Below are 144179 nucleotides of genomic sequence, written 5' to 3'. Positions count from 1 at the left end.
CAAGATCATACCAACCTCAAACACATACATGATGAATATGTAGGTGGGGACTTGAGCTACAATGACTTTTCTAAATTTTGCAGCAGGTGCTGGAACCAGGACAGTTATGGGTTTGTCACAATTGATATGACAAGAAAACCCAGTAGCGGCAAATACAGAAGTAAAATCAACGATTTTCTAGACGTAGAGACGTATATAAATAACCATGAAACGACCAATCATTGACGATCTTAAGTTAAGAGATTATCTTGTAAAAAGATTCAAGGGATGGAAATCAGAGAACCGGGGAATTTATGAAAAACACAAACAAACAGAACAGCCTGTAATTGATGCTATTAATAATTTAGGTAAGAATATCAAAACTGTTACAGAGCAAAATCAAGATTTGATCACAGAGCTCGTACCTGTAGCTGCAAGGAACATATTAGATTATCCATTCACCCCACTTTCCAGTATTCATACACCTAGTCCTGTTGCTCCTAGAAGAATTGAAGCTACTCAGGATCCTATTGAATTGGGTCTTCTTGCTCAAAAATATTTAAGCACACCTAAAGACAACAAAGATGAGGTTTTTGGCTTATATGCTGACACAGAGCTTGATGGGAGCATCATTCATAGAATTGGCAATTTCAGAGTAACATTTATGGGGGATGATCTGATTGTTTATTCAGAATCTCGTCTCGGAGAAAAAGGTGCTTTTGTTAAGTACACCGGCACACCTGGATTGTGGGAATTGATGACTAGGAAAAGGCCTGGCAGCTATACAGATCAAGATTATGAGGATTACAAAGAAATGTTAATAAAATCAGATGCTCTATACCAGAACAATGATCCCACACAAAAAAGAGTCAAGTCTAGCAGTGGGGCAAAATACAATAATTTAATCAAGCCCATATGGTCACAGATCAAGACTGGTAGTGGAATCAAACAATACAACACCCTGCCTAAAGAATTTGTGTGGGTTGATGATGTCAGGAAACTTGTAGATAGGTTATTGGTGATAGCTGGGGAGGAAAATGCTGGGAACCACAATTTTTACAATGAAAAGGTTGGAATTATGGACATGATAAGCACAAAATTGTCTAATTTTATAGTGAATGACCCTAAGGGGATTGGATATCTCATAAAAATTATTAATACTCTACCCCCTAAATTTTGGAATATTTCTGAGGGTCGGGGCCTGGTTAATGACATTATAAACAAGTTGCCATTTGAACTACTCATTCCAGGCTATCAGTATTGTGGTCCAGGCACAAAATTGGACCATAGATTAAACAGAGGTGATCCTGGTGTTAATCCCCTAGATGCTGCTTGTAGAGACCATGACATAGCATACAACACACATTCTGATCTTGACAAGAGACATGTTGCAGACAAGAAATTAGAAGAGGCTGCATTTGGTAGATTTGTAAGCAAAGATGCTTCTTTGAGTGAAAAAATAGCAGCATTGGGGACCACCATAGCTATGAGCACCAATCAAAAACTGGGGTGGGGGTTGTGAATATGTATATAATAAACCTACAATGAAGGCCAAGGGTGTTATGTATCAAATACCTTATGCAGGTCTCAAATCTCTTAAAACTATTGATAGTCTTTTGACCAAAAAGCAGCGGAAGAAAAAAAGCTCTTGTATTGCAAAGGGCCATGGTATGAAATTGTTGCTTAGTACCCCCCAATTAAAAAAATTACAACAATCTAGAAAAAAATCACATGTGGGGGGATTCATATTTACTATCCCTGCCATCTTAGCAGCTCTCGGGGCTGTTGGGAGCTTGGCTGGGGGATCAGCTGCCATAGCAAAAACAGTGATAGATGCCAAGAAGAATAAGGCAGAATTAGATGAGCAGAGGCGCCATAACCTGGCCATGGAGAAAAAAGGCAAAGGTGTTAAGAGAGCCATGAGTAAGTTTAAAAAAAACAAGAGCCGCTTACAAACCAAGATATTGAAGCTTTAATCAAGCCACTGGTCATCAAACATTTTAGGGGTGTGTACATGTCTGATTCTTTACCGGAACAACCACTCAACAAAGAGTGTGGCATTGTTAATTTGGATGAGTACAAAAATCAGGGCACTCACTGGATCTGTTATCTTAAATATTTAAACAATGAGGCATTTGTGTTTGATTCATTTGGAGGTGTTCCACCTGAAAATTTAGTAAAATATCTAAAATCAGCTAATCTTTATTACAATAATGCCCGTGTTCAAAACTTCAAAGATGTTAATTGCGGATATTTGTGTTTATCTGTTCTCAGATATATGTCTCAAATAAATAAACCATCAATTGAAAATTTTCAAAAAGCCTTGTGGTATCTGAAACATCATGGGGGTATTCCATCTCACCAGCCAAAATTCAATATTGAAACTCAAATTACATGATGACATAGTGTATCCCAAAACAATAGCTCTCAGAGCATTTTACGGCATGTACCTGATCCCTAATATTACACACCACAACAACACAATTGCAGTAGGGGATCAAAAAATTGTCATCACTCCAGGGCAATATAATCTATCCACTCTAAATGCTCAATTACCCAGAGGTGTAGTGTTAAGTCAAAATTCTGTCACTCACAGAGTAGAGATTGTATCTGCTACAGAAACAGTGGATCTGGGTACTATAGGAGAGCTGTTAGGCTTTGAGAACAACACAAAACTTGAACCGGCCATCAAACACACTGCTATGAATATACCTAAATTCTTAGCCATAGAGACTCTGAATATTCACTGTAATGTGGCGGAGGGTATGATCACCAAATCAAATGGCATAGGCACTCACAAACAAACTGGCATCATTGCAACATTTAAACCTAATTCCGAATTCATGGAGCCCATCATCTACAATCCATCCCCAACATTATATTTTCCTGTGTGTCATAATAGAATAGATTACATTGAATTGATGGTCACTAATGAAAAAGAAGAATTAGTTGATTTTGCTGGAGCCACAACAACTGCTATCATAGAGATTAACATTTAAATAAAAATACATACAATGGAAAATATTAAGAGTTATGAGCTACAATCATTCCCCCCAAACAGGAGGACATTTGCAAATTTAAATCAACCCAACACAGAGATTGAGGTTGATCTTGATGTAGGGGATGGATTTATACACCCTCACAGAGCAGATTTATACATCAAATTTGATGTTGTAAAGCTGGATGGAACAGATTATCCGGCAAATTCAAATATAAGATTGGTAGATAATTTTGTGCCGCATCTGTTCTCTGAAATTGAGATCAGAAAACATGGCGTTGTTATAAACAGAGTGGATTATCCCGGTATTACCTCCACAGCTTTGGCCACTCTAAAATTATCCAAGACCGAAGCTTCTTACTACAGAATCGGTGGATTTGAGGCTGGTGATAAAATATTAACCAAGAGCCACACAGTGCTGTTCCCCATGCGCCTGTTGCCAGGATTCTTCTCGGATTACAAAGAAATTATGTGGAATGGCGGGTTAAGAATTACATTTAGAAGAGCTGCAAATGATAATAATGCTTTGATGAGGTACAGCACATTAAACCCTACAGGAGAATCTCTGCCTAATACCTTACCAGATGCAGGAAAATGCATTATTCAGACTATGGAGTTAAGAATCCCAGTTGTTGAATATGAGGCCAGTTATGCTCTTAAATACAAAGCTGATATAATAAAAAATCCACAGATTCCTCTGCAATTTTACACATATCTATGTGTACAGAAGCCCGCATCTGGCACATATTATGAGTTTGATGCTACAAACTCATTCTCCAGCATACAATATGACATGCCTGATTTTGTGGTGGTATTGTTTCAGACTGGAAGACACAACAATCAGGAAAAAAATTCAAGTAAATTTGATAGCTGCAACATCAAGAACATATATCTTAAAAATGGCAGAAATGAGGTATTTCCTAGAGAAAATTACAATTTAGACATGTCCAAGGATGATTTCCTTAAATTATATGAGGCATTTTCGGCTTTCAAGCGTGTCACTACTGGCAGTACTGATATGTATTACACACCAGATGAATTCAAAACACAGAGACCCATGTTCGTAATCAACACTTCAAAAAGAAAACAAGTTGTGGTTAATGACAGGACAAACATTAAAATTATCTGTGAATTCCACGAGGCTTTACCTGAAGACACCATTTGTAGTGTCATTCTCATAGGGGAAAAATCATATGTTTATGATGTAAGAAATGAGCGGGTCACGGAGCAATTCTAGAGGGTCTCTGCATATTGCATTGTTTTAATAATAGATAAACAAATTGAACCTGGTATCCAGTTGAACTTAAACCGGAAGTAGACCGGAAGTGGACCGGAAGTAGACCGGAAGTGGACCGGAAGTGGACCGGAAGTAAACCGGAAGTGGACCGGATGTAAATATGTGTGGGTGGGTGTGGGTGGGTGTGGGTGGGTGTAGGTGGGTGTAGGTGTGTATAGCCTAGTTTTAAGTATGGCCCAAGAGGGGCATATTTTTAACAAATTTATGGACAACAATCTTACAGAAGTGCCTTTTGTAAGTATAGACAAATCAATCTGAGGGGGGTTCGTACTTTCTCAGGAAATTCCCGAGGGCATTTTTACAAAAATCTTGGATTAGACAAGATTCCACACTTGAGCAAAAAGCTCATATGGGCATGTTGAGCCTGTTTTAAGTGTAGCCAAATCTGCTTGAGGGGGGTTCGTACTTTCTCGGGTACAATAAACTGCAAACACTTTCATGCAGAATCTCCATCTCACGAAGAAATAATTGTGTACTGTAATACTGTGTCCATACACTATTTTATGTAATAATTTCATGTATGTAGTAATGTTATTTTCTTGTATACTTTCAAATATTGTAATGGGAAATTTAATAAAGTGGTAGAGCAAAACAATAACGGGGGAACCGTAATTCGAGCAAAAGACGTCCCAGTTTATTCACAGAGGCACTGGGACAAAGCGTATGCCCTCGAATGCATACGGGTGGAGGTTTGGTAACATTCGGGGGTTCCCCCTTTATTGTATTGTAAATACATTATAAATAAATATTATTCGTTATCTTCTGTTTTAATACTGTAATCAATAGGCTTCGGATAGTTATGCATTTCGCAGTGTCTTCAGGATATAGTACATATTTTACCGATTTTTTCTTACGAATGCATATTCTGCTGTTTCTGTCTGAAAACTTGTAGTTTCCTTTCCTTTGGAGCAATTCAGAAACATGATTCATTTGGCAGGTGTTCTTCGTAGTCAAGACCGGTGTAATTTTAATCTTTGTCTACCGGTTGTTTTTGAGTGGGAGAATCTTTACTTTTGCGGTGACTGTGCGAGACTGCAATCCGAAGATGCCGAAGGAGAAGCGAGCGATCTGTACTTCGCTCAGTGCGTGGTGTGTATAAGAATTTAAAGATTTTTCTACCAACGGCTCAGTCTTGTTTTGTAAATACTGCGAAACCTCAGTGTCAGCTGGTAAAAGGTTCCAAGTAACTCAACATCTAGAAACTTCAAAACACATCAAAAACAGAGAAACGAAAATCAAAAGCAAGCCGTCAGTAAGTAAGTCAGGACCTCAGTTATCTCAGTTACAAGTATAAACAGTTACAAGCTATGGCTAAATTTTCTGAGTTTGATGTAAATTTTAAAAAATTTAAATGCATATTTTGATAATTTAAAGAGCATATTTCGAGCATTTTAAGAGCATATTCGCATGCATATTTAAAGAATTTTTATTGCATAACTTTCCGAAGCCCAGTAATCAACATCGTAATTATTATCTAAACGTTTGAGCAATTTTTAAAATCGAAATTATGGCTGAAAATGTATCCCCACTACAATTTGGTCTTCAGTAGTGCACTCGTCGAAAAGTGTGGAGATGATGTAAATTTCGAACGTACATAAAGTCATATTTTTCTTCACCTTCAGTTTTATTTGTATTGATATTCATTTCACCTTCATAAAAGTTATTGGTGTTAATAATAATAATACAGTTAAGGAAAATGTGTTTTTTAATCTTCCTTCTATAATTGGGTAATTCCATAAAAAGTGAAACTAAAATATCAATTTTCACATATGTATTTACACCCTAGGCTAACGAGGTTCTGGCGCCTGTCCCTGCTGCCAGGATAATCACCCGTAGGGACTTATGTTGTCCATATGTATTTGTGATTTTCCCTTCATCAAACTCATCTAACCACCATTTACGTATACCTATCGTCGCGATTAGCCAAATGTGGCTCACCTCAGATGTATTTAAAGTCTATTAAGTTTAATATAACTAACGACATAATTTTTGCATGACACTATGCGATATGCATGCGATATATTTGAATAAATTGTTCTTACTGCTGGGATGATGTGAACAGGAAAGTTAACATAGATAATGTAAAATTACTTGGGAAATTAGAAAAAAACTGATTATTTTTACCGTCAAAAATAAGAAAACATGTCACTTTTACCGTCTAGTTTGTAAGTACTTGATCTTTTACCATAGTAGATGTTTTCTTGTTTACCTAATCATCTGAAATGCAAATTTTAAGTGAGGATGTGGTTTCTGAGTTACGTATAGTATAATCTTTATGATAGTTTAAAGAATAATCACAGCTTAAGTATACAAAATATATAAAACACATGCCAATACTAGCTGTGCAAAACAAAATCGAAGTATGTTTCGTTTAAAAAATTCACAAGGGATTTTTGGAATTATGCGTTGAGCCTCGTCGGTCCGCTGTTTTTCTAGAGCCTGATCCCCCTCTCTCCCTCTCTCTCGCACACACACATACATGATGGTGTAGGATGCATATTAGGTCCCAGGTTTGGCTCGTCCCAGAATAACTTTCTGGGTGCTCTACTTATACCTCCAACGATGTAATTGCATACCTGTCATCTGGCTGTAATTCAGTCCATCCTTTTTTTCCCTCCTTCTTCTTTTTTCTTTCTTACCGTGAAATTTGCTGCCCTGCCGCTACGGCTCCAGTGATATGAGTGCAGCGGTTCGGAACGAGTTCGACGGGAAGACGTAATACTGCCATCTGCCGAAACGAACGCATAACACATCGTTATGAGGAGGCTGCCGCTGCTGCCCTCTGCGAACAAACTGCCTTATTAAATCATTTTGCCAGGTTTCTTGCGGAGATATAACTCTCCGTGTGTAAAGGTTCTGTTCTTGGAAGCCGTTGCAATTTCTCTAGAAGAAATTGAAATATGCCTTTCGTATATGTAAAAGTATATATATATCAACGGGAAGCAAACTAGAAATATATCAAGAACATAATTGTTAGATCGAATTAGCTAGCGTAGAGTTGGGAGAATTTTGTTGTTAGAAGCTTTATGCGTAGATTGGCTAATCGGGACAGGACTTAACAGTTTAACGTTTGATCCTAACTCATAGAAGTTCGCTCCACCAGACATCACAAGACGTCATGAACTATTATCGGGGAGACCCGCAAATATAGTGTGTTTGACTCATTATCTGTTCTGACTTACAGATGATTCATGCCCGTTTCGCCCATTCCCCTTTCGCCCAGTACCAAATAGCTTGTTTTATTGGCCCAAGTGATAACCTGCGCCAGAACGGAAGTACCGTTTCGCCCAGAAGGAAATGTTCTTAACCAACGAGGAGTATGCGAGAATGCCTAATTTCAATGGCGTTAAACATCCTTTATAATATGCGAGGAAGATATCGACCTGCAATACCTAAAACAGTAGAAGATTTGCCTAACCTAACCTAACCTAACCTCACTGGCTAATACTATTGTTGATATTGTGTTTGTACTGTGTATTCTTATGTACATGTATTTCTGTTATTAATGCATTAAACAATGCTACAAGGCTCCCCTTTGGAAGCCACACCTGATTATTTGGATTTTTACTTACACATTTCCCTTCACATTCGAACCATATTTTAAAAATTCCCTCTGGGCGAAACGGGACTTCCGTTCTGGCGCGTATTATCACTTGGGTCAATAAAACAAGTTTTTCGGTACTGGGCGAAACGGGAAGACACGTTACAGATAGGGCCGTGCCTTACTTCACTGTCGAATCGAACTATCTATGCTATCGAAATTGCCGATAACGATATTATAGCTACATTAATTTCGATGTTTACGAACTTGATATCGGGGCGTATATAGTGCCGGTTTCGAAATATAAACCTCACTTCCACGTAGTACACACTGGACTTCATTCTTGCAGACTAACGAGGCATCTGGACTCGCAACCAGTATAATTCTCTGCGAGGCAAAATGGTGTGCCGACCGTATGTTCTCACTTCATCCGTCTTACTTATCACCATTCATCTCCTTTATCGCGATTAGCGAAAGTGGCAGAAATGCAAGTAAAATAAAATAAATCAATCAATCAGTACTTCATATCGATATTCAAACAGTATCCAGTTTTCATATCAAACTCCTAGTTCCACATCAGTACGGGGGCCGCATAGGCTTTCCCTTTGTTCTTTCGTCAGTTTCATTAAACACTATTGATTTCACATCGCCACAATGTACCTAAAGAAGCACAAATATGGCAGATGCTTTCAGACTACACATTACAATATGACAGTTGATTGTGTGCCTTTGAATCATCAATAATAAGACACGTTTTCATCGTAAACCGCACAGCGAAACGAGCGTGGTTTTGTGTTCCCCATTTCGCTCTCTTCCTCTTTAACATGGTAATTTGTTCCGGCCGTCGCTATTAATTTCCGGCAAAAAAAGAAGAAGAGAAAACAAGCGGTGTTATGAGAATTGGTGGATACTTTGGAGTGTATCGTATAACACTCGAGCACCCGTGGTAAGTGGTGGCCTTATAACATTTACGTATGGGTGATATGGAGGAAGAGGAATTGCATTCATAACATGTTGTTTGTAAGTTGTTTTGGTGTTGAAATGAAAATGGCTTCCGGGCATTAAAATGTTAAGTTTTTTAACCCATATATTTTTCAATATGCTGTCTAAGATAGTTTTTGTAACTATAGTAAGAGTGGAACGCAGTAATAACCACGTAATTCGAACGTAAGACTAAATCTGAAGTGATGACTACACTGACGTATTACCTATTTTGTAAGAAGAATATTTGTACTTATCAATTTTTCCGCTCCTCTGGACTGGGCACGTCCGTACTAATGCTGCAATCAAATAAACTTTTTTGGATGAAAGTGAATATTATTATAAACTTGGATTGCGATTCGGCACACGCACATGTGCTATTGTAGATACTTCACCCTTCCATCCAAAATAAGTTGGCTCGACCTGGACTCAAATCCGGGCACACTGTCCTACTAACTTAGCTCTATCTAGTCGCATTTTTTTTCACTTTCGCTGTTTTACCTACCCCAACCAGTCTGACTTTGCAGTATTACTGGTTGGAGCAGATAAAACAGCGGAAATTTGAACCCTGCTCGTTTACATTTTTCGTTTCTACAATATAAACTTGTATGTTGTGTAAAATAATAATTCATTAGATTAAAATATTTCAATATCGCTGTGGTCCAGTTGGTAAAGCGTCTGACTGTCATGCGGGAGGTTCGATTTTTTTTTTTAGGTTAGGGTTTGTCCAGCAACATCCCTACAGAAAGTGGCTGTGGGACTCTCCCAGCCTAAAATAATGTGTACCTGGGAGTAGTCCTGCGGGTAAAGCCAGGCGGATCGTGATGTTGATCACATCGCTTTCATTATGGTCAAGGTTCAGAATGTGTGTATGTATGCCGTTGCCTCCACACTACCTGTGAGCCTTCATGGCACTGTAATGCTCTCAAATGAGTGAGAAGAGGGTAATTGAGACTTCAGAGTTAACATGTAGTTTGTTGTATTTGTAATAGAAATGAATTACAAGTGAGTACTTTTAACTGTATCTCTTGTCCTGATGTTTAAATGCTAAGTGGGCATATAACCAAGTAATGTGTCTGAATGTGACTATTTGTGTGCGGATACATGCACACTGATGTGTACAGTTTTTATAGTTGTCTTCCTATTCAATTAATATTTTGATGTGAAATGATCGACGGGTATGGCTACATAAATAATTTACACTGTGCTTATGTACGCAAAGCGTTTAATTTTTTTTGTGATTAACCGAGATCTCTTTTTCCTTTCAGGTAAGTCCTCGTGCTTCTTTTAAGAACACGTGCTCATTGTGACTTTTTACAGTTATATGGTACGTACTAACATACATAATATCTAGCGTGCATGTATGTTTAATTTGTAATTGTGTACATACATAATGTGCCTGTCTGCACAGAGCCATGAAGTCGCAAGAGAGGTAAGTCCCCCACATTGTCGATCGCTGTCACGCTGGAGCTGACGTGATCAGCACCACGCTTCGGCCGCCTCTTGTGATTACCTCCAGATACAGGCTGGATGAACGAAAGATCTGCTTTATTCAGAGGTGTTGTCGAAAAAAATTCATTCCGAGATCTTCCACCCCTGAAATCGAGCACGCATCTCCCGCGTGGCATCTAGACTTCCTACCGACTGTAGTGCCTCACCAAGTTGCACCACTATTTAGCTCATATAAACTAGGCAACACAACGGGTTTCCTCTAGGTAGCCGAGTAATTAAGGTTGTTACTTGGTAATGCGTTCCGGATTCATCTCTCGCACCGCGCATTATTCTGTTGAAATTAGGCAATCTCCATAAAGTGCACGTTAATTACTAAGTCAAAACACTTTTTCTCCCGTTTAGCACGGTGTTAAATTTGACACTAATACCCCCGGCTAAGTACATGTCGTCACACTTTGTGAATTTTTGACACCGATTGCGGATGCGTTACAAACCCATCGCCGTAATTTCCAGCTAGGTAATGGGAGAGCGAACGCCAGACTATGCGGATAAAAAATTGCATTTTTTATCAGAGAAGCCGTTTCGCGTATCCGACCCACCTCCTCCATGGCGGAGATCGAGGTTATAACTGCGATGCGGTCGACGGTGATTTACACACATAATACAATTGAATCAACATAATCAAGAGACAAAACACGGTCGTTATTTCCCAATGTGCCGTCCCCTCCCCCGCGCCATCTCGTCCCGTGGAGAACAAAAACAGCGTCCGTAGCAACCGTGTTCCGATTGTTCTGCATGAAATGAATAGTATAACAGCTCGTTGTGTTGCTGCTGAATGTGTGCTGGGTCGTGTGTGGCACCGCGAGGGGTGTCCGTGGGATGCGACGCTGTGGACCTGCGTTGTTCCCGCGCCCGGAGCCCCACCGCACAGGAAAACCACAGTTTGGCGGTGGGCTGCGTCGCTCCCGGATGGATATGTCGCTTCACCCCCTCCCCCTACGATGCTCATTAAAAATCTTAAATCATCGATTTGCGGTGGTGTTCCGCTTCGCGCCTCGGTTCTTGAATTATGAACGGGCGGCGGTTGCTTTTGATCTGGCGATGCCCGGACGTTTCTTTTCCGGTATCGGTTTACGATGGGCAAGAGTATCTGCGGTCGATTGTCCCTCTGATCGAAATCGACGACGCTGTCGCCCTCTGCGGCGAAGTGTTTAGCGCAGCACACATGGGCGCCAAACCTAGACACTGCATAGTGCTACAGTCCTTTAATCGAAAAACATTGCAGTCGTTTGTTGTTAGTTTCTAGTTTGTATAATCAAGTGTTATCCGTAAAGAATATGGAAGGTTCTCTTTTACATTTTATCTAAATATTGATATTCTTTGTCATGTTACTGCTTGGTAAGTCGTAATATGGTGTGTGAGAAGTAACATAATCTCACGTTGAGTAACATTGCGAGAAACTCTCCACTCTGGAAACAATTGCAATAATGTGTTTCGTCAGAATTACATAATGTATTCAGAATTAGTCGACGGATTGTAATGGTGATTTCAATCGTAAGAGTATTCACTATACTGTAATACTGTATCGACAAGGGGCGAGACGAACTTTCCAGATTATAGACACGGTAACACGCGGTTTGACGGGTGATATAACTTGCAGTGTTGCCACATCGGTGTGCGTAATCTTACTGAAAGCTAGATTTGTTCTTAGGTTTTCGACAGTGTGTGATATCGCTTTGTGTTGCGTCTTTGTAGTATATATTTTGCAGAAATGTCATTAATAATTATCGAGATTGTTCATAACAATGGTCTGCTTCCCTTTGAAGGGAAGAATGACGCTTGGACTAGGCAATGCTGCATGGTGAACGTTGCCTCATCGTGCATGCATTGCCGACATGTGGCACTATCACAGTTCTGCCCAGACCCACAATTTAGTGGCTGCTGGTGTAGTAAACACTGGATGTTGTAATTTTGTGAAGTCGACGGATAACTACCATTGACAATCTGAACCTTTCCGTTGTAGTCAGTGACAGATTTCTTTTCGTTTTTTTTTTTTTGTTTTTTTTTTAAATTTTTTGCCTTGAAGTAACCTCTTCAGTGGAAAGTAAGAATTAATTCAACACTTGAAAGCCAAAAATATTCCTTATATTTGACAGAAAATGCATGTATGCGGTTAAAACGTCGATAAAATGCTGAAATCTATAACGAAAACAGGATTGATTTACTCATTTATTTTAACGGGTTAAGATGTATCTTCTTCCCTCCTTTGTAGAAACTCACCACAGAGATGTTATGTCGTAGAAACGTAGAGAAAATTGGAGATTAAGCCTGGGTTTCTGTTGTAGAACCATGCCAGAAACACGAGTTTGAGCTGGTGGATTCTGTTCAAGTTGCCTATAGTGTTTTAAAAACACTTCTTCATTATACATGTTTCCAACACTAAAGAAAACTGCTCACAAGAATGTACACACGATATACAGGAGTAAAGATGCACGTATCGAATAAGAACAATGGAAATCCATGGGTCGTACGTGTTAACTCGTCTTAAAACTTACCTTGTGACCGTTTTATAGCACGAAACGTCTTCCTTTTAACTGTTCCGTCTCGCTTTCGCCAGTTTTTGCATGTATGACTTATTAAGTTGCTCTTTGATATTGTTTAGATATTTTTTGTAAAGTTACCAGTAACATTTACCACCGTGTGCGTATGAAAATCAAGCCCTACCACGACCGTAGATGTCATTGCAACCCTGGCAAATACTTCAGCCGCTGCGAAAATAGTTGCTAACCAGAGTTGGCTTTGCTATTAGTGGCTGTAGTGATTGATCGTACTTGTCCTCTATTCCACGCAGCGCACCCTGGACTGCATTTTGCAGACTAACGAGCCTCTGGCGTCTGGATTCAGTCAGCATGAACGTCTATTGGGCTGGTCTTGTCCATATGTGTTTGTGATTGTCCTTTCATAAATGTCACGTTATCATCATTCATCCTCAACCTCGTGATGAACCTAAAGTGGCGGAATAGCGGAGTAAAATGAAGCAATCCAATCAATCAATCAACGCTCCCACTTCTAGGGCCTTGTAATTCTATATTTATAGAGCGCATATAATGGGATTTGTTTGTAAAAGTAAAGCGTATATGTATTGAAACTTTAAAAAGTATAAAAGGAAAAAAAATACCCTTTAATTTCGCACAAGCCTGCGAGGTACTAGGCATCACCGATGCCATCATTGTTTCAAAGGCAACAGATTTGGTTGCGATATTGCGACAATCCCACGCAAGTAAAACAGTGGAAGCGGAAAACCGCGGCTGGCTCGGTAGCTTTGGTAATTCAGTGGCATTGTGTGACAGACACCAAGGTTCGAGTCGTGTTCCAGCATGCACTTTCTAAAAAAAATAAAATTCTCCCAGTGTCCTAAATCTATTAACAGCTAAGAACTTCGCATAAAATTCTAAACTTATCTATGGTGTGTTTACATAAATTGTGTCGTACATGAATGTTCACAGGTTATAATTGCCTTAACCTGTTTTTTTTTTGGGGGGGAGGGGGTTGTTTGTCAGGGTTGTTTATTGATCTAGTGTTTATTACGGAAGTGCAAGTAGTACAGAGTGGTCACAAAGTGGGCGTATTTTCTACACTTCGATGGTTTTGGTTAAATGCTTTATATTCAACCATAACCATCGTAGTGTCGACAATAAAGCGGGTAGGGCCCTCCCCGATGGCGCAGTGGTTGCGTCGTCGCCTTGAAATCAAGGGGTCCCGGGTTCGATACCCGGTGGAGGCACAAGTGGTTCGGATCCCACTTTAAACTATAGGTCCAGTCTCGATTAGCCTTACTGTGCTTAAAGTGGACTTAAAACAACAAATCAATCAATCAATCAATAAAGCGGGGACCACTCTGTACAGCCCGATTTTAAATTGCAAGTCACTACTTGTTAAACATCCTGTATTTTAATGAAACCCGCACAGAGACGCAACGATGAAACCACCAAAAATACAATTCTGCCGTGGACATAATTTCTTCTCAATGTCGAAGGCGCGGCGTGGCATTTATCGGGTGTCCAAGCGGCATGATAAATATGCACATTAGATTATCAACTGTCCATGTGTGCCCGGCTCACCCAGGGCCTCGGTTTGCTTTAATCCTTGTGTATTGCAGTTCTGCACCGGCCTCCGGTATTACTGTCAGACGAAATGGCGAGGCGGGATGGCCCGGTTTGGTCGGCGGTTGCCCAACGGCAAGTCGGTATGGGATTACCCAACCATGTGCAAACTGCCCATAACAACCCATGTTCGCCCACCCTCTCCTTCTTTCCTTGGGTATTATACATACTTTATGGAACGGCGCGAGGGGCACTTGCAGGCTCAATTACAACGGTTTCCGTGAACGACCAACTCCAAGGATCTCCTTGTTGTGGAGATAAGACCGTCGGAATGGCGCTGCATTCCTCTGCAAAAGCGCCGCGGCGCTGGGCGGAATTGGCCCTTCAAAGCGGAGCATATATTAGGGAATGATTATGTCGCGTTGATCGCACCGTGCTCGTAAAGTATTAAGTGCTTGCGAGAAGCGATATCCTCGGCTGGAAACCTTGTGGGTTGCGTAAAGGAATTGGAGGTGTAATTGTTTTTCATCGTCGTGCCAAAATCTCATACCGTTGCTGAACTCGCCACAACCAATCGTATAGCGCCCACGTAATGAGTGTCCAGACTACGTTGGTTGAGTGACTCACGCACTGGCTACTACCCAGTAGCCTTTTTAAAAACGACACACGCATATGTCGCAAATTTCTTACGGTCAGTATCCTTGCACCACGAGCTACTTCTCCGCAGCCAGTTATGGCTTGTCAGACTGAGATGCGGAATTTTGTAGACCTTCGTCGAAGCTATCTGCAGCCTGCTCATACTCAGTGAAACAACGCCGATATGCGCGGCAGATACCTTGGAGGAAAGTCTAAAAGCTCCGTATTGCGATCTATCAAGCCTTAATATACATGTGTAGTATTTTAATTTTAAAGTCTAAGTAGTGTAATTGGTGATAATATAAACTCGAGAAAGTATGAGCCCCTCTCAGGCTGATTTGGCTACACTTAAAACTAGCTCAAGATGTACATATGAGCTTATTGCTCAAGTGTGGTACTCTGTCTAACCCAAGATTTTTGTAAAAATGCCCTCGGGAATTTCCCGTGAAAGTATGACCCCCTCAGATTGATTTGCCTACAGTTACAAAAGCTACATCTGTGAGATTGTTATCCATAAGCTTGTCAAAAATATGCCCTTCTTGATATTCTTATGGCTACACTTAAAACTAAGCCAAGATACACCCACCCACACCTACACATATTTACTTCCGGTCCACTTCCGGTCATTTCTGGTCACTTCCGGTCCACTTCCGGTTTAAGTTCAGAGAATTAATATGCACAGGCCTTCTAGAATTGCTCTGTAACTCTCTCATTTCTTACATCATAAATATATGATTTTTCACCTATAAGAATAACACTACATATAGTGTCATCAGGGAGTGTATCGTGGAATTCACAGATAATTTTAATGTTTGTCCTGTCATTAACCACAACTTGTTTCCTTTTTGAAGTGTTGATGACAAACATGGGTCTCTGTGCTTTGAATTCATCTGGTGTGTAATACATGTCAGTATTGCCAGTAGTGACCCTTTTGTATGCTGTAAATGCTTCATATAATTTAAGGAAATCATCCTTGGACATGTTTAAATTATAATTTTCTCTAGGGAACACCTCATTTCTGCCATTTTTAAGATATATGTTTTTGATGTTGCAGCTATCAAATTTACTTGAATTTTTTTCCTGATTATTGTGTCTTCCAGTCTGAAACAGTACCACCACAAAATCTGGCATGTCATATTGTATACTGGAGAATGAGTTTCTAGCATCAAATTCATAATAGCTACCAGTGGCAGGCTTCTGCACACATTGATATGTATAAAATTGTAAAGGCACCTGTGGATTTTTTAGGATATCTGCTTTGTATTTAAGAGCATAACTAGCTTCATATTCAACTACTGGCATTCTTAGCTCCATAGTCTGAATAAGGCACTTGCCCTCATCAGGTAGGGTATTAGGCAGAGCTTCCCCTGTAGAGTTTAATGTACTGTACCTCATCAAAGCATTATTATCATTGGCAGCTCTTCTAAATGTGATTCTTAAACCACCCTTCCACATAATATCTTTGTAATCTGAGAAGAATCCTGGCAACAGGCGCATGGCAAACAATACTGTGTGGCTCTTAGATATTATTTTATCACCAGCCTCAAATCCACCTATTTTGTAGTAAGAAGCCTCGGTTTTGGATAATTTTAGTGTGGCCAAAGCTGTAGAGGTAATGCCGGTGTAATCCACTCTGTTTATAACAACACCATGTTTTCTGATCTCAATTTCAGAGAACAGATGTGGCACAAAATTGTCTACCAATCTTATATTTGAATTTGCCGGATAATCTGTACCATCGAGCTTTACAACATTAAATTTGATGTGAAGGACTGCTAGAAAAAAAAATCATCAGAATAATAAAAATTTACAAAGTACCCCACAACTCTTCTTTTCTTGCAATACAATTCCAGCTCAAAATCATTGTTTCCCTTCAAACTCAGGTACCCAAAGCTGTGCTTACTGTCCAGTACCCACTGAAACTCAGTCTCATTCTCAACAGACATCAGGTCAAATTCTGACAGTTTTGAGAACCTCAGCTTAAATTCAGAAACAAGAGATTTAGATTTGATGAGTCTTGAAATGCCCCTTCTTTCAAAAAATGTTTGCATCTTGAATTATAACCTGCAAACAACATAGCTCTCATCAGAATCATGTAAAACTTGCCTAATACCTATGCAAATAATACTGTGGCATGGATTTTATTACAATTCAAGTGAGCACAATTGCTTGCCACATTTGCATTTTCTATCAAACAGGGCCCGACCCTGTGGCCGAGCGGTTAGCACATCGCGCTGCGACGCCAAGGGTCCCGGGTTCGAATCCCGGTCGGGCTTGGTTGTTTGTGAATGTCCATTCATCAATTTCATCCTTTCATCACTCATCCTCATCTTCGCAAATTAGCCAAGAGGCACAAAACGCGAAGTAAAATAAACTAAATCAATCAATCAATCTATCAAACAGGCTATAATTTAAAATTTTTATCAAACAATGCACATCACAGTCCCTAAATTTATGCCACATGAAATACATTAACATCTCATTCATATTCAAGAGATCCCTGTCAAAATCAAATAGACTTGAGGTGTGGAAATCAGAGCCCCTGTACAGCACATGTTCCAGACAAAAGTTCAGTTACTTGTAATAATTTTTATCTGTGATCTGGAAATTTTGCATGTAAACAGGGTGAACAATTCCATTATTTATGCAGTAGCTTGAGTACCACTGCTTTCTAACACACACATTGAAGCTAACAAAAAATCCAACAATTCTCCTGCAATCATTGTAAACATAATCTTCAAATATTGTAATATTTCTCAATCCCAGATATCTGAAACCCCTGTCACTGTTCAACACCCATTGCAACTCTGTTTCATTAACAATTGCAAACAAGTCATATTCTGTCACCCCATGAAACCTAATCCTGAAATCCTCAACAACAGACTTTGATCTGATGAATCTTGAAATGTTTCTCCTGTCAAAATAAATTTGCATCTTGAAATTATAGAGGAATCCTGCTCAATTGCTTGCCACACATACACTTTGTATACATATATTGGGACCTCACAACCTCCCTAAGACAATCAAGGCTGCAATTTCTAAACTTTTGTTTCAGAAAATATAAAATATCTTCATTTATACTATGCTTGTGATCCCTACCATAATACCATGAATATATAAAATCTTCACCCCTATACAGCAATCCATTCTCTATTATTGCATATTTAGTGTCAAGGAATTGCAATTCAAACATAATTTTCATGATACTTGTAGTGCACCCAATTCAAACTCTGCATTGTGTACATGAAGAAATTATAAATTTTACAAAGTGCAATGCTTGTAAACCACCAGCCATAGCCGGGACAATAAGAATCATCAGAATAATAGAAATTCACAAAGTACCCAACAATTCTTCTTCCTGTAAAATACATATCCAACTCAAAGTGGCTGATGCTTTTCAAACACAGGTACCCAAAGCTGTGCTCACTGTCCAGCACCCACTGAAACTCAGTCTCATTCCCAACAGACATCAGGTCTTATTCTGACAGGTTTGAGAACCTCAGTATAAATTCAGAAAGAAGAGATTTGGATTTGATGTATCTTGCAATCCCTTCTTTCAAAAAATGTTTGCATCTTGAATTATAACCTGCAAACAACACATCTCTTGTCAATAAAACAAGAAAATACCCAGCAAAAATCATACTATGACATGTATCCTATTGCAGTTTCAAAGTGAGCACAGTTGCTTGCCACAGCTTCCTATCAAGCAGAGTACATCGCAGTCCCCAAATTTCTGCCACATAAAATAATAGATTATGGTCAAAAGCACCTGTACATCACATGTTGAGATTTGATGTTTCTTCTGTCAAAATAAGTCTGTAAATTATACAGGAACACTGCTGCCACACATACACGGTGTATACATATATTGGGACTGCACAACATCCCTAAGACAATCAAAGCTACAATTTCTAAACTTTTGTTTCAGAAAATATAAAATAACTTCATTTATATTACACTTGTGAGACCTGCCATAGTCATATGAATAGATAAAATCCTCACCCTTATAGAGCAACCCACTCTCTGTTGTTGCAAATTCAGTAATAATAAATGGCAATGGCACCATAGTTTCTAGATACTTGTAGTGTACCCAGTTCAAACTCTGAAAGGTGTGCATGAAGAAATTGTAAATTTTGCAAGGTTCAATGCTTGTAGACCACCAGCCATATCCTGGATAATAGGAATCATCAGAATAATAAAAATTCACAAAGTGCCCAACAATTCTTCTTCCTGTAAAATACACCAATTCAAAGTGACTGATGCCTTTCAAACTCAGATACCCAAAGCTGTGATCACTATCCAACACCCACTGAAACTCAGTCTCTTTCCCAACAGACATCAGGTCACATTCTGACAGGTTTGAGAACCTCAGCTTGAACTCAGAGACAAGAGATTTAGATTTGATGTATCTTGCAATCCCCCTTCTTTCAAAAAATGTTTGCATCTTGTCAACCTGCAAACAATATTACATGTTAGGCTTGAATCTATCTCAACAGCAGAGGCATACAGCTTAGTGGCTTCCACTTACACTCTGTAAAAACATTCCATGATTTCATTACCCTATTAAAGCACCCAATGCTGCAATTTTTAAATTTTTGCTGAAGAAGATACATGATTATCTCATTCATGTTCAACATTTGAGAGTTGTATGAATCAAAAGGCAGCAGGTGATGATTAAAATCTGCACCACTATACAACATCCCACTGTCTGTGGTAACAAATTCTGACCTATGGAACCTGAACAGATCCATCTGCAGCAATCTATAATGTTTCCAATTTGAGCTCTGATTGGGATTGTACAATTGTAACATATAGGTAAAATTACAAGTTTTGAAAAAATTATAGAGGCACAAAATATAGAGAATTGTATATGCATGACATCTGACATTCTTTGTGAATTTTTATTATTCTGATGATTTTTTTTCCAGCAGTCCTTCACATCAAATTTAATGTTGTAAAGCTCGATGGTACAGATTATCCGGCAAATTCAAATATAAGATTGGTAGACAATTTTGTGCCACATCTGTTCTCTGAAATTGAGATCAGAAAACATGGTGTTGTTATAAACAGAGTGGATTACACCGGCATTACCTCTACAGCTTTGGCCACACTAAAATTATCCAAAACCGAGGCTTCTTACTACAAAATAGGTGGATTTGAGGCTGGTGATAAAATAATATCTAAGAGCCACACAGTATTGTTTGCCATGCGCCTGTTGCCAGGATTCTTCTCAGATTACAAAGATATTATATGGAAGGGTGGTTTAAGAATCACATTTAGAAGAGCTGCCAATGATAATAATGCTTTGATGAGGTACAGTACATTAAACTCTACAGGGGAAGCTCTGCCTAATACCCTACCTGATGAGGGCAAGTGCCTTATTCAGACTATGGAGCTAAGAATGCCAGTAGTTGAATATGAAGCTAGTTATGCTCTTAAATACAAAGCAGATATCCTAAAAAATCCACAGGTGCCTTTACAATTTTATACATATCAATGTGTGCAGAAGCCTGCCACTGGTAGCTATTATGAATTTGATGCTAGAAACTCATTCTCCAGTATACAATATGACATGCCAGATTTTGTGGTGGTACTGTTTCAGACTGGAAGACACAATAATCAGGAAAAAAATTCAAGTAAATTTGATAGCTGCAACATCAAAAACATATATCTTAAAAATGGCAGAAATGAGGTGTTCCCTAGAGAAAATTATAATTTAAACATGTCCAAGGATGATTTCCTTAAATTATATGAAGCATTTACAGCATACAAAAGGGTAACTACTGGCAATACTGACATGTATTACACACCAGATGAATTCAAAGCACAGAGACCCATGTTTGTTATCAACACCTCAAAAAGAAAACAAGTTGTGGTTAATGACAGGACAAACATTAAAATTATCTGTGAATTCCACGATACACTCCCTGATGACACTATATGTAGTGTTATTCTTATAGGTGAAAAATCATATGTTTATGATGTAAGAAATGAGAGAGTCACAGAGTAATTCTAGAAGGCTTCTGCATATTACATTGTTTTTGTACTAGATATGCAAGTTGAGCTTGGTGCCCAATTGAACTTAAACCGGAAGTGGACCGGAAGTAAATATGTGTAGGTGTGGGTGGGTGTATCTTGGCTTAGTTTTAAGTGTAGCAAAAACAATATCAAGAAGGGCCATATTTTTAACAAGCTTATGGACAACAATCTCACAGATGTAGCTTTTGTAAGTGTAGGCAAATTAATCTAAGGGGGGTCATACTTTCACAGGAAATTCCCGAGGGCATTTTTACAAAAATCTTGGGTTAGACAGAGTACCACACTTGAGCAATAAGCTCATACGCACATCTTGAGCTAGTTTTAAGTGTAGCCAAATCTGCCTGAGAGGGGCTCATACTTTCTCGAGTTTATATTATCACCAATTACACTACTAGTCTACAAGAACTTACTTTTGCAATAGCAGCAGTTATATACCTCAAGGACTATAGACTACTGTTAGGCCTCTTTTACTCACACACTGTAGACTACTGTAGGATCGATTCATTTCGGCGCCCTCTTCCGATACTTTCATATAAGGAAACCTGAGTAGATGTGCATCATGGTTCGACTCCATCCATTTCAAATAATCATCATTCACGATAAACGTCGAGATTAACCTAACCCGGTAGAAGAGCTTTAATGTGGGTTACGGACTACTCAATCGCTTCTCGTGCATTACAAATTACTCTCGCCATACTCATAGTTATCTTTCGCCGACCTCCGTAGCGGAGTGGTTATCACAGCGCGCTACGACACCAGGAGTTCCTGGGTTCGAATTCCAGCCTGGACATGGGTGTTCTTTGTGAATGTCCCTTCATCATATCGTCATTCATCCTCATCGTCGCGATTAATCAAAAGTGGAAGAAAAGCGACGCTAAGTAACAAAAATCAAATCATCATTATCTTTAAATTATTTGGGTACAAAATTTAGCGATGAAGAAGACGAGTCCTCGCTCCTATACCTGCATGTGCTGATTACCCTCCAGTCTACTACTACTACTATGAACAGTTCATTCTATTTTTAGGGGGTTACTAGATAATTTGATGAGAATAGAAGATAGGTATTGCAGTGCTTGAGTTCAGATCATGATAAGCGTGAACGAAAGGATCTTTCATTACCACCTAAACTATTACAAAGAATGTACGAATTGTGTGGATGTCATAATATAGAGATAACAAAAACGCTAAACGTTCTGGGGATATAATTTTGTGAAATTCCACACTGAAAACTTTGTAGTGTCTGAAGATAGACACGCTTTTGGTGGCCTCTCGCTGTAAGATAGGCGGACTTCCCTTTATCTATTGTGGAGTACAGCTGCGGCTCAGGATCTTTTGTTCCAGATACGAACCTGGAAACTTGCGGCATGAACTCGTATCTGATTTTGTCGTAACTGCACCAAAGTGAGATATTTATTGCAGGGAACGAAAATGGCGAGGTGGAAATCCTGCAAGTTAACGCCCCAGCCTTGTTCTTTCTGATTTGTGCCAGGACGATGACGTCACCTCAATGAAACAATAGCTGGGATATGTGCTTTGCCCTCCGACCAATAGTTTTGCTTCCTTTAGCAAGCTCACACAAGAATTTATAAAGTGCGTAACTTGTAGGGTCCTATTATCTGTACAAATCTGTTGTACCTATTTTAGCGTTGCTGTTACGTTCACTTGAAAATGAGATCGTTGTTTTAACGAAACTGTAAACGCCTCGAGAGGGGGGAAAACTGCAAATTCAACACCGTAAAACACAAGTAAATCCAATTCTAAAACTGAATATAGTTTATATATTTTGTGTCCTCTTAGAAAGAACGTTCATTGTTGGCGATTCTTGCGCTGTTGACGAGGTCAACAATAACCTAGCGTAGACCTATCACATGATTGGTGCTAAATAGAGCATTTGAAAATGCCAAAATGAAGCACAACAGTTACCTTCATTAATTGTTGACCGTACAGCAGAGCAACAAAAGCACAAGCTTGCTTCTTTTGTTACATTTCAATTCGTATCGTTAAGTTTTTCCTTTTTTTATCTCTAATTGAAGAGAGCTTCAGACTTTCAATTATACGGAACACCCACGCTGAAACTGGTTGACGTTGTCGAGGAATAATTATACCGCGAGAGTGAGTGCGTGCAACACGGTACAAGCGCTTTTTTCCTGTGCCATTGCCTGGATTGGAAACCTCGAGCGTATTTATTGATAACAGTCACCCACACTGCATGGTATTTCCATGATAATAACGCAGAAGAGCGTTATTTCACTTGTCCGGTTTTATCAATGGTTACACCTTGCTTCTGCATACACCGACGGAGTTCTGCAACTGGATATTCCATATCGGAAACTGATGAAAAGGCTTCTTTTTTCCTTCGGTTAAAACCAGAAATCGTTGTTTTTATTTTGAGTTTGTGGACCGTGTTGTGGTTCATTGGCGTTTTTCTTAATTTTTCAGTTCATTCTTACATTTTAGTGATTTTTTTTTTTTAATTTAGTAACTCATTTTGCTCCTTCACAGTTCCCGTCGCAAAGTTATCTGTCGTCTGCGGATCATCTCCAAGATGAAGATGAAAAGACACAAAGAGCCCCTATGTCTAGGAGACAAGATCAGCTTTCGAAACCGGTTCCTTCGTGGCCAAATCGTGAATCGACAATTCAACGCACTCCGTCACTAGAGCGGAATTAAATCAAAAGGTTTTCTCTGTTGCTTTAAAATGCACAACATTTGCATTATAATACCATTTGTAAATCAAACTAATATCAAACGCAATTGTTACATTTCTGATTGAGAAGTCGGGCACGAGAGGAACTTTTTTTTACATCGTATAAATCAGCCAGTTAATATAACATGTTCTACGTTGTATATTTACATCTACTGACTTTATCTGTACATCAATTTAAGTCAACCAAGTTTCAAAATTCACTTACGAGGGTTGTTCGGAAAGTTCTAAGAATAGGTCAGAGATGGCGTTGCAATCGGAACAAAAGCATGTGCATAAGAAGGCCACATCTGTTCTGAACGTGCAGGGAAAATGTCATCGTCACTCTTCCAATAGTCTGGTTTCCATAGGCACGTGAAGGAACAAAAGTGCAAGTGACTTGACAACATGGAACAGAAGGAAGTTTGTGTGGTCATCAAGTTTCTTGTGAAGAAGGGATTAAATGCGACAGCCATCAAAACCGAATTGGACACGGTCTTGGGAGACTCTGCCCCCATCATTTGCCACTGTTAGCAAGTGGGCGACGCTGTTCAAGCTTGGACGGGACAGCGTTGAAGATGATCTCCGCAGTGGAGGTCCGTCAACCGCCATCACACCAGAAACAATCGATAGAGTCCATGATATGGTGCTGGCTAACCGAAGATTGAAAGTGCGGGAGATAGCTCATGAAGTGGCCATCTCAGTGGACCGAGTACACCACATTCTCACTGAAGAGTTGGACATGCCTGCTCACACCGGAGCAAAACGCGTTCCACCAGGACAACGCGCCCGCGCATTCAGCCATGGTCACAGGCCGGAAACTTGACGAACTTCGCTTCCAAGTGCTACCCCACCCACCGTACTCTCCTGATCTTCCACCTGTTCCAAAACCTCAAGAAATTCTTGGCTGGTAAGAAATTTCAGTCCAATGAAGAAGTCATCTCCACAGTGACAAGCTATTTTGCAGACCTGGACGAATCCACATGTTCTGTTAGTGTCAAGGCATTGGAAGGCCGTTGGCAGAAGTGCATTAATTTTCGAGGAGATTATGTTGAAAAATAAAACCTCAATCACTCTGACATTGTGTTTCTATCAGAGTCTTAGAACTTCCGAACAGCCCTCGTATGTACACATGCTGATTTTGGGGCTGCCATGAATTTCCAGAGGAAATCAAACTTGGTCCTCTTGCATAAAAGACACCCTCTCACAGAAGTGAAGTAAAATAAACCAAATTATTCACTCATCATATCATTAGATCATCCTCTCGATTAGCTAAAAGTGGCAGAAAAGCGAAATAAACCAAATCAATCAAGCAATCGAATCCTCATCAGGCCTTGATGTTGCTTTGTGGATGTCGCTTAATAAATTTTATCATCACTCATCCTGATCATTTCATCCTTGCATGCTATGAAACGCTGTGATATGTAGTGTTCTTTGTGTTGCATAGTCGCAAGGGGTTAAGCAAGTACTGCTGTACTATAACGATTTTAGGCTGTTTGGGAAAAATGTAATTTTACAGCATACTATTATTTCTCTTTATTCTTTTAATAGCAAACATTACAGACAATATATAAATGTTAGATCATCACTGTTTTTGTATCTTTACACATGCGTAATATAAAATCATACTTCTGTGTGACTTAAATGAAAGGCCGGGGGAGGCACATAGTGGTTCGGATTCCACTTTAAACTGTAGGTCCAGTCCCGATTAGCCTTTCTGTGCATAAAGTGGACTTAAAACAACAATTCAATTAAATGAACGGAACAGAAAATCGCAGTTATTGACTTATGTGCCTTTTCCCCAACACCCGTTGGTGTTTGTATGTAGGATATATATATCTATCTCCCTAGTGTAGACCTTACCAACCTCTGACAACCGTCACAAATACGAGGCTTGTGTAAAAAACAAATCGCGTTTGGTGTTTGTGTTAAGAATGTGCCGCAGCATCAGTGTAATATATATATACACACACAAGAGTTTCTAGCTAACTTCACGAACTTGCTGGAGTGTCCAATTCTTTTGCTCTAATGTGGTACTCCAGATCTCGTACCTTTCTCAAATACTGCGGCGCAAAGGAGATGGCTGGGACCGTAAGAACTCTGTGTTCTCTAGGAAAACTACCGCTGCTTTCTCCATGGCAGTCACGACAGAGATAAAGGTAATAGAGTGCCTTCCCCTTTGCTTGTTGTTTTGTCCCCGTACGTGCGCCGGCATTTCTTACGGTTCGGTCCTTGCAACAGATATTATTCTCACGGGCATTGTGAGCGGATGTGAATCGAAGCAGCAACTTCTACTTGATGGAATGGTGTCATTTATTTCGGCCCTCCGTACCATTACCAAGTAAGACGCCCAAAAATAGGAAAGGATCCGTCACCTCTGTCTTGGCCACAATGGAGGTTTCCGATGTGTTGCTTATCACTGTCCGCGTTTCGCAACAATGCCCCAGGACGAAGATTGAAGGGGAGTGGATAAACAAGGGGTGCGGGGAGGGTGCGTGCGTGTTCGTTTTCTGCTAGCTAATGTAATTCGTTCGGATCAATGTTAGAATATTAAAGAAGAGCGAACATTTTTTTTTTTTACAATAGGGCGATCAAAACCGTAATTTGGACTATATACTCGAATTTGTACATGAACTGGGTCAGAATTTTTCTGTATGTTTCATACAGTCTGGGTTGTAACAATACTTTTGAAAATCAGTGGTGTTACAAGCCAGAAGTGTCCGTGACTGTACAATGACTAGTCTGAATCAACATTGGATGTCTTTTCAAAGTTCTTAAATTCGAGTTTTTTATGGAACCTCTTCAATATAATATATCCTCAGCTTTATTGTAGGTTTGGACAATTTAGAATATAGATATTTTATTGATTTTAGTGTATAGTGAATCTCTACATAACGACTTTCAATCTATCAAAAAATTGTAAGATGACTCCAAAAGAAATAATATAATGTTATGTAGCGAAGAATTTGCGAATAGAGCATGAGAAGTGTCGTCTTAGGAGGGGAGTAAAATTGGCCGGTAGCTACTCTACTTTCGAACGTTTAGTAGCCCCACTAATTCCATACCTGCTGAACTCCGTGGCGTAGTGGTTAACACACCGCGCTACAACGCCAGGGGCCCCGGGTTCCAATCTCGGCCTGGGTGTGGGTGTTCTTTGTGAGCGTCCTTTCATCAATTTCATCATATCACTCATCCCCATCTTCGCGATTAGCCAAAAGGGCAGGAAAACGAACTAAAATAAACCGACTTAATCAATCAATAATTTCATACCTGATTGCACTTGACCTTTTCCTGTAGACCTGGAAGATAGCATCCACCACGCTTATAGTCAGATTGATCCAGCCGTCATCAAACGAGTGTTAATGGACTTATGAGACACTGTATTTCATTCCTTTCGTCCTTTACTGGTGAAACTAACGCAGTAAATATCCATGAACTGTTAAAGCCTTGGATTAAGACTGCGTCTGATGTTTATTTTTCGTTTCAGCCACTTAGGACGTTTTTCTCCTACGTCCGAGACATTCTAAGTAAAGAATCAAAAGGAAGTAGGGAGTTCAAATTATTTTAAAGAATTGCAATTTTTGTTCAGAGCTTACATGTCTAATTCAATCAAAATCAGTACTTTCCTGAAAAAACACAGTGTGCGGACTCACGGCCTCACCACCGCACTTCCTGGTTCGAGTCCCGGCTTATTTGAGTGGCTGTCGATTTCATCCGTATCGTGGCGAGTAGCGGGAAATGGCAGTGAAGGCGTCGTGAACTTACAAAAAAAATTGCAACATCCATCGCCCTGACTGCGAAGCTAAATTTGAACGAGACATTGTCAAGCCGTGAGAAATTTGTTTCCATTATTCATCGTGACGTCACCCACTTTCTTGCTTGTGAGCCATTTCTATTGGTCCAGTGCCATATCCACTGTTAGCATCTCCGAAACTATCAGAACTTCAAAGATAATATTTGGTGGAAATAGCAGTTTCTCCTGTACTTGCTCATTTCAATATTGATCAAGTTTAATATCTCTTTATGACTCACCAAGCCAATATTATATGTCAAACTATTAGAAGTGGAGAGGACCATCTCGTTGGCCGATCACGTTGACCGTCGGCTCACGATCTCGCGCCTAAGTTTTCGTGTTCGTTTCTTGGCCTGTGCACGTGTATTCCTTTGTGAGTGTTCCTTCATTCATTTCAAGAAGGCCTAATTGTCATTCATCCTCATCTTCGGGATTAGTACAAGGAGGCAGAAGATCGACGTAAAATAAGGAAGATGCATCAGAAAGAGTTGTCGAGTCGTAGGTGTTCACGTATGTGTATGCAGGCTAAGAAGCATCACGGCCAGTTTCGTTGTAATGTAAGTTGCCACATCATGAGAGTTAAGGAATGGTCGTTACAAAGGATGTCTCTAGATCGGGCACAGCTAGAGATAACGTGTATGTATGTTGTCGAGTGCACAAGTCTGAACAGCAGTCTCTCAGTGGATCGAGTCTGTGTAATGTGTAGATCCAGTGTGGAGTGACTCTTGACCTGAATCAGCTTCAAGTAAACTCCACTCTTAGTAAACTAAAGGCAGCATTCGTTGATTATACATAGCAGACTGAGGTTACCATTAGACAAATGGTTGTGGACCTCCGTAGCGAAGTGGTCACCGCACTGCGCTTCGAATCCCGGATAATACATGGATGTTTGTGTTTGTCCTCAATGAAATAACAGAGAATTTAGTGAAAACTGAATCAGAAAATAACACCTAAGGATTTAGAATTAAAAAATAAATAAATAAAACTGACCAATAACCTTTGGTACGAGCTGTCCGGGTTCGATCCCCGGTGGAAGCTCCAAAATTTTGGTGTTGACCCAGCATCGTGATGACAATTGGGGAGCTACTAAAGAAGAAGTAGCGGACTCTTGTCCAAAAAGCCAGAAAGCAGAAGCGATGGGACTCGATGATAGTCTTCATGATCTTGCGTTCCCATCTGAAATATTTTTTAATTACTAGCCGTGGGTCATAAGGGGTTGTTTTTCCAACGGCCTTTATGAAGAATACGGCTGGCTCATCAGTCACCTGACCAGATTTACAGCAACCAATAATATACTCTCAGAACCGCATTCTTTAAACAGTGTTGTACAAACAACAGTTATAACGTAGGATATATTATCCGTTTAGTATATTAGCGGGCGTGTTTGCAGTGCATTATTGCATAATAAGCGTGCAAAAGACTTGTACGAACACACCCTCATAGGCGCTGCAGCACTTGCATAAATTTATAATTTGAAGGTTCCTGCCGACCTCCGTGGCAGAGTGGTTAGTACAGTACGACGCCAGGGGTCCCGAGTTCGAAACCCGGCCTAGGTGTTCATGAATTCCATCATATCACTACTCATTCTCATCTTCGCGATTAGCCAAAAGCGGCAGAAATACGAAATGTGCTGCAAAATAAATCAAGTCAGTAAACAATTTCCAGGTTCCAGTTTCGTTTCCTGCTCTAGGCGTGGCTGTTTCTCCTCATCATCATTTATACTCGTCGTTGCGATAAACCTATAGAGCTACAAAAGCAACATCAAATCAGAAAAAAAAATTAAGCAAGAAAGGGTCTAAACTAAATAAATTCATGAAGAAAAATAAATAAATACAGAGATAGAATTTGAATTTCTTGTACCCTATGAACGAGTATGGAAAAATTGAGAGGATACATTAATACTGATATTACGTAGCTACCTCGTAAGTATAAAATAAATTGTTAGTGGAAATGTAACCCGTCATCGCTATCTTACCTTGGATTTGACACCTGAAAATACCTCCTTTCCATCTCTCTCGTTACAAAATATATTTTACTAATATACTAGGAACATCTTACAGCCAGCTAGACCTTAATTCAGAAATAACTCATTGTTTTGCAAATATATATTTTATTTGGCATCTTTCGAAGGAGGTGTCTAATGTTACATTTGCATAGCGTTGCTTTTCGTTCGAATTTTATTATATTAAACCTGAAACGACTATACTTACTGGGTTATCTTGAACATCAAATTAATTGTTTTTACATAATTACCTTCATAGCACAAAATTTAAGTACAAGCTTTGAAATTACATGTAAAGCTAAGCAAATACACATATGTTCTTTAAAACTTATAGGCTATGCCAATCACAGCATGCATGTGAAAAGTACCAAAAGTTCACCATGGAAACTTCTAGTTTCAGTAAATAACACATTTAAATTTTTATGTAATATTTTTAATAGTCAATTTTATTCTAATGTATAATAAGTAACAAGATATACAAAATATATTTCACAGTAATTTGCAGCGATTAATTATGAATATAACTAAATGCAATTAAGTAACAGTTGTATTTTAATGGATATGTACATACAATCTGAAACACATGCTACATCTTAAACTTAGACCTAATATTATTTTCGGTAGAAATAAATAAAGCCTAATGAAGTTCAATAGAGAGGATAAGTTACCGTGGATCATTGTGGTGATTTCGTTAACATGTGCGTATTTTTTTTTCTCTAGCGATATTTAGCACCGGTGTATTGGTGTTCTCAAGTTTTCGAGCCACTACAAGTTTTGTTGGCTTTGTACATAAACGTTCAGTCCAGGTTGTACAACTGGTGTGAATAATGCACTTACTCTACGAATCTGCAAATGTTGGTACGATATTTAATTTTTGGGATATGATCAGGCATGGTCGGAACATTTACAAATATTGATAGCACTAGAACTGTTAAAGCCGGCCTCTGTGGCAGAGTGGTTAGCACAGCACGCTGCAACGCCAGGGTTTCCGGGTTCGAATCCCGACTTGACCATGAGTGTTTCTGAGTGGTCCTTCATCGATTTAATCATATCATCACTCATCTTCGAGATTAGCCAAAAGTGGCACAGGAAGAGAAGTAAAATAAACCAAATCAACCAGTCAACTAGCATTGCTAAAGTTTGGAAGCTTTTGTTTCAAGTCCACTGTATATGCATAGAGAGAGAGAAAGTTCTTCGCGACTGCACGTACTTTTTACAGTGGAATCTGAACCACTCTGTGACCCCGTTGGGAGTCGAACCTGTACCCCTCGAAAACAAGGCTGCGGTTGAAAGATGACTATGCGCATAAAACCTGCATGAATGATTGTTGAATAAAATCCATACGAAAACGCAAAATCTCATTCATGTTTATGAGATGTTACATTTTCTCAGTAATACTACATGTTAGCAATTTGGATATGCTGTGTGTCATGTAGGGGTCCTACTCACCGCTATGGAACGTATCATACTCTGGGAAGCATAAGTAATAAAAGTGCTGACAACTTAGTTAAAGCGCCGGACCCTTTTGCAGAGTGGTTAGCACATCGCGCTGCGACGCCAAGGGTCCCGGGTTCGAATCCCGCTCGGGCTTGGTTGTTTGTGAATGTCCATTCATCCATTTCATCACTCATCTCCATCATCGCAAATTAACCAAGAGGCACAAAACGCGAAGTAAAATAAACTAAATCAATCAATCAATCAAAATACTTAGTTAAAGCAACAACAATAGGCACAATGTAATGAGTTCAAGACATATTTTTCAAAGAATATATCCTCGAAAATGCGTTATATAAGCGTCCATTTTCTTTTTCATGAAATTTCAAACATAGTAATGACGTCGGGCGTCGGGAAAGTTGCTCGCATTACAAGTTACTTTACCTCCCCCTCCCCAAAAGTAACACGTTTAATAGATAAACAGGTGGAAATTTCTACAGAGCCAGCCACGTAAACATACACTACATTCCGAACTCCACACGTGTATATGTTCACATCATAGTCAATAGAAGCTATTCGTTTCTGATAAAAGTAAACGCGCCATTCTTTATTTGTAAGAAATCGTGTATTTTTTTGTGTTTTTTTGGTGGGGGGGGAGGGGTGCGAATCTGGCAAATAAATTAGCCAGTTCTGAATTAATCAAGCTAACGTAACTAAAGTAACATTTTGACTTTTGAAAAACTAACGCCTTACCTTTACAATTACGTAGGCCTACATAGTAATTTCGATGACGTGTTACTTGCCTAATGTCACTGCTCGATCTCTGTAAGTGCACACATACATATATACGTATGTTCCGAACTAGCACTCTACTTTATGGATTGAACAAAATATTGTATTATAAAAGAAACAAACAATTTCTTGCGTAAATTTCCATTCAATTAAAAAGCTCTGTCGTTTGTAAGAAACCGTGATATTCGAACCAAATGATGGTTTGAAGAAAGGATGTACATCTACGTTTATCTTGTTTTAAAATGGAAACTGTAACATCCTACAGCCAACTAACTTGAAACCTTCCTAAATATATTCCGGCAAAGATATATATCACTACAAAACAAGGCATATTTACGGAAGCAACGCTAGATTGGGTTGATTTACATTGCAACTAGCCGTGCGTTACACTGCGAGATTAACTATACAGTGAGCAAACCGGGACTGTTGTAAGTCACGATTATATCTGCACAGCTTTAGGAAAATCAGTGTTTTTATTGATTATTTATATCTGAAATTTATTGTGTCCGTAAGTCTTGGTTCGAGCTTATTAAACCCATTTTTCACAGTTGGTCCACGAAAATAATATAAAAGATATAATGCCGGTGGCATAAATTGCACCATACCATTTCGGATATTGCATTCGATAGCTTCCTCATAATATGAGGTACGTTGCTTGTGGAACGTGGTTCTACACATTTTGCAGGCTCGTGAGGAATATATTTATTCATTTTATGTCATGATGTAAACGGTATGGAACCTGATTATTTCAATTATAATAACAATTCCTATTAAGTTAGTTGCAGTCAAGCCTCCCTCCACCCTTTCCTCTGTATTACGGAAAGTTCGAATTTGTAAAGGTTGGCGCAGTTTCCGTCGTTGGAGTTCATATTCATTATACACAGTGATTCAAATTAATTTCATTTCGCATTATCCTTCCATCTCGTGATGTATATGTACTAAAATTAGTATTGTTGGTGGTATATATGTCCCATGTAATAACAACGATGTGTCTAAATAGTACTGCCGGCCTCCGTGGTGGAGTGGTCTGCTTCACGCGCTACGAACTCAGAGGTCCTAGGTTCGAGCCTTGGAAAAGCCATCGATGTATCCTGTTAATAATTCATCCTCCTCCTCGTAATTAACCCAAGAGGTAGAAAAGCAACGTCAAATAATCCAAGTGGAAAGATAAATTATGCATAGGAAGATGTAATGTATGGGTATGGTTATTTGATTAATGATAGTAACGAGGAAGTATGTAGATTCGTGGAGGGGGGGGGGTCGAGGATTTGGTGTTTTAAGTCCACTTTATGCACAGTAAGGCTAATCGGGACTAGACCTACAGTTTAAAGTGGGATCCGAACCACTTGTGCCTCCACCGGGTATCGAACCCGGGACCCCTTGATTACAAGGCGACGACGTATGTAGATTCGTGTCTACCAAATTCGAAGTTCACGGGTTCGAACCCATCCGACGATTCTGACTGACGTTGGGAGCTAAAAACGGAAGGAGTATGAAAACTATCGACTTAACTTCAATCGGAGTAATTGAAACTTGTTTATTGCGCTTTCATACCGTGTGTAATGAACAGAATGTAACAAATTAAATATAATGTGGTTGTATTTCGTAAGCAAGAACCGTCTTCTGTGTCGAGAGATTATCAGTCAGAGTGGTCAATTAAAAAAAAAGAATCATAAAAGTCTTCTTTCTGTGTGGCAAAGATGGGGAAACAAGTGTTCGCCTTAATACGTACTGTTGAATATTGTAAATTGCTTTAGAACGCGAGTCTAAAATTGCATGAACCCAAATTGTGCCAATTTGCGCATCACATTAAAGTGCACAATCTCCTAATAATGCACTTTTTGGTGCATCAAAATACACCGAGAAATGCATCGAAAGGTACTTCATTTGCTCTTCCATGCGATGCACTAAAAATACATCAGTTCAGATGATAAGACACGATCGTTTCAAAGAACCAAAATTACGCGTTTTTTTACATCAACCTTGATTAGATAGATGCATTTAGAGTTCTGTGTAGATTAGGTTTTATCTCGATATCAAAAGTAAAACGAGTATTCTCGAAGGATGTTACTAAATCATTTTGGCTGGAATAATTCACGAAAAGTAATTCCACAAATGTTCAAAACGAGGTTCGAACCCAGCATTTCACATTCACTACTCTTTTTTTTTCATAAAAAATGCACGTACACACTCAAGAGAACATATGTTAACACACACATGTACACAGTTTATAAGGTACTTAAAACCGTTGCTTCAACATCGTTTTCCACATTTACACTTTCAAATAGTTTCGGCCGTGTTGGAGAAATTAGAAATAGAGAACATTGCCGCAGAATATTATTAATAGTAAATTATGTTGTTACAACTACTAAAAATTTTAACGCGGATTTGGAAACATAGTTTTAATGTTAATTCCTCATGCGTAAACTGAGATGTCCATCCTACGTATTTGTTGATGCAAAGAAACGGTTCTTTTACAAGGTCAGTGACACATTTTTGAAAGTGGCATCTTCACTCTTGAAAAATGAAATGCAGCTCTAGAGATATTTTTTTATTTGCTAAGCGTATGCTGAAGATCCCTGTCTGTTCGTAGTACCTACGTCATTCCAAGGTGCTAGTAAGCACATAGTGGTTTAGAAAGTAGAAATAGACGAGCTAAGACTTAGTTCCGTACTTATTCGCGTTCGTGGAAAACACTGTTGCATGCTACAGTAGTGTAATTGTTTAATTTCCTGGACACCACAATGTTAAACACACTAGAAATTTCGCGCAACACAACATACCACCATTTTTACTACACCAAAGCTACCACTAAGTATATATACCAAGGAGAGTCTCTTCGACATTTTCTTGCCATCGCAGAGTAACAGAGATACTGGTGCCAAACGATGATTTCTTCAGCCTTAAATTGAGTACAACTGTACAGAAACCCATCGTTCCCCACCATACCTCAAGAGGATTCGCTTTTTTCTGCATTTCTTCAACACAAACCTTCCTTTGCACACTGTTCTACCGCGAACACAGCCTTGCCAGCAGAAGCTTCGTCCTTGCGCCGAGAGATGGCGTCGAGGTCCATCTTCACAGCTTTCCCTCCAAGCGCTCACCGCAGCACCGTGCCCGCAAATGCTCCATACTTCTTTACATTCCATAACTCGATTATAATATGGGAAGTAAGGAAGCATGGGTCACTCGTGGGCTTTGGCACCCTGCCCACCGCTGCTCCAGGACTCGGGGAATGCCTCTAGGGTTCTCCGCACGGAATCTCTTCCACACACACTGTCACAGCACAAGCGGGTCTGAGCGAACTCGGCGTCTGACGGGGTTCCTCTAAGGAGGGGCCCCACCGAGAGCGCTGCTGTGGTAACTTCAGCAACACCCCAGCTAAAAATGGGCCTGAGATCTCTTTCCAACTAAACTTAGGTTCCGGCGAGCTCCCATTGGCTCATAACCCCACCACACACTCCAGGCTCCCCAAATTTGTCATTTCCCAAAATACACCGGGGTCCCTCCCCCTTCCTTCAGGTATATCCCGTGGCGTTCGGAGCGCCTCCCGTCTTGATGCACCACGTGCAGAACTAATTTCTGGCGGGCTGAGCTCGTCTTCTTCATCTCGACGTCTCGAGGGGGATGCTGAAGGAAATCTGAAACCCTTAAATCTGCACGATTATCCCCCTACCATCATCCTCGCCTGAAATGAATGCCTGTGCGACAATTTATAACTTTTTTCTATAATTGTAATCCTTTGAGCAACGTTCATGCGGGACCAGAGTAGATGCTGCCCATCTTTTCATAGTTCCAAATAAGGGTTGCGGTACCATCCACATTTGCATTGAACTTTATTTTTATTTTCAGTCTACTACTCTGCACATCCAAGAGGAAATTGCCGTTGTTAAAGACTTATTTGGAATAACGCAGAAATTCGTACAACTTTCACCCTATCAAAAAACAACTTTGCATTTGTGTATTGATTGCCTCTTGGCTTTAACCATTACCTCGTTTGTTCACCAAAAATAACAATAATAAAAAAAAATCAGTTTTATGGTGCGTTTTAATGATTCCATAACAACGGAAATTTACTCCTCACTGTAGCAGGAACCCATACTTCCATAGTTCGATCCAAACGAACAGTAGAAACTTAAAATTTAATTCTTATTAGTATCTTACTATACTTAGTAAATATGTGTACGTTTGCAATGAAAATGCAGTATTTCACAACACTTCTTTCGCTTGGGTATTTGTCTCTAAAAAAAAATATTCCAAAATGTTCGTCGCTAAAAGAGTCTATTAGTATATTATTGACAGATGCAAATAACCGAAGTGCTGTTGCACCCAAGCAGGTTGTAAAGAGCGACCGTAACAGTTATCAATTGTTTTCAGTGACTGACTATTTTCGAAACATTTAATCGATTGAAATATTTCCAACCAATATCAACTGACACTGAACTCTCTGTAATTATAAAATGTGTAAAACCTAAAGTTTATCTGCAAGTAAATCGTAACATAGTTCTTGCAACTTCAGCTTCTCTGAAGAAAGCAGTTATTGTCTCAAAACGACCAGCTGTTTAAAGAAATGTGGATTCACATTTCTGAGTTTGGTCTGAACAGATTTATACCCCTGTGTATGTAATATCGAGTTGAGATATCATCGGGTACGGGGACAAGAAACTAATCTCGTGTCGTGCTTCGTCTCGTCTTCATTTTTAAACAATTGCTGTCTCATTTTCTTCTCGAGAATATTAGTTATCTATTTTACTGTGCAGTTGAGTTAAGTTAAGCAAATTTAAATACAGCATGTCTATAAATAATCACACATTCATCAAAAGTTTCGTTCAGGGCCGGGCAACTTAATTTTAGGTCATCTGCAGATAAAGGCTAAACAGAAACTGTAAGTGAAAAAAAATTAAGATTTGTGAAGGAGGGCAGCTTGAACAAGTCCTAGAACCCTTTACAATGGAAAAACATATCCTCCCCCAATTTATTTCCACTGCATAAAAGGGACTTGTATAAATATTAAATATCGAAGCTTACTCAGAAGGCTCTATGAAACATGCAAGCAGTACTCAAATTGAAGATGGTGAGGATGCCGGAAATCCTCCTCCTCTGATAAGACATGCATTCTCATAGTTTTTTTCTTTTCAATTCAATTCAATAGTCTTTATTCTTGGGCGAGGTTCAGCAAATGTTGATGTACCGTATAACCCCATAAAGAAAGATTTAGGAAAATTATAAGACTTGAATGAAATAACAAAAAATAACTTGCATAAAAAAAACTACTACTACCACTACACTATTCATCAATAATTTTCAGTATTATTACTTATACTACTTCCATATGAAATCTCTGTGTCATTTTTTTAAATTTTTTTTGTAATAATAAAGGATGAGATTTTAATAAGTATGTCTTATATTTGTAGTATACTCTCTTGCATTTCGTATTGTAAGAACGTATTTTGAATTGATTTATATTCGCTAGGTCATCACGTCACTTAAATATATAAATGTGGAGAAAGGCATTTCTGGAGTTTCCTACCCTCTGCATTTTGTTCAGTTCCAACACGACATGGAAGCCAGAATCTGGCATCCCGACTCCTGGCTGGAAGTCTCCCCTCCCTCAAGTCGTCCAACTGCAAACAGTTTCTATCACTCTTGCTTCCTTCATACCTAAATATAGCGTCTCGGAGGGTCTCTTCTCTATATATAGTGAGTGACGGGACGTTTCTCCTGGAGTTTTGTGCTTCCCGGTGGAACCCAAGCGACGGCTGGGAATGGATATTTTTTTCCCCTTCCCTTTTACGAGCAAGGGGCGGTCGATCAACTCCCAAGTCTTCACCATCGCAACCCTTGCAGACTTGCCTGATGCTTCGGAAAATGGCGCCCGAATACTATTGTCGTCCCATGAAGACTTACCGGGGAGGAAACGGCGCATGTTTCCTTGTCACGGTTATTGTCGTCCAACCCTTCAAAGATGAAATACGCCTAGTTTACTCCAGAAGGTCAAATTTTGCTCCTGGAAAGTTTATCCAGTGATTTGGGTGAAGTAATTACGGGCGGATTGATTGATTGGGTTTATTTTTCACTTTCCTGCCACTTTTGAGTAATCGTGAAGATTGGAATGAGTGATGATGTAATGAATTTGATGAAAGGACAATCGCAAATAACACCCATGCCCGGAACGGGATTCGAGCCCGGTGCCCCTGCCGTCGTAGCGCGACGTGCTAACTAATCCGCCACGGAGGCCGGGTAAATCCAGACGGAATTAGCACATTAAGCTGAATATACTATCCTATAATACTTGGTTTCACAGTGGAAAGAACCGAAGCTTAATGCCTTAATAACTGTTTCCTGTAACACACCAACTTGGCTACGAATGGTAATCCACCCATACTGATCTGAACAATCTTAGCCTCCCGGATGGCGTAGTGGTAACGTCGTCGCCTTGTAATCAAGGTGTCCCGGGTTTGATAGCCAATGAATGCACAGTGGTTCGGATACCAGCCGGTCCTATCCCGATTGGCTATTTGTGCATAAAGTGGACTTAAAGCCAAAACTCGAAATGAACAATCTCATTATATAAAATATTTACAAAACAATTCAGTCAAAACTCTCAGTGTCACCCGTCATAATGCAAGATGCACACATATGACACATATTTGCCAAAGAAATACAAGATGAAGAAAGAGGGATATTATTGGAATTCGAAATAGAAGAAGACAAGATAAGCTACCTAGATATATTGATGAAAAGGAAGAGAGGACAAGAAATTGAAACCGCTTGGCATCAGAAGAAGTGTGCAGCAGGGGTATTCTGCCACAAAACAAGTGATGTAAGTGAGGTGACAAAAATAAATTTTATAAAGAATATGGAGGACAGAATCAAGAAAATATGCACGAAAGAATGTGAAAAAGAAGGCAAAATAAATAGCCTACGGAAACAGCTGGAAAAGACTGGCTACGAGAAGGAGGATAGCCTGGACATAACAGAAGAGGAAGGAAATTGGCAAGGGAGAATTGGAAGAGCAAGAAAAAGAGAGGAGGTTTGGAATAAGGAGTATGGGGAAGACCACAGAAAAGAAGATATGTAAAGTGCTTAGGAAAGCGGGCATTAAAACTTACAGGAAGGGAGGGAGAAGCATCTTAAGAATAGCTAAGAATGCAAACAAGAAAAAGGAAAACAGAGAAGAGGAAGAGGAAGGGATTATCTACGAAGGGAAATGTAAAGAATGTCAGAGCGTGTACATAGGAGAAACCAAAAAAGAGGCTGAAAGACATGTTGAAACAACATAGGGATGATTGGATTGATTGGATTGATTTGTTGTTTTAAGTCCACTTTATACACAGTAAGGCTAATCGGGACTGGACCTACAGTTTAAAGTGGGATCCGAACCACTATGTGCCTCCACCGGGAATCGAACCCGGGACCCCTTGATTACAGACATAGGGATGATGTACGACTTAAGGGAGAGAGAAATGCAATATTTAAACACACGAGAGAAATAGGACATGACATAGAGTGGGATGAGGCTAAGCAGATAGGAAGGGAAGGAGGCCAAGGAAATAGAGAAGAAAGGTGAAGAAGACACAATGGACTGGAATGGGGGACTGAAATTAAACATAGAATGGAAGAAGATGTTAGATAGAGTGGAAAGGACAAGAGAGAAAGAGGAGAGAAGGAGGAAGAAGAATGAAGGAAAAAGAGCGTGAGATAAAAAGAGTCCAACCACATTCTACACTATCTGGCCATTCGTCACCGGACACCCCATCAGGTGGCATCATGGTGGGGTCGTGCTTCTCCTGGTATGGTCTTGGTCCTCTTGTGTTAGTGCGTGGAAACATGAATGCAGATGCATACCAAACGATCCTGGACAATTCTGCGCTACCGACATTGTGGGCACAATTCGGTAGTGGTCCTTATCTGTTTCAGCACGACAATGCCCCATGTCATACGGCAGGTGTGATCAACACGTGGTTCGAGGATATGGGTGTGCAAAAACTTGATTGGCCGCCCAAAGTCCTGATCTCAACCCGATTGAGCATCTTTGGGACGAGTTGGAGCGCCGGTTGAGAGCCAGGCCACACCGCCCAAAAAACACTAAAGAGTTGTTCGCCGCTTTGCAAGAGGAATGGAGCAGGATTCCCGTCGAAACCTATCGCAATTTGGTGGACAGTCTTCCTCAGAGGGTTGCGGCTGTACTTGCTGCGAAAGGTGGCCCCACACGATACTGACGGACGCCTGAAACCGGATTAAAGTACTCGTTCCAGGTGTCCGGTGACGAATGTATATATATCGTCCTGTTTTGTACCTTGTTACATTTGTACTTGGTACAGAGTCTGAAGAAGATCTTGCTATAAGGTTGAAACGTTACGTTTAGTTTATGTTTTATAATAAAATAAATTTCTTCCTTGGTCAGCATATTGAGTTTTTCTTAAAGGAAGGTCCAATGTAAACCAAAGCTGATAGGTGTTTCGAGGGTTCAAAGTATCGTGAAGTGAGAGAGTGTAGTAAAAATCTCTATCTTTCGAGACTTTTGTTAATTAGATTGTATGTGAAAATTTCTCCTCAATAAAAATTGCTTTAAGTCCACTCAGATAGCCTAATTGGGACTGGACCTACATTTTAAAATGGGATCCAAACAATTGTTCAATATGCTTCCTCAGGGTATCGAACCCCCTTAATTGAGACGAAAGCACTACCACTCCGCCTTCGGGGAGGCCAAGGGCTTGTTTGAATTTCAATATTCCCACAATTGTGATTGAATACGACAAGAAGGATGGAATACGAAAATACTGAAAATGGAGAGTATATGAAAAGTTGCAAGTTTCTTGAAATTTGGGTTCGTGGACGATGTTATTGAAACTGATTGAAATGAACAATGTTATTCTGCACATAACTCTCACTTGAGACTGTCTTCCACAGCTGCTGTATCTGTATTTTTTCTTGTTTTTTAATATATTCTTTTCTAAATGTAGGTTAGCACTGGAAATGTATCTCACTACTTCTTACACACAGTTATATATGATATATTCTTGTACATTAGTTGGTACATTAAAGCATCTTTTGTAAACTATTTCCTAGAAGGATAAAAATGTGTTACGAGAGTGAGAAGTTTAATAAGCAATCAGGCGTTCAGAAACAAGCAGTGATGGTAATGTAATTTGGCATGGTAATATATTGCTGTAATTAGCACGAATGTGCATACGCGTCTGCGGTGTCTGGTCAACCGAGCGCCAGCCGTAACAGGCTGGGCGGATATAGTCGAATTTGGGTCTGCGAGGTGCAAGTATTGGAAACGGGCACCGAGTGAACTCCGTTGCGACGACGGGAATTCGTCGAAAATGCATAAAACGGTTTCATCGTGCACAATCCTCGCGATTGCCTAGCGGTCAGTGATTTTACTTCTACAAAATTGTACCAACAGTTCAACGCATCGTTTCTTCCATGCATTGCACAACCCGCGAAAGTCATGTTAGTCTCCCAATCCTCGTCCGCTGATCGGGTGCTTGACTCACATGTCAAATACTACGTCACAATTTTTTTTGGCGCTAAAGGAACAAAGATATTCCCCACGGTCTCTAATGCTTGCTATTTGTTCTTTTGGGTATAAAGATAATATTCTTGGTTTGTATTCTGTGTTCTTCATTGATTGAATTAGGTTATTTTAAGTCTCTTTTCTGCCACTTTTTGGCTAATCGCGACGATGTGGATTAGTGATGATATGGTGAAATTGATTAAGAAACACTCGCGAAAACACCCGGGCCTCCCAGATGGCTTAGTGGTAACGTTGTCGCCTTGTAATCAAGGGGTCCCCGGCTTGATATCCAGCAGAGGCACATAATGATTCGAATCCCACATTAAACTGTAGGTCCAGTTCCAGATTAGCTTCTCTGGAACTTCAAAACTTTAAAGTGGACTTTAAAAACTCACCTCAAGCTCAAACTCAAAACAGAACACCCATGTCCAGGCCACGAATCGAACCCGCGATCCCTGGCGTGGTAGCGCGCTATGGTATTTTGTGTTTAATGTCTGAAGGTTTGTTCAGGAGAGCGCTCCTTTCACTTTTTTAGCAAGGGAAGTGCTGCGATATTTAACTAATGCAGTCGGAGTGTAAATTAATATCTCCCCAAAGAAGAAAACGTACATTTTCCAAAATGAAAATATAGAAGGCTTTCCGCTGTTTTATTCCCCAATAATAATAATAATAATAATAATAATAACAATAACAGCCCCTTTTTGAAGCCAAGACCTTCCAGGCTACTTTTCGTTTTTTGAAACGGCTTCAGCACTTATGATGTCTTCTCCTCAAATACTGTTCAAAGCGACGATCTGGGATAACGATAGTCCATGTGATGGATAGCAGTATAGGCGAAATAATTTGCAATTCGACCACCCGGGAACCTTCAAATACATCATGTCAGAATGTTCCGGATAATGACGAACGGAGATAATAGATGTTTGAAATACATTCGATTCGTTTAGCTTTTCTACGTGAGGGAATTTGCTCTTAGTTTCCAAAAGATCACCGAAACTCAGCCTGCTTCTCAAATTTCTCCATTTTCTTCATTGATGATGTGATGTGCGTACCCTAACCCCCCCCTCTCTTTTCCACCAGTTACAAATACAAGCTGATTAGAATCTGCTTGGTTAAACAAGAACAATATTACTTGCTATTTGTCTAATATTTCCTGTATGTACTCTATATAAAGTTACATTCTCGAGTAAATTCTCATGGAACGCCTTGTTTTAGTCCACGTCTGCACAGTTTCACCACACAGTTCTGTTTTTGATGACAATGGCCTCGAAATGTAATTGAACTGACACGTTGTAATGCAATAATGCTTGAATAGAACCTCGTCAGCGTTTGGTTACATTGCGATGCAACGACAGGGAATTACTTATAATTGAGACTCGATGACCGGAATTTATGTCCACAAGCGCTTGTGTAATATTTTGTGAGTAACGGGAGATAATTTGATAAAGGTCTTCCGCTTCCTCACCCGTCAAGAGTTCAGCAGATCTAGTATCGGTATACAACGTTGGCAAGAGGACAAATGATTGACGGAGAAACAAAGTGTTGCGCCGTACGATTGTCACCGAGACGAGTACAGAATTCCGTCTCGAAGCTCATTTATACATTCTGCCAAGGCAGAGATTTACGCAGGACATCGAGGGAGACAAGACAATACGATTTTTCCTACGTAACGCCTCATTTCGACGCTACGAAACTTGTATGTATGCAACCACCTTGCACATGTTCACAGTTGCCATCAGTGCAAGTGCGATAAACAAAAGTATGGACACCCTCTATTAATACTCTGGCTGATATCCGCTTGGTATGCCTGGATAAGTGGCACGATAAAATATATTTTGTTTTCAAATACGATATTGTACAGGGTGTCAGAAAAATCACACCACCGAGACTTTGGTCGTACGTAAGGTTTGTACAAAGAGCGATAGAGACATGAACTTTGTCTATGTGGATATTTATTAAACATGAAAAGAGAAAAACTATGTACATTGACGTTCAGTACGGAGAAGTTTTTGTACGAAGTAAAAGAAACACGTATAATGAACAGCTATGGCGTCGCTTGCAATAATTTTCGATGTGTGTGGATGTCTGCGGGTATTTGTCGAATTGAAGAAAAGAACAATATTTTTTTACATTACCGACGATTTCGGATAAACGAGATACCTTTCAATACATTTTCCCCAACCCTTTACTAATACACGTTTTTAAAATAAACGAAGTGTGGGTCAAAACCGAAAGAAACTTCCTGGCTACGTTCATGAATCCCGGGTTCGAATCATCGTGTCTAGCCCGATATTCTAGGCCCCTTTATGGTCCTATAAATAAACAAAACTGGCAGAAGAATGTTTTTGGCAAGGAACATTCCCGCCGTGACTTTATTCTCCCGCGAATATCAATCGTGGTCGACAAAAAAAATGCATCCACCAGAGTAAATAGCAAGGAAGAAGTTATCGCACATTTCTATCGGGTTAAAAAGCAGACGACCGGTACGGGACAGAAATCTTCCAGTTGAGCCCCACCCTCCTCTCAATTGGCAAGGCTAGGAAGTCCCGTGTAAATGGTTTGAGTCTAATTTTAAAAACTACTGCAGAGACGACTTATGTAATCGAGCACGTTGGGAGGAGGGGGGGGGGTCGTTCTTCTCTTCTTTTTGCTGATCTGTTGGCGTCGTCGAGAAAGAAGAACCCTACTCCGTGCAAAATACTAAAGATGGTATCTTGTAAATATTCGAAATTAGAATTAGACTACTCGAGACGTGACCGAGAACGAAACAACAAATACAGTACACAGTACTACGTACGTATACAGTACAATAAAACGAAAGACATGAGAAAATGAGAAAACACTCGTAATATACGTACAGTACGTGCCTAAATTACAGTACTGTATCTGTATTGTGTTATTTATGCAGAAAAATAATCAGAAATGTTTTTTTGGGACAGATTTGATCGTCCTTTTTTTGTGCCGCTCTTGCTTTTTTGAGTGTGCGGATAACTGACGTTGCGGATAATTGACGTGCGGATAAACAACGTTCTACTGTACTTGAGAAATTTCCTTACACCAAATTTACTCTCACTGCAATTTCTTTACACACACTAAGCGGGTATCTATCTGATTATCTTTAAGTTATATATTTTGCTTGTTCTACTTATATAAACACTTACGTAAAAAAAATGTAATTTTACAGCATACAGTTATTTCTGTTTACTCTTTTAAAAGGAAACATTACAGACATTATATAAATGTTGGATCAACACTGTTTAGAATCTTTACACATGCCCAATATTGAAGTACACTTATAATATTTTCTTTAATTGATTCAGTGTGTCGAAAGCAACAGAAAATTGCACCTCTTGACTTGTGTGCCTTTTCCCGAACGCTGTAGAATCGTAAAGTTAAAATCCACTAGTGGCAATTGTGAACCTGTGCAGCGTGGTTGCATACATTTAGGATGGAATTCCGTTTTCGAGCGCATGTTGCGATAAACGGGACGTCCAACAGGAAACGTTATTGGGAATAAAAGGTTTCTCTCAGTGATCTCTGTAGGCTGTCAAGGTGAAACATTATATCCTTGTCGTTTATAAGGGGAGGTTTTAATAGGTTCAAACCTCGCTCAATGGTTTATCAAAGAATTTGCACTCTTGTATAATCAAATAGACAACATCTCAAAATTGGTGAAAACGCTAAATTGGTTGAAATGGTTTTGAAAGTGATATAAACATCACACATGCACAAAAGCAGTAGTTTTTTTAAAAAAATAAGAACCTAACCTAACCTACAAATATAAAAACAATATTTTTATGGTTAATATAAATTTAACGATGTATCGAGCTAAAATTTACTGTCAGTTTGTTTAGAGAGAAAATGTTACTGTTATAATTTAAAATTGTTTATTGATATTAAATAGCAACAACTAGGGAACTATTAAAGCTGTACCATTCTTGGACTGCAGTAAGTTGAACCTCACCCATTATGTCTGTATATATTCGACCGTGCACTATATGTTGTCTATAGTCTAGATTTCAAGACTGAAAGAGAAGCGCTGCTTTTCTGTTTTGATTAATCAGTAGTAACAGATAATATGTCAGATAACAATTGACATTCCTCCTTTTACGTATATAGAGCCTCGAACTGTTTAACAGATGCAAAAATTAAAAATGTAGGCTTAATGTTAACCTTCGTGTAAGCTATAGTCATTATTTTACAGTGCTAAAACACTGTTATAATATTAATAATAATGCGTGTGTATGAGATTAACAATGATTATTTTACGACGAACCCGACATCATATCCCTATAATCCGGATTCGACGCCGCCAAAAAGATTACTCCCCTCCCCCCCAAGTGAAATGTTACCGTTTGAATGGACGCGGTGAATCTGGAGGCCGTAGGAACAGAATTTGTCGCTGGAACGGCGTCCGCGCATTCCTTGCTGATCGTCACCAGCGTAGGCCTACGTCACCGCACCCACGCCCAAGGATGTTGCGACGAGTCACGCGCTCTTTTTACTTTTCCTTTTCCCGCGTTTTGCAACTGCAGGTCGGTAGTCTCTTCCCAAATTCAGAAATTCCTAAGCTACTTCTGCGTAAAGACACACCCATGGGACTTTCTCGCGTTACACGGCTCTGCTCACGGACCTGGAGATTGTCAGCATCCATGGTGGAATATTGGTATGCATGGGAGGGTTAAATAATTTCTAACAAGTTTCTAGATCAGAATTACAATGTCATTGCAAAGCTGCGTAGCGATGGCCACAAAAACCGGATAACGGATACCCGGGTTTCAAATTATCCGATATCCGTTTCGGATGTAACGGATACTCCGGATGGTACAGATTTGTACTATGATGAAGGATTTGTAGAAAATCCGTACAGTGACATACGAACATGACGAATAAAAGAACACGTGGATAGCCCGTGAAACGGACAAACTATAAAACTGTCCGGATAATACATCGGATAATCCGAATATTCGGATATAGGATATCCGGATAATTCAGATAATTCGAATATCAGGATATTTGAAATCCTGATAGAAAATTATCCGATACCCGGATAAAATATTATCTGGATTTGGCCATCCGTAAAGCTGTATGGCAATTCAGCCCTTCCAGCGCTTACATTGTTAGTGAAACAGAGTTTCCTCTTTTCTGGTGAGTTGGGACTCTATGGAGACGAGACCTGGCCTGTCTCCAGCGAACACACTAAACTGGGCAGGCACACTGGGGCTCTTCCCCAAGAGGACCGATTGCCCCCCCCCCCCTTTCCTCCAGAGTCTCTAAAAGAAGTATTTTGACTATCAATAGAACATATATAATGACATTTAACTTTCTAGAATTTTTTTGTAGTCCTCATCCGCTCTTGTTCTGTTCTTTTTTTTGCGGGCTCTCTGCGGCCTGTATCTTTCAATGTCTTTTCTCTACTCTCGAAGGAATGCGTTAAATTTCTTTAAACTACTGCCTATACACTAAAAACATAAATTTCCATACCGTCTCTACAGGGTACCGAATGAAACTTAAGATTTATCCTACGTATTCTTCATTATATCAGCGACTACACACCGTCTGTTTAAATTTTGAGGGTAGAGATGACATTGCCCCCACGACCAGCTCTAATTCTTGTAAGCGGACTAACTTAGAAGTGTTCTCCCTTTAATTTGATCCATTTATCCTAACGCATGTGTATCCATGCTTCTATATTTTGGATGCATTACGTCAAGTAAATGGTAGTCACAGTGTGTATGTACGCCTTAGCATACAGGCAGCCAAACTGACTTTTTCGTATGGCGTGGTTGCGTGCGATAGGGGTACAACCGAATCGGTCCACAACGGCGCAGAGGTTAAAACTGTACGGAAAGTTCAGATTAACCTGTGTGAGCATAAATTGGACTTAAAACAAACCTTTAACCAGTCATAGTGGAATCTCTTTTAGATATTAAACGGTTTATATTTGTAGTTTTGTTCTTTGGCGTTGTTTTGACTGAGGATGAGTGATTAGATGAAATTGATGAAGATACACAAAGAACACCCAAGCTCAAGCCGGGACTCGAAACCGGGAACTTCGCTGGCGAGATCGAAATGAATCACTTAATGCTCCCGGCCACCGAGTCTTCAGGCTAAACTGTTGGAAACTTGATTCCATTAAATAATAATTTATCTGGATCTTATTCACCAGAGTGAATCCATTACTGTTTCTCCACGTGAGAGTCAGTCGAGATAATTCTGTAATCTTTTCTAGGGTCGAAAATAAAAATAATAAAAAAGGAATTTTGGAAAAAAACTGTTCGGAAGCGTGAAGTGTCTTAATTCTCTAGGAAGTCGCGTTTTGCTGTAATTGAAGAGAAGTCGGCTTCCACGTAGTCATTAAAGAGTTCTTAGCAGCTGGGCAGGGGAGGGCAACTTGGCAACGCCGACCCCGCCTGCGTCTGGAGTTGCGCTGAGTTGGTCCATGAGACAGAGAAGGAGAGAGAATCTTCCTGATCCAGCCGCCTGGCCTATTTTTAAAAGAGGGCTGACTTACAGCACCTTAAATGGAGGAAAAGTTAGAGAGGAGAGAGAGAATTCCGCGATCACTCACGAACAAGTTCAGTGATTCATTGATACGTTGCAGAGCGCTGGGGAAAATATTAAAGGAAATAAATTGTAAGTTCTTTTCTCGGGGGCAGGAAGGATAGCATTACGTTCCGGAACGGTCGTGTGTTTCAGTGCACGTCTTTTTGAGAATTGGACTATATTTATCACCTGTGTCTGCGATGAGAAGAAGGCTTTCGAATTTACAGGATGTTTGTCTTCAAGGACAATCGTGCCGTTTTCCAAGCGAGAAATTTACAAAAAACTGATTTTGGAAGACATTTTTCAAAGATGGCGGCCAAGCGACATAATATTTATTTCAGCTTTCCCATTTTTTCCCCCTAATTGGATCCCTTGCTTACTGGCCTAGTATTTAATCCACAATTTCTGAAAGCATTTTGAAAAATTTTGGAATTTCCCCAGCTATTTTCTACAGAACCTCCATAGAATTTGGGGAACAGTTACTTTTAAATAAATTTGCTTCTATATCACTTCAACAATAACTGTTTCGTTATTGCGTATTGTGTTTGTCAGTATTTGTTTTCTTGTAAACACCGAATTGTCCCAATAAATTACTATAGAATTGTCAGAATTTGTTTTAAGTCTGCTTTAGGCTCAGATAGACTAATCCTGACTGGACCTACAGTTTCAAGCGAGATCCGAGACATTGCGAGGTGGGCCTCCACCCGAAACCGCCGGGCTCCATAGCAGAGTAACGTAACCCGCCTAGAATCCAGAGGTCCCTGAGCTGGCCAGGCATGTAGCGTATGTCTCATTCTGTTTGGCATTTAATCAGATCATCATTCATCGTCTTCGTTGCGATTAGCCCAACAGGTAGAAAAGCGACATAAAATCACCAAAATAGAAAGAATAGAAAATATCCGAAACCCCTTGATTACGAGGCGACAGCATTACCACTACACCAACTGGCAGGATCTGAATTTTTTATGTAAATAAGTACCACCAGTACGTAAATGTCAGCGTATCCATGCAATAATCTACACAATATGTTAAAGATTCAATAGATAATTTGCAGCATTTCAGCATTTCAAAATACAAAGTCTAATTGTAAAATAATATTGTCATTGCCATTTCGATCAAGTAAATGTTTAGATAGAAAAATGTTTGTAAAGATTTACTTATTGCCTTAAAGTAACTTAGTTACTGGTGTTTGCACCTACATCTATTTAATCGATTCACCTTTCATCCTCATTTTCGAGATTTACCCAGAGAGTCAGAGGAAGCGAAGTAAAATAACTTCTACTTCGGTAATTTAAGTCCCTTTACTACCTCTTGAATTGATCGCGACACTCAGCATGGATGTTGTGAACAACAGAATGATAGACAGACGCCTCGCCCAGCGGTCGAACCTAAAGCCTTTGGATTCGTAGCACCTCACACTATCCACTGCGCCATTGAGACCGTCATCGTAAATGAACTAAAGTACAAGTACAAAATTCGGACATCTGACACCCTTTCCTCCCGCCATAAAAAGAAAGAAAAGAATTGCCTCCTGATTGTGCAGCGCTCTGAGAATTTTACTAACTATTCCTACTGGACATAACAAAACTCCTTGAAAATTAAGGCCGTGTAGTTTAGTTTTACCATTGAGAAAAGGAAAGCAAAAAAGTGCTGGTCTTTGAGCGAATGAATTAATCAACCTTCTGCTTTTTCAATTGGTTGCGTTCTCCGTTGATGAAAGTGACGTCATCGTGCTCTTTATCACTCGATGTTCCTTTCATGAACGGGGAAGGCTAGAGAGAGAGAGAGAGAGAGGATCTTGTCGGCAACCTTTCAAGAGAAACAGTGAGTCTACTTCTCCATTCACTCCAGTGAAACTCGCACGCGAACACACGTATATCGCTCAGAATGTGCAATTCGTCATATGTGAGAATCGCGTAGTATAGGAACCAGATAACGAAATTGAGTGAAGCGTTCGCGTAGATTTGAGTTGTAATTAATCTAGTTGCTCTTATTCTCTCAATATTTATGAAGTTATCTCGACTATATATGCTGCTTAAAGCATGTCTTTCGAGACTGGAGCGATGGAGAAGTTCATAAATCGAGACGAGGACGAGAAGAACATAGATCTGCCAAGGGGTCGAAGGGGTGACTTTGTGGAAAACCACCCATGCCACCCCTGCATTATTGTAGGCAAACGGGCTTCTGGTGCCTGGACCCACAGCTAATACAGTCATGTGTGGCAATTGTGTTGTAGTGTAACGAATAACTTTTAGGACACCCAAGTATCAACTTCACTTGTACATAGTATACATATGAGTGAATTGTTGTAGACTAACAATGCTCTGGTGTCTGGAACTACAGTCAGTATAATCCTCTGTGGGATTAGTGTTCCACCAGGCGCCGATCCACGGGGAGAGCGATAGGGGCGATGGCCCCTCCCAGCTGCCAGGTTTTTGGATATATTATTATATACTTAATATTATTGAAGACTCAAATGTTCTGTCTTTTGTTTAACGGGTTCGAGAATATTCTTTTAAGTTCGATTTAAGTCCACTTTATGCTTATGATGGGCTAATCAGGACTGGTCATACAGGTTAGATTTGGATCAGAACCAATGTGCACTATGCCACCAAAGTGGGTTGGTTGAACCCTAGAACCCTAGAAAATATGTTTTTGTTTTCTTTCTTTATTCTCTCTACTATCTGATCGTTCAGTTTACTGTAGCAATGGAAGGAATTATGATAACGATATATAATACAATAATAACCATCAATTGTTGTCCCCAACCCCTATTTTTGCAAAGCAATACTCAAGTATGCTTTGCAAAGTGTAGGTTACAATTGATTCTCTGTGAGTTGAGGTACCCAACTGAAAATCGCCCCTCCAAACTGAAATTTCTGCATCCGCCGCTGTGTTCCACGTACGTCTTCTCCACATGTACTCGATTGTCGTTTCATCTTTTCATCTTCGTCGTTGCGATTAACCAAAAGGCAGAAAGAGCGACCAATAAACAAAACAAAACTTCGAAGTTTCTCCTCGATACCTTCCCTACGTCTTTTGCGTTTGAATCCCTTGTTTTTCACAACCATAACCAGTGAGCCGGCAACATGGCGCTGTTTTGTGGTCAGTTACAACGTTACAAGAGCAGTTCAAGCTCTGCTCTATGGCTACCATGAGAGATGTTCCTTCCACATCTGCCGGCTGCGCCCAGCCCACCCACCCTCGCCTTCAAGTGGAGGAAGGGGAAGATTTTTTTGGCAGCCTCAGACACTGTTCCGTTCAGCGAAGCAGAGCACTTGACTCATACAGAGATGGAACGAGAGAATGTAAAATGTTCCCGCCATCCTTTGCATGTAGGAAATTGCATTGCGTTACTGACTGAAATCGATTCGCGCGCCTCCTTCAGAAAACACATAGAATTGTGGAGACGTTGATGTTGTTCTTACATAGCACGTATTTTAAATGGGAGGGAAAGAAAACAGTTTTCCACATACGCCCAGCCCCTCCCCCCCGAGTTTCGCAGCACCCCTCTTTTCCCCCATAATATCCGATGTTGTCATTGTGGCACGGAAAATTCTAGATAAATCTCTGGGAAATCCTATTTTTTCCTGTGCCCTGACGAGATTTGAAATTAGGGATCTCACCAACTGAGGGGAGGGGCGAGGCTTTTACCCTTTGATCTGCTTTTTTCTCGGAGTTATTCGGTCGAGAACAAGCAAATAACCAGTGGAAGGACTCAGCAAACCCCTCCCTACAACGTTTGGCAAGTTCAGTAGCACGAGATCACTTATTTTTCCACGCCCCTAATCCCCCCCCCTCACAAAATTTTCCACAGGCCAATTTTGGTTCTAAATATACCCTTACACCCCCTTAATACAAACTTACACCCCCTTAAATACAAACTAACACCCCTCCAGATGAAAATTTCTGGATAAACCTGTCACGCGATGACTTTTTCCATGGCAACCGATCATTTCACCCATTCCCCTGAGCGAGGTAAAGGCGACCTCCTACGTCTCATCTTTGGATAAGAGTAATTCGTGTAGTATTGCATCGTTACCCTGTCCAAAAATAAACCGGATTTTCATGAAACCAGTAGTTCACAGAAGCACATTTTAAGTCGACTATAGTTGAAAAGGGCGTACGTCGTGTTGAGAGAATTTGTGGGAAAACATAAAGAAAAATGTTTTAAAACTATAGTGACTAAAATAAACACATGTGTCCGTCTCCGATAGAATAGTTATGATAAAGGGGTCCCGGGTTCAGGGGCGTCGCCAGTCGGTATAGGCAACGGCGGGCCCACCCAATTATCTAAATGAGACATTTCCAGAATCGCTTATAGTAAATCAAGGAAAAAATGAGAGGAATTGATAGAAATAGAGAAGTGGAAGAAGAGGAGAAGGAAAGAGAGAAAGGAAATATGAAGAAGAGAAATATAGTAAGAAATAGCCAAAGAATAAAGAGAGAGAGAGAGAGAGATATATAAAGTTATACCTGGTAACCACAACCACCGAAGCACAACTCACCTCAGAATTATATCGTCCATCCGAATGAAATCCTCTTGTGACGCCACTGGCCCGGGTTCGAATGTCAGCGGAGTCGCATGTCACAGCGGTTCGGATCTCACATTACGCTGCAGATTCAGTCACAATTAGCCAATCTGGGAGCACAATGTGACAAACCGTCTTGTGTGTTGCAGTTGCGTTTCAAAACAATGCGTTTTACTTTTCCTATGGAAATAATGTGCAAAAACCTCATAGTGGGTTTTCGAGTTTTGATTTTTCTCACTCACCTCTTAGCTCAAATCGCCAGAATCTTCACTAGAGTAGGATAAACGCGAGGACACTGAACGTGTATATTAATAAGTAAGGGAAATAAAATGTTGCTGAATCATTGCGAAGCAAAATACTAAATCACTTGAGTACTTGACTCAGAATGGAAATCGCGTGTCTGCCGCATGCAACTGTACTTGGCATTTTTTCAACATTCCAGTGATTACGGCGTTCTTGCTTCATAAAGTGATTAGCAGAAAAGTTCAGAAAAGCTATATATAACATTAAATGTCACTGTCTTCGGGGTACGCTTAATGACAAAGACCAGAACCGATAGGTGAACGACAGTGTAGCCAGCGTGTGCGATGAAGTTCAGTGGCTAACTCTGTCGCCTCGTAATCTAAAGGGTCCCGGGTTCGTTTCCCGGTGGATTAACATTGCACGGTGGTTCGGTTGCCACTTCAAACTGTTAAACTAGCAAATGAAAGGATAAAATACATGCCGACTTACAACAAATGAACAGCTAGTATATCAACAAATTTTATCCATAATACTAAATGCATGTAATTTTCACTAGAATATTTCAAATGAATCTCCAAGAACTATTATATCACAGTACTGCACAGGAAAAAAAAAATAAGAGACAAAAACAGCCTCAAACTCCGACCACAATCCTCAGACTACCGGTATTAATTTAAATTTATCTTTAAAAGATACACTGTTATTGTACTATAAGAATAGGTATTCTCCAGAAGTTGTTATTTATTTTCAAAAGGCTCTACTGCAAGGAAATATTGGAAACCACCGCATTGTCTGTATAGGACAAACAATGAAGGAAGATAAACGGAAGGAAACAGCCTCTTCCAAACTGATTATGTAGGTTTCCCGTAATTTTTCCTTCATATGAAATTCCTTCAAAATTTCCGTCCGTCATTGCTTGAAAGAGCGAATTTTGGCTGAAGATTTGTTAATGGTAGAGAGAGAGAGAGAGAGAGAGAGAGAGAGAGAGAGAGAGCGAGAGCGAGGATGCAACACACAGAGATAGAGTCAGACATTCATTATCCTTCGTTCTTTGTGGGCAGTGATTTATCCACACAACCCTAACACCCCCACACCCTCCCAAATTTTGACGAACAGTGGCGTAACTAAAAGAGAAATCTCAACAAATCAGAGGCTGTCCTTTGTTCTAGCATCAGTGCAATTCATTCATATGCAAAAAAAAACCTAAGTAAACTGAAGTGTCAATTTATCACAATTTATTACCCAGGTGTGACTTTACGAAGGAAAGGGGTCGTCTTTTTTTTTTCTTAGCAATAGGTCACAACTATCTATTTTCCATCTTTTCCTGCATTTGACATTTTTTTTCTTTTGAAGTGTTACGTCAAGGGATTAATCTCTGGAAACATCTAGTATGAACAAACCGGATTATGGCAAACAATTTAAAAATAGTCCAAAATATGCACTTAACATCCCCAAACTTATACCCCCCCCCCTCCAAGTTTCCAACACCCCACCCCCAAGGGAAAAATCCGGGATAAACCCCTGCTTTGTGGGTGTTTTCGATACAATCCTCAGTCAAGTATATTTGAAGTCAAAACGAATTGCTGATCTTTGTTGTTATAACCAAAGCTCTCTCACCTCGGAAATTTTTGATGTGGGGGATGTTTTGGGATGCCTTTTGGGGGTGGGAAATCCTCCCTTTCCCCTCAGAATTTCACACTCTGAGGAAGTATTAGCTTGTGGAAGGGGGGGGAACACAGTAAACACAGTATCATCAGTAATAGCGTACATAATTTATCCTTTATCCGCCATTGATTCCAGTAGCCGAATTTTGACGATGCTCATTTTTTGCACCCCTCCCTCATGTTACGTTCTGGTGCCCAGCCTCCCATCAGATCTTCAACCGACTCCATGAGCGATTACGCAAGCTAATTCTGGAAATAGATTCATGCAAGAGAGTTTCGCGGACCTTAAATGCGACGTTGCCGGCTCTTCGTAAACGTTACATGCATGCAGCCGGCCAATTGGCCACAGCGAGGTTGGTGCTAATTGCAGGATATGTGCAGTGGAACCATATTGTCCCGACGTCACTATGTTTTGACGCTAATGAAACGAAAGAATTGTCACTCGGTATCTTTGCGGCCCTCCAACATATGTAGTTGTAAGGTTCGTTTATGCGGAAATATTTTGAGAAATGTTGTTCTGTTATTTGAAGCAAGTCAACATTGTATGGGTGTTCTTTTCGAGTGTCCCTCATCAATTTAATATGATCATTATTCATCTTCTTCGTAGCGTTTAGTCAAAGGCAGAACAAAATAATGACTAACTGAATTGTACTTGTAGAGGCAGTGGAAATTACACTTATCGAATTGTTATATTACAGGTTTTGATCGTACCCAGTGTGCAATACATTAAAACATACTTTTGCCCTTGGCTGTAGGTTCAAAGCGGAATTTGAACTCTTATATTAGTTTTGGCATCACAAGTAATACAGCGATATATTTTTTTTCATACTTTAAAATTAAAGAACAACTTAACCAGTTTAGAAACTAAGGAAACTAAACCTCTGTTGCGCAATAGCCCTTTGAGGGCCAAGGCATGCCAAGCGGCTTTTTGTTGTTACGCGTGGTCAGCGCATCGAGTCCCACCGCCGTTGTTTTCTACCTTTCGAGATTGGAACCAGCTACTTCTCAGTTTCAAGTAGCTCCCCAATTGTCCTCACGATCCTGGCCAACACAAGCATTTTGAATGAAAACACCGTCACTGCTGGTACAGTCACAGGCAATAAAAAAACGGGACACCTGTATCCTGAAATACTCGCTTCCCTGCAAGACTTAATTAAGTAAACATACATGGCCGCTTGCAATATGTTGCCCCTTTATGTTCCACGATACCGCAACAGTAGACGATTTGTTTTGACCTTCCTGATATAGTGGCTAACGCTGCCATCTTGTAATCCCGACTTCGATATCCGATATATATTTTTGTTACGTCGGGAAGATGAATGATGATGATATTAAATGGATGATCGCACAAATAGGCTAATCGCGAAGATGATGATGAGTGATGACATGATGAAATTGATGAAGGGACAAAGAACACCTATGCCCAGGACGGGATTCGAACCCGGGCCCCTGGCGCATGCCCAGGTATGGTCTCTAAAGGCACATAAGTCATTTTTACTATTTTCGATTATTCCAAGATGCCCCTTAAGAAGGTGGTCGGGAAGGCTCTTTAACAAACCCTGGATTTCCAGATTTTCAAATGTACTGTATATTCGTTATATTAGAAATTATCCAGAATTTTCACTGAAGATTATAAAGTTACAGTCAACATTTAAATTAGATCTGATCTGATTTAGTTGAAAATAATTTTAGTAGATCGCCTTTAGAAACATAGGTTGACGTAGGCGCAGCCAAAGGTAAAGCTTTCGGGGCTGAAGTACCTCCCAGAGCCCAAAAGTAAAGTTTTAGTGGCGGGAGGTGGGTATGGTTTCCTTCATGAAGCGTAAGTAGCCAAAAGACTGGTGTCGGAGGGAGGCTATGGAAATATTTTCAGAAGAACTGACCCTGACGAAAATTGCCAAAATTCGCTTAGAACTGCAGCATAAGGAGAAATCCAAAATCTATAAATGACAACTTCTATTATCCAATACTCACACGCACTGGGACATAATTGAAATAAATGTGCAGTGTGCGAAACTGTATCTCATGTCTCTGCCGTCCGTATACTTAATTTAGCGTTTTCTTTTCTGGTTGTCAGCTTTCTTTTCAATCGTAAAGTGTTGAAAGTCAAATGATGTTTTGTTAGATTTCGATTAGATGTTGGATTTCAAATTCCCCCTAAATAGGTTACAAAGTATTATACTGCAAATATGTTGCCCCTCCCCAAGAATTAATCCAGGTTGCGCCACCATATATACGTGTACGTTACTGAATGTCAACAGCTAAAACTGAATGTGCATGCAAAATACGTAAGCGGATAATATTGAATTCGGTACCATTCATGCAAAGACGGCATTCGAAATACCCAGTATAGCATAACCACAGGCAGGCAATACGATAGCCGAAGACCTGTCGGAAAACCGGATGCCGTCGCGTGCACGTGTCACATACTTATATGTATATACCAATCTCACCGCCAATGAATTCGATCCGCTCCTCAGAGGCCACACCTTCGCCGGGAAGCACCTCCAACCAGGTAACACGTTCACTGGAAAGGGGGATGAACAAGAACAATCAAGTGCACGATTCTGCAATGTCCACTCGTCCCTCACTGGTAAGAAAGAAGCACGTTGGACGGGGCTGTGGGTGTTCATGTTTCGTCTCCCCCCTTACCCCTCCTCTTCCAGCGGTACGCTGCTTCTTGGATCTCCAGCGTCACAGACTTCGAGGAGGGAAAAAGACACATTTCGTGGGAATGGCGGCGGGATGCATGGGCCCCCCCCTCACCCCTTACATTAGCGAGCTGTGGGCTTCTATAAGGGGGGGCCCCAGGCAAGAGGAGAGCAGCTGCTGTGACTACCGCCCCCCTCCAACCGTGCAAGAGAGCCACACAGAGACGACCGCTGTGTGTGCGTGTGTAACATATGGGGAGACCTACATGAGCCGATCCAGTTACTCGACCAACGGCTCAATTAATGCCTCCTTGACCGGCATTGAGGCTGATTCTTGAACTTGTGTGTGTGTTGCTCGCGCGCTAGCAACGTTGCAGGACGTTGTGAGGACTCGCTAAGTACGGAACGAGCGTTATGTCATTTATCGGCGATAACAGAAGCTTCATTCATCTTGGTCCTCCCTTCTGCTTCCTGTCATGGTAGCGAACCCCCCCCTCTTTCCCTCCCCATGCTCCCCCTCCCCCGTTCATCTTCTCAGCTCCATATGCTTGTAAAGGCGCTGATGATTCATGATAAGATGGCTGATAAACGAACAAAAATTACAAGGTTCAGACTGGTTTAAAATATTTATTGAGGGTCCTAGGCGGTTGTGGCGTAGCCAGGCATACCCTCTCCCCGCCCCCTCCCCACTCTCGAAATGTTGGCAAATGACACTACATTGCGTTGAATTCACTGTTCTCAGAAATATTTCTGGCAGTGGCGTGCCCAAGGGCTATTATTGGGGGTCATAACCTTTTGGCCCAGTATTCCTAAATCATAGACGTGTGCAGGCCCTGTGATTGGGGGGGGGGGGGAGCAAAACCTCATTTCATCTCGCTGTTCTATTGTATTGATGGGTATGGAACTGGGACACGTATAGTGTGTGTAGAGATTCGGCGAAAATCATTGTATTAGAAGAATTCAATACTTTTTCCCTCTTTTAGTTCCATTCTCTGTGGTTCAGAGATTATTTTACATGTAAACGTGGTTTCTTACAGCAGATTCAAAACAACTATACATAATTTATTCATTTCCAACAGTGACTTTTTGCTCCTGCATTATGGCCTTTTCCCTTGTCTTGTGTCTATAAAGAAAACCTGTTCTCGCCCCCCCCCCCTCATTTTCCTATTTTTGTCACACAATCGCGGCTACTGATTTCCAATGTATGGGCAATTTATTCTGCAAACGCATAGAGGTAACACAACTAACGAATAAAGTGTATGTGACTGTTAATAGCAAGAAATTTTCTAGAAAACGAAGTGAGATAGTCCAATTTCATAGGAAATAATGTACCTTCCTCCCAGGCACGTATCCAGAGGGGGGGCTTAGGGGGCTCGAGCCCCCCCCCCCGAAAGTTTTAGGTTTACACTAGATAAAATGAGGTTTTTGATTTCTATTGGTGTGAAATAAAATAATGTGACAATAATTTAAGGAGAGAAATAATTATCGAGGCAAGACGGAGAATGTTCCGTAACCCTGTTATTGATAATAGCACGTATCCAAGATGGCGCACAGGGTTTTCAGTTTACGTTAGATAAAATTAGGTTTTTGGCTTTTTAAATAATGTGAAAATAATGTAAGAAGAGAAATAATTATCGAGGCAAGACGGAGCATGTTTTCTACCCCTGTTATTGTTAATGGCTCGAGCCACCCCCCCCTCCCTCAGGAAATTTTTCAATTTACACTAGATAAAATTAAAATTGTTGGCGTCTTGAATAATGTGAAGATAATAAATTTATAAATCTGAGAGAAATAATTATCGAGACAAAACGGAGAGTGTTCTATAACCCTATTATTGTCAATAGCACGTATCCAAGGTGGGAATCAGTAGGCTCGAGCCCCCTTCAGGAAATTTTTCTGTTTACACTAGATAAAATTAGGATTTTGGCTTCTTGAATAATGTGATGATAATTTGGGAGAAATAATTATCGAGGCAAGACGGAGAATGTTCCGTAACCCTGTCATTGTTAATAGCACGTATCCAAGCTGGGGTTGAGGTGGCTCGAGCCCCGCCCCCCTGATTTTTTTTTATTTTACACTTGATAAAATAAGGTTTTTGCTTTTTACACTTGATAAAATAAGGTTTTTGGCTTTTTGAATAATGTGACGATGATTTAAGGAGATAGACAATTATCGAGGCAAGACGGAGAATGTTCTATAAAACTGTTGTTGATAATATTGCTCGTACACTTTTCTTGAGCTTTCGGTGTTGTCGCAGCGCACTTGAGCACTATGTAGAAACTTGTCAGCATTTGGAAGCTGCACAACAAAGGTAGCGCCACACGTAGGGCGATTCGTTGTAATTTCTAATCTCTGGAAAGCGGAAGAGGGTACGTTCTTGGATGAGAGAAGGAGTCAACTACTGGCGATATTAACGAATCGTTTTATCTGCGGAACGTTCTAGAATATAATGAGGATGTAAATACGCGGATTCAATTTTTCGGTTGATCTGTACAAAGAATCGGTTAATGAGATTTCAGAGGTAAGTGTGACAATTCACACAGTCGATTAGTGATCAGTCAGCGTCCTCTGGCTGCTTTATAAGATATAGTGATACGAAAATGAAGACATTGACGACAGCGAAACTTCCGGGGCCTCAGTTTAGCGCTAGCACGGTTCGAGGGCCGAAGAGATCAAAGGTCTCTCTCTAAAGTGAATATTTCAGCAGTACCGGATATTGGAGTGGTTTATTAAAACAGAAATAAGCTGCATAGATCAACTGAAAGTCGAAGTTTTGCGTGATGATTTAGTTTTGCCAGAACTAAATTTCGTATATGCAGTCCGAGAATTTCATGGAATAAAAAAATACTTTTGTTTAAGCCTACTGGGTTCGAAACACATTCAAACACTTATCTACCATAAAGAGACAGCCGAAAATTTTATGAATGTCGAGAAGAGAAAGCAAGATGATGTTGCATATGTAGACATTTTAGGTGGAAATTGCAGGCTCTACCCGAATCAAAGCTCTACCTAGCCATCCTTGACTTCAACCGATTTTTCGTTAAAATGTCTACATAGTACATGTCCTGTGTATATCAAATTGTAAGGTGTTGCCTGTATAGTGAACAAGCACAGAAAATATAGGAGAGAGAAGAAAACTGAGGAGCATTATCACCGGTTGAGGATAATTTTTTCTGTGATCCACAAGAGCTATTACTTCGAGGTGACAATGACAGTGGCCTAATAAGGGAGATTTCACACCGTGTCGCCTGAAGATTAGGTTTGTGCGGTCTTTTGTGTCGCTACGGTGTGAAACGTTGCTGTTGATTGTCCCATTCCAATCGACATGTATCGCGTGTCCCTTCGGTCTGAAACCTTCCTAAGTCTTGAAAATCCAAGTCACAAGGATGGAAAATTAGGGCCTTGTTAAGGTTAGGTATGAAGGGAGACAGACGACAGCACCCTTAAGGATCATATCCAAACCTGCAGGAAGAACGCATCTTATTTCAATCTCCAATACGATGATAAAAACTTCTGGTGAGTTGATTTTAAAAAAATGTGTCGGAGATAAAGAGAGGCGTGCCCAGGATTTTTGGAAGGGAGAGGGGTTACGCATACTATTGTTGGTGGTTTTGCCATTTTTTCCCTGTCTTTGACGTTCCTTTTTTTTTAAGAATACTGGGTCAAATGGGGTTATTACCTCACCAAACCTCCCTTGGGCACGTCACTAGAGATAAATGAGTAAGCATTTCATCATACTGGGAGACGAAACATTAGATGTGTTGGGAACGGAAAGGTTTTCCCTGTGCATTCATTGTTTCGTGATCCACCTGTATTCGAGAATACTTCCTTTGTTTCGTGCCGATATATGACAAGACAGCGGAAGCTGTGACAGGCATTTTTGAACACTTGTGAGTGCTAAGGCCTGAATCTGAACAATTTGTTGGGTTTCGGCTTTTATAAGAGCTGAAAAAATGGGAGGACGAGACACGTTAGTGGTGTTCAGGCTCGAATCAGAGAGAAATATTCGAGAGCTGTCTGCGTCCAGTTCGCAGCCCACAATTTGAATCTCGCGTTGTCGAGTGGATTGTCCATCCCGTGCATGTGTAACAGCTTCGTAAAAACACTCAGACACCATAGATGATTTTATGCCTGATGAGAAGAAATGGACAAACCCACATACTGAGATGGTTCCGGCACAGAGGAGTCGAATGGTAAAAAATGTTCCGATTTCGCGTTCTGATTAAAATGATAGCCTTACAGTGGCAACGATTTAAGGGTTAGTTGCTCCCCATTTTTTATTTTTTGCCTCAACATTATGACCTCTTAATGTTAATCCTTGGCTACCAAGAGAAAGTAAACTTTCCTTGCAACGCCCTCCGACACCCCCCCCCCCCACCGTTTTGGAACACAATTTCCACCACTGGTATTAAACATACAATTGCGAGGTTCTTACTATACCCCTTAAAAAAAATTGTGTTGAGCCCCCCCCGAAAGGAATTCCTGGATACGTGCCTGCTTCCTCCCTCTCTGTAGTTACTGAACTTTCCTCAGGCTTGAAAATACTGTTTTTTTTTTAAAGAACATAATATTGTTTGATAACGGTGAAAACATTCCTCTACACTAAATTTCTAAGTGAGAGTATTAGGGGGAAACTGCCCCCTCTTGCCCCTCCCCCTGTGCGCACACCTGTTTCCTAAATAACGTGAAAGGCAGGAAAAGATGGCAAAACTAGGACTGACTGCTAAGAAAAAGTATGCGCACTTCCCCCCCTCGGAAATCGTCTCTGGCACCGTAAACCTATTTTCTATTGAAGATATCTAGACAGCGAAAGCATCTTTTCTGGGGCAGGTCAAAGGTCCAGCGCGGCAATTCGTCTTATCCTTCATTTCACGTCTTTGAACTTGGATACATTATTCTAGTATCAAGATAAGTGCATTAATATCTAGTCAGTCGTTGCTTCGCAATTTCACAACTGCCTTCCTCTGGTTTTACATGTACTAATCGTGGTGAGAATCAATAACGATTTATTAATTTTGATATTTTACGTCGCTGTTGTGCCACTTTTGGCTAATCGCGACGATGTAGATGATTGGTGATATGATGAACTGATACACTATGTATTTATGTGTAGACAGTATAATCTAATTAAATAGGGATTTCGTCAGGTCAGGAATCCCCACACCATCTTGGTCTCTTCTGATTGGTCACCAAAAATCAAGCAAGCGGACGTTTTGCCACCAGAATGTTTATAAAGCTTGTACATAAAATTATGAATGAATACAAGAAAATTCATGCCTTAAGACTAATATGTCAGTCATATTTTACTAATTGTGGTTCGCAGTGCGTGGATGTGTTTAGTTTAATATAATTTAGATTACAGGATTATTTTAGTGGTATCTTAATGTAGATGTTCTCCTTGATCTTGACGTATTATCTTAGAAAGCAAATATGCCTACTCGAAGGATTGCAGTAATTTATATATTATATCTATTTGCAAGCATTTCTTGATGACCATCAACAGGAAAATGCGTGTTCCTTCACACATAACATGTAGACAAGTTGTAAATTCCACACTTCCAGTTTTTATTGAAATGACACAAAAAATCATATTTTACCAAATGACTTTTAGGTTGACGTTGTGCTGTCATTGCTGTATTCTTCGGGGTGTAAGGCAACTAATGTTCTTATCATGTGAATGTAAAGATGTTGTTCACCGTTTGAGGAAAATATTGCATTAGATATTATATTTATGTTCACCAATTCTGATCGAGCTTCCGTTGTTCTTTTTTATGCACAGCTGAACACAAACGCCCTGCGTTATTGTTTTATATTACTTTTAATGTATTTTTATGTTTTGATAATACGCGCAAATAAAATATTACTAACTATCGTAGATTTACATTAAGGTATTATGTGTCCTTGTATAAATTTATACTTTTATGAGATGCACAGCTTTAAATATATTTTAGTGGCAAATTATTCGCATGCTCAATTTTTGGTGGTAACTTGTCCGTTCCTTCTTCTGATTCAACAAAGAATTTTAGATGCTGCCTACATCAGGTCAGCAAGACGAGTTCCGAGTAGCCTATGTGTGCATATAGCTGACTTGAAAACAAAGAAGAAAACAGCAAGACGTTCGGTGGTAAAATTATCGCGTTATTACACTTTTACCATTTTCATAATGTGTATTAAGATTAAATCTCGTCCCATTATACTTTGTTTTGTATTCATAATATCCATGACAATAATTGTAGAGTGAACCCTTTCCTGCAACTAAATAACCAAAAAAATATGGAAGAAAATCTGCCTTTAATCATTGCTATGCAGATTACAATTTGCATCTTTCATTGGTTTTGCTGTCAGTAATCTTTTGTTCTCCTGTAAAATCGCGAATTCACAATCTCTCTCACTACCGAGCCGTGTGAAATTCAAATTTGAATAGCTGACTAAAAAAGAGAGAAATAAATAAAAAAAGAGCATACTTCTCCCTCATCTAGCATGCATTCTGCATTGTCTGGCGCTCCCCCACCGTCGCCATATTACATCACAGGCGTTGCATGCCGGGTAACTCGCTTGCTAATGAGAGATCATTCACGCAACTGGCGGTAATTTCGGGCAACAGGAGATGTCGTCCTTCCCCTCGCCACTTTTATATGGAAATAAAACGAGGAATTCATTCGTGTAGCATTCTGTGACAAAAGGACATCTCCACATAGCGATTGCTTTTGTCCACACGAGCGACCGATATCTGGACAAACGCTGTATTCATGGCGACGTTTCATTTGTTTCTCATTGTAGTGCTATTGGATCTAAAGGATGGAATTAGTTTGTCTATCTTTAAAGTCGAAGTGTCCGTTTTGTAACTCTTTACCCAGTTTTTAAACGATATCTGATAACTTATTTGATCCATTGTGTTCACCTCTCGAAGGCTAGAGTTCGACAGTTGATTTACGTCAGTTATGATAACATCCGAAAATTGATGATTGTCCTCTTCATCTCGGAGATAGAATTAAATAAATATGGAATAAAGAAAGAGACAGAATTATTGAATGGGACAAACAAAGGAAGAAAGAATGAGATAGTTATAGAATGCGACAAACAAAGGAAGAAAGAAAGAAAGAGTTATGGAGTGGGACAAACAATGGAAGATAGAAAGAGACTGACTTATGGAATGGGTCAAACAAATGAAAAAAGAAAGAGACGGAGTTTGGAATGTGACAAACAAAGGTAGAAAGAATGATGCACTTATAAAATAGGACAAAGAAAGAAAGACAGAGTTACAGAATGGGATAAATAAAGGAAGAAAGAAAGAGACAAGAGTTATAGAGTGGAATAAACATAGGAAGAAAGAAGGAGGCAGAGTTATAGAATGAGATAAACAAAGGAAGAAAGAAAAAGTTATAGCATGGGATAAACATAGGAAGAAAGAAAAAGTTATAAAATGTAATATGTAAATAAATAAATGATGAAACACAGTTATAGAATGGGATAAACAAAGGAAGTGAGAAAGACAAATTTATAGAAGAGAGAAACAAAGGAAGAAAGAAAGAGAAAGGTACAGAATGAGATAAACAGAAGGAGAAAGATAGTTATAGAATTAGATAAGCAGAGGAAGAAAGAAAGAGATAAAGTTATAAAATGGGACCAAGAAAGGAACAATGTTATAGAATGAGGCGAACATTTTTTATTTATTTATTATACAGAGTCTGAAGAAGACCTTGCTAGAAGGTTGAGACGTTACGTTTAGTTTATGTTTTAAAATAAAATAAATTTCTGCCTTGGTCAGCATATTCAGTTTTTCATATCATGGAAACAAGGCTTAATGGCGTTATAATTGAAAATATTTCATCCACGTCCTTGAGTTGACGTCTCTGCTTGTGGAAAGAAGATTTCGATAACTAATCCCTTTTCCCGGTAAGTAAGGCAAGCCTCTACGAAAAGTTTATTGAAAAATTCAAGAACGGTAACTACGTATTTTCCTAAGCGGAGACCAAAACAATCCTTCCCGACAACTTTTTTCCCCGATCTCCTTGCAAGGATTTCGTTCTGCAGATATTTTCAATGCAAGGAAACCCCGGGGATTGTCCCTCAAGGCAGCTTATATTTGGGAATATTCCAACCGAGTCTCGCGTTAACACCTTCGTTACTGCAATCGTTGGGAAATAGAAATTATATGAGCGTGAGAATAGTCTCATTAAGAGATGATATCCTTCTTAATCGCCCATTAAACTTGAATTTATTCACACTTTGTAAGCAAGAGCAGCGCCGCGGCGAATGCAAAGTGCTGATCGCATCGGTCTGCGTTCCCCAATGGTTCGTGGACGATTGTTCTTGCTCAGCGTAAATTTACCTGGAAGAATTTTTGCATTTTGTTTCTGAAAATAAAGATTCCGCGTAGCCTAATGGTTAGCGCTCTCGCCTTCGGTTCGAGCTGTCCCGGGTTCGATCCCCAGTGGGAGCTCGAAACTTCCTGTGTTTACCCAGCATCATGAGGAAAACTGAGGAGCTCCTTGGCAATAATGGTTGCGGACTCTTGATCTCGAAAGCTATAAAACAGCGGCGATGGGACTCGTTGCGTTGTACTACTGTCACCCAATGGAAATTAGCTTAGCAGACCTTGTCTAGTTTCGCAAACTACTACATGGGGTTTTCGTTCTTCAAATAACATTACATAAAAAGCTTTCCTTGCACATAGCAACAAGACTTGGAGGCTCATATAGGGCGGAGTGGAGATAACGGATATTCACGATATCTGCCATTATGAAAGTGATGTGATCAGCACCACGCTCCCGCCATTTTTACCCCCCAGGGTTGCTCTCAGGGCACCCACTTTATTATAGGCTGAATGAACCCGAGAGCCGCAGGTACAGTCATGGAAAAAATACTTTGTCCCATAGAGCCTTAATACCAGTAGACTTATGGAGGAAAGTACCGTGCGTCCATTTCGATCTGCAGCCGAGAGATCGGGAGAAGCGTGGAGGGCGGCACTGACGGAGATGCCGACATTTGCGGCCTGAAATGCCCGCTTATTTTTATAGACATATGCAGACATTTATATAAATATTGCAAAACGAGCACTAACCTGTGTTATAAGAGTATGGTTTTAATTTTAGTAGCTTAGTGACTGTATGTGCCGATGATTTTGACACGCCCACCTCTTGTGAAACACGGCGTAGAGGTTTGTTTGGAGAACGTTCTAACGCTGCACCAATATCATCGAGTTTTGCTTCGGTTAGAATCCGTCGTTTTTGCTTAGGTGTTTTAAAATTTAACGATACAGTTTCTCGTAATTTAAGGACAAGATGTCTAACCGTATCTCTGTGTGGAGTTGAAACGCATGGGAATTTCTGTACAAATTACCTACACACGTCTCGACACGAGTTTGTTTTCACGTAGGTACGTGTCATACATAAAAAAATCTTTGTTCTAACGTGAATCTTGCGGCTGGCATTCCAATCGTCTCACTGACACGTCACACATACACACTACAATAACACAAACAAGTAACTGCAAGTAACCAAGAATAACACTCTTGCGCACAGTACGAAATTAACACGCTCTTGGTTTACATTGCTCACCACTATATTTACAACTCTGTCTTCATCTAGTCGCGAAGGAACAAGAAACTCGAGCTCGGAGATTTCGAATTGCAAGGAAGCTCACGAACACTATTGACTTTTAACGGTTTCTTCTACAGCGTAATCTTGATACAGTGTTGCACATTCAAAACCTCCAAACGATCCCCATCGGCACAAAACTCTTTCAAGGATATAAACTTAAGCAGGACGTTACTGGTCAAAACTATGATTAAAATGTTTTATTATCTGTGGCTCTTAACATCGTTTCTAAAGCGTATTTTTTTGTGTATATAAGAGCAGAACTTGGATGAATTACAGAAGAACTTTTGCGTGTTATAACACAGGTTAGTGATCGTTTTGCAATATTTATATAAATGTCTGCATATGTCTATAAAAATAAGCGGGCATTACAGGCCGCAAATGTCGGCATCTCCGTCAGCGCCGCCCGCCACGCTTCTCCCGATCTCTCGGCTGCAGATCGAAATGAACGCACGGTATTTCGTTCCACGCCTGTACATTGGCTGAAAATTTTTCACCTGAGATCACCTATCCCGGGAATCGAACTCAAGCGTGGCAGGGGTGTAAGGGGTAAGGCCTTCTGGTAAGGCAACCAAAAGTCAACCTCATTTCCCCGTAGTACAGCCCGGTAAATGCTTCTTGCAAGCCAACGAGGCTCTGGCGCCTTCTTCCACAGCCAGGATAATCCTCTGTGGAGTTGTGTTGTCCTGTGTTTGTCCATGTATGTGCTCCTTTACAGCCTCAGCTTTTAATAGGTAAGAAGATGTTATCCTCGGAGACGGTATCGTTTTAGTTCTTGTTAAGCAATGAATGAATTAGTTTTAAAATTTGAGTTAGGAAGTTTTTAATAGACATATTTTCTTTTCTTGTTAGGGCCCTGTCCTCAATTTTGTTTCAGTTAAGGGTCTTATCCCCATATTGTGACGGGCAAAAGAAGCCTGCGTGGTCATATGTCCATAATATAAAAATCAACCATTCAATCAATCAAGCGTGGCAGATGTCCTACTGACTGAACCACATCGGCCCAGGACATAGAGCGATGGATATTTTGTGTGCGTACAGGGTGTCGGCGTGCAACACCGAACTGTGAATCTTCGTCGTGTGGTTGCCTACGTTTTTCCGTGTTGCTTTCCCTGTATTTATTGGGGCCCATACTCCTCATCGTGATGACCAACACTGTCGCCTTGTAATGAAATGATCGCTAGTGCTCGTCGCGCAATGCTTCAGATGCCACTTTAAACTGTAGGTCCAGTCCCAGCTAGAACAAACTTTGGCAACTTTTCGATTTCGTATGTTTATCCCCAGGAGGCCGGTTTTACGAAAACGGACATTTATTTTCTGTAAAGGTTTAGAACAACAGTGAAAAAGAACACGTAATCCCCTTTCTGAAAAGAAATCATAAAAACGTCACTGGCTCAACGTCTGCTCCCCCACCTAAATCTTCGACGTGTGGAGAGGTAGCATCACGTATATGATCAAGTTCGTTACCTTTTATTTTAGTTCTTTTACACGGAATTGTCGTTTTTCTGTTTCCTTCATTTGGAAAACTTGCGTTCTAGGGGCAGGATTCTGACGTCTCTGGAAAAAAAAAAAATGAAAATCGTAGAAGCAACTTTTAATAAGTCTCTGTTGCCATGTGAACCATCCATCCACACAGGAAGTAATTGGTTGTGAGCAAACACTTCTTCGCTGGCCGCAACATCGGAAAACGAAAGAAATGATTTTGCGAACCGTACAAGAATTGAGCTCCCCTTTGTTTTCCTTTTCTTTCTTTCTTTTTTTTATTATTATAAATGTTCATTTTCCGTAAAGACATTACGGCTCGCGATAGCAAAGTGCTACTGGGGCGTAATAAATAGGTCTAGGCTTTGTACGACCTACAAATCAACAAAATGTGCGAAGGTCTTCGTGGAATGAATTATTTATGAAGATTTTTTTAAAGAACGTAAGAGAAATAAGTAAAAGAATGCAATGAGAACAGTATCATAAGTTATTGTATATGTAATGATTACTTTGGATAAAATTTCAAATGTAAATGATAGGCATAGCCATTGACAGTCAACTGAACCTTGTGCTCAAAAAAAGTTATTTTTACTTCGACTGACAGAAGAGTAGCAAATTTATTCCACTTCGGAAATAGCTAAGTGTAATCGACACTTCCTTTTCCTTGAAATGTGACAGATAATTGTAATATACGCACAAGCCTCCCCGATGACGCAGGGGTAGCGTCGTCGCTTTGTAATCAAGGGGTCCCGGGTTGCATACCCGGTGGAGGCACTTGCCACACTGGTTCGGATTCCACTTTAAACTGTAGGTCCAGTCCCGATTAGCCTTACTGTGCATAAAGTGGACTTAAAACACGAAATCAATAAACAATATAATATACGTACCTATTCACGTAGAAATCGAGTAATATGCATAGACATACCTGACCTAGAAATCCTGGAGAAGTCATTGAAATCAACTTAGAAGTGAGAAGAATAAGAAGTCGGCGAATTTTGAAAGAAATCCAAAGAGCTTTAAATTCAGGAAAAATTGATAATTTTGGGACTTTTTAATGAAAATTAATTACACTTTTTTTTGTAGAATCAACTGCTTGATGAGAGAGCTTCTACATAAACATGTTTTATATATTTTCGTTCATTTATCGTGAACAATGTTGACTAAATATTGCCTTGAATTCAAGTGCAATTTTAGCATTATCCGCACGTTAAAGCTCCGCAGAGTGGTCTGGAAATTGATTTTAAAGTTGTCTGTAAAAACTGTAAATGTCAGTAAATGTGTTTGTGAGAACTCTATGGTATGCCGTAACGAAGTGCCTTTATTTTTAAAAAAATCATGACATAAATTTCTGTATAGTTCAGGAACATGTCGCCTTTACCAACAGAAAAAAAATATGCAGTCACGAAAATCCTAGACCTTATAATAAGACCGCAATTTCAGACGTTTTTGAACCTTGTCCTTATTTGGAAGCGGAATACGCGGCGTGATTTTGTTTTTATACCAGCGCACGCGTACAATTTTGCAGTATGATGGCCCCCACGGCGGGACGGTCTTGTGTTCGCAGTCACGGTTATTGTGAGGGCTTAAAATAGCGTCGCCAGCCCCCTCGAACACGGCACGGGCAGAAATAGAGCCAGAGGGTCTCTGGAACCCATATGATACCCTTGCATGGAGCTGCTCCAAGTGTGACAGATTTGGACGCAGGCTCAGTGCCAAGTTATGCAGCCTCGCATCGCGTTTCGGCACGAAAGAGCCCGGCATTGTACTCGCAACAGCCAGTACAAGGGTCCCCCTTTCCCCCTCGCCTGCCCTATTACAAAACACTAACCCAATAATAGAGTGTGGTTTATTTACAGTTTTAACAAGAGCGGAAGTTAAAGTTTCCATAATACCGCAGGAAACTACTCCAGGGTTATTTTTTCGGGTGGGGCTCAACCTTTGGCAGAGTGTGTTTGTTGGGAAACTGTGTGGGAATATAGTGCTATACGAACAGCTTGCAAGGTATCTGTCGGTTGTGACTAATAGTACTACTTTCTCCAGAAAATTGTCGAACACATTAAACTCGCATAGTTCGCAGCGTACACAGAATACGTGTAGTAAAATTTACAAGAAACACTATAAATTACGTAAAATGCCAAATTTGCATTATTTCACTAGAATGAGCTTGACCTTGAGTTTGATTTTTCAGTCCAATTCATGCACGGAAATGCTAATTGTGACTGCACCTACAGTTTAAAGTGGGATCCAAATCACTATGTGCCTCCACCGGGTATCGAACCCTGGACCCGTTGATTACAAGGCGACGACGTTACCACTACGCCATCGGGGAAGTCATTTCGCTAGAATGAAAAGCGTGTTTAGCGTGTCATTTGATCCACAAATTCAAATTTTCTTTATTGAAGGGCGAGGTTCAGCCTGTGACTGTTCACCCAAGCAATTCGTGCAACAATTAACGTCTTGCGGTGCTACTGCGATTGCTTGAAGAAAGGTTCCTAAATATAGGAACGTTTATTGGTGATTTCGGTTACATTTACTTTCATAACATGAATTCAGCTTCCCAAAATGTATTTAATAGGCCTGAGGCGTTGAACCGATATTCATGCCGATACGGATTCACACCGATACGATACTTGAAAATTGCAACAATTGAGAATTGTTCAAAATATTGATTATTATGATCATCAATTTACCAAAGATTTGCATTAAAATGTTCAAAAAAATTACACCAGAATATAAAAATTCTTGTTAGGTAATCACAAAATAAGTTTTTTTTAGTAATGTTTGTAAAAAATCAATGGAAACTTCAAATTTTGCATAACTTTCAGGATAATTAGACCCCGGCCGGAAAAGTATCTGTCGGTATCGGTAAATAAAATCCAACCTATACTTCCCGAAACCGATACATCGTCATCGGTAACTGCTCAGGCCTAGCAAAGCCAAGGGGCGAGATTATTTCCTTGGAAAGGGGTCAGGTACATTTAGCATACTCCTCAATACCATACAAAAATATGTATTCGACCTGAAGGATCACGTATTTACAATTGTTCTTGTTTGCTTTGGGCCGAAATAGTTGCCCGGTCCTCTGCTACCCTCTAGCGTTAAAAACTAAAAGAATGCAAGGAGACATTGCCTTCGAAACAAAACGGCTACCGACTTTTAAACCACCCTGTAGTTCCGAAGAAAGAAAGTAGAAAAGTTCTCCATTGGATCCAGAAGAAAAGTCCGTGGCACCATATGGAATACCAAGAGGAAAGGTACGGCAGTGAAGTTTAAGTTCGCCTCGCCCACGGCTCGCATAGGAAGAAGTTAAGGACGGAGTTGATTAACATAAACACACTGATTAAGTCTAGTCATTAAACTAAGAAGGGGGGAGAATCGAACGCCGAATCGCTTCAAATCACCACATGCAAGACGATGAATTGCAAATGAACGCTAATTAGTTTAGACTGAGTTAAATCGCATTAAGAGAACCAGGAGAAGCAGGGAATTGCTCGGATGTTTATGTAGTTCCTGGGGGGGGGAGGGGGCTAAAACACCGGTGAAGTAAGAGAACGACACAAGTTTACTTTTTCCGTTCTCGTCCCGTGGAAACAAAAAAAGAAAAGGCGCACGGTAATTCGGAGAAAGTTGAAAAAGGAAGACGATGCCAAGAGAAATTACAGAAAGCTCTCCTTCTTTTCTCCCGAGATAGAAGCAGTTCCGTTTCGGACTTGCTTTCATTTATTCTCGCAGTCTCTTTTTACATCTCATTTTGTTACTGCAAGAATCTTTCTTGTTTTCTTGAGCGTACCGTAAAATTTACGGTCAAGGACACGTGCGGATTTATTTGATAGCAGCTTCAGATTTATGGATAAAATGGCATCGTGTGACTGAATGCATTTACTTCAACTTGACCGTAAATTTACAATGAAAGACATCATAATTTATGGAGATTTATTTACCGTTAGTTTGACCCGAAATTTTACGGTGAAGTTCGCTAATGGTTAATTGGCACCTCTTCACTAGTAGCTTGTTCATAAATTTAGTCTGTAATACCATACATGTAAGGGTATTGGTCAAAAGTTTACAGTGTAAGACCCAATGGCCCATGGTGAATAGCTTGAACCGAAATTTTACGGTGAAGTTCGGTATTGGTTAATCTGCATTTCTTTACTAGCAGTTTGTTCATACATTTACAGTCAGTGATACCATACATTGACCATAATTTTATAGTGAAGGGCTCAATGTTTTGTGGGAATTTATTTATGAATAGCTTGGCCCGAAAATTACGGTAAAGTTCGTGATTGGTTAACTAGCATGTCTTTACTAGCAGCGTAGCCGTAAATTTAGGCAGTGACACCATACATTTAAGGGTATTTACTTCTAACAACTTGATCGTGAATTGAAAATACATACTGTTTTATCGTTGTTGTTTTTTTAAAAAAAACGATACTTCCAGCTATGCAAATGTGTAGCGTAGGTTCCCCCTCCCCCACTTTTGCCACCTTTTTAATACTATGGCCTCGTAATGCGAAGCCTTGTCTCTCAGGAGAAAGTAAACTGACCTTGCCTCTCAGTTTTGGCACCTAATCGCCGTTACTGGCCAAAATACTTATTTTTCAGAGTACTTTTAAAAAGGTACGTGATGGAGAGAATTTTAGTAACTTCTTTTGAAACATCGGAATATTACACATAAAATCAAAGTGGAAGAAGCAGTATCTGGGGGAATTCTCTCTCACCCCCTTCAAATACCTCCTGCTTAGAATTTATATTATTGTTGTTTGCAGAACAACTAAATACTCTTCATTACGAGCAGCAACTGACACAAACACACCAGCGTAACTTTGGGGGGAGGGAGGGCAGAACATGAACCTGGGGCTCCAGGAGGTTCAAGCCTGGAAATTTGGATGGGAGAGTGCTCCACTTGCCCCCGCTGAGTTACGCCTATGCACAGACGCACATCCATGGCGCACAGGGCTTGAACTGTGGTTTGCAGGTTTGCAGAGGGCTCGGGAATAACACCACCAGCACCCTATTTAAGAAAAAAAAAAAATGTGTAACGGTACTTTCGAAAGGGTAAAAAAAGCCTTGCCGAATCCTAGACACTGGTTAAAATCGCCAACTCGGCAGCTTAGTTTCTGCATAATGACTGAAAGCTTGGAACATCGAAGGGTGAATCATAGACGCTCGCTCCCCTCCCCTCCCCCTGGTGTCGCCTGACTTCTTCTCACATTCCTTCACTTCCTGCCCTGCCGTTCACATGGCATTGCGGCAGCTGATTGCCATCTCCTCTCCTCCTGCGACACCCCCTTCCCCCCGTCCTCGTTCCCCCCAAGTGTTGTGTTTTTACAACGCTCCCTGCTGAGACAGACTGCTTCCAGGACGCGTAACTTTTCGACTTCACGTGCTGTGTCAATTCCCCCTCATTATGGTCTGCGACCGCAGCGCCAGGCTGGTTCGTAAATCGGAAAAGCTCCCGGGCCCCACCCCTGCCAAAAAGCGGGACTGTAATTCCGGGACTTTTGCGCTACGTCCCGAAACATCGCTCCCAAAGAGAATGCGGTTGGAATTTCTCTCGAAGTTGCTCAATTACGATCGCCACGGTTCGACCTGCGCCATGCCAATAGAAAAAAAATTGTTGCTCAAGTTTGGACACTAAGATTCCCGAGAAAGCAGTCTGTTTTGTTATGTAGATGAGTCACGAATAAAAATGTAGAACCGCATTGAAAACTTCTTCGCCGATGCAGCATTTCCCATCCTAGTCCTAGAGCCTAGGCGTGGGGGAGGGGACGGCACTCGGTTTTATTCTGAAGGAGTCAATTTCACCTATGATTAGGCTGTTTGATTCAGTTCAGCTGTTCCTGTCAGCTTTTCATTTTTATATCAACTTATAAAATTTGACATATTTTTGCCAGACTTTTCAACTTCTGTTAGATGATTTCTTTCACGAAATCCTGTAATGCTATTTCAACTGCACTAGTTCAGGTTGTAATTTTTTTTTTTTTTTTACAAATCGTGGTGGAAGGCGTGGTGTACACAAAGTATTATTTTTTGTAATGAAAATGGTTATATGAAATATCTTTTAAATATTTTTTTTTTGTTTGGTTGTTTGGTTCGTGGGTTGGTTGGTATACTATTAAAGGTTTAAAATTACTCGCTGACGTGTTAGAGGTAGAGGGAACGTGAGGATGCTATCCCTGCCAGATAGAATCTTCCTGAAGCAACCCCCCTCTCAGCCTGCCCCAAACTCTACCAGACATCATCCCACCAGCTCACCAAGATGTTCAGGTCATCAAAATGACAGATGGACAATTGTTAATTTTTTAATGCTTTTCCAATCAAATTTTGGTGTTACTTTTAAAATAAAAGCGTCAAGCACACCTTCCAGGTCAAGGGAAATTTTTCAAGCAGTTTGGTTCTAGAGGAAGCAGAAAATGATCATTTTTTAATAATATAAAGTACAGGGTGGCGCGGAGCCGACTGACACATTTGATATGCTCATAGTTGATGGAAAAAAAGAAGGAGTATAAGGAAACCCGTATGTAATGGTGCATTGAAGTATGCAATTTTATTACTAACAACTTACAAGTTCATTTTTTGAAAATTACATCAGACAGGTGGCCTCCTTCGGCATCAATGCATTGTTGCAGACGAGACGTACACACGTCTCCGTAGTTCCTCATCAATAGCCGTTACTTCCTCAACAATGGCTTCTTTCAGTTGTTGAAGAGTCGTGATATGCCTTCTGAACACACGGTCTTTCAAGAATCCCCTGAGAAAAAAAGTCTGACAAAAAGATCGGGTTACCGAGCTGGCCATGCAATCTCTCCACTTCGAGAGATAACACACCGTTGTGGACTACGTTCAAATGCTTCCCTCACTTTCTGCAAGTTCTCGGGCGAACGCACTGTTGTTGGAGCTCCAAGTTTCACATCCAATACACTGCAAGTTTCTTCAAATTTCTTCACCCAAACCAATATGGTATTCCGAGACGGTACGTTACCATGTCGGCTAAAAATGAATTGTTTTCTGAACAATCGCTGCACTTTAACCACTGACTTCGTTTCGTAATAACTACGAACACAGAAAACGCGATATTCAACGCTCCAACTTTCCATCATGACTGTTGCTGTGTTTTTATGAAATGGCGTCCTATCCTCTTCTCATCCCCCCCGCAATCTACTTCAAACTATCGCGCATGCGTAATATATTCAACTTTCAAATGTGTCAGTCGGCTCCGCGCCACCCTGTATATTGTGAAGTATAGCATTAAAAAAATCCTTTTATGAATATCAAATCACATGGAAATATCATTAAACTTTGAGAACAAAATGATGCAACAAGTAGTTAGCTGCCTCTATCCGTCTGCTATGAAACCATCCAATAGAAGGCAGATACACTACTACAAAAACATGTAGTCTTAAATTTTACTATAATTGAGCATCTCTTATTTTGATGATGTCATAAAACTCAATGAGTAACAAAAATAAAAAATCATTATATCAATGTAGAATCCAACAGGATAGGTGAAATGTAATTCCCCCAGATGGTAACCAACACCCCATTCTTTAGTGATCTGCCTCTGAGATTATCAGATCTGTATCTAGAATTGGCATCGAAAGGAGATGGGGGAGGTCTGAAGAGCTACAAGGGGAGGGGAGGGTCTGTTTAAGAAAAATGCAGAACTAGGAATTTAATTTACAAAGATAACGTATTACAAGGTACTTTAGTTATTTTCCAAAAGTAACACTTTACGAATAATGCAGAGATAAAAAAACAGTATAATAACATCTTGCACAGCTCCATTGTTTCAAAGATAATTTTAGCAGCATGTCCAAGCAGTTTGAAGTTGTGGGTTCAAGCAGTGACGTGCGGTGACGTCGACACTTGGGATAGCAATCAGTGGCGTGCTCAAGGGGAGGGGTTGGTGTGGCTCATACCCCTCCCCCTTTAGGGCCCAGTATTCCTAAAAATAGTACGTCAATAACAGGAAAAGATTGCAAAATGATGAATGAGTACTAAAAAAAAGTACACGTAACCCCCACCCCCATTTGAAAATAAAGAAAGATTTGATTTGACTACTAAGCCAGAGATCCTGGGTTCGAATCTCGGCTTGGCCATGGGTATTATTTGAGTGTGTCCCTTCATCAATTATATTGTATTAGCCAAAAGTGTCGGAAAAGCGAAGTAAAATAAACCAATTCAAGCAACCAATCAAGGATTTGACTTGATTTTTGTCGCTTTTTTCTCACATTTGGTTAATTGCGAAGATGATACGATAAATTAATGAAGGGACAAACACAAAGAACATCCATGCCCAGGTCGGGGTTCGAACCCGGAACTCCTGGTGTCCTAGCGCGCTGCGCGATAACCACTCCCACCACGGTTGGTTGATTTTGTGATTTAAGTCCACTTTATGCACAGAAACAAAACAGGTAACAAAACACACTTTTTGTAGTTTCTTCAATAATATTCATTTGGCTTCTTGAGTTCTGAGATACATTTTTCATTTCAAATTATATCATTATTCACTGCAGAGTACAACACAGGAACAAGAATGCACGCTCATCACGGGTTCGAATCCCGGCCTGGATTGTTCGAGGTCCCTTAATTAATTTCATCACATCATCCTCATTTTCACGATAACCAAATGTGGCAGAAAAGCGACGTAAAGTAAACCAAAGCAACAACAATATGAATGTGCGATCTCTTGCCCAAATAAATACATCCGTTGGAGGCCAAGAGATTAGTATATTAAAAAAACCACTACTAAAACGAGAGCGAGAGAGAGCCTGAGCAAATATTTGTAATTTAATCATTATATATTCCATATTTGAAAAACAAAAAAAAACAAAAAAATAAAGAAACCATAACATTATTGTCTGCACATAACACGTTCCCATTTGATAAATAATAAAACTACATCCCATATTATACATACATATTGTACAATGTGTAAAAGGTTGTGTAAATACAGAGAACATAAGTACTGCAGAAAATTTTTCCTTGAGTTCTTAGAGGATTTACAAAGGAATCGAATGGAAACCAATCCCCTATCTGTCCTATAGGAGATAGACTGGGGGACCTGAAAGCATGGGCTTTCAACCATTGCAGCGGGGGCGAGGTGGCAAGGGAGGTAGAGGCAGAAATCTTCCCTTTCCCTTCGCAAACCCGTTTCTACCTGGAACTGCTAAGGCGGAAGAAGAGTGAGCTAGGCCAGTTTTGTCAGCGGATCACACCGAGGGACGAGAAGCGCGTGATAAAGAAAGTGTTGCATGAACTGTGGCTTTAACAAGACAATAAATATTGTGATTTGAAAATAATTAGAGATGTGAGATTGATTGATCTATCTCTGCTAGACTAGCTACTCCTCAGTGCACGTCACTGGGTTCAAGGTTACAAAGCTGTAGCATGTCAGTGAAAATTATTTATATAGGTGAACACAGCTCATTTTTCAGTGTTTGTTCATAATTCTTGTTATTTGACTTCAAGTTTACAATAAATTAATGTATTACTTTTGACACAGTAATTCAAATAAACTTCTTGTTGATTTTTCAATGTGCATATTTTTTTTCTAGTGCCATGAGAATCCTGCTTCTGAAGTTACCTCGACCATGGATTGTGGATGAGAAGAAGGATGATGGCTACACAGCACTGCACCTGGCGGCCCTTAATAATCACGTGGAGGTTGCTGACCTGCTTGTACATCAGGGAAGAGCAAACATGGACATTCAGAATGTCAACTTGCAAACAGCATTACACTTGGCTGCTGAGCGACAGCATACTCAGATTGTTAGGGTAAGTCGTTTGAATTTGAATTTTTATTTTAAGTCCTCTTTATGCACAGATATTTTAATCAGAACTGGACCTACAGTTTAAAGTGAGATCCGAACCACTATGTACCACTATGTACCGGGTGTTTCAACAGAAACGCCGTGATTTCAAATGGCATTTTAAAATATTTATTAGAACTACACAAAAGAAAAAAATACATAATCTGATAGAGAAAACCCAAAAGTTTAATGGAAAACATGTTCGAAATGTCCACCTTGACGATTTATCACTTTTCTCTCCTGGTTGCAAATGTTGTTAAATACCTGACAAAGGATTGCACGACTAACTTGTGCAGTACACTGTTCGATGTTTGCTTTCAAATCATCTAGTGATCGCGGTCCTCGTTTGAAAACTTCCTGCTTTAGGTAACCCCAGAAGAAATAGTCTCATGGGTTTAAATCAGGGCTACTTGAAGGCCACTCTAAACCATTTTGAAATAAATGTGTGTAGCAATTTGAAATCACATGATTGTTGAATTTTGAGTGAAGAAAGGTCAGGACAGGTTCAGTTGTATTCACCCTAGCTCCGTCTTGCTGGAAGCATTTCTGACGAATTGGACAACGTTTCCGGCAAAGACCAGGACACGTATTCTCCAGCCGGAACTGTTGTTGGACAGAAACAAGAGAGCATGACTCAATAGACCAGGTCACCAACCGAATCTTCTGCTGGAGTGAAAGTCTCCTGTCCTCCATTACTGTACTACTGTACTACAAACACCTGAGAAACACAGATAGAAAAATAAATTTAATTAAATTTTAGACTTTTGTCAATCATAAGTTTTCATAACATATACAAATTATTACTGTGAATATACTGAATATTTTTTTTAGGATTATTTGAAATCACGGCGTTTCTGTTGAAACACCCGGTACCTCCACTGGGTATCAAACCTATGACCCCTTTTTTTCAAGGTGTCAACTTTACCACTACATCGGGAAGGCCCTTAGGCTAAGTTGTAAATTGCTGAAATTCATGCATATTGTTCTTAATGACTGTACTATCATCATTTGCCTACACATTGCACTCATTTCTCCTGTCGAAAATAAATGTAAATGTAGTTTGGCTGAAACAGATGTTGAGTATGTGGTCTTAGCATACCATGATAGTTGTTAACCCTGTGATACTTGCATGGGTTTTTGAAACATGGATTCTCACCTCTGTATAATGTGGCCACAAGGGATAGAACCTTCGGCCAAAAGCCTCCATGCACCTTCCCCTCCATCGGTTCAACTCTGGCCATAAGGAAGCATGCTCCACTCTGTCCCTACCCTCCATGTAGGAGTAGGATGCACAAGAGTCATGATGCTGAGCAGGCTCTTTTGTCTGTGGTTCCACTATAGCTAGAGGTGCCCGTTCCCTCAAAGGCCAATGGTACATCCCCCTTCTCCCCAGATCATGTCATAATCCCCGTAAAGTATTGCATTTTAAGCTCGTACATTGCAATCAGCATCCATTGTTGTTTGATGATGAACCATTTTGATAACCAAGTGTGACACAGCTGGAATGAGCTGGACTGTGCTCAAGGCCCTGTCGAGCTCCAGTACCTTTTGTGATGGAAACTCGTGCATTAATTCTATGTACTATTTCTGGTTTCTCTTATGTTTCAGCTGTTCTATGAAAACTTCAAAGAAATAATTCTATGGGAGAATAATTTTACAGCATTAAGTCACAATCTGGTTTTCCCTTAAGCAGATAAAATAGTGTGAAAGGAAGAACTCTCCAAGTTAGTCCTCCATTTGATAAACACAACTATTTATTTTTTTCACACAATGCATCATTAAGACATTTTTTATTGAATATTTGTATAAAATGTTGAAGTGCAAAACTTTAGTCATAAATATTTTTTCTTGCAGTTATTGGTGAGAGAAGGTGCCAACCTAAATATTCCTGATAAGGACGGAGATACTCCATTGCATGAGGCACTTCGTCACCACACTTTGCATCAAATTCGCCAACTCCAGGATGTGCATGATGTTGGAAAGGTAATTGTGTGTGGTTTCTTTAATGACTATATTGTTCACAATAATTATGAGATTGTACACATTTTCTTCTTTTGGGCATCAACCTCCCCTCCCACCCTATTTTCTGTGAATATTTTGCGGATTGTGGATGTGTTACATTCTCAGTAAAAAAAACATGCCCTTATAACAGTAATCACTGCGAAATCTAAATACACTTTATGTGATAGAAAGAAATGGAAACAATTTCCATAATTCTGTTAGAAGTTGCAATATATAGGTAAATACCAGGTAAAATTAATGAAAAGCTGTTGTGTTACAACAAATTTGAATAGTTTTATTTGCATTTGTTGAATTTTTTTTTCTATGTTTATAACTAGATGAATCTGAAGAGAGATAGGCCTTTAGGCTCACCAGGTATGAAAATAAAGTGAACTCCAAATTTTGAAATTGAACTTCGCACCACAATTCATTTTCATAAATTCCGGAATTCAGATCCACAGCCAGTCAGTCGTTCTGTCTGGTTGTCTCTTGTTCATACGTGAGCTGACTTACCTTGTAAAGACCTAGGTTCTATAAAATGCACATTGATGACGTGCCCAATGGAGGTAGTTGGGGTCATAACCCAGAAAAGAATTGAAAATGTGAAATGGAGGAAAAGGAAAATATGACACATGCATGCTTTTACCTTCATTAAATCAGGTTGAGAACACAACAAACCACAAAACATGAAAATAAAAGTCCTCAAGAAGCTAGTGACATTTCATGGTTTTATATCCTATTTTTGGTTATTTTGATTTGCTATTTCAAATTAGCTTTTGTTGTTAAATTGCTTGTCACCTACAGTTTAGATGAAGTTGAGTGTAACCCTAGTAGTGTTATGATGCCCACAATAATTTTAATAACCACATCAAATCATGAGAAAGATATAATTATGAAAGTGTTTTGAATTTTGCACTTTTGATTGATTGGTTTTAATTGATTAAATTATGGCACATGAGCACACAGGTTATTTGTGCCCATCACCCAATACAGGGTTAAGTCTCCTTAATTAAAACACATTTGAAGAGGGGACCCTAACAAGAAAACAAAATATGCCTCTTGAAAACTTGCTCGCTCCGTTTCTAACACCAATACTGTCATAGACTCCTTACGAAACGAAACTAAACTGTGCCCAAGGGTAAATTCTCCATACTCTAATTTAAGACCTGAGTGTGTAAAGGGGAACTCGACACACATGAGCACAAACACAGGACAACACGATCCCACAGAGGAGCATACTGGCTGTGGGTGAGGCACCTGAGCCAACAAGGCAAGATTGAAGTTAACAGGGTGTACTACATGGAAGAGATGTTGATGTTTGGGCAGGCCCATAGCCGGAATTTTATTTTGGGGCAGGGCGGGGGGAAGGGCGCTCATCCCTTTTCAGCAGCCACCATCTAAATGCGAAGTAGTGAGGTGATAGAAGCTTTTAAGATGAATTTCTCAGTACATTACAACTTATTATACAAGATGTTCAATCTTGCTAAGGAAGTAAATTAATTATCACTATACACATTGGCGTGCCCAAGGGGGGCTTGGTACAGGGTCATAACTCCCCCTCTCCCTTTGCCCTAGTATTAAAGAAAAGAATGTCAAAGGTAGGAAAAAGCTGGCAAAATGAGGGCTGACTACCAGAAAAAGTGTACATAACCCCTCCTTTTCGAAAATCATGGGCACGCCACTGACTATACACTATCTAAATTTTACAGATGTAAGATTTTGTGGAGGGGTTCAGCCCCCCTGTCTATGTTCCTGTGTTTGGATGTCTTTAGAAAGGGTCACCCCTTACACTCTGAATTTTGTATTTGTATGCATTTTGCAAAACATTTGAATAGTTTTATTTGCATTCATACTTTCTGCCTGCAGAATAAGTGGAAGTAGAAATGTTTATATTAATGAGCAAGAAGGCAGACTTTGTTTCATGTCCAGTTCATGCTCATAGAGGCTAATCCAGAGTGAGAATCGCTGTCTGGTAATGAATCTGGACCCCTTGATTACAAGGCAACAGTGTAACCAGTACACGATCAGGGAGTATATATTGACTGCAAAATGTAGCTAATTTGAATAATTCTATTTAAAGAAGTACAGCATGTTCAAAAAGTGATGCAACCTTATGGGAAATCTTATGAATTGTTCTCGTTTCGTTATAACAGTAAATAAATACATATATAGATGCTGAATAACTGAGCAACCATGAGCTATACGTTGCAACAGCATATATTCATTGTGACATAGTACATCCGCACCAGCAGTTTAGCACAGTTTTCCGGAATTGAGAGACAATATTTGTAGCTGTGTTGGTAACATCTCACAGATAACATTGAAAAGGGTTTTCAACAACATACAACATAGTTTGTCGTGTCCACTTGTGTGAAGAACAAAACAGCAGTCACTTCCAGCACTTAATGTAAAAAAAAAATGTAATAAATGTTTTCACATAAGGTTGCGTAACTTTTTGAACACCCTGTATATTTGGGTACTTATTCCTTCAAATATTTGCCATAGCTACTGTTCATAATTAGCAGAAGTTCCATTCCTAGTTCATAATTCACTTCTATATGCTTATAATGCTGTGTATCTCCATTTAGCTTCTAATGGGACTTGGAAGTCAAGGAGCTGATAAAAAGTCTTCTGCTTCGATTGCTTGCTTCCTTGCTGCCAACGGAGGAGACCTCTCAATCAAGAACAAGAAAGGACAAACACCTTTGGATTTGTGTCCAGACCCCATGCTCTGCAAAACTCTGCTTAAATGCTACAAAGACAGAGCCTCGTATGTATGGTACTATTGCTTCTTTTATTTTCTAGTTATGTAAGATTAAATTTCCTAAGTAGATTTAGAAAGGAGGGAAAATAAGCATTATCACTGCAAATGTAGACCATATTGAACAATAGTAATCAGAGTCAACCCAAGAGTCAAGTGAACCCATTTTTATCTCACGAGTGTTCAGTATTTTTATTTATTCCTTTTGCTCAATATAAAGGGACAATTTGAACATTACATTCAAACATATTAGACTTCATAAGACACAATAAACGTAACGTTTCCACCCTCTAACAGGGTTTTTTCTTCAGAAAAATGAATGTTTTAATAATATGTTTGAAATTCATGTTATCAATGACGTGCAAGGTAGAAGTAATAGACATATTTGTTTATTATCTGAAATAATTCACAGGATGTGTGCTATTAAATTTATTTTTGAATATATTTTGCTTACATCACATGGATATAATATTTATTGCTATCACAATAGAACTCCCCAATTGTGGAGTGACAAGTCAATATTGAGCAATAATGATTTTCAGTGAAAATTCTAAAGAATTTTTTAGTACTTTCTTTGCTCATGCTTATTCTCGATGAATTAATATGCATGTGATAAATAAAATAAGAGAAATAAAGTTATTGATACATATGTGTATGAAATAACATTATTTCTTGTGTAATAGCTATTAACTGCCAGGGAGCAAATGTTCTTCACAAATAAGGATTCTGTTGTATGGTAGTTTTGGCCAGAAATACCTTGGTTTGTATTTTTATTATTCATATGTCTTTTCACTCTAGGTACCTTCAATATCAATTTTAATAGAGACTTTCATTATTTGCTGAGTGATTTCTGTGGAAAATTATAAAGCTTCTTAGTATCTATTTCCAAAATGTGCTTCAAACGCCAAGAAAATAATTACATATTCAATATTCATATCCTTGACTAAACATGTCTGCACTACCTCTTATGTATTTGTCAGGTAAAAAGTTTGTCCATCACCTGCATCAGCAATTAAGAACAAGTTAATCTGTTTGGAAATTTTTCATTCAATCAAGACACTGATGAAGAAATATATTCTATTACCAGAAATTTTGGATAGACCAAAATACAATTTTATCCAATACTGATAAAGTGTCAATGTAAAATATATGCATACCAATAACTAATATTCTACAGATGTAGTGTTAAATGGCAAATGTTCCATTAGAACTAACGTATATAACTATGTAACTCAGGGTTCCCACTCGTTTTGCCAACCAATTCCCTGACTTTCCAAGTTTTCCAGGTTATTTTTAAATAACTTCCCAGGCCACTATATAATGCTTTAATGTAACATAGATAGAAATGAATCTGCAACTTTACATGCTAATAAAATGAGTGAAGTCTGTTCAACACTGTTGAAAACAAATAAGGAAAGATAAATATTAAAAAATGAAAGATTTTCCTAGCATATCAGCCAGGTCAGTTCCAGATATTCTTCCGGAAGAAACTGAAATGCAGAGATATGTGTGAAACCAGTTTTTATGTGTTTTTTTTTTTGTGGGAGGAGTCCAGGAGAAGTGGCAGGCCAATTCAGTGTTGTCTCTTGTAACGACCCTGCGTGGTCATCACATTTAGCTATCCTGCGTGATAGCCATATTCTTTAATATATAATTATTAACTTGAGAAATGCCCTGCGAGGCTTATGCGTTTGATTTATCTTTTATCTAATTTTGAGTGCATTGTTGTTAGGCATGAAACATATATTGTTGTAACAGGCACGTTTTGGTTAAAGCAAGCATGCTAAATACCCTGCGTGGTTTACGCATTCAGTTATCTTTTGCGCAGTAATTGTTGTTTAATTTGTAACTTGCATTGTCGAATCTCTTTATCTTGTAATTTCTTTAATGTAAAGTGTTCAGTTTAGCACACAAGTGTTAAGTTTATATCGCCACATGCTAGTGGTTTTTACAATGCTAAACTTGATATTTTATAACGCACGAGTTGCATCTTGTGAATTTGAAGGGAGTTTGCAACGCTGCAGCCGGCTTAGTTCCGATCTTCTCCACCCGCCTCAGTGCTGCCACCAAACAGTATATAAACAAAGCAGCGAGGCCCGGAGCTCAGTCGACTGCCAGATGCCGACTGCGAAAGACCTGGTTCCCAGATCTAGTCTGGAAGTTTCCCCTACCAGGATCCAATAGCTTCCTTGAGAAGGAAGGAGGAGAAAAGAAAAGCAGTTTTCCTACCTACCTACCTGGTCTGCCCCATAAGAGCTTGATGTGCTACCCTTGGGTCGTGGCGGCCCAAGCCCAAGTCTCCTGGGTGCTTCCAGACCTACACTTTGTACCTTGCCGTCTCTTGCTACTGACTGGACATGCCAAGGGACCGAACCGTTCCCTTGTCGTAGCTGGATTGACTTTGCGGCGTCCTTTCACACCAACACCTTTGTGAAACCGCGGGCCCCTTGGCACGTCCCTCGCTATTGACGCTTTCGCATGTTGTTCCCAGACGGCGTGGCACGTGACGGCTATCAAGGTTCCTATTGGTTACCTGTACTAGTTGGTTCCCCCTAATTTAGATAAGAATACTGCCCAGGTACCTCACTGAGGAGGATTTAAGAGCGTATGTGCTAAACTGTTATTTACATGCGTGTATAAATATAAATAAACTTTTACAAGTTGACCTTTGACCTGTCCATACTAAACCCCGTAAGCCCTGAGATACTTTGAGTCCATGTCCTCGGCTGGCTACAAGCTAGCATATATGGGTACACTTTTGCACCGCTCCGTAGTGTAGTGTGCAGTGCTCCGGCGCTCGGACGTTGCAAAAGTTTTTGGCGCCCAACGTGGGGCCCGAATTTGCAAAAACACAGGGCTCGACTTGTAAAACGTGGGGTCGGATTGGTTACATAGTGAAGCCGTATATGGACTAGAAGTGGCTCACTGGTTGAAGTGCAAGTGCTAGTGACAGTGTTCGTCTATTGAATTCACGAAGGTAGTGAAGGTAAAGTTGTTTGGGATAACCATACAGAATTCACGAAGGTAAGGTGTTGTGACATATTCGCGTGTGACAAAATGGAAAGAGAAACGTCCGGAATGAGTCTACGGAGCAGAGGGAGAAAAACCACAGAAGGTGAGACTGGGTTCGCATGCTGTGATGATCCTGGAGCCGAGATGGAGTCCTTCCAGTGTTTCCAGTGTCTCAAGAATTTCCATTGGATATGCGAGGGGCAAGAAGAGACCTCAGAGACTGTTGCAGAGGCTAGGTGTAAAACATGCTTATCAGTACCCTTGGTAGCGTCCCTGCTTGAACCAAGTCTTCCAAGTAAGACCCAATCAGACCATTGGCTGCTGGAGTGGTTGATGAAAGATAAAGAGGAACGTAAGAAAGAAAAGATAGAAGAGGAAGAGCGTAGACAGATTGATGAAAAACAAAGAAAAAGGGAAACTACTCAATTAGAGAAAACTCGAAAGAAAGAGTTGTTAGAGCTGAGACAGGTGGTCGAATCCATGGAGGAGAGGAGACTCTTTGAGAAGGAAGAGGAGATAGCCCGTATTAAAGAAGAGAAAGCAGAAGAAGAAGCTAAAAGGGCCAGAGAGAAAGCAGAAGAAGAAGCTAAAAGGGCTAGAGAGAAAGCAGAAGAAGAATCTAAAAGAAAAGAAGAGGTACAGGAGTTTAGGACTCTGATAAAGTCTCTTGAAGAGAAAAGAGAGGTGGAGAAGAGAGAAGCTGAAGAGAAAAGAGAGGTGGAGAAGAGAGAAGCTGAAGAGAAAAGAGAGGTGGAGAGGAGAGAAGCTGAAGAGAAAAGAGAGGTGGAGAAGAGAGAAGCTGAAGAGAAAAGAAAGGTGGAGAAGAGAGAAGCTGAAGAGAAAAGGGAAAGGGAGTTAGAAGTTCTCCGTGTCCTGGTGGAAAGTCAAGAAGAAAATAGAAAGAAAGAAAAGGAAGAAGAGGAAGAAAGAAGGCAGCTAGAAGCCGAGAAAGGTAGAGAGGAGTTACGAACGCTTTTCTCTCAGCTTAAGGTTGACCAACGAGATAGTGTTAGAGAAGAGTTGGAGAAAATCCGGATCTCTTGCCAACAGGAGGTAGTAAGGGTAGTAGAAGAACAACTAGAGCCCTTAGCTGAGTGGCGTGGAGAGATAGAAAGAGAGCATGAGCAGATGAAGAGGAATCTAGATACCTGCTTAGAGCTGGTCCAGTCTAGAGGGGAAGCTACTAATAAAGATCCCGAGAGGGTTAAACATATAGAGGCCTCTGTCGAAGCAATGAGTTCAGTGGTAAAAACCCTTGGGGAAAGGACCGAGCAGATGGAAAAAACTGTACGAGAGCAGAAGGAGGCTGCCGATGCATTGACGCGGAATCTCCGGGAAGAAGTTGTAACAACTGCTGGAGAAAAAGTGAACTCTCTCCGTGAAGAGACCAAGAGACTGGAAGTGTCCCTTCGAAGAGAGATCCATGAACAAACTGGAACTATAATTAGAAGAGTAGGTGAGCTGCAGGATAAGTTTCAAAGACTGCAGTTGCAAACCGAAGCCACTTCAGACGTACTCCCGGATTCTATTGAACGGGGTGGAAGCTTAAACCCGGAAGCGGTCACCTTTGAACCTCCTAGAGTAGTGCAAAGTCCCTACTGCGTCGAAAGAACAGTTGGAACAGATAGAGGTAAGCGACCTAGAGAGGGAGACAGTTCTGATGGATCTCCTCCTCGACGTAGAGCCGATTTCAAGATGCCTAGGAAGGCTGATATCGCCCACATACCAAAATTCAAAGGCGATATCGAGGCACAATCGGCAGAGAAGTACCTTAGAGAGCTCAATGTCAGTTTCGAGCTTATGCAGATACCTGAGCACTATAGACTTGAGTTACTTCCTAGAGTATTTGCAGGCAAGGCTGAACATTGGCTGGCGGGAAACATAGATAGTTTTGTCAACTATGCCGACTTTTGCCTAAGATTTAAGGAGGAGTTTGCCTCTGAGAAAGCCAAACAGAGACAGTTAACTGCTGTGAGAAATCGACGATATTTTCGCCCAGTCCACGAGAATATGGAGAGCTTCGCTTGGAGCATCTACGCTGCCTATCGAAACTTGAGTGACAATTTCAGCGAAAGTGAAGTGCTGAATCTAATAATAGGACAGCTGCCGTATCGTATCCGGAACCTCTGCCTTGCGCATGCTCCGAGATCAGTTGATGAATTGACCAGTTTTCTCAAGGACTTCGACATCTATGACGATCCCGATGCCTGGAGAAATAAGGAAGACCCCAAGAGTAAAGAGCCTGGAATCAATAATAAGAGCTTCAAAGTCCGCAACATCGAGACCAGAACCAGCGGTAGAGAAAGGAATGCTGCGAGGACTCCAAAGTTTTATAGAAGACAAGGCTGGAGAGGAGCGGACCGCAGTCAGCAGGATGGTCAGAGGAACTTTAATCGACCTTATCCAGAAAGAGGTCGAAGTTCCCTGATATGAGGAATTATCAGGATGGGAGTTCCCCTAGACGATACTCACCTCGGGATGCAGAACAGACTAGAAGGCAGTCACCAACCAGAGAAGACTTGACCTCTGAGCAGGAGGAAGCCCTAGAGACAACCCGGGACTTCTTGCATAACCAAAGGTCACAGTCTAGTCAAACAAACTAGAGCCTTGTCTAGGTGCTTCGTTCCCATTTAGGCAAGGGGCCTCGGAGGAGCGACCACTAAGATGTATCCAGGAATTAAAAGTAAATTTTCAATTGTCCGAAACAGAGGAAATAAATTTGCAAAGTGATCTGAAATCTGCACGAGCATCTAAGACTAGTTATAAATCACCAGCAGTGTCTGCCAAATTAATGGAAATACCGATAAACTGTATAATTGATACCGGAAGCGAATGTTCAATTTTAAGTCATAATGTCTGGACTAAACTAAAGGATCAAATACCAGGCATTCAGGTACAAAAGGTTCCAGAAATAAGATTAGTTGATTTCTCTGGTACCCACAGAAAGCGAGTTTTTGGAAGTAGGCGAGTAGAGCTACAAATAGGTGGAATGACTTTCAGTACTGAAGTATTTATATTGAAGGGATTTAGTACGGATCTTCTTTTGGACATGCCATTTTTGAGGCAGCACGAGGCAGAGATAAATTTCAGGAAAAACTCTGTAAAGTTGAATTTCGGGAAAACTCCTGAACATGAGGAAGGGAATCCACTGGATATTGAACTTGTGAGGTATATCCAAAATGTCCAAGAGAGAGACAAGAAATGGATGTATAAACCCGCGGACCTCAGGGAGAAGGTCGACACAGTAGATATTCTAAAAGATTCCCAGAAGCAGGAGTTGTTAAACGTGCTGATTCAATTTTTGGAAGTATTCTCAGAGAAGCCCGGAACAATGGAAAGTGCAGAGTGTGAAATCCTTCTGAAGAGTAATGAGCCAGTTCATCGTGCGCCGTATCCAGTACCGCTTTCAAAAAGGGCAGCTCTAGAGGAAGAGCTCAGCTTATGGAAGACCTGGAACATTATTCAACCATCTGTATCACCATACCTGAATCCATTGTTAGTCGTGGACAAACCTGATGGAAGTGTGAGACCATGCCTGGATTTTAGACAATTGAATGCATTGATGATAGTTCCCAAAAGTTCGGTTCCACCCATTGATGAATCCTTACAGAAGTTTAAACAAGCACGGTATTTCACGAGTTTGGACCTGGCCTCAGGCTATTTGCAAATTCCTTTGAAGCCAGAATGCCGAAGGTATACTGCGTTTTCATACAAAGGTCGCCAATACGAATTCTTGAAGATGCCGTATGGTTTATCTAACGCTGTATCTACTTTCGTATCTGTCATGCATCAAGTTTTTGGCCCTGAAACAGAAAATTATTTGATAGTTTACATAGATGATCTTCTAATCTTTGATGCGGATTTCAGCAACCACCTTAAACACATAAAAGCAGTATTACTCAGACTAGAAGAAGTAGGACTAAAAGTAAAACTTCGAAAGTGCAATTTTGTAAAGAGTGAACTAGTGTATTTAGGACATGTGATCTCGGGTGACCAGATAAAAATAGACCCGAAAAAGAATGAAGCCATCTTGAATTTTCCCTTGCCAAAGAACAAGAAGGATATTCGGAAGTTTTTAGGACTAGCCAATTGGAGGCGAAAATTTATAAAGGATTTTTCGGCTAAAACAGAACCTTTGCTGAAATTGCTTTCCAAAAGTGCTAAGTGGACTTGGAGTACTTTTCAACAATCAGCCTTCGACCTGCTGAAGCAAGAATTAGTAACAGCTCCTGCTCTAGCTCAGCCAGATTTAAATCAAGAGTTTTGCATACAGTGCGATGCTTCAACTAAGGGATTAGGATGTGTCCTGTTTCAGGAACTAGATGGAGAAAAGGTTGTAATCCAGTATGCGAGCAGAAAACTGAAGAATAATGAAGTGCATTACTCCATCCACGAGCTGGAATGCCTAGCCATACTTTTTGGTGTAAGTAAATTCGAAATTTATCTCCGAGGAAGACATTTCAAGATATATACAGATCACCGGGGATTGGTCTGGCTCCAAAATTCTAGAAATTGGAACTGTCGCCTCACTAGATGGTCTCTCAAATTACAATCCTACTCATTCGAAATTATCTATATACAGGGAAAGGAAAACGTAGTGCCAGATGTACTCAGTCGTTATCCTGCAGAAGTCAGTGAGGAAGATGAAGAACCAAAATTTTTCCATGTTAATTACATTTGGCAGGAAAGAGGAGAAGTAGACAATGTCGAGAATTGGGTGCAAGCTCAAGAGCATGATTCTTTCTGCCTTTCCATCTTGGAAGTACTGAGACAGAAGGAAGATGTAGACTCCCCTGCTGAGTCCAAGGTGAGAAGGTTGTATCAGTTGTACGGAAATCTCCTGTTTAGAAAAACTACGGGCGACGAAGTCTCCTGGAAATTGTGTGTTCCTGAGAAATTAAAAGATAAGGTTTTACGAGAGAACCATGATGAGTTAGGACATTTTGGCATGGCTAAGACTTTGAAAAGAGTGAAGAACAGATATTTTTGGCCTAAATTAAAACAAGACGTAGCCAGACATGTTAGAGATTGCCTGACCTGTGCGAAGACCAAGATGGATAAACTTGGGATCATCAAAGACAAATTACACATTAACCAGAAAGACCCGCATGAACTTTTGTCAATCGACCTAATTGGAAAGTTACCTATGTCTTTGGGTTATCAATACGTCTTCACCTTGGTTGATGTAGGAACAAAGTTTGTCTCTGTCTATCCCCTGAGGCGAGGCACGGCCAGAGAGATCATTAATGTGATGGAGAAAGGATATTTTACCCACTTTCCTAAAGTCAGAGCCATTCTATCAGACAGAGGAACGCAATTCACATCAGGCTTGTGGAAGGAATATCTGGATAGAAAGGGAATAAAGTATTATTTCACCACCGCTTATCATCCTAGCAGCAATACCATCGAGCGGATGAATCAGGAAATAGTAAGATTACTACGGCTATTCTGTCATCGAGAGCACCAGTCCTGGTCAAAATACTTAACCGAAATATCTTGGCTTCTAAACAACTCTGTTTCCGACACGACCGGTTACGCTCCCTCCGAGTTATTCTTTAACAGGCCTGTGCCTAATGAAGTTTTGGACCACTTCAACTGGCCCATAAATGAAGCAGATTCCCAAATATCTAATTGGAATCAGAAACTATTTATGGCAAGGACTAGGGAAAGCACCAAAAGCAAGAAAAGAAGAATTAGGTTAAAAAGAAACGCTCTTCAATTAGAAGAAGGTGACTTGGTTCTTGTCAGGAATCACAAGTTAAGTTCCCGAAAGAATAGGACTATCGCCAAATTGTTTGAGGTATACATTGGCCCCTATGTCGCCTCGGATGTTCGAAGCAACACTGCCCTGCTGTTGAACCCGAGGACCAAGAACCCAGTTGACCGAGTGAATTTTGACAACCTTCGTCTCTTCAGGTGTTCCCCCGAACGGAGAAGACAAATAGTGAATGAAGAAAAGACTTAGTGATTGAAAAAGTAAAAGAGATATAGACTCTGGTTTACCAAAAAATTTTCTGAAAATTTAAACTTTTTAATTTTCCTCAAAATTTTTGCCCGAGAGAGGGGCATATGTAACGACCCTGCGTGGTCGTCACATTTAGCTATCCTGCGTGATAGCCATATTCTTTAATATATAATTATTAACTTGAGAAATGCCCTGCGAGGCTTATGCGTTTGATTTATCTTTTATCTAATTTTGAGTGCATTGTTGTTAGGCATGAAACATATATTGTTGTAACAGGCACGTTTTGGTTAAAGCAAGCATGCTAAATACCCTGCGTGGTTTACGCATTCAGTTATCTTTTGCGCAGTAATTGTTGTTTAATTTGTAACTTGCATTGTCGAATCTCTTTATCTTGTAATTTCTTTAATGTAAAGTGTTCAGTTTAGCACACAAGTGTTAAGTTTATATCGCCACATGCTAGTGGTTTTTACAATGCTAAACTTGATATTTTATAACGCACGAGTTGCATCTTGTGAATTTGAAGGGAGTTTGCAACGCTGCAGCCGGCTTAGTTCCGATCTTCTCCACCCGCCTCAGTGCTGCCACCAAACAGTATATAAACAAAGCAGCGAGGCCCGGAGCTCAGTCGACTGCCAGATGCCGACTGCGAAAGACCTGGTTCCCAGATCTAGTCTGGAAGTTTCCCCTACCAGGATCCAATAGCTTCCTTGAGAAGGAAGGAGGAGAAAAGAAAAGCAGTTTTCCTACCTACCTACCTGGTCTGCCCCATAAGAGCTTGATGTGCTACCCTTGGGTCGTGGCGGCCCAAGCCCAAGTCTCCTGGGTGCTTCCAGACCTACACTTTGTACCTTGCCGTCTCTTGCTACTGACTGGACATGCCAAGGGACCGAACCATTCCCTTGTCGTAGCTGGATTGACTTTGCGGCGTCCTTTCACACCAACACCTTTGTGAAACCGCGGGCCCCTTGGCCCGTCCCTCGCTATTGACGCTTTCGCATGTTGTTCCCAGACGGCGTGGCACGTGACGGCTATCAAGGTTCCTATTGGTTACCTGTACTAGTTGGTTCCCCCTAATTTAGATAAGAATACTGCCCAGGTACCTCACTGAGGAGGATTTAAGAGCGTATGTGCTAAACTGTTATTTACTGTGTATAAATCGTATCAATCCCTAAGATTGTATGTTTATTTTATTAAGTCTCTCTGAACGCTTCATGTTGACCAGGGCATTCACTTGTTTTACTCAGCTGTCTCAAGCCTCTTAGGCATGTTTACAATGCATTGTGTTGTGCCATGCAAATTACCTGAGCATTCAGGAAACAGGTAACACTTCTGGGTTTGGTGTCAGCGGTTTGCATGGTAGCAATTATAATAAACACGATTCGGCGATTCGGCATCGAGGAAGAGCTCGATGGCCAGGGAATATAGAGGTGAGACAAGCTGGGAAGTGACTGGACTTTGGGAATTGAGTTGGTGGAGAGAGGAGGTCAGCAAGGCAGGAGGTCGATAGTGGGAGCACGCTTTGGTCAACAAGTTAGAAGCTCACAGAGGACTTCGCTATTTTCATTCAGCTAAGAGACTTCAGTTAGACAGGTAATTATCCTACACCCAGCCATGATACAGGTTCAACGGTTCACAAAATCCAACGAGTTGCCATTGTCTTTTCAGTAGTTTAATTCCTTTGTGTAATTTGTACCTTTCGCATGCCAAGCAATAACTCGTCATGTCAATGACGAGTGGTCTCATCAAGAGGATGAATGATGAGTAGTTTACATCACCCCATCAATTAACTGGTTCAGATCCCTTCATTCTATAGAATGACACGTGGTGGAGGTGCGGGGCTACTACCAAGAAATTATTATGCATTCCCATGACGTTACGTGATTCTGTCATTGAGACACTCCATGCTTCACCCATAGGAGGTTCTCATCTTGGATTTACCAAGTGTTACAATGTGGCCTTACCAAGAATTTATTTTCCAAATATGAAGTTATTTATACAGAGGAAAATTAGGGAATGTATAACATGCCAGCAGAATAAACGCCGTCCAGGTCTACCAGCAGGGGAACTGTGCACCTTTCCCGCACAGAAGCCATTCCAGAGGATTTGTCTAGACTTTTCAGGCCCATATCCTCCTTCATCCAATCTTCGTCATCGATACATAATCGCTGCAACAGATTTTGGGACGCGCTATTTAATAGCCAAACCAGTTGCGGATTGCACGGCCAGTACGGCAGCAGAATTTGTGTATGAAGAGATCGTGTTACGCTACGGAGCCCCACAGGATATCTACACGGATCGCGGATCAGCATTTAAATCTAAGCTTTTCCAGGAACTTGGCAATAAATTGGGAATCAACATCAAGTTTTCACCAGTCGGTCTTCATAACTCGATAGGTCTTTCTGAACGCAACCACGGTGTACTGCAGAGTATAATGAAGTGCTATGTTAATTCAAAACATACAGATTGGGTCCAATATTTACAGCCAAGTGTATTTAGTTACAATACTACCAGGAATCAGAATTTGCGGTATAGCCCATTCTTTTTAGTACATGGATTCCAACCTACTTTGCCCTGGGAGCTTGCATTACACACACCAAGCTGTGAAAATGTGGAGAATGATGTACGGTTCCGAGTATTGGAGAAAGCAAGAACCAATGCTACGGATAACTTAGCAAAACGACATGTTGAAGTGAAGAAATATTATGATCAGAAGAGGAAACAGATCAAGTTTCAACCAGGCGATCAAGTATTAATTTTTGACAGCACCCAGAAAATTGGAACCGCACGGTGCTTTTCAGGTATTTATAAAGGCCCAGCCACAGTTATTCAAGAAGAGAATCCCAATACATACCTGGTGGAATTCCAAAACAAGCGCGGAAAACAGTAGTGGACTCTATTGCCGTCCAGAGACTCAAAAAATATTATGCGCCAGATGACGGTGAAGGCGAAGAGAATTTGGCAGGTGAAGATGAAGATCGTCAAGAAGACAACGCGGACTCACGCACGGACAATGGTCACTAAAATTGAAAATTTATATAAGTAACAGATTTAACATTTTAATTTCACTTGCGTGACATAATAATAATTTATAATAAAATAGCACTAATAATATGAAAGATTAAAAGCAGACTTATTATTTAATAATGTGCTTTACGCACAAAAGTTTTTGCAGTATGTAATAATACTAGCTCAGCGAATACATCACTAGAATTTTTTTAGTTACTCTTCAGAAGAAGGTATATGATTATATTAACAAAGTTTATTTTTAAGCGCCAGTTATGAGAATATTTATATTATATGAATATGTAGACGTCGACGTCAAGATTTTATTGCGCTCCACTAACAAGTATTTTCCTTCGGATATTGGATAGCTACCGATAATCCTGGAAATCCATTCTGCCATCGCAGAATGATTATGAGTAAACCACAACGGTTTTAGTTTTAAGCTTTGCCACAATAATATGCTAAGCATATTTTAGAATGAGTAGAGAGAATTAAAGATTCTTCAAGTTTTAGTGATGTTAGTATTTTAATGCATTTAAAGATCGCATAAATAATAGTTATTATTTTATTTCAGGTAGTCAGGAGTAAATCAGTCTCAATTTTTTTCCTTACCTTGTACTTCAGTACGGTTCGATTGATTTCAAAGTTTTTAAACATAAAGTTAACACCTGAAAATAAAATAAGATAAGTTTGCAGTAAAATTTAAAATAAGATAAGTTAACCAGTGCTAATAAATTTAGAGAATAAATAAATTATATTAAATAAATAAATTACGCAGATAAATTGAGCCTAGAGTCAGAAATAATTTAAAAGTTGAGTTAAAATATTTACTAATTAGACTAGGCAGGCTTAAAGTACGTGTTAGCTTTGAAGAACTGTTTGTTTTGATTGCCTAAGCAACATGAAAATCATTGCGATTTTAGTTATTTTAAACGGATTACTTCCACACGTAAAAGCTTTTAATTTTATTTATCTGTTGAACAAGTCCTTTGACTATCCTTATAATATAATTACAATTTTATTATTAACAACATTTATTATTAGTATCTTTATAATTTTCATAATCTGTTATTTTCAATGTCACCGCAAGAAATCTATTACTTATGACCATGAGTGTACCAACGAATTACCGTTAAGCAAATTTAATGATTCACCGCCCATTGAGCAGATTTACGACGATATTGCACCGATTGTTGAAGTGGTACCATTAAAAACGAGTCACCCGCCAATTCCCTCTCCACTGCCTCAGTCCATTATTATTCAACCTAGGGTACAAGAAGAAGTTCAGGATGCATCCAGAAATAGTTTAGTCACTAAAGACGACAGTATAGATTTGCCGAAGAATATTTTATCCGTTAAAGATAGAGTTCAGAAATTTGCCGTAAGCAAGGGTCCTAATTTTGTTCAAAACAGTTGTAAAATGGAAAGTGAATTGCCTATTTCACACTGTGTTCAGCCAGTTGTAAAAGTTAAAGAGTCATTTGCGAATCAGTCACCAGTAAAAGTCGAGAAAGTTTCAAGTGTTACTTTAAAAACAGAAAGTAAGCCAAATTTTCAGGTTCCCGAACCTGTTGTATCATTTACAGACCATATTTTTTACGACTTCACGTTCGCCTAGAATTTTATATCAATTACGTTTCAAATTTTAAGTATAATTCATTTTTTACGTTTGATTGTACCTTATGCAAGGTTTATTAGTCATTTAGTTTGCTAACAGCTTCCCAACTGTTGTTATTTTACGAGCACGGAAGTGTTCAAGTAAACACGCTGTCGGAAGCGCAACGAAGTTTTTTTTTTTTTCTCCATCCAATTTATTACGTCATTTCAAAGTCCTTGACTTTATTTCGAACTCCCGCAGCACTTACTAAACCTTGTTCGTAGTAATTTAGAGTTTTGTAAACTTTAACGCGTCATGCTGGTGGTCAGCGAATCATAGCGTTGCATTTTCTTCCCCTGTTCCTTTGCTCGCTGCCCGAAGCAGCGACTTTTTCCCTTCCACCTCCCGAACGGAACCCGAACTTCCCCGAAGTCGCCGATCACGGCAGCGAACTTGCCAGAGCTCTCGTTGTCGCCATAGAGAAATTTTCAGTTACGTCCAGCGACCACAAATGCAACCTTGCACAATTTAGAATGTCTGGTATCAGCGAATTCCTTTTCTGCACTCAAGCGCTCTCCCGAGTACTTTGAACACGCTGGAAGCTCAGAAAACACTTACCATAGGCTTTGCATATTTTCTCCAACCAGTGGCGGTCGTCCATTAAAATTTTATGGGATCAGTTTAGTTCCGCATATAGCCATCAGAATTTGATTTTCACGATAGAAGTTCATGTCAACAATGTTAGGGATATTTTGTCTTACATAGGTAAATTTTGCCATAAAACGTCGCATTTATGCACTTCAGGTTAATCACGACCAATAATTTTACAAAGGAACAACCAGATGAATTTTTGCGTTTTCTCGCAAAATTTTTCCCGTTTTTTATAGATATATTTATAGTAAGTAAAATTTTTGGGACATTGACGCATTTTTTTCATTAGAATCAGGATAAAAATAAACGTAATTTTGATAAAATCAGGGAAATTTCTACAAGAGGGCAATTTTAGCACTTTATGCACTTAGAGTAATCAAAATTAGTTAGCAACATGCCAAGGCTAAGCCTCGGTGATTAGCACAGGCATGTGCAGCAAAAGTCGCCATGGCATCGTTAGCCTTTCCAAATTTAAACAGTGTGGTTTACCACAAATGTTATAATTTGAGAATTATTATTATTATTAATATTTATTATTAGGAAGTTTAGTTTATCTACCCAATTTGCATCTTATTCGACAATGCAGCAATAAATTCATTACTTCTTACTGATTAACTTCATGCTAATGTTAGTACAGTAGGTAATATTAGTAATTTGTACTTATTTTGTAATATATAGCATAACTATTTTCTATCTATTTTGTTTGAACATACCTAAGGAATTGACACACCATTCTTATATGGGTCAAGTATACCTTTCCGCGGCGGGTCTGTTTACACGACCAAGTGATTTGAGGTATACGGCGGACTCAAGAAGTTTTGAGTGGATGCATTTCTTTTGTTTACAGAAAATTTGAAATTGAGAAAGTTTTTATTAATTTTATTGTGTTTCAAATTTGAATATCACTCTTTTAATTCCCTGATGCTATATTTGTTACCACCTGGAGTTTCAACGAAACTCAGAAGTAGCATTTACAGAAAATTTTGTTTTATATTGCATTATATTCAACCACGGCAAATTGCACCGGCCTATTGTTTATTAGGAGGCCATTAGAGGCTTGTCAAAGCAACCTTTTAGCACTCTAATAGCTTGCTTTGCGCAACTCAAGTTTTATATATTTATTTTAAGGGTTCACAACATAATAATTTTTTATATTTCAACATAATTTAGAACATGCTTGCAACACTTATCTTTGTTTATTAATTCTACATTTTGTAATTTTGAAGTGAAGTCTATTACTGACAATAAATTATTTCAGTTTATCAGAACACGCAATGGTATTTTAATATCAGGTTCAGGTCACTTTATTGTCATTCAGAATTTGAATAATAATTTGAACACGCACAGATCAGTTCAGCTTAACGAAGGCCAATCTTTATTTTTTAATTATCAGCTTTCTAAACAGATTCATTTAGAGCAGCGCAGTAATAATTAATAGGTTAAGGCAACACATTAATCATGGACATTAATATTTTTAATTACGGTTGGATATTTTATTTAAATTTTTCCTTATTTATTTTCAAAGAGTTATGGCAATTATTTTATCAATTTATTTTAATCATATTTTATTTTTGATGAGACAATTTAATTTAATTTTAAAAGAAAAGGCAGTGGAAATTAGTTGGTTTTGTGTACATGCATACTTGAATTATATATACCCATCCTATTGCTATTTCCTTTCTTTGTCATAATTTTCCCTTTATTCAACCTAACCTGTCTATACGGAACGCCATGGACAAGCAATGCCTACACCATCCATGGGCATTTTTCATGACGGACATCCACAGGCAGTCTACTATTACCAGGCAGAAAGACTGAGTATCATTCTACGAGGGAGACATGCAGACATTTTAAGTACTATTTCAAGAAGAGACTCGTCACCACCAATTTGAGGGAGACATGCAGACATTTCTACTTATTACTGCACGGAGACTACCTTTTACAGGAAGGATGTACAACCATACATTTCCCAGTATAGCGGACTACACATTATCAACAACACCTAGTGATGGAGCTAAATAAAATTCCCCTCCACACTGTTTGCAGTTAAAACAACAACTTTTCCCCATCTCCCAAGTTCTACGGGTAATTTACTACATTTTTACATTGCCCCAATGCAGTCAAGACGACAAGCAATCCAGAAAGAAGAGGAAGCAGAGAAAACATACATTCTACAACCAGCAGTTCTGGTCACAAACAATAATTACAGAATTGTGCTACAGTGTTTCTACACATACACATGTGAGCTCCTATCATGTGTATCTATTTGGTCATTTAACATGCATTATGGGAAACAGTACTTTTCCATAGTCCTTATATACATTTTCAGTTTTGTGTCATGCATAAGAACTAGTTTTATATGCATTTAAGTTTACATTATACTGCAAGGAAGCGACAAGCATCAGTGGTGTCAATTGACCAGTGCATCAATTAGTGCCTAATTTTTTTTTACGATGAAATTTTGCACTTTGAATAATAAACGGACATGCAAGCAATAAAAAACATAATTACAGCACTTTCGAACATTTTAGAAAGCATGCTTTAGTGACAATATTTTATGCATATGTTTATTGCATGCAGATATTAGTGTGATATATTTTTTTTTTTTTTTTCTCACCAACATGGAATATTGAAAGCGACACATTTGTTCGCAGAACATTTATTTGATATTTAAACTCAAGCACATAGTTTTATCACTTGGAAGATTATTAATTTTGTGTGCAGTCATACAAAGGTATTCACCAAGCCATATATATGTATACAGTGTACAGTTTAATGTAGAAGAGAAAATGGAACGCTATAATTAAGTTTTTACCAGCGACAGTTTTCAGTGTAACTCACTATATGCATTGAATATTGTATAATACTACATTGGAATGTGCAACACAGCCATGCAAGTTCATATATTCAACGATGTTAGGAGTGCACTGGCTACGTAGTTCGTAAAACATACGCACTTTGATATGATCAGGTTTTCACACGGACAAAACAGTGAGATGTGACAATGTTTTACATGCTTACTTACGTGTACTTACTTGTGCACCTTTTTAAGGTTTTTCTATTTATTTGAAGAGTCTATATCAAGGGGCAATATAAACAAACATTGTGAATTCCGTTCCATTTTGCAAGATGCTCCAACCGTTGGCCTTGCGGGAGACACAGAGTCGTTACCGCGTGGCGAGGCATCACAGACTCTTGACTAGGAGCAGGTTGATGAGCAATTATACATAATACACATTACGTACACGCACATGTGATACATTAAGAGTTTTATCGCTTAACGACACGAACGTTTGTGATTTCTAGTCCTATAATAGTATATATTATTGTTTTTACATCGTATAAACATACGAATTTGTTAGTATTAAGGGTATTATTCATTATGAAGTTTAGGGAATAAAAATTTTCTTTCTTTCGGGATATGGCAAACAACAGACAAGTTATGGTGGATTTCTTTTGTATATTTGGTTTTTTATGAAAATATATGGAATTGGCGAACCTGAGTCATGTCAAGCTTTGCGATTTGACTTTTAAATTTTCAAAGGAGAAAATTTTTCCTAGGAGGCGCGAACGTATCAATCCCTAAGATTGTATGTTTATTTTATTAAGTCTCTCTGAACGCTTCATGTTGACCAGGGCATTCACTTGTTTTTCTCAGCTGTCTCAAGCCTCTTAGGCATGTTTACAATGCATTGTGTTGTGCCATGCAAACCTCCTGAGCATTCAGGAAACAGGTAACACTTCTGGGTTTGGTGTCAGCGGTTTGCATGGTAGCAATTATAATAAACACGATTCGGCGATTCGGCATCGAGGAAGAGCTCGATGGCCAGGGAATATAGAGGTGAGACAAGCTGGGAAGTGACTGGACTTTGGGAATTGAGTTGGTGGAGAGAGGAGGTCAGCAAGGCAGGAGGTCGATAGTGGAAGCACGCTTTGGTCAACAAGTTAGAAGCTCACAGAGGACTTCGCTATTTTCATTCAGCTAAGAGACTTCAGTTAGACAGGTAATTATCCTACACCCAGCCATGATACAGGTTCAACGGTTCACAAAATCCAACGAGTTGCCATTGTCTTTTCAGTAGTTTAATTCCTTTGTGTAATTTGTACCTTTCGCATGCCAAGCAATAACTCGTCATGTCAATGACGAGTGGTCTCATCAAGAGGATGAATGATGAGTAGTTTACATCACCCCATCAATTAACTGGTTCAGATCCCTTCATTCTATAGAATGACACGAAATATAAATAAACTTTTACAAGTTGACCTTTGACCTGTCCATACTAAACCCCGCAAGCCCTGAGATACTTTGAGTCCATGTCCTCGGCTGGCTACAAGCTAGCATATATGGGTACACTTTTGCACCGCTCCGTAGTGTAGTGTGCAGTGCTCCGGCGCTCGGACGTTGCACTCTCCCATGTCTGCACCCCCAGTTGATTACCTCCAGCTAGGCCAGGTTCTATTCAAGTCTCATGTCTGTCGATGTTTTTTTCGTTTTATTATAATTATTGCTTCTTGATTTACATATCCCAAGTAACTGGATGACTTATTGATGATATCAGTTGTTAAGCCAATTCTGTGGTCCTCATTAATGGAATGTTCTAAAGATAAAAAAGGTAAAGTGCTCCCCTGTGCATAGCACCATGCCATGAAGGCGTATAGGTGGTGTGGGGGTAACGCCCCACACTTTCTTGATCCGGTCATGATTGGGGGTGATGTGATCAGCATCACGCCGCTGACCGCCTTTACCCCCCAGAGTTTCCCCCAGGTACCCAATGTTATTCAACGCTGGGTGGGCGCCGGGGCCGCTTCCAACCTTAGAAAAGTTCCCGGATTTGAACCGGCCGGGGATCGAACCCGGGACCTTTAGCATGGTAGTCAGACGCGTTACCGACTGAGGCACCGCGGCCACATAATCATAATGGAATGTTCTGCTAACTGATTTTTCTGGATGAAAATTATTGATATAGCTGGCATACCCTTTGCAACATCGTTCAGTTGTCCTCCTTGTTTGTCTGATGTAGTCTGAGAGAATCTCTTGATAATTTGCCACCAGGATTGCTTCAAGAATTATTTTAAATGTAAAAAATATTTTACAAAAATATATATAATTAAAATCATAACAAGCATAATAAACATCCAGTTTACCTGACTTTTTCAGGTCATTGGGAACCCTGTAACTGTAATACGTTTTGTCTTAGTGATAATGAACTACTGTATATGAATTATACAAATAAGTTGTTAAAATTAATGGCAAGAATTTTGCATTAAGTTGCAGGATATTTATAGAAAAATTGGATTGGTAAAATTATTTCACTGTTACGCTACACTCCATCCATCCCACCTTCTCTACCTCCCCTCTCGCCCCTTCCTCGCACCCCCACACTCCCCACTACAAGTACATGTACATACAAGACTGCCACAACAACGAAACAGGCAAATGGGCCAACTATTAAACATGTACCGCGAGGCTGTTTTTTTGTTGAATGCCCTGTACTAATGCTATGAACAATGATTTACGTGGCAAACAGCAATAATGAAGAGACATTAAGAAGATAATATTTTCATACATAAAATTCACATCTAAATGTTATTACCTGTCTTATTTACATATTTATATACTTTGCAGTAGTTCATGAAAGGCGATGAGAAATGGAGAAAAAATAACAAGTCGGACTAATTTGTGTTCTGGGTTCAGTGTTCTTAGAGATGAGGCTTTTTGTTGTAAGTTCCTTGTGTGTGTGTGCTCGATATTATTCCAGTAAATTATATTAGACTTCAAAACAAATTGTTCATGTTTGTTGTTAGAACAAAAACTCCCCCCCCCCCCCTCTGGAAAAGTTTGGTGGGGAGAAATTTCAGAACAAGATCGTTGGTGGGGGAATTCCTCCTATCCCCCCCGGGATTTCGCACCCTGCCTGACTCCATCAGACTTACACCTGTTTGGCACACTGAAGGAACACCTTGCCGGTAAACACTTCATCTGTGACACAGAAGTTGTGACAGCCATGCGTCATTCGTTACACTTCCAGCCAGACGATTTCTATTGCATGGGCATCTAAAAATTGGTGTCACTGTGGGACAAATGTATAAATGTGAATGTATGTTATGTGGAAAAGTAGAGTAATGTTCAACCTTCAAAATGTATATTTCAGTTTTTGTGAATACATTTCCGATTGGCTGTAAAAAATGTACTCAATTACTTTTTGATATCCCTTCGTAGGTTCAGGGAGATTATAATATGTTTTAAAGTGGTTCAGAATTTGAAGAGTAAGGAAAAAATACAATGGAGACTGTGAATGTAATGACAAAGAAAGCACGATAAATCTCATGAAACCTGTATCAGAATTTGCTGGTTTTGGTTTTGAATTGTATATATTATTTTCATGTTTCAATGTGAAACATCTGACATATTTTTTTTTCATACTGAGGTTTGTAAGTTTGCTTTAATGCCTTGTGTAGCTGCATCATGTATATGTGAAACTACTGACTTTAAATTTTTGTTTCAGTGAACAGTCTGAGCCTTCCAGACCAAACTCCCAGCAAGGTGACAAGCCTGAGGACGAATGCCTAGTGTGTTCTGATTTGAAGCGTGATACTCTGTTTAGACCTTGTGGCCATGTAGCTTGCTGTTCTGTATGTTCACCTCGAGTTAAGAAGTGCCTGATATGTAGGGAACCAGTTCAAGGTAGAGCAAAGGTATGTATAAAATTTCAAACAAAATAGATTTAAAATTTGGTGCAATATAACCTTTTTTTCAATTTAACTCTAAGATAGAAATTTTATATTCACTGTTCTGAAAAATTGTATAGGGAGCAAATAATTACTCTTCAACCAGGAAATGCTTCTACCCTGATTCTCAAATCTCCCTAATCTGACCCTACATATATTATGTTTTTAATGTGGCCACTACTAGATGTACTATGCTTTTGATTGATGTTTAAAGTCCACTGTATGCACAGTAAGGCTAATCAGGACTGGACCTACAGTTTAAAGTTGGATCAGAACCACTGTGCATCCATTGGATATCAAACCCGGGACTCCTTGATTACAAGGCAACAAGGCTACCACTGTGCCATCAGGAAAGCTAATTGGGACTGGACCAGGCGCGGCTCGTGCATAATTTTCCTGGGGGTTCACCAAAATTATGCAAAGTGGACTTATCTAAACCTTTTGAGACACTAAACGCTTTGGTTCGTAGAGATAGTACTGGGAAAATTATCAAATTTTGGCCGGTAGATTACTGACAAAGTTAATTTGCTTTATGTTCAAATAACAGTGACAGCACCAAGGAGTGTGTGTGTGTAGGGGGCGATCATTTTAATTTAAGATTTTCATATGGTATTGTATTTAGGGGTATCTCAGAATTCAGGAAAATATTCTCGCCTCAATTTTGCCTCTTCCACTCTTGCCAACTCTTTTCTGGTCCCACCACTGTCAAATAGACTATATTATTGGAACTGGATCCTGAACCTACAGTTAAAAGTACAAATCTCTGTCTGCTGAAATGAGTATGTATCAGTAATCGAACCCAAGACCCCTTGATTACAAGATAATTCTTATATAACTATTCGAAAGTATATCGCTAAATCAAAGCGATTCGATTCTATTCTATGCAATATGTTAACTTCTCGCACAGCAACAACTACACTCCTTCCAATACACAATCCACCTCACTCCACTCAACGTATCACCACGCCAAATATATTTCAAACTAACAAGTATGGAGACAATGAAACGTAACAAAGTCAATCACGCGCGTCCCCTTGAACACCCTCTCTTTCTAGAGTATAACTGATCGCACGAAACCCAAACAACTTTTTGGTCGTCTTCTGACGTAAGTGCGAAATGCCTTCATTGTTAGGTTACGCTTGAATAAATAGCAAATATTACATTTTTGGTCAAGCACGGTAAAGTCCCGAAAATTGCAGTGTATATATTCTAAGACAACTAAACCTAAAAAGCCTAACATGTCAACGAAAGCATTTAGTCTGACGTAAGAAGACCCAAAGGTTGTTTAAGTCTTGTCCGCTAATCGACCCCTCGCCCTCACACTATTTTTGACTTTTCGGCTCCTTCCACCTGAAGTGTTTCCATCTTAAAGATGAAAGCTCTGAATGTATACGCAAGTTGTTTTCTATCATATTTATCTTATTTGTCCCATCATCTTTACTTCTAGCTTTCGTTTGGGGTCACCTCTGCATATATATTACACCCTCTTCATTAATCTAATAAGTCTTGTAAAATATAAATAATACAAAGAGAATGCCAAATGAATTCAAATTGAAACACATAGTGCAACACTGGAAGAGAGAAGAGTGTGGTTCACTCCAGCTCGCTGGTGATCCTACGAACTGTGCATGTCCGTTTTGCCGAGACGACCTTCCTGGAGTATCAGACTGCATGTATTTTCGCCATATGTACGCGTCGAGCTTCTGCTAGCCGTCCTATGCTTTTAGCATGGTAGGGGTTGCCTTGCGGAGGTTCAGCGGAGGCTTTGCACAAAACGGAACTAGAGGGGAGCTGAGTGGCTCTGGCCCGCGGTTTCTCCTTCTCACTAAGAGAATTTGGCACTCTACGCTTATGAACATCTCAGTTATTGTTTATTTTGTATATTACTGGGGGTTCACTGCACATTTGCGCTATACAGCCAACCGCACCTGGACTGGACCTACAATTTGAAGTGGGATCCGAACCACTATGTGCTTCCACTGAGAATCGAACCCGGGGTCCCCTTGATTTCAAGGTGACGATGCTACCACTGTGCCATCGGGGAGGCCCTATATGTACTATGCATATGTCATCTACATTTGTTGATGTTAATGGATGTTTCAAGTATGGGTAAATTACTGCCATCTATAAAATATATTTCTGGTGAGAGTTATGTCATGTGATTGTGTAGAGGAGGAAGTAGAGAACAGAGCAGCCATCCACCACTCAGAACTTAGTCTATCATTGAGTAGCGGTGTAAGTAGTGTAATTTTTGTTGCTCAACATCACGACGTATTTCAATAGTAAGTGAACTTTTTTTTTCTTTTTTTTAATTATATACACTTGTTATAATTACGTTATTAATTTCAAGAAGCCAGTTTGGTGGTAGAGCACGTTAAGTGCTCAACTTTTAAGCTTGCTACTCCTAGGTTCGATTTTGATTGATTGATTGAATTTAAAATTTTGGGTGCATCAGCACTTAGGCTATTTGGAATCCGTCACATGATATGGGGTCCAGTTCCTTACCTTATCTAAAATATAACTAATAATACAACAGTAATGTCGTAGACTAAAATATTCTGACTTCAGTTAAAAGCTCAGCCTGTAAAGGGACACTCAGCACAAACAAGGGCAACACACAGTCCTATGAAGATTATACTGGCTGTAGGTCCAGATGCCAGAGCCTGGTCAGTCTGCAAAATGCAGTCCAGGGTGTACTACATGGAAGGATCACCCCTTACACCCCTCCTAGTTTTGAATCCCGGATGTTACTTTTAAGTGTCCCTTCATCAAATCACCACTCCTCCTTTTCATTGGAATGAGCCAAAAGTTGCAGAAAATACAAATTCATTTTAAGAAGTCACACAGGCACGTATCTAGAAATATGTTTCGTTGTCGGAACCAAGTGTCTCAGGAATAATAATAAAAATGTTTAAATTAAAATAATTATATTAAATCAAATTAAAACTAATTACAATACATAAATTAATATTATATTATTATTACATGAATAGACTTTATGAATAGAGATATAACAGTGCATATTCATTACTTAGCTTACCTGTAGTTAAGATCGGAATAATTTACATAAAAACATGTGCCCTGGCAATGAAATTAATGTCAAATAAATGAATAATTGAATATTTATCGAATAACAAAAATGATGTTACATGTAGTTGGAGAAAAGTAAGTTTCTGATTAATATTTTATGCATATTATTTTGAGTAGTAGTGTACATAAATCTTCTTTGTAATGCCATTGAACGCCGTATGATTTCAATGTAATCCTTGCTTTCTAAAAAGTTTAGAGGAAATTATTAACCATCGATTATGCAACAAATGCTTAATTTTAGTATGTGGTAAGTCTTTTGGGGAGTTCGATCCCCTGGACCCCCATAAATACGTCCTTCCTGTCCTCAATGCTGTATGATCCTCCCAATATAATCCTTGTCTTCCAATAAGTTCAGAGGAAATTATACAAGAAAGGCTAAACAAATATATTTTTCATTATTTAATTTTAGTACTTGATAAGTCTAAATACGTCCTTGGTAACACGGTAATTTTAGTTTTTATGTATTTCTTTTAATGGTCATTATTTTGGAACTTGAGTGATATTAGAATTTGATAAGAAGTAAGTTAGTAATTAAAGATTTACCCAAAAATTGTGAAATTGGTACATGAATTGTGCACCAAAGTGGCTTCATTGCAATTTTTAGAAAATAAACAAATGTGTCTCCATCCAACCATAAAGGTGTTAAGATTCATTTATGAAAGTGGTAGTATTTTTTTAAGAGTCACTTTTACAAATAATATAGTTGTACAAATTCGCTACATAAATCATCAAAGTTCTATTGTTTTCAATAACATAGACCTTCCAGTTGTAATCACAAGTGTTAGATGATAGTATTTATTCCCATGTTTTTCTTTTGTGGTGCATCCCATACATTCAAGGGTAGAGAGAAAGTTGTCAGGCAGGCATTGAAGATGTAAGAGTATAATAACAAATTCTATATCTTTATATGGTCCAAACTAGCTTAAGGTGTTGCATCCTATTTTTTACAGGACAGTTTTTCTCTAAGAGTCGTTTCCTGTTGTCTGTGATGTAACTCAGAGAAGTCAAATGTGTCATTTCTTTCAACAGTGTCCTGCTGATCAGTATAAACTTTTTAGTGACTAAGACAAGAAAGTGGATTTTTCCCATTCAAAATCCTGCGTAAAATTGTAGAGTTTCATTTGTGTGTGTCTTCCAGGTACAGTGCACTAACTGAAAGAGTGTTTTAATGATGAATACAATTTGAACAACTGACACAAATCTAAACTTACACTTCAGTTATCTAAAGTTTGCATAATAAGCTCTGAACAATCCTTCATTGTATGGTTCTCATGACACCCAAATGTCAACCTCCCTTCCACATAGTACACCCTGGGCTGCATTTTGCAGACTAGCAAGGCTTTGGCCAGCCAGTATAAACATCTGTGGGACTTGTGTTGTCCCTTCATTCATCTCATCTTATCACCATTCATCCCCATCTTTACGTTTAGTCCAAAATGGTCCAATCATTCATCTCATCTTATCACCATTCATCCCCATCTTTACGTTTAGTCCAAAATGGTCCAATCAATCACATGATGTTTTCGAAGCTTAAGGCTCGACTGGACATGTGGTCAATTCTAGGGCAGGTTTTTCGAATATTCCTCTCCTTTCGAAAAACCGGTATGATATTAAAAAATCTGAAACATTACATATGCTTAGAATTCCTTCTAGATCATTGATGCGAATTTTCATGCAGTTTACTTTTGTTGTTGCCTGGATATTATCCATAGTTTCATGTGTACATAAGTCTATTAAACTACCTGGTTGGAGGCACATAGTGGTTCGGATCCCACTTTAAACTGTAGCTCCAGCCTCAATTAGCCTATTCGTGCATAAAAGTGGGCTCAAAACATAACTCAAAAGCTCAAAAAAAGTCTATTAAACTATTGATAATATGTAGACAACAGTGAAAGCAAACCACACAAAGATTCACGTGAATGCTCTACAAGGAATTCTAAGCACATGTAATGTTTCATATTTTGGAATAGTGCTTTTTCGAAAGAAGAGGAATATTTTGGCCCTTGCATCGACCAAAGGGCCCAGCCGAACCTTAATACTCATTGGCGGTGGTCTGAAATTTCAAGTGGCATTGGTTTCTTTGAAATTTGAACTGAAGAGAACCGCACTGCAAATGGAAGATCCAAAGATAGCAATATGTATGTATTTATTAAGAATGGACCAAATTAAAATTTTGGCCAATATCAATACAAAATTAACTGATACCATTAACCAATAGTCTACTGACCTGGTACAAAATTATAAATGTTCCTCGAAGAACGTAATGGTTCTTCGACCTCCTTAACTAACATGCACAACCAGGTGACTGAAATAACATTTGCTTTTTCAAAACAAACTGTGTATTTACATTTGATTGATTGAATTGGTGTTTTAAGTCCATTTTATGCACATTAAGGCTAATTGGGACTGGACTACAGTTTAAAGTGGGATCCAAACGACTATGTGCCCCCACCGGGAATCAAACCCGGGACCCCTTGATTACAAGCGGACGACGCCACCACTGCATCATCGGGGAGGCCCTGTGTGTATTTAGACATTTAAAAAGCAGGGTATATGAATCACCATATTTACTGGTGTATAAAGTGCACTCTTTACAGTTTAAAATAGTTCTGAATGACAGGATGATACACTGAGCCGGCCCCCATGACAGAGTGGTTAGCACATTGCGCTACAACATCAAGGGTCCTGGGTTCGAATCCCAGCCTGAAAATGGATGTTTGTAAGTGTTCATTCATCAATTTCATCATGGCATCACTCATCCCCATCTTCGCAAATTAGCCAAAAGTGGCACAAAAAGCGAAGTGAAATAAAGCATTTCAATCTTGTATGCCGATTCTCAGGTTACACCATGCTGTGAAAACTAAGACAGTGGTTTAATCATTTACAGAGTGTGGCATTATTAATGCACAGGATGGTACAGAGGACAATTTGTTGTATGAGGACTCAGATTCTGAAAGAGGATTGACATGACTCTTCATTTAGCTCTGGAGATGAATATCTGGGTTTTGATAAAGAAGATTAACATGTATTCTTTCCTAATTAGAATACGTAAGTTATTTGTTGAAAGTAGACATACATATTACTTTATATCTGAAATACTGTAAATGAATTATAATATTCAGTGAAAAAGCTTTTTCCTAAAAAAAAATATGTGCAATATGCTGGTGCATCTTACACGCCAGCAAATACGGTTTACTAGGCCTACTGAGTCCAACCCAGGACATATTCGTGATCAACTCGTTACTGCTGAATTTCAGTTTTTTTACAAAAATAAATTAAAATTACTTAAAAAGCCTTAACATTTTATTGGAACATTAAACTATAAATTGTACAAGAAAAAAATATTAACATTATTTCCTAAAATCAATCAATTAATTTTCAAATGTTTAATTGATTAATACATTTTATGATGTTTAGGAAACCTCTCTAGGTAGCATTATCTGTTAGTTGAGTCAGTTGTAATTTTCACTAGACATGACTTTTTTCAGAAATGGCTTGTTTGTTTTAATAACATCTTATGTTTGCTGAAGCAGTATCATTAATAGCACTCCTATGTTTAACTGTTTTCACGTGGTCTTCAATATCACCTCTTCCTTTATGTGCAAGAGAAAATACTCCATTACAGAGCGTACATTGCACACTTTCACTGTTACTGTCGTTACACAGTTTCAAGAATTTGTATTGCTGCTGCAGGTTAACGTTAAATACACACTTTCTTTTGCCCATTGCCAAATGCAAAGCCCTTGTAAATAGTTATAATTATCAAAAACGTGTATACGAGTTACTTCACACGCTTGCAAGACCACCAAGATGCTCTCATAACAGAAGTACGGAAACGGAACTGGTCGGAAGTTGATATCTCGAAGAAAGAGAAGATATAATCGATATTTACTGGTCATAAATTCTGGTCGTGAATATTCGATACCAGTAGCTATTTTCATGTTCAGATTCTCAAAACCCTGGACATTTTGCAATCCCGGACAGCACTAAAAAACCAGGACTGTCCGGGCTAATCCCGGACGTATGGTAAGCCTAATGTTTACATTAATAAAAATAATAACAAAATGGCAGGATTTTGCACTTAATTATATGCTATTTATACATCTATCTAATTGGTAACGTTATCAGTAACTTTACATATAAACTGATACACTAGTATGGCCAGATTAGCTTGTACCAATTGAGTACTAATTAATCTCTCCCATCCCTAATATATACAGCACAAATACAAACCCATATGTACATTCAGACCAGATCAATCACGCATACAAACTCACATAAAATATCCATAGAAATTTTTTTTAAAAAAATATATAAACTAGCTCTAGGCTATTGTGTTTATGTGATAATTACATTTAGAATAAAATTAGACAAAAAAAACAACAAAGAAGACGGGATATTAACATTTTGAAATTTCTTTCAGATTGAAGAATGTGTGATTTGTTCTGATAAGAAGGCTTCCATTCTTTTCAAACCCTGTTGCCACATGTGTGCCTGTGATGCTTGTGCAGCCTTGATGAAGAAGTGTGTGCAGTGTCGAATGCAGATAGAGAGAGTCATACCATATGCTATGTGTTGTGGTAACACAGGTAATAAATAGTTTGTATTCAAGGTACTCGGTAGCATATTTTAAAGTTAAGAACCTTTGCTGACATAAACAGCTGTTATTAAATTTTATTGCTGTCCTAGATGCTTGCCAGCATGATCTCCACTTTGTCTCCTTGAATCGAATCTAGTCTAATTCAGTGTTTGTAAGTATAGTGGAACCACCAGCAAATGAACCTGCGCAGACCTTCCGACTCCTGTGCATCGTCTTTCACATGGAGGGGAGGGGCAGAGTGGAGCATGATTCCTTATGGACCGAGCTGAATGGATCGAGAGGATGGTGCATGACGGATTTTAGCCGAAGGTTCTTTTGTTTGTGGTCGCTAACAAGTTACTTGTAATACAAATACTTTTTTTTAGTAATGGTAATTGTTAGTAGTTACTTTTCAAAGTGACCAACTATAACTCATTTACTCTTTTGAAGTAACAAGAAAGTATATACTTATATATATTTGCTTTTTTTCATCGTTTAACAGCAATGAACAAAATTATAATTTAATATTCACATATACATGTATTACAAGCAAATTATTTGTCGTACAGATCTTTTTCAAGTATATGTGTTTACTTTCAGTTTTCTTACCCCTATATTTTCATATTTAAACATACGAGTATTATTTTAAATTATTGAAAAGAATAGTGCAAGGAGCAGCTTACTTAAAGTTCATACATCCAACGTGTTCTATTTGTCATAATCTAGAATAAAGTAACTGTAAAAATTAACTTAATTTACTTTTGAAGGTAATGTTAACTAACTGAGTTACTTTTTGTGCAAAGTAACTGTAACCCAGTTCCTCTTAAAAAGTAACTTTCGAAACACTTGTGTAACAAAGAGGCAAGTTTTGTGCTAAGCACTTCCAGGCCTTGAAATTTTATTTTCACAAGCTTTCCTCTCATTCTTACTTTTCTGGAAAACATAATAATAAATTCTTGGCTGTAATGTTGTTTGTGACAATGTTTGTAGTGATTATCATTACAAGTTGCTTTGAAGCTGTCAGTTTGGTACAAATAGGCAAATCATTTTATGAAGAAACTACATCTCCCTGGCAGTTGCATTGTAAACTTCAAACCTATTTCTATGGATAATACAAGTGACTTCACACTCAATGGCACAAATTGGAAGATGTACACCTATACCACACATGGTATAGCCTGTAGAGTTAAGTATGGCAGTGTATTTCTGTTGATTAAACATTAGTATGTAGTACTGGAACATTCCAGTTAGCTTAAGTTTATATGCATTAAAGAAGAAAGTTACACAGACAGAACAAATTGCTGTTGTTAGGAACTTATTGAAAAACAAACTGATATTCTTACAACTTGTATTTTGTCTTAAAAATCATGTATGACCTCTTGAATTATACTAGATTTGCATTCCTAATATTATTGGAAACATTAGGAATTATACTAGATTTGCATTCCAAATATTATTGGAAACATTAGGATGTTTCAAACACCCATTCTTCAATCTGACACACTAGCAGCTGTTGAGAAAAGTAGGCCTGAAAACAATTGGAAATAATATTGGTACAGTACTGTCACTTGACAACACCATGCAGGTGTTCAAATCATCTACTGAAAACATTGAATTTACAGCAAGGCCAAAAGACATCTGTTCTGGTTGTGATCTGCCCCAGATAGCACGTAAGTTAACTGCAAGTTAAATCGAATGTCAAACTTACGTGCTATCTGGGGCATAGACATTTTTGGTTATTGTCTGTGTTACTGTGCAGAATCACTAATAATTCTCTCAATTGCAACAATCGCTGATTTCCAAATGTGTTTTTTTTTTTTTCATTGTGTTCCACATATTTCATTACACTGTTAAGATGGCTACTCTGTAACCTGTGGTGGTTAAAAAGTAGATGAAAATTCAACATCTCGACTTTGCTATTGAAAACCATCAGGAAAAAGTTGGAAGATGGATAATAAAAATGGTGAATGTAAGCAATTGAAGAACTAATAATGCATTGTGTTTGGTTCCAGCTCTCGGTTTGAATCAGAAGTTTTCATACATTAGGTAAGGTGCAGCCGAGGTTATGGCAAGTTCAAATGGTTCAGAACCTAGGGCAGCTGTTGGTATTATTCTTGGTAATTTTAAACATTTCCATAATCCACCCTTTATAGTACTGGGCCATTTATAATCAGCAAAAGAGACATGTAAAAACTGGGGTTGATTAGGACGTTTCAGGGGTATATCAGATAATATGCAGTGATTATGCCAAAGTGTATATAGGGGAAACTGGCAGGACAATTAAAATAAGGATGAATGAGCACAAACGTGACATTAGAGAGCAATTACCAGCCACAGGGCTTAGTGAGCATTTTCTAATGATGGACGCACGATATGGTAGTAATTATAAAGAGAAGAATAGTTTAGGACTAGTGCTTCGGAAATGTGTGTGAATGAAACTTAATTCTTGAGAATGAGGGAAGACACGCTAACCATGTCCAAGGTCATGTAAGTGACAAATAGTGCATCATTCATTATAAAGGGTAGATTATGGAAATGTTTAAAATTACCAAGCATAATGTCTACAACTGCTCTAGATGATCAACCATGTGCACTTCTCATATCTGGGGTTTACCTCACCCAAGGCTAAATGCGATGCACGCAAACTTCTGATTCAAACTGACAGATAACTCCACATATAATGCATTTCATTACTTCATTGCAAGTTCTTCACCCTCTCCAGTGGCGGCTGGTGGTCTGACTGTATGGGTGTGCACTTCAGCCTCCCATCCAGAAGAGGTGTTTTATCACCCCTCTCAAATACTAGCTCCATTTTGCATCCATAATGATGCTAAATGTATTGGCAACCCAAGTTATGACCGACCACCTTTTACTGAAAATGAGGCTATGGGAGAGTTTTATGTCATGAAAAATATTATAAAAATATTAATTTTACTAATTTGAAATACATCGGTGAATTTTCTGTCGATCGTGAGAGGAGCGATGTTATTGAGTATATTCAACATTCGATAACCTGACAAAATCACTATAAACATAGAAATGCTGATCTACAATATTCAATATCAGGATGACGACAGACGATATTGACGACAGGTCAAAAAAAGTCAGGGAAATGTCAGGAAATTTTGTCTTTACTGACAAATGTTTCTTTGTTGAATTGTAGATGCTATGTGATGCAATGAACGTGCCAGGCATTTGATTTTGAAGAAGTCTTAATAAGCATTGCACTTAAATGGGAAATCATCTTGCCAGCCTTTGGTGTAAACTTTTAGGTCTCTATTATGCATTGGACACAACCATGGTGTCAGAAACAAGTGATGGTAGCTGAAGGAAGAGGTGGGGAGGAGAAATTTCCAGTGAGGCAGACACATTTGATGAACCTCTAAATGTCACATGTAAAATTTATTGACATATTTTTTGTCCTGTCCAGTGGCAAAGCGTAGAGTGGCTAGCAGGGTAGGCACAAAAGTTCGATAATATCCATTACTTGCTTAAATCTGTAAAAAGAAAGGGAGGGGGCTATGTCGTGGACAGTGGTTCAATGTCTCTCCAGGCGCTTCTTTGCTTGCCAGTGGCGTGACATTTTCAAAAGTGTTGTTACCGGCCATCAGTACGATGATTATGTCTTAGATTTTCTCCTCCCGCCCACCAGATGTCATCGATCTAGATTTTTGTTCATTTCGTTTTCTTTCTCTTTTTTTTTTTTTTTTCAACCCCTGATTTATGCATACATCTCCAGAAAGAACTACCAATCATGAGACATCGCGAAAATCCAATGAATAGTGCTCGAGCCCTGTTGTCAATTCTACATCACTTTTTTCTAAATGTATTTATTTATTTTGCAATGAGGTGAAAAGTGCTAGAAGAACTGCATAATTTTCAGGTCAGTATGATGTTTGTGCCATGAGCAGACAACAGAATTCCGCACTTTCAGCGACTGTCAGTTTGGTACGTTCTACTGTTGCCAACTGAGTTTTCTTTTAGCAAGACTTCCTCGCACTGAGGAAAACACCATTGTTATCTGTTGTGTAACTAAAGGAATGGTTGTAATTAATTCCAGTTTTGGCTTTTTAGATAAATGAATTTCTGACACTTGTATGTGCAAGTAAACATAATTTAAATTTTGGATATTTTCATTTCATTTGTTCTGCTCTATGTTAATTGTGACGATAAGAATATATGGAGAATGAATTAAAGAGGATCAGGAAACATTGGCATGACCACAATTAGGTCATCTGGCTTCGTAACGTGTTAGGATGACCACTACTCGGCTTTCAAGAAAAATCATAGGTAAAGGTGACCTATCTCATTCAGTGTGAATACTTCACATCCTAGTTTGTTCTACCCACCTTTACGTGATAATAGAACATAGGATCTTTGTTTGGGACCCTTCTATGATGGCAACACGAAATGTTACTATGTAATATATAAACAGGTTATAATAAATGTAGTTGCTTGAGAGAATAGAATCCCAATTTTTAGGTGCAATTTAGCTCTTTTTTGCCAATCCAAAGTGACAACACTAGCCTGTTCCGCCAGACCTGGAACAGACATGGCCTCCACAATATCCCCATAACACTCTTTGTCCTAAACCCAAAAAAAGTCTTCCCTTGCATTGTACTCTCATTGCCTGCTCTCTTCTGTTGTTATCCCTTCAGGGTAAACAAAACTGCCTACCTCTTCGCTTGTGTTGGCTGCATAAAAAAATGTCTGCTTGTAATATCTATTCGACGACAGTGTTAACGCATTAAATAACGTTTCAACAAACTTTAATTTTTTTAAAAAAATTTGCTGTCACTTGCCACTGCTACTTGCAAAGGAAAATAGAGTTGAAAACATTTTAGAAATTATTGTTATAAGAAGGAAACATAAAAGGCCAAAAGTGGGTTCTACCTTACCAATGATTGCATCTTCACTCAATTAAGAACTCAATTGTTCTTGCATTTTAGTCCAGCACTTCCTTGCATAAATCTGATCGCTGCACACGACACGAATCACAAACAAAGCTCTACCACCACAAACCTCGCGCTCTGAGCCACGCTCCCTTGTAGCGTCCTGAGCAGGAGGCAAGTTTTAACAGAGAGGGAACAAGCGAGGGAATCCCTGTTCACGATAAAAATAAAGTATTCTATTTACAGTGAAAGTAAAACTACTTTGTAAATATAAGGCGTAACTAGCATTTTAATTTACATAATTTGGTATGAAGACTTACTTTACAAATATATGTTCTTTAGACTTTCTGTTTACGCTACGGTGTTGGGTGAATCGACAAGACCATCAGCACTCTGAGCAGAAAACGAAGTCAGAACTACAGTACTCCGTAATTTTCAATTTCACTTACTCTTGTCGATAAAAGGAAGAAAACGGGCCTCCCCGATGGCGCAGTGGTAGCGTCGCAGCCTTGTAATGAAGGGGTCCCGGGTTCGATACCTGGTGGAGGCACAAGTGGTTCGGATCCCACTTTAAACTGTAGGTCCAGTCCCGATTAGCCTTACTGTGCATAAAGTGGACTTAAAACACCAACTCAACTCAACTCAAAAGGAAGAAAACCTAAGTTTCGTACAAAATATGGAGAATGTACAATGAAATAGAAATATCTCTGCACGAACACAGGCTAATGTTTATAAAAAATGCTGGTACACCACAAATTTCCAACTCTGGTGGAAATGCAGCGTTGCTGAATTCTGTTCGTCCTAGTGGGTAACACCGCAAGGCCGGCCTCACGAGCATGGTATAAGCATACGTACAGTACTCGTAAGATTAGGCTTCCCGCATATACGACCGTACGACAGAATGTGAAGAGAAGAGGCCCCAGCAAATGTGCCTCACTCCGTGGAAAGTTCGTATACTGGACATTGTTAGAATTTTTTTGTAATTATCATAAATGAAAATTCCAAACTCTTGCATTGCATTACATATGTTTTGACAAAATAAGTAAATACAACTTTAAAAGAGTAATGGCGTGGGTAGGCCCGGCCTCCTGGCCTCATAGGACGCTTCGCCACTGGTCCTGTCTATGGGAGCTATAAGGGGTCAGACCTGTCAACCAGAAGGGTGTACCCACTCTGACACCATCCAAAAGATGTCCGACACCATAGTACAGCCTTGTGTAGACATTCTGAAGGAACATTGAATCGAATGAGGGCTTTTATCCAACCTGAATTTTTTGTCATGCCATGAGACAACATTTGATCCGCCAAATATTTAGGCTCCATTGATGCATGAGATTTTTGTCGGATAAATCTGACTAATGAAAATATTCTCTCGGGTTATCAACCAGGTGAGTTGTTGAGAAGTTCCTGAAGATGAGAGTGATGTTAGCTCTCAAAAGTTTGGAATCTTTTCCACAACTCACCTGGTCGATAGCTTGAGAGAATCTTTTCATCATTCGTTGCCAGAAGAGCTTCGAGACTTACTTAAATCTGACTAATGTCGAATTGCGACAAAATGACTTACTACGGCATAAAAATGCATGCATGACACTCTTATGCATCCAATTTTTTTTTGTCTGATGTAGTATGACATTTCGTCGGACAAACTTTCAGGCTCTCAATCCTAAAAACATATCACTTTCATCAGTATCAGTGTTCCTCTGCCAGCTCTACTGAATTTTCACTTTTCATCTGCTGTTATTAAACAGGCTAAAGCTTTATACGAGGATGGTCCAGGAAATACATTCCAATTAGTCATAAATTAAAACACAAACTTCGGTAATAATTGACATTTTATTGTATTAATTACAGTTACCCATAACTTACTTTTCAACATATTCATCACCGTTTTTTCTGGTATTTGTTGGTGTGCCACTAGATTTTGTATGTCCCTATCATGTGTCTGCCTCCAAAAAGCGGAACCATCTGTACAGCAGTGTTACTGTCAAGACTTTTGTTTTGCCAGAAACCGCTTCAGCTGAAGAAAGAGATGAAAGTCGTAGTGCATGAGGTCGGGGCTCCCACTTAAAGTGATGCAAAAGAGCCCAGGTATGTAGGGTCGTGCATGATGGGTCTACATTCCATGAATGATCTGCACCATCATCTGAACATACTGTCACTTATGGCATCCAGTCCATACACTTCTCAGAAGTTCCGGTGGATCTCTGCCGGCATCTGCTTCTGATCGTGCAAAAATGTGATTACAGCTTGCAGTCTGTATTTGAGAACTGCCATCTTTCTAATAGAGTTCAATCAATCAACCAAGCTAACTCCTGCCATGGGATCCATCTTTATGGCAGTGACCCGCTGTTGTCAGTTCTACCTACGAAGAGACTTGCAGTCAAACAGCCAATTAGGCCTACTACTGCCCCCCATCTTTGATCAACAATCGGCATGCTTAGAATTCCTCCTCCCTGCAGTGGTCAGTAGGGAAAAAGGATTTTGCCAAAATAACCATTCTGCACTGTGAATACAGCCAGGAGATAGCTTGGCCCTGGTATAACACTGTTCTTAAATCTACTCCCTTCACAACAATGCGACTGCACCACATTACAGACACATACCACCTCTTCCTATCTGCATCTGCGCATCATGCTCCAACCACTTGTGCAGATTTTCAATGATATCGGAACTTGCTTTCTGGATGTGCCTCATATATAAACTTTCAGACGCTGTTATTAACAGCATGTTCTTATCTTATTCTGTCTGATTAGCAAAATCAGATGCCTGTGCAGTGCAGTAGATTCCCCTACTATAAATTCCTTGCATTAAGTTTTTAATATTATGTATATACAAGTTGTATATACACATACGCACACACACTTTTTGCTGGAAATATAGGTAACAGCATGTTGTCAGTTTCATGGTACTTGGATATACTGTGAATGTTTGTACTGAAACAAAAGTCTCATTCATAATTTAAGGTAATATAACACTTTGTTTTGTACAATTCCATTGCTTCATTTTCAGAATGTTTAGTCCCGAGAAGCAGGTTTAAGATATTTTATGGTTTTAGATGCCAAGCGGACGCCATGTGTTGCATGTTGCCATGTTCACATCAAACAAGCCACGAATTCACCATACCAATGTCTCAATCATGTGTGGGGTCCCGGGTTCGAATCCCGGCGTGAGCATGGATGTTTGTGACTGTCTATTCATCAATTTCATCATATCAACACTCATCCCCATCTTCGCAAAAAATAGGCAAAAGTGGCACAAGAAAGCGAAGTAAAATAAATCAAATCAAAATCAAAAATGAAATAAAAATCAATCATGTGTGCATGGATTAAGTTGTTTGTTTGCTTTATATAGAAAAGAGACATAGGATAAAAGCGTTAATGCTTCGAAAATAAGTTTGCAGTCATGGTTTTTGCAAGCGGAAGGTGAAATATCAACATTTAATAACAAGAAAGGCTTAGAAGAATGAGAAATTACAAAATGTCTTCATTAAAAACAACTAATTTACTCAAATCTAATTTAGTCATAACTTTAAAAATAATGAAATATTTTATTTAAGCCTGTTTGCATATGAGAAAAGCCCTACATAAGTCCCACCCTAGCTTGTGAATTGTAACATTTTTTCAAATTCACTATTTTTCAGCACGAATATAAATGATAGAGAAATTAAGTCAATTTCTTGGAAGCTAATATAGATACTTAATACAGCCCATACCTGAGTTTATTTTCCATGTATAAATACGTGCATTTAGTTCAAAATTGTCAGGGAAAAAAATGCAAAATTTGTCCTGGGAAACCTGAAAAAGTCAGGGAATTTCATTTCTGCTTCTCTGTAGCCACCCTGAATATTATACTCGATTTGCAAAATATTTAGTAAAACTTTCTCCCTCTCCACTGATAATCGTGAACAAGCAGGGTCGGGTGACTACCCAGGGCATCCTCCTTGATTGGAGCCAAATCCTAAGTGTGAGTTTATTTTAAGTCCATTTTATACACAGAAAACCAAATAGAGGTGATCTACAGCTTAAAGAGGGGTCTGAACCACTATGTGCCTGCACCGGCTGCGTGGCTATTTGTTTTAAAAAGAGTTGGATTTATTGTTGACAAGAATTAATTGAAGCTACTGCGGAATAGCTTAATAAGTATATTGTAAAATCAACCAGCAATTTAAGCTAAGAGATTATTGTTGTTTTGATGCCATTATGTAGGTATTAAATAAACACATGCCTACAATAAACGTGTTCTTTAACAGCATTAAAGAATTTTTAAAATAAGGCTATTATTTTTCATCATTAAAACCGTAAATATGTAACATGGTTATGATTTATATTGGAGGAAGGTGCAAATTAGGAAGATCAGAGTAGAAAGTAGGGGTACCAAAATTTGACCTCGTCCAGGTGCCTGCCACTCCTGCAAACAAGGTATCCGGTCCAATGACCACAAGCAGAAAATCAGTTGTTATCTATTTAGCAGTTGTTTATTTCTAATGACCGACTGACCAAACCAACAATCTCAAGCGAAATCAAGAGAAGACATAAAAAATATTAAAGAAAATGACAGTACTCTCACAGTCCACACTGGCCTGCTTCGTACTTCAGATTTTTTCCCCCTTGCACCTTATCCATATTATTACTGCAGTCACTGTGTGCTTTGTAGCTATGTTCCCTCCAAATATTCAACAGTGTTAAATATTTCGTCTCTGCTTTCACTATGTACAGTTTTCCATTTCATCATGAAATCAAACACGCACTGAAACAGGAATGACCTTTTGGCAGTGCAACAATTTTACAACGCACGAACAGGCACAGCTGATTGATCAATGTTGAGATTCTAAGGTACAAGGTAGAAATGGGCAAAACGAAAACGCTGCAGTTACATTAACCTGCTCCATTTAGCCCCATTCTCTCGCGCGTGTTCCTTCACTTGGTTGTAGCAACACCTCTGGCAACACTACCTGTCCCTGTTGTGATATCTGCTGGTCGGCTAGTATTGGCTGCAGTTCCTGGATCGGATGCTGGAGCAACACGTAATGGGTTTGTTTGAGCTCAATGTGACGCCATGCTAATATAGTCCATTGCGTTACAGTAACTCTTCGACAAGGGTTTTTTTGAACCTGGCCCACGAGAGAACAACAGCGTTATTATTTATTCCCTGTGCTACGCTTTCTACAACAGCAGCATGACATTCCAATGTAAAACGTACTTGCGGACATTTTTAGAAGGCAACTTTTAATCGGTCAACCCTGGCCCAGGAATTGTAAATAATTTCAATTCCGGACTGGGAGAGAAAATCAGCAAACGTAAATGAGTTCTAGACAGTGTATAACCTTTTCATATTTAAAGCATTTCAATTCGGTCCAGGAACCTTTTTCCGGATGAATTTCAATTCGGTCCAGGAACTTTTTTTCCCAGAATGAATTTCAATTCGGTCCAGGAACCTTTTTCCGGAAGAATTTCAATTTCATCCAGGAACCTTTTTAATCACATCAATTTAAATACGGTCCAGGAACCTTTTTTCAACGAAGCAATACGCAACGTGGACCGAATTTAAATTGTGTGAGAAAAAATGTTCCGGTCCTGCAGCGGAATCCAATAGAACCCATTAGAATTTATGGGTTCCTGGACCTTGAACAACCCTGTTTTATGCATCTTGCAACCCAATTATTAATATTGAAAAAGGGATAATGTAAATTGTTTTTTTTTTAGGAATGACTGGTGAAAGTCCGATAGAAAATGAAGAGGAAGAAGAAGTTGCTCCTGTCGGTAAGTATCTTCCATTTCCTCTTTTTTCTTTTTTTGGTAGGCTATTTCAAGGCATTATTTTTATTATATACCAAAGAATCCATATTTAGTTCCAGTACCAAAACAACATTTACATATGCAGAAGTGTAGAAATGTATATCTGTAGTTGCTACACTGATCGTGGCCCCAACTGCCAGCTGACCTACATTTTGCTACATTGCTCTATCTGTCCACCAGTCGTTGTCGGGGTGTGTGGCTCGATGAGTGTCAACAACCTCAGTTGTAGGGGTAACATCGCTCTCCCATTACAACATTGCCAAGCGTACATCTGGTTTTGTCAGTTGTTATTTGTTTGTACAGTGATATTTTGTGTACTAATTTTCCATGTACTATAGTACAACTTTTATCCAGTAATGGCGTCGATCAACTGTGTGTGTGTGTGTCTCTCTCTCTCTCTCTCTCTCTCTCTCTCTCTCTCTCTCTCTCTCTCTCTCTCTCTCTCATCCCTCCCTCCCTCCCTCCCTCCCTCCCCCCTTCCTTCCTGTTTTACAGTACGTTTGGCAACATTCTGTGTATCCAACACTCATTTCTCTCATTCTGCCACGAACTCTCAGTGCCTTGTGACTCGAAAATGCCCGATGTCAGTCGAAGAGAATTCAACTGATCGCTGATTCATTCTTTCCCAGCTGCCAGTTGGAAATGCGATCAGTATAATTCTTCTTGTATCTACATAATGCTTGCATTGTAGAGTTTCTCTCTCATAATTTATGGCTTGATGTGATGTTTCAGGAGAACATGTACTCCCTTCATTGGGCCTCTCCAATGGCGCAGTGGTAGCGTCGTCGCCTTGTAATCAAGGGGTCCCGGGTTCGATACCCCGTGGATGCACAATTCCACTTTAAACTCTAGGACCAGTCCGATTAGCCCTACTGTGCATAAAGTGGTTTTAAAACACTAAATCAACCAATCAACCAACCCACCAACTCCCTTCATTGGACAAATAAACATCTAATGAATAGGTCATGTATTCTCCTGAAATGTTAAATCAAGGAACATGTTAAATTGCTGCTAGTTACTAGTTTTTGTTAAATAGTTTTATGTATGTAATTTGAAATATGTACACTAAATTTTTTTGTAGTAATATTTAAGCATGTTTCTCATGGTGGTTACGTAAGTTGAAAGACTGCTTATGTTAAATAGTTAATAAACAATAATTACTGTCATACAGGATGATTCAGAATTGTTGTCTGGATTTCCATGGTTGACAGGAATAGGTGCTCCGAAATACTTAAGCAGTGAGTACATTTTTTTAAATTATTATTTCCAGCTGCACCTCCAGACCCAGTGACTCTCACAGGTGCCCTGATGAACAACGGAAGCAGAGACACATCCAATTCAGATATTCAGAAGCTGCAGCAGCAGTTGCAGGACATCAAGGAACAGGTTAGTGCTCAAATATATCCACAAAAATATCATCATTTGGTATCATAGGTGTTAGGAAAGTTCTCAATCTGTGAACATAACCCCGCCATGCAGGATTTTCATTAACTTTTCTCATTTGACAGCAGCCAATAAGGAAATCCACTTTTGATTTTTGTTTAATGGTTATGTCAAATGTCATTGTGTTAGGCATCACACACATGCATCACAAACTCCACCCACACTAAAATAGCTGACTTCCATGGTAGGGTAATTAACACAGCTTGTTATGATGCCAGGGGGACTCTGGTTTTAATCTACCTAGTCATATCGTACATACTGTCACAAGGTTTGCAGGAAATAGATACAAGATGGTTAGGGATAGTGTAATATCCATATAATGTATGGTACATGGGTATGTGAGGAACACAAAACACTCATATCTACTCAAAATGACCACCTTTAGCATGCACACAGTCCTTTAGTCTGTGTTGACATGCATGACATCTACAGGGAAATCCGCCACTGCTTTCACAAGAGAATGCTTCAAACAGGCCATGTTGGGGTATCCTTTCTTGCATGCCATTTTCTGAAGCACGACCCCCAATTTGTAGTCTAGAGGATTGAGATCACGGCTACCAGAGGGCCAATCAGAAGTGGAAATGAAATCCGGCACGTTCGTCTGGAGCCACTGCTAGTCGTCTTAGCCTTATGGGCTGGTGCCGAATCCTCCTGTAAACTCCAGGCCTGACTGCGAGAGAGGATGTTCGTGAGACCCTTGACCACACCCTCAAGAAAAGTCTCTTGGTACACCTTGGCCGATGTTTTGATGCCTTGTTCGCAGAAATGCAGCTCAGTGGTGCCCTCGTAGCTCACTCCCCACCACACCGTAACTGACACTGGATGATAAACCCTCTGAGCCTTGTCAGCTGCTTCTCGTGAACTCCTCGCATGTATACCCTGTCATTTTGGGCATTGAATGCCTCCTCAACATTGAACAGTTTTTGATCGGTGAAACGGATTCATGTGTGCTCATTTGCTGCATACTGCGTAAGTAGGCGTTTTGCTTTGATCAACCTCTGACAGTTTAACGCATCAGTAAGGAAATGACCTGAACGTTGTTTGTAAGCTTGCAGTCTCAGGTCACAACGTAACACACGAGAAATGGACACTTTGGACATCTTGTGTCCCTGAGCCAACACTGACTGTCTCCTGACAGGCTTTCGTTGCACACATGCCGTCCGTACGGTTCGAGGCCACCTTGCCCTGGGCCTGTCGTTCACAGTTCCAGTTTCAGTGTATCGCTGGATAGTGCGATAAATGAATCTCTTTGAGATTTGAAGCTTATGGAGAAGTTTGAAAATCTCACCTACTGCTTTCTCTAGCTTATGCAGTGCAATGACAGCCACTTGATTTTCATACTCGCCTCATATCATCCTGACCTGTATCACAATCACCTTCAGCCGTCCACAGCACACCACACAATGACAGGTCTTACAGCTCCCTGTGGGCAAGTGCTGCCATTGCCCTGAAGGTGTCCAGCCAGCCACCAAAGTTGTGCCAGTATTTATGATATGACTAGGTAGCCTACGTATGGCTGTTCTCTGTGAGTGACCCTTCATCAATTTCATCATACCATCATTCATCGCTGCAATTAGATAGAAGTGGCAAGCTAAATAACAAAAACAATAATTAATTAATCAAAACACTAACATCACCAAACCTGACCTGTATAATCTACTCATATAAACACATGGGAGCAGGGTTATTACTGGAAGTTGTTGTTGTGTTTTTTCTTTTCTTATTCTTTCTTGTGACCAAGGGTGTATCCATGTGGTGGGTCCAGGGGGTTCGGACCCCCCCCCCCCAAAAAAAAATAATAATTGAAAATGCTATATAAAAATACTTCCCGATGAGACACATGATGTAGCAGATACAGAACAATTCTCTGTGTGTGTATGGTTTATGGATTCTGAAAATAATATCCACTAAAAGTTCTTATGTATCAGCAGAGGTGCCCACAGGGTGCAGGCCACGCCATCGAGATTTTTTGGGGGGGTTTTTTCCCTTCAAACAATGTAAAATTCAACATTAATATATGTTTTCAAAATATATGTAAAAATTTTAAACCTTAAATGCACCATATTTAATCAATTAGATAAAGAAAAGAAAGTGTTTAAGGACATTATCATTGGAGGGGGGTAAGTATTTTTTTTTGTCAGAATAATACATGCAGTGGTGAAATACTAGAAACAATATATTGCATTATGTGCCAGGCAGTAAAAAAACACTATTTGTCAGTGTGTGCATGTCTAGAAATTATAATTATTAATATTTAATAGGATAGTATTATTAATATATCACTGTTCTAACACTGTCTTAATTTAAAACTTTATGGGGCTTATGACACCCATATCTGGACCACCCCCAAATGTTATTTCTGGATACTTCCCTGCTTGTGACGTGTGGTAGGTTAGACTGCTTGGATTTAGCATTTTTGTGATTTGTTGCATCAGGGAGCAGGACTTGTGTTCCAGGTGGTGTTAATAGAAGCACCCGTATTATATATATGTACACCTAAAAGAAAATTATGAGAGTATTGATGAGAGGACAGAGAGAGAACACTCATCAAAAGTGTCCAGCAACCTTGAATGTGGCCCGGCCCACCTTGGCCCTACATAGAATTCATGCATGCAGTATTATTTATACATTTCTAGTTATGCCGCTTTTTCTTTTCTTGAGAAACAAACGCCGACTCAACCGAACTTCCCAAGATTTAGCTATTTTCCTGCACAGGTACATAAGGTGTAAGTGTCATGTCGACTAAGCAAGTTGATTGACAGTTTAGTTCTGAAGTACAAGAATATCTTGCTGGTTTGGGGAGGGAAGCGTGCGTACTTTCTGTTGCCAGTGAGTCAGTTTTTGGAAAAGTTTCAGACAACCATGTCACTTCTTAAGCCATGTAGTATGTACTAAGAAAAGAGCTATAGAACTGGAATGTAGACTTTTTCAAGGGAAATGGGAGATTTCCTACTTTTGTTCTGAATTGAATAGTGAAAAGGGTGAAAATTTTGTGCCCTGATAAGTAAATTCATTCAACAATATTTATTTCTCACGAAATACAGTTGTCAGCCTCCGTGGTGGAGTGGTTAACACAGCATCCTGTGATGCCAAGGGTCGGGTTCAATTCTCAGCCTGGACATGAGTGTTTGTGTGTGTCCCTTCATCAATTTCAGAATATTATCACTCATCCTCATCGTCGCTATTAGCTAAAAGTGGCGGGAAAGTGATTGCAAATAACAAAAACAAACTTTTTTTTTTAATAAATCAGAAATACAGTTGAGGAGAGGATTGATGACTTAGCAGGTGATATCAACGAACTATTGAAAGCAAAAATTGCTGGTTTTCTTGCATTTTCGCTCACAATAGATGAAAGTCTGTGGGGTAGCTCAGTTAGCTGTATTTATTCATGGATGCGATTCTCGTCTCAATGTGGCAGAAGAACTGCTGTGCATGATTTCTCACCGTAATACAACAGAAGATGTTTTCAAGGAAGTGGATGCTATTTTGCAAAGCTACAGTCTTCCTTTATCTCAGTTAGTAATATATATATAATATATTAATCCTTAGCGCGACAGCCCATGAAGGGCCTTGGCTTACCTACCGACTGCCGGTCTCCCTCCCACACTTTCCTTCGTCGCCTCTAAGCGTGGAGATCTTCAACCAGTATTGGAATAGTCGGGGGGTCAGCCCGACGTATCCCCAGCCGTTATAGTAGGTCTCCGTGACCGGATATATAAAATTTAATATTCATTTCCCAACTTGCCAAGAATATCAGTGGCTAATCTGTGAACCTGATTTAAGTTAATACTTGCTCAAAGTAAAAATACTACTTGATTAATTTGAAGAAAGGAAAAAGGTTTCAAGACTTCACAGAGTGCAAATGGCAATTTTCTTTTTCACTGCTCTGCTCCTTTTTCTTTTGATGCTGCGTATGCAAGTCTTGACCTTCAAATGGAACTTATTAAATTACAATTTTTCTCATATCTCCCACAGCAGTATCCTCAGATAAATCATTTTGCTGCTGGAATTTTCGTGATTTTCACAGCACTTGCCTTGGTGAACAGTTGTTATCCATTATAACGATTGATAAAACAGCCAAAATTTCAAGAATAACTGACAAAAATTTTTTGTCTGATTAAGAGTTTGTTGCCCAGGAAAACATAATGCCGACATTAAGAAGCTACTTTCTTTTTAAAAAATGTGTCAGATCTCTGGGATACGAAACTAGAGAAATCCACAGAAAGTTTCTTGCCAAAATGTTTGCACAATTGTAACCAATTTATACATGTAATATAGTATCACAGACTAGGAACAAATATTCCAGTTTAATTTTATTCAACAAAACAAATAAGGATTATAATTAAAATACTTTTACTACAATTTCTACTACACTAATCCTCATTCAGTTCTAAGCAGGGTGCTGCATGAAGGGGGGATGAGGGGAAATTGCACCTTCTGGTTTTTGCATCCCCTGTGGTTTCTAATTTATAGCACTTGGGAGGGGGACTGTATATAATTTTTATAATATACCAATGCTTCAATAGTAATCACCGGAATACCCCCCCCCCCCAATCAGGGGTAAACCCTTTAGATTTGGATTTCAAGGGGTTGGGGTTGGGGATGTGCTGCTCAGAGAGTTTTGGCATTAACGTTATGTGTGTGGTCCTAGTGTCAGGAATTGAGTTTGACAAGGCTGATCTAGAGGACAAGACACTACACCCTGATTTTATCTTAATGTAAAGGCATTTTTTTTCCTGTGCATTCTATTCAGATGAAACCAGGCTTTATCCGTAATGTCCAAAATCCCAAAAGATGTTCCCCAACATTGGAACCATAAACAGTAAAAAAAAAAGTGTTCCCCTGTGCATAGCACCACACCATGAAGGCATATAGGGGGTGTGGGGTTAATGCCCCACACTTTCTTGATCCGGTCGTGAGTGGGGGTGATGTGATCAGCATCACGACCCTGACTGCCTTTACCCCCCAGGGTTTCCCCCAGGTACTCATGTTATTCGATGCTGGGTGGGCAGTATCATACATGTTTCTCCAGATCTGTTAAAAAGCAACTCCTTGACCATGGACATACGACTTGTGAGTATAATTTCACTTTTTTGGCAGCTCTTTGACAAGGACTTTGTTGGATATATATATGAATGGCTTATTGCAGAAAGGGACCTGAGTCACTTTTGCACAATTCTGAGAAAAACAATGAAAAATCGTATAATATTAATAGTGTAAGAAAGAAATGTGCCGTTGTTGGCTCAAATATTCAACATAATGAATAGTTAATTTTGCAACCCTCAATGCACCCCCCTGCAGTATGCTGCTAGACACAGTGGAGATGAAAAAATTAACTCCGATACCTCAAAAATGTGACTCAGGTCCCTTTCTGCAATAAGCCATTCATATATATATATATATTTTTACATTATTTACTACATTACACTTGCATTTGTCAGTGACAGTTGTTAGCAAGACTCTGTTTCTCTTACTGATAATGTAACATACAAAAAAATCTGCATTGGCCTAGGGACGTTAAGAATTTAAATCCAGTCCTAAGTAGGAAAGTGATAATTGTTACAGGCATGTGTCAATTACTTTCCGGAAAAAAATGAAACCGGACTGTAAGTTATTGAAAATGGGAATTCATTAATAAACCTGCTGCAGCTTTTAAAAATCTATCTTAAATAATACTCTTAATTGCTGTTGGGATTGTAATGGTGCAGTTTGCATTGAGTTCTATCAAGTAGATCACAAAAAGTGCTTCTTTTCTGGGAAGAGAGGAGAAGGAAAATGAGAAATTGTAGAACATAGATGAGAATGGAAGAAAGAAATAGAGGAGCTAGACATGAAATAAGAAGAGCGAGATAGGAAATTAGAAGAAAGAGATAAGAAATTAGAAGAGGAAAGAAAGAAAGATAAGTAAGGTTCAATAAGAATAATGGAGGAGGAAAGAAGGAAAGATGGGAAAGAGAGAGAGCCTGATAAAGAAGATCAAATTTGCAAGTTACCAGAAATTTTTCAAAAGATAAAGTTTCTGGAAGAAGGTAGGGAGCTTGATAATGAAGAATTAATTTTGAAATGTAAAAGCAACAAGGATGACTTAAACAGAGTAATAGATGAGGGAAGAAAAGCAGATAAAGAAGAACTAGATAAAAAGTGGTGAGAAATGATCCATAAATTAAATGATCATCAAGATAAGCTAATGAGGAAATAGATGAAAGGAAACAAGATAAAGAAAACAAGCAGGAAATCTTCGAGAACATGAACGAAAAAAAGAAGAAAGGGAAGGGCAGTTTATGGAAGCTCCTAGAGCACTGGACTTAGATAAAGGAAAAAGCTAAAGATAAAGAGGAGAGATAAATTGTAAAAGGGCAAGACAAAAAATATAGAGATAATGAGATTAGGAGGAAAGAGAGGGTAGTGTTACATAGAAATAGTAATTTATGTCAGACTAAAGATCTACATCTTCTGAAGAATTCTCATGAGTCAAGCAATCTGATACTCGAAACTGGCTTAAAGAACCGAAGGAATGGAAAGATTTTAGACGAGTTGTATGAACCTGTTGTTAATGCTAATTGCTAGGGCTAGGACCTTAAAATTGCCAAAAATGACTTTTAAAAAAATGCATGTATGACCTATACATGCAAGAAAATGTCCTATAAACTAGAAAAATGACCTAAAAATTCTGAAAGATTTGTAAAACAAATTTATAAACTATCAATAGAAATTCAAATTACAAATTAACGTTACAGTATCTATCACATGTTCATTGCGTATGGTAGTAAGAAAGTTCACTTTTTGTCATATTTTACACTTTAAGTACTGAGTTGCAGTACACAACGAAAATCATATGCAAATTTTCAAAAGTGAATGATTGTCGGTTTTTGGACAAGAGAGCCTTGTACACGGAAAAATTTATCTCGACTTCCACCGACACAAGATGAGCATACTTGAAATAAAAACAATATCACTTGCTGTTAAGTCACTTTCAATTCCATAGAGTGCAAATTTCTTCCTTCCCTGACAAAATGTCCAATACAAAGCACAAAACCTTGTACCCCTTGTTTTTTAAATAATGCGACAATGTATTTACTGATAGAGGGGGGAAAGCACATTGTCTGAGCTGAATTGTTACACAACAGCTTGTGTCAACAATACTGCACAGAATTTCTTTGTTTCTTCACAGTCCTTCAGAACTGCGCTGAGGCAATGAGACGAGAATCGGGAACCTCTCTCCTTCAAAGAGTTACATTTGCATGTAAAATGCCTCTTCTTTCACCCAAATGTAGGAAAATGCATAATATGACTTTTAAAAAGCCGATAAATGACTTAAACAGTTTAAAAAGTTTAAAAAATGACCTTTACTCCAAAAAGAGTCAAAAAAGTGGAAAAAATGCCCTAACAAAGGCATCCCAATTAATTCACTTACGTGTAAAAAACTTTCCTATCTACTTATCCCTTACCATAAAAATATGCATTTGCATCAAAATCCTAGCCCTACTTACTAATTACAGTCATAATTTTTGAATGGCTGATATCAACTCACTTGCAAAATTCAGTGGAGAAATTAACTCAGTTGTGGATAAATATATTTGGAAGGCTTTGTAACATACATGGACTTGATGTGGATGCCTATGGAATATCGCCTAAAGGGGTTACCGTCCTTAATGCACGGAAAAGCTAAAGCTGGACTGATAGCTAATGATAGGAAGTGAGTGACTTTTGAACAATTCTGTGTGGCATTTAAACACCAGCAAGCATCTCCAGAAGCCAAGCAGAGGGAAATACAGACTTTAAAGAACCAATACACAAAGTGTTCTTGCTTAAATCTAGAAGAGTACAGTTGGGAGATTTATGTCGGCTACTGTAATTTGACTAGAGAGGGAAGCCAATCAGAACTCTTGCATATGATAATAAGTCATCTAGCAAACCGTATAAGGCAACTGGTTTTGACCAGAGATCTATCTAATATATACCAGCTAGTAAGCTTCTTAGACAGGTATGAAGCATCCAAAATCCAGGATAGTTGAAGGAACGAGCTGCGTAGATGGGAAGAGAAGCAAAAGATTCTCCGAAGTTAGGTATACTAGTTTGTCAAACTTCCCCAGGCAAGAAAGAAGTTCAGAACTACCAAAATCCTAACCTTACATTCCAAAATGATAGGCCAAGCAATTAGAATAATCGCAGACCATCAAGAAATAATTGGTACAAGCACAGAGCGACACCTTACAAAGATGATTGGAGAAGGAATCACAAAACCAATAGTGTGAGAGAATGTGCAGTGCAAACCAACACTCCACCCATGAATGGGAGAAGTAATCTGAATCCAAGTGCTTCCTCCTGGAAAAATTCTCAACACCCTATAGTTCAGGTTTGAATGCCAGAGACAGAGGAGGATGACCCTCTTCAGAATCTCAAACAAATTTCCGTTAAAGAAGACAAATGGAAACCTAAAGTTATTTAAAATTATTAAAGAAAGTTTCCTCCACACAAGTGTTTCCTCATTTTCTTTGTTGTATGGGAGGAGGCCATGTAATGCCCTGGACATTACAGTATAATTGTAGGTTATTTAGTTGGAATGTTGACTTTGTTCGCATTTTATTTTGTCAACTGTTTAGTATCCATGGCAATTTAATAGTGGAACTGTGAAGAAATCTAGAATAATAACGATGCAGGACTTTAAGTTTGTAAATTATTGCAAGTGAGTACACGAAGAATAAACCTTTTATTAAGGTTAAATTGAGACTTTAGTTTACCACGACTACTGATTGTCAGAGTCTTTTGCTCATGACACGAGGATCGTAGGATAAATTCCTAGACAGACTTGAAGGTACATAACACCCTGTCCTTTGTAAGTGTCTCTTTATGTATTGCATATTATCATTCAACCTCATTGTAGCAGTTTGCCTAAAGAGGCAGAAAAGTGTCATAAAATATGTAATAATAAAGTGTCCTCCATATACAACAAGAGGGTGCTATTTTTTCATTTTTCCTGTTTGCTAAAATTAGAGTTCTCTTTCAGACTATGTGTCCAGTTTGCTTGGACCGCCTGAAGAATATGATCTTCCTATGTGGACATGGCACTTGCCAGATGTGTGGAGACCGCATGTCCGAATGCCCAATCTGCCGTAAACCTGTTGAGAAGAGGATTTTGTTGTATTGACCTGAATGAGACCTTCGCCTCAGTGGTGAAGGTTTCCTACATCTGTAATCAACTATGATGTGGGAGGCATATTTTTTTTTTAATATTTTAATTCAATATATTATTACTTTTTGCATGTGTGTTAAAATGTAGTCTATATTGATACTTTTATGCTTGTAGTAGTGTTTGCTGCTGGTAATGTCTGCAGACCTCGTTATTGTGTTACATTTAATTATGAAAAATCCCATAGGGGTTATGTTTTTTGAAAGAAAAAATGTTCTTTCTTATTTATGTTATTCAGTAACAAGAATACATATGCAAACAACAAATACACTTTCTGAAGGAAAGAAGAGAGTATTACCATTATTTATCAACCTTGGTAGGAATTATTTTTGATTCATTTGGTTGTAAAGAACCTTGCATATGAATTATATAAAATAGACCCTCAAATAAAGCAACTTCATTGCATTGTGCTTTGCATTGCTCATTTATATCAAAAGGACATGAACTTGCACTTGCTACACATTCAAGAAAATTGTTCCCATGTAAACTTCCAACTCCATAAATGATATTACAAACAATGAAAATGAATACAGAAAATGTAAAATGGTAATTTCCAGTCATTGTTGATGAATAAAAATTAATTACAGCACTCTCCCTATTACAAGTAATATTTAGAAATTAATCAAATTTCAGGTCCGAAAAAAAAAAGTATTGTAATTAATCTGAAGTGTTTGGTAATGTAGAACATGTTATAGAATAAAAATAAATACACTGGGGAAGTTCTCATTGGGTATAAATATAATAAATGGATTGAAATAGGTACCAAAAAAATTCAGTGTTTCACATTGGGAAATAGTTTTTATTTCGTATTTATTGTATTTTTTTCTAGTTTCGTGCGACTTGGAGAAGGTAAAGAATATTCTAGGTACACATATGCCTAGTCAACACACACTGTGTTCTTTCAAGCTCTAAGTAATGATCTCTCTAAACTGCTGCATCTACTAATTTTTCCAATGAGTGATTGTAGTTCATCATGCACTCTCTCCATTGGAGAGAACTTCAGCATCAATTTTATCGATGAACAATACAAGAAAGGAGGAAATAAAGTAGAGTACTGTTAAGTCTATAGTGGAATCTATTCCATCAGGACTGGAATCATCCAATAATCACATTATCAGAAAACACCAGTCCACCAACCGTGACCAACAATTATTTCACACCACCACCTTCATTTTGTATTCCTTTTTTTTTTGATCGATCTCAATCCTTTTTCAGTGATTGAATAGTAAAATGTGACATGTAGTAAAAAGGTTAAAACATGGTTAAAATTTACATTAAGTTAAAAATGTATAATCACATCAGTGGAATATGCAGCTGTGTTCTGGAGCTGCCATGAAGTGACACTTTTAACCATGTTTTAACCTCTTTTTAACCACATATTGCACAATGTAAAATATGATGGAAGTATTGTACAGTACTAATCTGACACATTCCTTGTACCTTTCCGAAGAAGGATCAAGTTGATCCAAAAATGCAAAACAAAGAACATTTTGTGGCTGTATAATGGTTTTCAGAATATTAGTGACATTGATGAATATTCTGATCAATTTTAATTTGTTATAAGATATTATCTGTGAAAATTGATAAGATCAGTTATGTATAGGTATTGGTTCAATGTGCTATTAACTAGCTCAGCACTAATTATGCAACTACTAATAAAACCTTTGGCTCCTTTTCCTTATTTATCTCTATAGTCTGTTAAGAAAATTGATGCTGAAATTCTCAAGACCTATAAAGGAAATATAGTCGCAATTGCTCATTAGGAATAAACATCACATGCATCAGTGGGGGGAAAACATAGAGAGTTGATTCACAGTATTTTAGTGTGTGTTTTCCAGCTATGTGTGTACCTTCATTACAGCACTCCTAGGAGCAGTGGACAAAACATCCTCTTTAAGAAACAAAATTCATTTCCCAGGTATGAACTGCTGAACTATTTTGTTATAATGCGACGATGATTATGTGAACTTTTAAGAAAAACAGGAATGAAATAGCACATAGAATTCTCTTAACGAGTGATAATGTTTCTCCTCATACAGTTAAGCATCAACTGTAAAAAATAGAATTTCCTAAATTAAAACAAGAAATTTTAAAATTAGAAACCAATTAGAATACCAACCAGATTTAGATTTTTGAGTAATAAATTATAGATGTGAAGGAAATTACAAGCTATTAATTTGTACATGGTTCTTTTTAGAATAGACTTTGAATACAGAGAACTCTAGCAGGTTTTTGTTGCAGACAAAAAAGATTAGATTAATATATGATATCATGGTGATTTTATCATAAGGTTGCACAATTGCATTGAACATGGTAGGAGAATTCCATTTGTCAAAATCTAGATTGCAAGATATGAAACTAAACATGTCATTTGTTATCCTGTAGTTTTTAATGTGGTATTACTACTATACTATTTACAGAAGTAAATTATTTTGTAACAGGAATAAATGTCAGAAGTTTGCAAACAAACCCCACTTACTTGTATAGTTTTAATGTTTTGAAGCAGTGGCTAATCCCCCCCCCCCCTTCCACTACACATCACCAAAATTTCTTTAAGACCACCCTGTGGCTATTTTGACTTTATATTTACTCTAACACCCCCTAAATATATACTCACACCATCCTGTTTTGACGTATATATCAGCATTCTGATTTTCATTAGATGTTATTCAATTGAATTTTACTTGAACCTTTTTACTGTGCCGACAGCCATGGATTTTTTGTACATTAATCATTAATCTTTTTGGGAGTTATTTATTTAAACTAATTTTTCCATGAAAGTTTAGTTACAAAAAGTATGACATTTTCAGACAGTTATTCTTGTATATATGGTGACGAATTATGTACCAATATGTTATTCTATATACCATTTCTAATTATTCTGCTGGTGATAGTATACTTGACATCTTCAAAAGATTCATTCTTTGTGTTCTGCATTTTATCAGCTACTTTTTGCATATTTTTTTGTGTGTATGTATTGATGTAAGGCAGTATAGTCTGAAAATGTACAGCCATAATAATAAGAATCTGACTACAAATAATAATAAGAGAAATATGCATTTCATTTCGTAAGAAATTCAATTTGATCACAATCTATGCAAGCTTTCAAATGTACTGAAAACAGTATGGACTTTGTTTTTGCTTGAAAGAATATGCATGAATGTATTGGTAATAAAGGGTGACATATTACTGTAATCATTAACTTGAGTGCTTTACTTAAACATGTGCTTCCATATTGTCTCTCTTTGAAAAATGATTGACAAATTGTACTTGTGTAACACTTTCCTTTTAATTTTTCATTGAAGTTAATTGTACTCAACATTACAATCATCACAAATTTACACATTTTGTTTCTTTTATTATTATTGTTATCATGTCAGTGTATTAGTTATTAGTTACATATATAACTTAATAATTCATCTTGAGTTTGATTATTTTTTATGTAATATTATGAATTGAAATAAAGTGATTTGACAATTGCATTGCAAATATTCTTTTATGTGTGTCGCCCTAAAGGTATAGCCTGTAACAGTAAATTAGAGAAATGATTTGATTCGTTTGTGTGTAACTTTGTAGGAGGAACTTTCCTGTGCATTGCATACATTAATACAATTATCTTGTGATGGAAAATTATTATAGAAAACAGAATCTTTAAATATTTTATGCTATATGTTGATGGGCTAATTGTCTTACATGTACCAATAAAATTCAGACTGAAAGGCTTATTGCAAGGGAAAAGAAATTCCAGTAAATCATAATTTATTCACATCCTCTCACCATATTTTCAAATTTCTGTAACAACCCTCCCCTCCCTAAAATTGTGCACAAACACACAATATGAGACACGTCCAGAAAGTAGTATCTGTTTGGTAATAAGAAAAAAGAACAAAAGAAGTTAGTTGAACAAAACCTTTTTTACTCTGAAAGTACATATCTTGAGCTCTTTCATGATCATGTGATGTGCAAGTTATCGAAAAATTACTAGTAGACCACAAATAGGAAAATACATGAAATAAGTCTTGAAGCTTTCCTGGCAACAAATGATAAATAAATTCTCTTCGACTATTGAGCAGGTCATTTCTGGAACAGTTTCTGAGCTTTCGAGAGCTTACGTCGTGCTACCCTGAAGATGAAAATGACGATAGCTCTCAAAATCTTGGCAACTGTTCCAGATTTGACCTGGTCAATAGCCTGATAGAAGTTATTTGGAAATGTTGATGCCGTACCTGCATTACAAGACTTGAAAAATATTCTCAGTACTGTTTCATAATATTAATTAAGAAATAATAGACTTCTTTATATTGGCATTCTATTATATTTATATGAAATTAATATTTTTTCTACAATGTTGTTGATCACGTCACCTTCACATCGCCCTTATGCCTTCACACTGACAGCATGTAGTCTGGGATGCTTTAGAAAATCGAAAACTGTAGAAATAGAGAAATACATACTCTCACAAAAGGGGAGTGTGTTCACCATTTGGATATGAAGCTCAAAATTTTAAATGCAATGCAAAATATTATTGGAGAAGTGGACATCAGGTGTGCTTTCATAGTTTCTTTTGAAAAAGCTGCTGAGGAACAGTGATGTAGTAAAATATGAGAAGGGGAGTAATTAGGTGTGGCAAAATGAGTGATCGAATGATGCAGTTGTGCACTCTGTAAAAAAAAAAGTGTGGTGTAAAGTGCAAAGTAACACCATGCTTGGTCTTGCAAGTACTCAGACTTGGTGTAACAGAACACTCTTGGTGTTAACGCAGACTTGACATTTTTCAGCATGGTCTTTGATATTTGTTATGTTGTTGGGTGTCAATAAATCTTTAACACTCAATTAGGTGATCATTACACAAAGTTTGGTGGCTACTGGAGTGCTGCATCGATGCTCTTTTGTCGATCTCTAACAGTTCGCACGGATGATGATGCTAGATGGCTTTACAGAATCAACAGTTTCTTCGCTCGAGCAGGTAAACGATCAGTATACATTCGAAACTTAGTAGTTCACGTATAAGCGTAATTTGTTTGTGGTAGTGGGCCTTCAAATATGCTTCATGAAGTGAAAGACCCAATGAAATTGAAACTTAAGTAAACAGTCATTGTCTCCATGATAAAATGTAGTTTAGTCTATTTTGCCAAAACATAGCGGTATATGAAAATGAATATATCATTGTGAGCTGAAACTGCCAGGACAAATTTTATATATACAATTAAACCTCGTTAATCTGGACTAATGGGGGGATAAGTTGACTGGTTCAACGAAAGTCTAGAAAGTGCATTAAAACTCTGTTTATAGCAACAAAACACGTTTATTATGGTGTATTTAAAGGGTGTCATATGCAATGCACGAAGGACATTTTCTTGGGGCTGTTTAATTTTTACAAACTTGTTGCTGAATGTTGTTCGACTTCAAAAATTTTTGTACTTAAAGCAACAGGAGTCCATTACAGAGCAATGTGACAAATGTGATTGTTGACTTCTAGCCACATTTAAGACCTTGCACACTTTTTCTTTATTATTATTATTTTTTTGACTGTCCGGAATAACGAGGTTTTACTGTATATGTGTACGGTCACATTCAAATGATGTTCTATATATTCGAGCAAATCATGCTCGAGCATGGGAGTTTTGTTCGAGTTTCATAGTGCCCCAATGCAGTACTCTAGTGGCTACTAACTTGCTGACTTTAAAGAGGAGCAAGATTTTCATAAATATGAATACATTCTGCTCCCATATGCAGTCAGTGGAGTACCCAGAATTTTCGTGAGGCAATGGGTTTTATATGCCTTCTATTTTTTAGGAATTCTGTTAGCAAGAACAGGTTACGACCCTACCAAATCTTCCATTCTTGAGCATGCTACTGTATGCAGTTGTGCATGATGCATTTTATCCATACATATTGCTACTCAGTAATACTGCACATGTAGGAGACATATGGTGGTCCAACCAGTAGAGCATCTGACTGTCAGATAGGAGACCAAGGATCGTAGAATGTGTGGCAGTCTCGGCGAGTATCTGGGGGCAATTCTGTGGGGTGAAAGCAGTCAGTATGTGGTGCTGATCACATCACGTCCACTATGGCCGAGGTCGAGAATGTGTAGGCCTAACCTCCACATTTTCCTGTATGCCTTCAAGATATTGTTCAATGCTCAAGGTGGAAAACTGTACCTTTAAAACTGCATCCCTCCGTCCACCTGGGTATCACTGTCTATTATGTTAATTCATGCAAGTCACAAAGTCATCAGGAGGGTATTTTGCAGGAGGATGGAGGGGATGTGAGAGGCATCCTCTCCCTCCCAAGACGGTTCTGCTCTCAAAAATATCATTTTGAGGTTACTGTGGTGACCTATGCGAGTCTTAATTATTATTACCTTTCAAAGCCGGACTGATAATGCCACTTATCAAGGTGTTCCGGGTTCGATACCCGGTGGAGGCACATAGTAGTTTGGATCCCACTTTAAACTGTAGGTCCAGTTCCGATTAGCCTTACAGTGCATAAACTGGACTTAAAACACCAACTCAATCAAGCAATGGTACTACCAATTTTTTTTTTTTTAAAAAAGCCACCAACTTGAACATTTCCAGTATAAGAAACATTTATAATAAATACATAAAAAATGATTATATTTTTTACTCAAGTGTGAGCACTGCTACAACACTCGTTAGCACAAAACATACATTAATACGCAGTGGTCGAAGTGGAAATATCTGACTGGAAGGATGCTTTGTTGATTTGGAGGACAGGTGTGTGCAAGGGAGAGTATGTTTGGTTTAACATGGAGCCAATGTAGTAGATGGGGAGACAGACGCCTATGTAAATTATCCTCCCAAGAGAATGCCACGATGAGGTATTAATTTATATTTGAAGTTATTCATTAATACTATTGATTCCAGGTGAAAATCTGTCTGCCAATATTCGTGCATGGAAGGACTCTGGGTTCACCCCCCCCCCCTAATAAAGGGGCACCTGAGCATTGTGAGAACACATCACCTACACAAATGGCAGAGTTTGTGATGGGGGAAATGTCTATCTCAGAGTGGATAAAAATCATTACATTTAATTTTTTTATTTAATGGGAGTTTTCAATTTGAATTGATTTTTTTTAAATATGTTAAAAATTGCTTGTGTGATTTTTTGTCACCATTCATATGGACATATCTTTTTTTGTAGAAAGGCTTTTTCTGGTAAATGGCCTTGCAAAATATTTGAACAGTTTGATTGAAGCAAATAAAGAAAAATATGTAAAAATACATTTTCTGTTTCTGATATTGTTTGTACATGAAACTTACTATGGAAATGTTTGTTGAGTTAATGAAACTATAATAATTTCAGTACTTTTCTTCCAGTGAAAAGAAAATATTCTGGATATACTATGTAATTGTACTTAAATATTACTTTAAATATTTTTTTGTACTTGTAGCTGAATTTTGGCGATTTTTTAATGGCAAAACTTCTCAATAACGGACAGGTCTGGGGGAAAAATAAATGTCCGTTATTAAGAAGTGTCCGCTATTCAGAAAAATGTGTAGGATGTTACACATTAGGATAAGCATATTACAGTACGTACTTTACGAACATAATGTTCTTTTTTCCTACATTCAAGGAACAAAATACTGTACTACATATGGTGAATTTAAATTTACTAAAGTATCCCTACATACATTACAAATTTCAAAAAAGAAAATACAGTACACGTAGTGTAATCCTTTGTTAAATTACTGCATTCAAAATGACACACTTCTCAAAATAACCACAAAGAAAAGTGTCTGCACTTTTAAGAAGAAATAAGTTCGGTGTAACATGAAACAAAACAATGTATCGAATTCCAGGAATTACAACCGTTTTCTTTCAGGCTGTCCGTTATTAAGAAGTTTTGTTTGCGTTGGAGAGGTAGTTTTCAGTGTCCGCGTCCGTTATTAAAAATGTCCGTTATTGAGAAGTAATTTTGCCATTAAAACCCCATGTATTTCTGCGGGGGAATTTAAAAATGTCCGTAATTTAGAGGTGTCCGTTAGGAGAAGTTTTACTGTAGTTTGCAAAAATATCAGCTGCCATGTTTATTTACAGCTTAATGATAATGACACTATTTACGGTTTAACATGATTAGTATTTTGTATATTATTCTACACCAAATATTTGAATTTTTGCTATTTTTGCCTATAAAAATTATTGAATTTTAAAACGAGAAATTTAAGTGTGTTTACACTTTGCATATTACATTTCCTTTCGTAGGAGCTTCATCACATCAGTACGTATTTTGCTTCCTTTCTTTTCCTTTCTTCAGCCTGAATCACACGGAACTGGATATCCAGTAGGAATGATCTAGTTGATGCTGGACTGGCTACCCATTTGCTAGTTTTCGCCTCACACGCATGGACGTCCGCAGGATTTTTTCCAGGGAGGGGCAAGGAAGGTATTTTTTTCCAGGGGGGGCAACATGGCATATTTTCCACAATAATAGTGTTCATTTATCAAAAAACATTGCTTAAATTTGAATTTATCATGTTCGTACAATAATTAACACACATTATTGTGGCTGAAATTAAATTATATGTGTGAAATATGTAATTTTTGGTTCACATTCGTTTTCCAGGGGGGGCCACGGCCCCCTCTTGCCCCCCTTCCGGACGCCCATGCTCACACGGTACTTGTTGCACCGTACTTGTCGATAGTCTTTCGTTCCCATAATGGCGGCCGCGCGAGATGTAAACAACGTATCACTTCACATTTTTAAAATACGATAACTATGCAACCGAAAGGAATATCGCTTCGTATTAAATGGTTTTAGGTAGGATAAAATACATACTTTACAACGTTTACTATACACGTATGGAAGAATATTTTAGCTTTTTCAATTGTAAACATGCCTTTCGTGCTGTACGCACTCGGAAGCCACAGACAAAAAACGCTACTTTGTAAACTCACAGATTATCTTCACATGGCCAAACTTTGCTCTGATTGGCTGTTCCACAGAATCTAGTCGAAGAAGTTAGTAGCAATAAGAACATGTCCTATTCCTCAAAACCAGTCAAGCAGTCAGCCAGGCGGCCATGATTTCTACCTAGAAAGTCAGTTCATCGCCAACTAGGGCATTCCAACTAGAAATCCAGTTCCGTGTGATAGGGGCTTTAGAGTCTAATAAACACCACTCGATGATTACGGAATTAATGTACACAAAAAGTGATTCTTATACCTACAAATAGACCTTTCCACTACGACAGAAAAAAAAAACGTTTTAAATATATTAATTTTACGGATTATGTCACAAAAATGAGGTGTGCAAAATATCTCGGCGATATATGTTTTGGTTCTTGAGAAATACGCCTTCAAACATTGCGGAAATTCACCTCCTACGTCATTGAAGTAAAAACGGCCTCTGACGTACACTGACGTCATCTATCAGCGAGGCGTGCAGGCAGGGCTTTCTGCTAGCCACTTAGGGCCGGTTGCACCATCGCCACTTAATCTGCCACTTTACAAAGTGCTGGATAACGACAGGCGGGAGATTTAGGCGGCGGTGGGTTGCACCAAGCATTTTTATCCTCGGCCTTGTAAGGTGGAACTTTCTCCTGCTTGCCGTACGACCTGGCAACAGAAACTGGAGAAAGTTGTGTTTTCGATTGTGTTTTGTTTGTTTATGACGTGCTAATATCTGCTTGTCAATTCCAAATGCATGCTTTTTCAACTGAAATATGTTTTAAAAAACTAAATATTTATTGCAATAAAATGAAACAGCTGATAGAAGTAGGTAATGCATGTGTCGTCTCTCATATAATATCAAATGTATGTTATATGATACAATATAACCCGTAATCTTTCGAAGTAGTGGGAAGCTTACAAAATTTTCAATTTTTTTTCACGTACTCCAATTAACATAATGCAAAAAAGAATATTCCTCGTCTTATCTTTCAGTAAGACATACGGTCACTTTTTTAAAAATATTAAACACTACTGAACAGTGACCAAAATTTTACGAAGTCGTAACAAATGCTAGTTACATTTATTCAATGTTTAGTGCAAGGCTGACATATCTGAGTTTGTGTAAATATACGGAATGAGAAGAGCAATCTTCTATTCTGCTATTACTAATTTATCATTCGTTTCTGTTAATAATTTATCAATCCGTAACCCCTTCTTTAGCGAATAGCGAGTATTAGTATTATCAACGTTGACCATCTTATAGGTTTCTTCTTTATGTATAATGCAGCTTTATATGCTAGTGCAATGCAAGAACGTATATATTTCTTTACAAAAAAACAGTAATATTCACCAGGAAAATATACATTGTACATACGTACAAGATGTGGTCCTTTTTAGACGAGCGGATAGGGACAGTATTAGCACCTTGGGTAATACATGCTAACAACACCAAACATGGCCTGCCTAACCTATCCACGTATGTATATAATAGCTTAAATAAACAAATTATAATTTGCCAAACCTATTTACATGCTTATTTATGTTATTATATGCCTACGTGGATAGGTTAGGCAGGCCAGGTTTGGTGTTGTTAGCATGTATTTCCCAAGGTGCTAATGCTGCCCCTAGCCGCTCGTCTTTTTAGGCCAGTTATTTTGAAAAATCAAATACAAGATCATGTGTATTGCATATGAAAATTAAAAAAAAAAAACAGAAAAAACTTGAGTGCACGTTTTATGCATCTTCAGGCATGTAGATTCGTGCAAGGTTTATTACAATGGTGCATTTTCTTTGTATCTACGAAACGTAACACCATTCGGAAATTGTTCCTTGTATATACGTATCAACGCCGTAAAGATACTGCTGTACCTGTCTCTATTATTATTATTCTTTGCCAGTTTTAAAGTTAAAGTACAAAATCTCGCACAATGTAATTAAAAATATGTCACTTCGCATAAAACGTTTCCTCTAAGTAGTAAATACCGAAAAAAACTTTGGCATTTACGTCTTATGCTCTCCAATGAATATTAGGGTAGGGTAGGTTAGGTTAGGTACAAAACCAGTAGGAAATTGTTCCTTGTACATGCATGTCAACATCGTAAGGATGCTTGTTAACAGTAAACTTTTTTTTGCCAATTTTGGAAGTTAACATACAAAATCACACATATACAATGTATACGTTTCTTAAAAGATTGGTATTACGTCTTATGTACTACTAGGTATGTAGTTTCTTGCAAGGTGTTTGTAAAAAACACACCACCATTCGGAAATTGTTCCTTGTACGTACATATGTATGAACTGGACGGTAAGAGTAGCTACTGCTAAATATTATACGTGCATTCTTTGCCAGTTGTTATTCGGAAACAACACATTACTTGTTTATTTGCAATGTTACATTCACACCAATGGCGACGGAAGTGACTCTAATAATATTACACGTGTTTTAATCTTAAAGATTACAAATTACCAGGATTGCGAAAAAGCAACTGATGCATGGTGTACATTTCGTGTATTGCGTTTGGTTGAAAAAAATTGTTACAGCAAACACACATTCATTTATTTGGAACGGCATTTTAATACAATTTTGCAAGCATCAAACGCATTACTTTATTTTCTGTACCCGCATGCACTCAAATCCTAGATACGAAATTACAGTGAAACTGCTAATGCTAATATCAATATACAACATTTTCGGAACACACACGAAAATGACCATCTAATATTCATTTCTACACATATATTTACAAACGTTGCTTTATTTATTGCCGTT

At 39.0% G+C, this 144179-nt stretch overlaps 1 protein-coding gene across 2 annotated transcripts; it reads left to right on the top strand.

Moving 5' to 3' along the window:
- The first annotated feature begins 77534 nt into the window (after nucleotides 1-77534).
- On the top strand, nucleotides 77535-135973 carry LOC146001470 (E3 ubiquitin-protein ligase MIB1-like). Of its 2 annotated transcripts, none has more exons than XM_083138838.1 (8): nucleotides 77535-77750; nucleotides 79640-79768; nucleotides 82375-82556; nucleotides 103282-103471; nucleotides 111018-111183; nucleotides 121768-121824; nucleotides 123131-123246; nucleotides 132311-135973. In XM_083138838.1, the coding sequence occupies exons 1-8, from the start codon at nucleotides 77535-77537 to the stop codon at nucleotides 132449-132451; spliced, it is 1197 nt and encodes a 398-aa protein (XP_082994964.1). In that variant the 3' UTR covers nucleotides 132452-135973. The 2 variants fall into 2 exon arrangements, with proteins under 2 accessions (XP_082994964.1, XP_082994959.1); XM_083138833.1 differs by having other exon boundaries at nucleotides 82375-82565.
- Nucleotides 135974-144179: the final 8206 nt, after the last annotated feature.

The sequence above is a fragment of the Lepisma saccharinum genome, chromosome 1 (genome assembly GCF_977018435.1).
Source record: "Lepisma saccharinum chromosome 1, izLepSacc3.1, whole genome shotgun sequence".
Classification (NCBI taxonomy): Eukaryota; Metazoa; Arthropoda; class Insecta; order Zygentoma; family Lepismatidae; genus Lepisma; species Lepisma saccharinum.
This window is presented reverse-complemented; position numbering and strand designations above follow the sequence as displayed.

Bases quoted from the DNA above. Each gene is read 5' to 3' on its own strand.
- LOC146001470 (XM_083138833.1), top strand. From the start codon at position 77,535: ATGAGAATCCTGCTTCTGAAGTTACCTCGACCATGGATTGTGGATGAG. The intron at 79,769-82,374 runs GTAATTGTGTGT...ATCTCCATTTAG, and splicing joins ATGTGCATGATGTTGGAAAG to CTTCTAATGGGACTTGGAAG. The intron at 121,825-123,130 runs GTAAGTATCTTC...TATTATTTCCAG, and splicing joins AGAAGAAGTTGCTCCTGTCG to CTGCACCTCCAGACCCAGTG.